Below are 144,179 nucleotides of genomic sequence, written 5' to 3' on the forward strand. Positions count from 1 at the left end.
CCCAAAATTTTTACAAGTGCCTAAAATAACAAACAAAACAGATAAACAATACAAAATTAATCCACCCATCCGACCGCAGTACATGTATTCGCAGAACCTACTTCACTACGGATGAATATTTAAGATATTCAAACTCAACTAACATGCATTGATAATTAATTATATAATAAGAAAAAGTTAGTTAAAGTATATACCTATAATTGCAAGCCCAAATACGCTACACACAAAATTATGCCGAACCCCTACAATATAAAGAAATACAACGAAATTACAAAATTAATTATTTCACTACTTATAACTAGTTATAAAAAATTGTAACAAGTTACTTAGTTACTAAATTATACATACATATATATATATTCAATTATATCTCACACTATTATCTCAAAAAAAAAAAAAATTATATCACACACTAATTCAATTTTAAAATTTTTATTTCTAAACTAATGAAATCCCTCCAATGTCATTTTATTCACAATAAATATATATTACAAAAAATATATAAAATACAATTACAAAATTTATTTCCATAAAAAAATAAACACACACTATATACACACAATATATACACACATTATATACAAATATTCAATAAAATATACAAATACATATATATACTATACATTGAGGTATAAATTATTACCTAATAACCGCAATCCGACGACCACCGTAAAAAATCCCGGCACTATACACATAAAACACAATAATATTACTAATAAAATAAAAAAACTCAAATAATAATTTACAAAAACTAAAAATAAAACAATATACATAATACAAAAAGAATAGAAGCAATATTTATACCTTATACGAGGTTGAGATTCAACAATTTCTCAAGAAAAATGGGTGGCCGGATTTCAAACCCAAACTTTACTATTTGGGTTCGGATGACACTCAAAGAGGGTAAAAAATCAAAACTTTTTAGGTGTATGTTATTAAGTATCGAAAATGGAGGATTTTAAAAAAAATGGGCTAAAAAGGTTAAGAAATGGGGGAGATAAGGGTGGGAGAAGGTGGTGGAGGCGAGGGTTTTGGCTGAGAAAAGCTCTCTGGTTTTTTGGGTTGGCTGAGTGAAGTGGGGAGGAAGAAGATGATCGAACCCTATGTACAAGGGTCGACCCTATGGCGTCGGTTCCTATGTAGGAACCGACGGCATAGGGTACACGGTTTGCTGACACGTGTACCCTATGCCGTCGGTTCCTATGCAGGAACCGACACCATATGGTAGTTCAGAAAAAAAATAATAATTAATTTCCAACTGCCTCTAAAAGGTATAATGCAATTTTATACCTACGGTTTTTATCAAAAAACCCCCTCTAAATGTCAATTTCGAAAATAACGGGTATTTTCACACCCTTTAGCTTCCCTTTTTATGAATGGGGTTGAAAAAACTGCTTCTAAAGGCTAATATTGTAGTAGTGATCATAGACACTGGTGCTGCACATCATGTGTGCTCCAATCCTTCTTTGTTCCATTCTATAAAATTTGACAGCAAAATTAAATCTGTGGGATTGCCTGATGGTTCTAATATCAAAGTTTCTTTTGTTGGAACTATAAATCTGTCAAATATGGCGCTTGATAATGTGTTATGTGTCCTTGATTTTCAGCACAATCTTTTATCTGTCTGTGCCTTGTCCAATTCTGCTAACTACTCTTTTTTATTCCTCCCTCAAAAATGCATTATTCAGGATATCACCAAGAATCAAGTGATTGGGATGGGTGAGAGAGTTGGAAACCTTTATTACATATCTGAGCATGAGGCTCCTACTGTTTTTTCCTTTGCTAATTCTAGAATAAGTGATGAAAATCTATGGCATTATAGACTTGGCCATACTTCTTGTGTAAAGAAACATCCCTTGAATAAAAGTTTACACTTTCAATACTCTGATTGTCATGATTTTCATTGCTCTATATGCCATCTTGCTAAGCAAAGAAAATTGCCCATTATTAGCAATCATAATTTGTCCAAACATTGTTTTGACCTAATACATATTGATATTTGGGGACCATACAACACTCCTACTGTTGAAGGTTTTAGGTATTTCATAACTATAGTTGTTGATTGTTCAAGGTTCACTTTGATTCATCTTATTAAAAGCAAATCTGATGCTCAATTTGTTATACCTGCCTTTATACAGCTCATCAAAACTCAATATAATGTTCAAATTAAAGGTGTTAGGCCTGACAATGCCAAAGAGTTACAGTTTCCTACATTGTTCTCATCCTTAGGCATTATACACTACCATTCTTGTGTCCAAAGGCCACAACAAAACTCTGTTGTAGAAAGAAAGCATCAGCATTTACTGAATGTTGCTAGAGCCATTCTTTTCCAATCTCACATTCCTTTGCCTTATTGGGGAGATTGCATAAGCACTGCTGCCTATCTCATCAATAGGACTCCCACTCCTAATCTTTAACACAAATCTCCCTTTGAAATCTTGAATTCAAAAGTTCCTAGTTACCAACATCTAAAGGCATTTGGATGTTTGGCTTATGCTTTTACTCTAGGAGCAGGGAGGTCAAAATTATCTCCAAGAGCTACTGCTTGTGCCTTCTTGGGGTATCCTCCTGGAATGAAGGCATACGAATTGCTTGATCTCAATACTAACAAAATTTTTTGCTCTAGAGATGTAATATTTCATGAGCACATCTTTCCTTTTTTGAATCATAGCAATCTGCCTTCTGCTTTCACAGATTTTTTCCTTGCTGATGCATCTCAAAATCCTACTGCTACTATTAATTCTTTATCTCATATCACCCCAATCTCAGATATTAGTCCCAACCATCAAAATGTTCCACATATTACTGAACCCGATGCACCAGATATTGATACACCAGCAACTATTCCTGCTTCTAATGTCCATAACAGTCCTGGTCCTTATTTTCACAATGATGTTGCTGATATTGCAGCACCTATTCCTAATACCAAACCTGTTAGACACATTAAAAGACCCACTAATTTGCAGGATTACCATTGTTTTTTATCCACTAATAATGTTCAATCTCATGTATCCAAAGTTTCTACAGATCACCCTATATCTGAAATTATTGATTACAGCAGGCTGTCTTCTTCATTTCGTGCTTTGGTTCTTGCCATCTCAAGTCATTGTGAGCCTCAATTTTACCATCAAGCCAAAGGAATCCCAGTGTGGGATAATGCTATGAATCATGAGATCACAACCCTTGAATCCAATGGGACTTGGATAATTGTTACACTTCCTGCTGGCCATCATGCCATTGGGTGTAAGTGGGTTTATCGAATTAAATACAATGTTGATTGGTCCATTGAAAGGTTCAAAGCAAGGCTAGTTGCAAAGGGTTTTAGTCAACAAGAAGGGGTTGATTACAATGAGACTTTTGCCCCAATTGTGAAGCTAGTTTCTGTCAAACTAATCCTTGCTCTTGCTGCCATTAAAGGCTGGTTTTTACAGCAATTGGACGTAAATAATGCATTTCTTCACGGAGATTTGCATGAGGAAGTTTATATGACTATCCCTCAAGGGTATAGTCCTAAGGGGGAGCTACCACCTAATGCTGTATGTAAACTTCAAAAATCAATCTATGGCCTAAAACAAGCTTCTAGGCAATGGTTTGAAAAGTTTTCTACAGCATTACTTGCTGAAGGCTTTCAACATTCAGCAACTGATCATTCATTATTCATACAACAACAAGGATCAAGCATCATCATCCTTCTTGTTTATGTTGATGATGTGATCATTGCAAGCAACAACATGGCTGCTATGCAAAGCTTAAAAATTAGATTGAATGACCAATTCAAGTTGAAAGACCTTGGTGAACTCAAGTATTTTTTGGGTCTTGAAATTGCTAGAAATGATAAAGGTATATTTTTGTCTCAAAGACATTATGCCTTACAACTCTTAGAAGATCTTGGAAAACTAGGATGCAAGGCTGCCAATACACCTATGGAAGTAAATCTAAAACTAAGCCAAGATAGTGAGGATGCTCTAGCTGATCCGAAGCTTTATAGACAAATTATAGGAAAGCTACAGTACCTTACTATCACCAGACCCGACTTAGCTTACACAGTCAACAAGTTGAGCCAATTCCTTCTCACTCCTAGAGTCTCACACATGAACGCTGCTCAAAGGGCCTTACAATATGTGAAAGGGACACCAGGACAGGGGCTGTTTTACTCTGCTAAGTCAAAAATTAAATTCCAAGGGTACACAGATGCTGATTGGGCAGCTTGTGTGGACACAAGGAGATCAACAACAGGCTTTTGTATCTTCTTAGGAGATTCTTTGGTCTCCTGGAAAAGCAAAAAGCAGTCCATAGTGTCAAGATCTTCAGCCGAGGTTGAGTATCGAGCTATGGCTAACACTACATGTGAGCTTGTTTGGCTTTTGTCCATCTTGAAAGAGTTAAACATCGAGCATGTAGGACCAGCCATTCTACATTGTGACAACAAAGCAGCCCAACAAATTGCTGCAAATCCAGTCTTCCATGAGAGAACAAAGCATATAGAAATAGATTGTCACCTTGTAAGAGACAAAGTACAAGAAGGAGTGATAAAAACTGCTCACATTTTTAGCAAAAATCAGATAGCCGATATCTGCACAAAGGCCTTACTGCCTAGCCAATTTGAAGTTCTCAAAAGTAAGATGGGGATTTGTAACATTTACTCTCCACCTTAAGGGGGAGTATTAAAGTCTTGTTATAAGGTGTAGAGTTTGTTACAAAATCTGTTATCAGTTGTTAAGTTGGTTAGGATTTCTGTTAGTTGGTTTTGTCTGTTTGTAAGTGTATATAACACTGTAATTGTTCTCTTGTTTAAATCAATGAAAAATGAGCTCTTCATTCTCTCTGTTTTTCGTTCTGTTTCTTGTTTTGTTTCTCTTCAATCACTAAAACTTATTAACACAATTTATCTTCGATTATATATTTTTTTTTTGCTGTGGAAGACGTTTAAAGCGAAGATGTGAAGACGTACGGGGATATTTGATTTTTTTACATAATAATCGAAAACATAGATCGCGAAGCCAACGAGAGAAGACCCTATCTTCAATTATTATGTGACATATGTCTTTGGTTAATATGTAATAACCCAAGACGTAGCGTCTGTCGCGCTTTTTTTTTTTTATTTATTTAATTTAGAACGTTATTTATATTTTTAATAATAATTATATATTAATTTTTATTAGTGATTATATATTAAATTTTTTGAAATAATTATAAATTATTTATAATAATAAAGATTTAATTTGAAATATAAATACAATTTAAGTATATTTGTTATAACTTTGTTTTTAACCAACGACAATGAATTATATTAAAGTGATTAAGAACAAATAAGAAATAAATATTAATTAAAATTAAGTAAAGAAAACACAAGAATTATAAAGATTCGACCCCTTGATGATGGTAATCGCCTACTCCCCTATAGTTTGTATTGACTTGTGAGTATTATTAAAATGTAATTAGTTGAGTTAGTTATAGGCTTTTCACTTATCTGCCATTTCTGTTACCAGTTGGTATTTCTATTATTAACTAAATAATTGGTAAGTTTTACTTGACCAACTATTATCTTGATTATTGCTGCTATAAAAGCACTTGACTCTGTACCATTTTAAATTAATTCGTTTTTGAGAAATAAAGCATTTTTCTTTTCATCTCTCTCAGTTTCTCTCATGGTATCAGAATACACATCTCATACTTCTTCTATGACCAGACCATCAACAAGATCACAAGATGGCTTTCCGCTATCAAATTCTAAGCCTCAACAGTCTGAGACCTTGCCTGAAGACATCTCTGCTCTGTTTCCTCCTTCCGCTACTCCTCGTCGATCAACCTGACCTCGATCGCAGCTAGGTCCAAACTGTTGGGTTTTATGCCCTAAATAAAACTCATTTCAATATAATCAGATTTACTTATTAATATAGATCAGAAATAACATTTAATGTTGCATGGTTCACATGATTTATTTCATGATTATACGTACATAATGTATAAATTCATCTGAAACCCTTTTCACATACTTGATCCTGTTTATTGTGCCGTCAACACATTGGAAAGTAAACATGACTATGTGAATAAAGTTTCCTAGATTTATCAGACATAGGGTTTTACTGATATGATAATCTACAACAGAGTTTACTTGCATTTGGAGAAATGCTATGTTCTTTCCAGAGCATTGGTTAAAGTAAAGCTCAGGTTGGATGCATGGAGTATGCATCGGAAGGGACCGATATTGAACTTTGACTTAGATTTAATTAAACTTACCGTAAAATCTATTCAAGTCAATATCGCCAAGTTGATCCTAGATCAAATGTTCTTAATCCTGATATGATTAGGCTCAATCTTGAAAGGCTATTCGTGTTCTTTGATTTGTTAGTTAAGCCTACTTTTAGGTCAGGGTGATACGTACATTTTGGGAACACGGTAGTGCAATTGAGTGGGAGTGCTATCATAAAAATGGAATCTATAGCTTCTATCTGGCGAATAGTAAGCAAAGGATGATCTCCTTCGAGCTTGACCAAACGAACATAAATGGTGGAGTACTCATTTCACATAAGCTGAAATATCATTTATACGGGGTCAAGTGTTTTAAGGAATAAATACATTGTAGGGTGTAACGGTAATTTAATCCCTTTACAGTGTAGATCATTCATATAGAGGATCATTGATCACATTAGGATTATAACAATGGATAACTAATGATGTGTCTATATGGTGGAACATATAGAGCATTCTATATACTGAGAGTGCAATTCTAAGTTCTATGCGTGGATTCAACGAAGAATTAATAAGTTAGTGAATTTTAGTGCTAAATTCTTGATCTACTTATTGGAAGCTCGGTTATATAGACCCATGGTCCCCCCACTAGTTGAGATAATATTGCTTGTAAGACTTATGTAATTGATTTTGATTAATCAATTACAATTCTCAAATTAGACTATGTCTATTTGTGAAATTTTCACTAAGTAAGGGCGAAATTGTAAAGAAAGAGTTTATAGGGGCATATATGTTAATTATGATACTTTGTATGGTTCAATTAATAAATATGATAAATGACAATATTATTTAATAATTATTTATAGTTATTAAATAGTTAGAATTGACATTTAAATGGTTGAATTAGGAAATTGGCATTTTTGAGAAAATCAGATACAAAAGGTGTTAAAACTGCAAAATTGCAAAAAGTGAGGCCCAAATCCACTTGTATAGGGCCAGCCACTTTTGTAGGAAATTTAAACTGATTTTTTCATTATTTTAATGCCATATAATTCAAACCTAACCCTAGTGGAATGCTATAAATAGATAGTGAAGGCTTCAGAAAAATAACACTTTTCTTTAGACTTTCTGAATCAGAAAAAAACTGAGCCTTCTCTCTCCCTATCTTTAGCTGACCTCTCTCTCTCTTCTTCTTCAATATATTTTGAAATCCTTAGTGATTAGAGTAGTGCCCACACACATCAAGCAATACCTCAATCATAGTGAGGAAGATCGTGCAGAAAGATCATCAGCAAATGAGTTTCAGCATCAAAGATTCAGACAAAGAGATCCAGGTTCAGATATTGATAATGCTCTACTACAGAAAGGAATCAAGGGCTAGATATCTGAAAGGAAGGAGTCATATTATTCCGCTGCACCCAATGTAAGGTTTCTTAAACTTTATATGTGTTTAATTTATCGTTTTAGAAAGTTCTTATTTAGGATGTTAATAAACATACTTGTGAGTAGATCTAAGATCCTGGTAAAATAATTTCCAACAACTGGTATCAGAGCCATGGTAATTGATTTACTTGCAAGAAATTTGGACTTTAAAACGATTGTTTGTATGTTCTTTGGATGGTATCATGTTGTATTGAGTGTTATTTGATGATTGATTGATGTTTGTAAATTTTCGTGAAAAATAATTGCGATTTTATCTCTGGAATTATTTTTATTGGATAGTATGGAAAAAATTAAGCAAGTTATCCTTTTACAGAACTTAATTTGGATTTTATTTGAATTAGTTATGATTTTTTGAAGATTTGAAAAAATCGGGGCTGTGCTCATATTTTCCTGCGATCCCAAATCTGTCCGTACAGTTTCGATTTTTTTTGTTTTTCTTCGATTTTTCATGCTTTTTCATGGAATTAACTTCCAATTTTTTGTATAGTTTTGTATTTATACTATTACTATTCCTAATTCAATTCTAATTATCATTTTGAATTAATTTAATATTTTTTAAATTTAATTCAAGATATTAGTGTAATTTGAATTTGCATAGAATTAGTATCTATCTTCTTGCTTAAAAGTCTATCTTATTTTTAAATTTGATTACATCTTATTTTTTGTTTTTAAATTTAAGGTCACATTTTATAAGATATTTATAAAATCTTTTAAGATATTTTTAAGATATCTTATCTTTTAAGATATTTTTAATTATATCTTATCTTTTAAGATATTTTTTTTAAAAATTAAATCTTTTTAGATATTTTGACCTTATTTAAATTTAAAATAAGATATTTATAATTTAAATATATGTAAGATATTTTGCTAACTTTTAAATTTTTTTATTTTATTTATTTAAATTAAATTTAAAATCTGAAAAGATTTTTCATTTATCTTTTCTAATTTTTATTTTTAAAATAACATTTAATTTTTTAAAATTAGTTAGCAAATTTTGAAATGATATTTAGGTTGGTTGAAACCTAATTTTTCAAAATTGTAGGTTTAATTTTAAATTTTATTTTTTTTTAAATTTCGAATTTTCAAAGTTTTTTTAAAATTTTTGAAAAATTATTTTTAATTAATTAATTATTTCAAAATTAAAAATTTAATTTAAAATTAAATAAATCCTACATCCAACTATCCAACTAACCTTGTTGCAGGAGTATGTGTTTTAGCTTATGTGTAAGTTTTCAAAACCTATTATTACTTGATTGCAAATAGCCATGGTTACTTTTTGCCAGATCTAATGATCTGATGGCTCCCTTGGTCAAGATAATAATTTGTAACAGGTATATTTACAATCTTCTTTCATCTGTGTATGACCTAGCAACATGATAGGACCCATCCAAAGTGTGCCTGTGTGAGCCTATGTGTTTAATTTGATTATAGATACATATAGGTTGTTGTTGCTAAAATAAATTATCATAGTTCTTGATAGAATTTATTTAGGCCCATTTAGTTATTGGGCTTATTCAATTAATAACAGTTGTTCTTATAAGGTTAAATTCCTCTCTTTTGGGCCTTGTGTGAGAGTTGGGAGCCATAGAAGTGGGTACGACATACTGAACCCAGCACCCCCTCACACAAACCACCCCAATTGTGAAGGCCCATTTGCCTAATTTGAATGACTGTACTAGGTTAATTACACTAGTTTAACCTAATTAAAATTGATTAGCAATATAATTAATTTCATTTATTTTGAAATTAATTTAAGAAAATTATAGTTTAAAGAATTTTTTATTCTAAGCTAAACTATATGTATTTTCTTGTATTTAATTAAATATAGAATTATAACCATCTAGATTCTTTCTGGAACTTAATTTAAATTTTTCATTAAATATTCTTATTTAAGTTGATATTTAGTTATCTACAACTAACCAACTTAAATCTGAATATCTTTTGAATTTCAAATTTCAAAATTAAGTTGAGGAATTCTAGGCATTGGTTATTAAGATTCTTTAGATATTTTTTAAGTTAATATCTTTTCGAATATTAACTTAAAATGGAATATTTTCAAATTAAGTGGTTACAACTTAATTTTTGATATTTAATTAAATTTAAATTTGAAAAATATTTAAGTTCTAGATTTTTTCTAATACAACTTAAATTAGATATTTTTTTTTTTCAAATTTTGTGGAAAAGATACTTAGTCAAATAAGATATTTTCTAGATAGTTATTTCTAGACTACTTATTATTTCTAATATTAAATAGGAAAATATTATACATTGTGAAATTAATTATTTATATAATTAATTTTGGTACAATTTATTTTAAGTATATTTTTCCTAGTATTAAACTAGAGATTAATAATTAAGCCTTTTCTACACTTAATTATTTATTTCTTGAATTTAATACATTTAATTAATTTGAAAATTAAATATCTAAGTTGATTTTCATCATCATACTTAAATATTTCTTTTTCATGACACTTAATTAAATAGAAAATTATTTTTAGTTGAAATTTAATTTTTCAACTAAATTTAAATAATTTTCAAAATATATTTTTTCTTTATTTTATTAATCAAATTTCGAAATTGCATTTCTTAAATGCTGGAATTTCTAATTTTATCTTGAAAAATAGATTAAGTTGTAAATTAATTATTTATTTTAATTAATTTTGGACCAACTTAAATCAATGATTTTTTCATTAATTGATTAATTTAAAAATAAATTGAATTAAAGTATATAATTAGAAATTGAATTAATTAGTCAAACGAAAATCTAGATAGATGATATTTTTGCTTGAAGTATTTTTCTAGTGTAGTTAATTAAATAGAAAATTAATATTTAAGTTGATTTTCATCATCATACTTAAATATTTGAAATTTTTCTTATATATTTAATTAAATAGGAAAATTATATTTTTTGTTGTAAATTAATTTTATTAATTAATTTTGGGCCAACATTAAATTAGAATAATTTTTCCAGGATTTATTTTTTATTTTAATATGCATTTTTCGAAAATTGTATTCTTATATACTTTAATTTTTCGAAATGCAATATATATTTATAGAAAATTAAATTTGAGTTGTAAATTAATTTAAATTAATTTTGTAACAACTTAAATTGAATATTTTTCTAAATATTTATTGGAAATTATTACTAAGATGGAAATAATTCATGTTATTTTCATATCCATTTAAGTAAAATTTATAAATATTAAATTAAAATTTATATTTAGAATTTTTCATTCTAAATTGGAAATTTTAAATAAATATATATTTAAAATAAATAAATTAAATAAAGAGAATCAAAGAAAATACAACTCACTTTAAATAATGAGCTTGATTATTATTAAGATATTCGATCTCCATTGTTGGTCTTACAAAAGTTAACTGTTTTCAATAAAACCTCGAGACGCTAGACTTCGTCCCCCTATGGATGGTTATTCGTTGAACGCATTTAACACCGTAAGATTTCATTTGATAAGTGTTTTGTAAGTTTTCGTCTCTATTAGACTCTCCCCTATGGTGACTACTTAGAGATAAACTTATGAAACATGAAACAATGGTAGAAGCTCATAAAATGAGAATAACCTTGACTCTCGCCAACCGGGACAACGTTGGATTCTTATTTTGATCGAATAAAAGGTTGCTAGAATGGTTTCTATTTTAGATGAGCTGACAACTCTATTCAATAAATGATGCTTTGACTCTCGCCTACCGGACCTTTGTATCAGTTTATTGAAAACCTTGGAAATTATTTAGGATTGTATGTTTTAGTATTTTCACTAGTCATTCCTACTTGCTATATGTTTATAATTTCTGAATTGTGTATGAATTTATATTGAACCATGTTATTTTCTGTTATTAAGTTGTAGTTTAATTTCGAATCTTCATTGTTGGTCCAACATGTTTGTTTATCTAATGAGTAAATCCCTAGTGGATTTTCACCATTAGACATACATAATAGTGTAAGATCTCGAAAGATAAGTATTGTATATGCGACATCTAACTGTTCATCAATTGATGACACCTTAGACTAGTATTTTTACAATATGAAACAAGAAGATTACATAAATAAGATTACTTTGTCTTTCGCTAATCGAAGCATTGTTGGATTCTTATTTATAAACGAAATTATCCTAATTCCTCTTAGCTTATTCATTTCGAATTAGCTTTAAAAATATATCATTGGATGAATGGTCTATAAATCATTTCATGTCATTATATTTTCTCTTAAGAAATTAAATGACGCTTATGATTATAATCCCAAAATTCTATTCCCAATTGATATAAATCCTCAATCTTAGAAATCTCCTACTTGTATGGGAAAATCTAACTTAGAGTTTGTATTAGTAGTGCTGGTCCAAGATAGAATTACTCATTATATTTGGTATAAATTTAAGTCTTTGACTTAAATTTTAGATTCCAAATAGAAATTTTCTTATATTTGTAATTCCAGAATACAATACAGTTACACTTTCTCAAGTGTTTAATATCCATCTTCTATTAATGGATTAAAACTGTATGGAATATGAGTTAGGTATACTGTGACCAGGATCCACTTGAAGTATTCTAAGAACTCTTTGATGTAACTAAACCTATGTCATCAAAAGACTCTACCACATTTTTTTTAATCTATGGCATTTGTATCTTGTTCATAGTGGATTTGACAAGTTCAATCTCTGCAAAGAGTTAATATGCCTATATCCACTGAAAGTAGTTCATCTCATTCGCAGATGGATGTACATTCAGGGGTGGATATGAGTTTTTCGTTGTATTCTTCAAACGATAACTCTAGATTATACCTTTTAGCAAGAAATTTGAAATGTCTGAAAAATTTCATTAATTTCTAGCAATGGTTAAAACCATTAAGGTAAGTGGTTAAAGATCTTGCGAACTGATAGGGGTGGAGAAATAGGCATTAAGATATGCAGTTCAAAGATCATTAAATTGATTTTTGAATTATATCCAAACTTACCTCCCCAGAAATTTCGAGTTGCATGTTGATGATTAGTTACTAGTCATTGTCTAAATCCTTCTATGGTAATACAATTTCAGAATGATGTAATGGTTGTATACTTAATGTAAATCATTACTAGATTCATGGATGACCTAATCAAAATCTTAAGAAAAGCTAGAACTGTTAACCATGGTTTGTTAGCTATTCTAAGTGATTAGGGGTGGACCATCCCATTGTCAATAGATAAGAAAGTGTTTGTTCAAACAAATACTACTTTTCTAAGATAATGACTAAGCCTGAAAACAAGTAGCAAATAAAGGAGATATTTTTCTTGATTCCAAAAGTGTTCTATCATCTTATATAACATATGATGATCGCACTGCCTCTGTTGTCTTGTCACAACTGAAGAGATCAATACCATTTAGTTTTCTTCGACATAATTCACGGTACGTTGTTGTAGTGGGAGAGTTTCTAGGAACTCACCTTCTTATGAGTTGGGAGACACTAGTGATTAAAATCCATTGTGAGTTTAAACAAGTAATGGATTGTCAAGATAAGAAACTAAGAAGAAAGCCAAAAGAACTATGGTTTAATCCAGTCACATGGAATACCCTAAAGTTTTCTATTACAAGGACATAAAAGGAAATTTTAGTTAATAACTCTATTCAATGGACTTAACGAACTTCCTGTTCCTAGTATTATAGGTTTGAGTTTATCTAAACCTATGGCTTATGGTATACCTGGTAATTACTTACTCTAATGCAAGCAACTTACTTTAGTAAGTTGCTGAAGCATTTTCTTTCTAATGGCAATCTATAGAAGCTTCACAACTTCTTAGGCATAGATTTTATTTATCTAAGGAAAAGTCTCAACTATTCCAGAAAAGATAAAGCCATGAAAGAATTTCTTATATCAACAGTGAGAGGTCTTAGATATGCTTTTGTATGCCTTAGACCAGACACCTGCTGTTGAGTGGGAGTAATGAGTAGGTATCAGATTAATCCAGGAGAAGAACATTGGAAGACAATCAAGTAAATTTTAAGATTAAGAAGAGGAACTATATGTTAGTCTATAAGGGTGTGATTAAAACTCTTAGACTACACCATATCAGATTTCGAAATTTGCCTATGTGCTAGTAAATATTTCTGATAAGATGGTGATTACTCTGGGGGTGGAATAGTGATTTTAGAGAAGTGTAAAAACCTATCTGAAGTCTCTAGGTCTACCAGAGAGGGACTGAATGTTAAAGCTACAGGAAAGGTACTTATTCAGTCTAAGGAAAGTTCTATACATCTTTGGCACCATTCCAAATTGCCTTAAACTACTAGTGTTAATTTCCTGATTAACCAAAAGTAGTTGCCAAAGGTATAGAATCCAGTATCCCAAGAGAGTAGACATATAGAGAGGAATTTCACATCATCAATGATTTTGTGATTAAAGGAAGAGTAATGGTGGAGAAAAGGTTGTGGTTAATTCAACCTTTCAGATCCTATTACGAGGAGTTTACTACTACTACACTTGATTTGTATATCAAGGTGTTGAGATTATTTGAAACGCACTTTTTGTTTTATATTAGTGCAAGTGGGAGTTTGTTGGGTTTTATGCCCTAAATAAAACTCATTTCAATATAATCAGATTTACTTATTAATATAGATCACAAATAACATTTAATGTTGTATGGTTCACATGATTTATTTCATGATTATATGTACATAATGTATAAATTCATCTGAAACCCTTTTCACATACTTGATCCTGTTTATTGTGCCGTCAACACATTGGAAAGTAAACATGACTATGTGAATAAAGTTTCCTAGATTTATCAGACATAGGGTTTTACTGATATGATAATCTACAACAGAGTTTACTTGCATTTGGAGAAATGCTATGTTCTTTCCAGAGCATTGGTTAAAGTAAAGCTCAGGTTGGATGCATGGAGTATGCATCGGAAGGGACCGATATTGAACTTTGACTTAGATTTAATTAAACTTACCGTAAAATCTATTCAAGTCAATATCGCCAAGTTGATCCTAGATCAAATGTTCTTAATCCTGATATGATTAGGCTCAATCTTGAAAGGCTATTCGTGTTCTTTGATTTGTTAGTTAAGCCTACTTTTAGGTCAGGGTGATACGTACATTTTGGGAACACGGTAGTGCAATTGAGTGGGAGTGCTATCATAAACATGGAATCTATAGCTTCTATCTGGCGAATAGTAAGCAAAGGATGATCTCATTCGAGCTTGACCAAACGAACATAAATGGTGGAGTACTCATTTCACATAAGCTGAAATATCATTTATACGGGGTCAAGTGTTTTAAGGAATAAATACATTGTAGGGTGTAACGGTAATTTAATCCCTTTACAGTGTAGATCATTCATATAGAGGATCATTGATCACATTAGGATTATAACAATGGATAACTAGTGATGTGTCTATATGGTGGAACATATAGAGCATTCTATATACTGAGAGTGCAATTCTAAGTTCTATGCGTGGATTCAACGAAGAATTAATAAGTTAGTGAATTTTAGTGCTAAATTCTTGATCTACTTATTGGAAGCTCGGTTATATAGACCCATGGTCCCCCCACTAGTTGAGATAATATTGCTTGTAAGACTCATGTAATTGATTTTGATTAATCAATTACAATTCTCAAATTAGACTATGTCTATTTGTGAAATTTTCACTAAGTAAGGGCGAAATTGTAAAGAAAGAGTTTATAGGGGCATATTTGTTAATTATGATACTTTGTATGGTTCAATTAATAAATATGATAAATGACAATATTATTTAATAATTATTTATAGTTATTAAATAGTTAGAATTGACATTTAAATGGTTGAATTAGGAAATTGGCATTTTTAAGAAAATCAGATACAAAAGGTGTTAAAACTGCAAAATTGCAAAAAGTGAGGCCCAAATCCACTTGTATAGGGCCAGCCACTTTTGTAGGAAATTTAAACTGATTTTTTCATTATTTTAATGCCATATAATTCAAACCTAACCCTAGTGGAATGCTATAAATAGATAGTGAAGGCTTCAGAAAAATAACACTTTTCTTCAGACTTTCTGAATCAGAAAAAAACTGAGCCTTCTCTCTCCCTATCTTTAGCTGACCACTCTCTCTCTTCTTCTTCAATATATTTTGAAATCCTTAGTGATTAGAGTAGTGCCCACACACATCAAGCAATACCTCAATCATAGTGAGGAAGATCGTGAAGAAAGATCATCAGCAAAGGAGTTTCAGCATCAAAGATTCAGAGAAAGAGATCCAGGTTCAGATATTGATAATGCTCTGCTACAGAAAGGAATCAAGGGCTAGATATCTGAACGGAAGGATTCATATTATTCCGCTGCACCCAATGTAAGGTTTCTTAAACTTTATATGTGTTTAATTTATCGTTTTAGAAAGTTCTTATTTAGGATGTTAATAAACATACTTGTGAGTAGATCTAAGATCCTGGTAAAATAATTTCCAACACAAACTCCTCTATTCTTTCCCCTGCGGCTGATCCCTCTTCTCAACCAAGTCAAGATCCTGGTACTATTGATGATGTTTCCAGTCCGTTCTTCCTCAGCTCCGGCGATCATCCTGGCCTCGTCTTGGTGTCCTCCATCCTCAATGGTACAAATTACCAATCCTGGAAAAGAGGCATAACAATGGCACTTTCTGCTAAAAACAAGACCGAATTCATCGATGGATCATTGCCTCGACCAGCTACTTGTAATCTTCTTAACTCTTAGACTCGTTGCAATAACATGGTCATGTCTTGGCTTGTTAATTTTGTCTCTGCTGAAATCGCCCAAAGCATAATGCACTTTGATCTTGCCACGGGTATGTGGCAAGATCTTGGTGAAAGATTCAATGAGGCCAATGGCCCTCGCATCTTTCAATTGCGAACACAATTGACTCGTTTGTATCAAGGTGATCAATCTGTCACCTCCTATTTCACTAAACTAAAATCCCTATGTGATGAATTGAAGGAATTTCAACCCATCACAACCTGCATTTGTGGGGCTATGAAGGCATTTCTTGACTACTATAGCCAAAACCAGGTCCTCCAATTTCTCACTGGTTTAAACGAGTCATATGCCTTGGTTTGTGCTCAGATCCTTACTCAATGAGCCTATTCCGAACCTCTCACATGTCTTTTCCATGATAGTTCAAGAAGAACATCAAAGAACCTTAGGCAACTCTGATGTACCCTCCTTTGCATCATCGGTTAAGCCCTCAACCTCCATTAATCCCCCAATTGAAACAAGAAACCTAGACCTTCATGTTCAAACTGTGGAAAACTAGGACATTTGGTCGAAAAATGTTACTTCATGTATGGCTTTCCTCTTGGTTATGGGGGCAAAAAGAAAAAAAAAAGGGAAGGCAACATCTAATCAAGCTACTGCTAGTTTAAGCACAAATGATGCACCCCACACCTCGGTTTCAGTTGATCTGTCCACTTAGTGTTAGCAACTAATCTCACTACTCAGTCAACAACTCAACCAGCATGCTTCTAGAACAGACCCTACTGTTCCTGCAACAGCTTCAAACATGGCTGGTAACCATTCTTTTAATTTATCTGATTATTGGGTAATCGATTATGGTGCTACTCATCACATGTGTTTCAACAAAAACATGTTTCATTCTTTTTCTCATCATCAATTTCCTAAACAGGTTACTTTGCCTAATAACCATCATACACAGTTCATGGTATTCGGAATATTAAAATTAATTCTGCAATAACATTGCATAATGCTCTTTATGTCCCACAATTTAACATCAACCTCTTTTTTGATAACACTACTAATTCAAATCTTTTCCAACCTGAAATATGTGTTATTTAACAGTATTCTCAGAATCGGGTGGTTGGGACAGCTAAAAGACATGGCAAACTTTACTTCGTACAACATGAGGCTACTGTTATGGCCAATACAAGTCAATCTTCTATTTTTTTTTCTTTACAAAGTAATGTAGACCAATGGCATAATCGCCTTGGTCACCCTTCAATGTACATTTCCAATGTTTTTAATAAAAAGATTGACTCTTCTTTTTCTGCAAATTCTGATCAGCATTGCTAAATATGCACTTTAGCTAAACAAAAACGACTTCCCTTCATATCTAACAATAATTTTTCGATAATATCTTTGACTTAACCCACACGGATATATGGGCCCCTTTCAACATCATTAGTGTTGAAGGTTATAGGTATTTTCTTACCATTGTAGATGACAAATCAACATTCACATGGACATACATCCTAAAAACTAAAGTTGATTCTCCCACGGTTCTAATGAACTTTTACAACTTGATTTGCACTCAATTTTCCACTCCAATCAAAGTAGTTCGATCGGACAATGCCAAAGAATTAAACTTGGCCTCTTTTTTTTGCCTCTAAAGGTATCATTCACTATCATTCTTGTGTGGAAAGACCACAACAAAACTCAGTATTAGAAAGAAAACACGAACATATCTTAAACATAGCTCAAGCTCTATGTTTTCAATCTAATCTACCTCTAGTCTATTGGTCATATATCATCCGAACTGTAACCTATTTGTTAAATAGGACACCCTTTGTTGCCTTACTAAAAGGGCTTACATCCTATGAAATTCTATACACCAAACCCCCCCAATATGACCATTTGAGGACCTGCGGCTGCTTGGCTTATGGCTCCACATTAGTCTCAAAAAGACACAAGTTCACTCCTCGTAGTCGTGACTCCATTTTCATTGGATATCTATATTGTATGAAAGCCTATACTTTATTAGACATAGAAACCAACCTCATTTACCATTCTAGGGATGTCACATTCCATGAAAACATATTCTCTTTTTTTCACATAAACCTAACACTGATGTTGATTTTTGTTTTCAAGCAGTGATTCCCTCACTTTACAACATACAACCCACTGTTAATATTCCATCTGCTCCAATTGAGCATATACGAAAGACAATACCCCCTGTCAACAAAACACTTTCTCCAACAGAGAACATGCAACAGACAGAATCCACTGTCAATACAACACCTGCTACAACAGAGCCTACACAACATACAAAGGCTCCAATGACCATACCACCTGCTCCAACTGATCCTACACACCAGACCAAACATGGTCAACTCATAAAGAAACCCTCTCACTTGGATGGTTATGTTTGTCACAAAGCCTCCACTGTGCATCCTATTGAACCTTTTCTTTTTTACATCAAGCTTCACCTAGGATTTAGAGTTGCTGTGTTAGCAGCCTATTCTGAAATCAAGCCTCAAAGCTGAGGTATCCCAATTCATTCATTGGCTCAAGGCCGTGGACATTGAGACTCAAGCCTTGGAAAAAAAAAACAAAACTTGGATAATAACCAAGTTACCACCAGGACAAAAGGCTATCGGATGCAAATGGGTATACAAAGTTAAATATACCAAAGAAGGAGTTATTGATAGAGTCAAAGAGAGGTTAGTTGCCAAAGGCTACAACCAAAGACAAGGTATTGACTATTCCCAAATATTTGTACTCTTAGCAAAGTTCAACACCATAAAAATCCTGTTAGCTCTTGCTATCTTGTATAATTGGAACATTCAGCAATTAGACATTAACAATGTATTTCTTCACGGTGATCTCCATGAAGAAGTGTACATGAAATTCCCACCAGGTTGCAAAGCTCCCCCCAATTCGGTTTGCCTCTTAAAAAAGAGCATTTACGGTTTGAAATAAGCCTCTCGACTGTGGTACTCTAAGCATAGTTCCACACTCCTTAAAGATGGCTTCCACCAATCTTTATCTAATAATTTCCTCTTCATTAAGAGAACTAGCACTATGCTTCTTGCTATCCTCATCTACGTTGACGACATTATTGTTGCAAGCTACAATGGCAATGTTATTGCCCACTTCAAAGTTTTTTTGGACAATAAATTTAAACTTAAAGACATAGGCTCCCTTCGATTCTTCCTTGGACTCGAAGTGCTAGAACAAAAAAAGGCATATAATTTTCTCCACGCCCTTTCACACCTCAATTTTTGAAGGATACAAGGTACTTAGGAGCAAAACCTACTTCCTCCCCAATGGAATATAATCTCAAACACAGCAAAGATAAAGGGGCCCTTCAACCTGACCCCACTGCATACCGTAGCCTAATTGGTAAATTGATTTACCTTACCATCACTAGGCCGGATATCTCCTATGCAGTAAATCATCTAAGCCAATTTCTCCAACAACCACAAGTACCCTACCTTCAAGCTACTAACAAGATCTTACCATACCTCAAGAGCACCCTTGGTCAAGGACTCTTCTATTGGAAACTATTTTACCAGGATCTTAGATCTACTCACAAGTATGTTGATTAATACCCTAAATATTAACTTCTAAAACGACTATGAAATAAACACATATAAAGTATTAGAAACATTACATTGGGTGCAGCGGAATAATATGACTCCTTCCGTTCAGATATCTAGCCCTTGATTCCTTTTTGTAGCAGAGCATTATCAATATCTGAACCTGGATCTCTTTCTCTCTTTCTTTAGTGCTGAAACTCCTTCTTGTTGAATGTCTTTCTTCACGATCTTCCTCACTATGATTAAGGTGTTGGGTTTTATGCCCTAAATAAAACTCATTTCAATATAATCAGATTTACTTATTAATATAGATCAGAAATAACATTTAATGTTGCATGGTTCACATGATTTATTTCATGATTATATGTACATAATGTATAAATTCATCTGAAACCCTTTTCACATACTTGATCCTGTTTATTGTGCCGTCAACACATTGGAAAGTAAACATGACTATGTGAATAAAGTTTCCTAGATTTATCAGACATAGGGTTTTACTGATATGATAATCTACAACAAGAGTTTACTTGTATTTGAAGAAATACTATGTTCTTTCCAGAACATTGGTTAAAGTAAAGCTCAGGTTGGATGCATGGAGTATGCATCGGAAGGGACCGATATTGAACTTTGACTTAGATTTATTAAAACTACCGTAATATCTATTCAAGTCAATATCGCCTAGTTGATCCTAGATCAAATGATCTTAATCCTGATATGATTAGGCTCAATCTCGAGAGGCTATTCGTGTTCTTTGATTTGTTAGTTAAGCCTACTTTTAGGTCAGGGTGATACGTACATTTTGGGAACACGGTAGTGCAATTGAGTGGGAGCGCTAGCATAAACATGGAATCTATAGCTTCTATCTGGCGAATAGTAAGCAAAGGATGATCTCCTTCGAGCTTGACCAAACGAACATAAATGGTGGAGTACTCATTTCACATAAGCTGAAATATCATTTATACGGGGTCAAGTGTTTTAAGGAATAAATACATTGTAGGGTGTAACGGTAATCTAATCCCTTTACAGTGTAGATCATTCATATAGAGGATCATTGATCACATTAGGATTATAACAATGGATAACTAATGATGTGTCTATATGGTGGAACATATAGAGCATTCTATATACTGAGAGTGCAATTCTAAGTTCTATGCGTGGATTCAACGAAGAATTAATAAGTTAGTGAATTTTAGTGCTAAATTCTTGATCTACTTATTGGAAGCTCGGTTATATAGACCCATGGTCCCCCCACTAGTTGAGATAATATTGCTTGTAAGACTCATGTAATTGGTTTTGATTAATCAATTATAATTCTCAAATTAGACTATGTCTATTTGTGAATTTTTCACTAAGTAAGGGCGAAATTGTAAAGAAAGAGTTTATAGGGGCATATTTGTTAATTATGATACTTTGTATGGTTCAATTAATAAATATGATAAATGACAATATTATTTAATAATTATTTATAGTTATTAAATAGTTAGAATTGGCATTTAAATAATTGAATTAGGAAATTGGCATTTTTGAGGAAATCAGATACAAAAGGTGTTAAAATTGCAAAATTGCAAAAAGCAAGGCCCAATCCACTAAGTGTAGGGCCAGCCACTTTTGTAGGAAATTTAAACTGATTTTTTCATTATTTTAATGCCATATAATTCAAATCTAACCCTAGTGGAATGCTATAAATAGATAGTGAAGGCTTCAGGAAAAACACACTTTTCTTCTGACTTTTTCTATTCAGAAAAACTGAGCCTTCTCTCTCCCTATCTTTAGCTGAACACTCTCTCTCTTCTTCCTTGATAATTTCGAAATCCTTAGTGTATGAGTAGTGCCCACACACATCAAGTGATACCTCAATCATAGTGAGGAAGATCGTGAAGAAAGATCATCAGCAAAGGAGTTTCAGCATCAAAGATTCGTAGAAAGAGATCCGTGTTCGTATATTGATAATGCTCGCTACGTAAAGGAATCAAGGGCTAGATATCTGAACGGAAGGAGTCATTATATTCCGCTGCACCCAATGTAAGGTTTCTTAAACTTTATATGTGTTTATTTCATCGTTTTAGAAAGTTCATATTTAGGATGTTAATAAACATACTTGTGAGTAGATCTAAGATCCTGGTAAAATAATTTCCAACAACTGGCCTCAGAGCCATGGTAATTGATCTACTTACATGTAATTTGGACTTTAAAACGATTGTTTGTATGTTCTTTGGATGGTATCATGTTGTATTGAGTGTTATTTGATGATTGATTGATGATTGTGAAATTTTCGTGAAAAATAATTGTTATTTCGGTTCTGGCATTATTTTTATTGGATAGTATGGAAAAAATTAAGCAAGTTAGCCTTTTACAGAACTCAATTTGGATTTTATTTGAATTAGTTATGATTTTTTGAAGATTTGACAAAATCGGGGCTCTGCTGATAGTTTCCTGCGATCGCAGAACTGTCCGTACAGTTTCGAATTTTTTCAATTTTCTTCAATTTTTCATACTTTTTCATGGAATTAACTTCCAATTTTTTGTATGGTTTTGTATATATACTATTACTATTCCTAATTCAATTCTAATTATCATTTTGAATTAATTTAATTTTTTTTTTAATTTAATTCAAGATATTAGTGTAATTTGAATTTGAATAGAATTAGTATTTATCTTTTTGCTTAAAAATCTATCTTATTTTTAAATTTGATTATATTTTTTTTAAATTTAAGGTCAGATATTTTAAGATATTTATAATATCTTTTAAGATATTTATAATATCTTTTAAGATATTTAAAAATATCTTATCTTTTAAAGATATTTATAATATCTTTTAAGATATTTTAAAAATATCTTATCTTTTAAGATTTTTTAATTAAATCTTTTTAGATATTTTGACCATATTTAAATTTAAAATAAGATATTTATAATCATGTAATTTTAAATAGATATAAGATATTTTGCTAATTTTTTAAATTTTGTTATTTTATTTATTTAAATTACATTTAAAAATTTGAAAAAGATATTTATTTATCTTTTCTAATTTTTTATTTAATTTTTATTTATAAAATAACATTTAAAATTTAAAAGTAGTTAGCAAATTTTTGAAATGATATTTAGGTTGGTTGAAACCTAATTTTTCAAAAATTGTAGGTTTAATTTTAAATTTTTTTTAAATTTCGAATTTTTTTTTAAATTTTTTTAAAAATTTTAAATTTTTTTTTATTTTTATTTATTTAATTAATTATTTTCGAAATTAAATATTTATTTAAAATTAAATAAATCCTACATCCAACTATCCAGCTAACCTTGTTGCAGGAGTATGTGTTTTAGCTTATGTGTAAGTTTTTAAAACCTATTATTACTTGATTGCAAATAGCCATGGTTACTTTTTGCCAGATCTAATGATCTGATGGCTCCCTTGGTCAAGATAATAATTTGTAACAGGTATATTTACAATCTTCTTTCATCTGTGTATGACCTAGCAACATGATAGGACCCATCCAAAGTGTGCCTGTGTGAGCCTATGTGTTTAATTTTATTATAGATGCATATAGGTTAATGTTGCTAAATAAAATGTCATAGTCATTGATAGATTTTATTTAGGCCCATTTAGTTTTGGGCTTATTCAATTAATAACAGTTGTTCTTATTAAGGTTAAATTCCTCTCTTTTGGGCCTTGTGTGAGAGTTGGGAGCCATAGAAGTGGGTACGACATACCGAACTCCAAAGACCCCCTCACACAAACCACCCCAATTGTGAAGGCCCATTTGCCTGATTTGAATGACTGTACTAGGTTAATTACACTAGTTTAACCTAATTAAAATTGATTAGCAACATAATTAATTTCATTTATTTTGAAATTAATTTAAGAAAAACATAGTTTAAAGAATTTTTTTTATTCTAAGCTAAACTATGTGTATTTTCTTGTATTTAATTAAATATAGAATTATAACCATCTAGATTCTTTCTGGAACTTAATTTAAATTTTTCATTAAATATTCCTATTTAAGTTGATATTTAGTTATCTTCAACTAACCAACTTATATCTGAATATCTTTTGAATTCAAAATTTCAAAATTAAGTTGAGGAATTTTAGGCATTGGTTATTAAGATTCTTTAGATATTTTTTAAGTTAATATCTTTTCGAATATTAACTTAAAATGGAATATTTTCAAATTAAGTGGTTACAACTTAATTTTTGATATTTAATTAAATTTAAATTTGAAAAATATTTAAGTTCTAGATTTTTTTCTAATACAACTTAAATTAGATATTTTTTCAAATTTTGTGGAAAAGATACTTAGTCAAATAAGATATTTTCTAGATAGTTATTTCGAGACTACTTATTATTTCTAATATTAAATAGGAAAATATTATACATTGTGAAATTAATTATTTAAATAATTAATTTTGGTACAATTTATTTTAAGTATATTTTTTCCTAGTATTAAACTAGAGATTAATAATTAAGCCTTCTCTACACTTAATTATTTATTTCTTGAATTTAATACATTTAATTAATTTGAAAATTAAATATCTAAGTTGATTTTTATCATCATACTTAAATATTTCTTTTTCATGACATTTAATTAAATAGAAAATTATTTTTAGTTGAAATTTATTTTTTCAACTAAATTTAAATAATTTTCAAAATATATTTTTTCTTTATTTTATTAATCAATTTTCGAAATTGCATTTCTTAAATGCTAGAATTTCGAATTTTATCTTGAAAAATAGATTAAGTTGTAAATTAATTATTTTAATTAATTCTTGGATCAACTTAAATCAATGATTTTTTCATTTATTGATTAATTTAAAATAAATTGAATTAAAGTATATTATTAGAAATAGAATTAATTAGTCAAAGGAAAATCTAGATAGGTGACATTTTTGCTTGAAGTATTTTTCTAGTGTATTTAATTAAATAGAAAATTAATATTTAAGATGATTTTCATCATCATACTTAAATATTTGTAATTTTTCTTATATATTTAATTAAATAGGAAAATTATATTTTTTGTTGTAAATTAATTTTATTAATTAATTTTGAACCAACATTAAATTAGAATAATTTTTTCCATTTTTATTTTAATATGCATTTTTCGAAAATTGTATTCTTATATACTTTAATTTTTCGAAATGCAATATATATTTATAGAAAATTAAATTTGAGTTGTAAATTAATTTAAATTAATTTTGTAACAACTTAAATATTTTTTTCTAAATATTTATTGGAAATTAATACTAAGATGGAAATAATTCATGTTATTTTCATATCCATCTAAGTAAAATTTATAAATATTAAATTAAAATTTATATTTAGAATTTTTCATTCTAAATTGGAATTTTTAAATAAATATATATTTAAAATAAATAAATTAAATAAAGAGAATCAAAGAAAATACAACTCACTTTAAATAATGAGCTTGATTATTATTAAGATATTCGATCTCCATTGTTGGTCTTACAAAAGTTAAATGTTTTCAATATAACCTCGAGACGCTAGACTTCGTCCCCCTATGGATGGTTATTCGTTGAACGCATTTAACACCGTAAGATTTCATTTGATAAGTGTTTTGTAAGTTTTCGTCTCTATTAGACTCTCCCCTACGGTGACTACTTAGAGATAAACTTATGAAACATGAAACAATGGTAGAGGCTCATGAAATGAGAATAACCTTGACTCTCGCCTACCGGGACAACGTTGGATTCTTATTTTGATCGAATAAAAGGTTGCTAGAATGGTTTCTATTTTAGATGAGCTGACAACTCTATTCAATAAATGATGCTTTGACTCTCGCCTACCGGGACACTGTATCAGTTTGTTGAAAACCTTGGAAATTATATAGGATTGTATGTTTTAGTATTTTCACTAGTCATTCCTACTTGCTATATGTTTATAATTTCTGAATTGTGTATGAATTTATATTGAACCATGTTATTTTCTGTTATTAAGTTGTAGTTTAATTTCGAATCTTCATTGTTGGTCCAACATGTTTGTTTATCTAATGAGATAAATCCCTAGTGGATTTTCACCATTAGACATACATAATAGTGTAAGATCTCGAAAGATAAGTATTGTATATGCGACATCTAACTGTTCATCAATTGATGACACCTTAGACTAGTATTTTTACAATATGAAACAAGAAGATTACATAAATAAGATTACTTTGTCTTTCGCTAATCGAAGCATCGTTGGATTCTTATTTTAAACGAAATTATCCTAATTCCTCTTAGCTTATTCATTTCGAATTAGCTTTATAACATATCATTGGATGAATGGTCTATAAATCATTTCATGTCATTCTATATTTTCTCTTAAGAAATTAAATGACGCATATGATTATAATCCCGAAATTCTATTCCCAATTGATATAAATCCTCAATCTTAGAAATCTCCTACTTGTATGGGCAAATCTGACTTAGAGTTTGTATTAGTAGTGGTGGTCCAAGAAAGAATTACTCATTATATTTGGTTGAATTTAAGTCTTTGACTTTAATTTTAGAATCCAAACAGAAATTTTCTTATATTTCTAATTCCAGATACAATACAGTTACACTTTCTCAAGTGTTTTAATATCCATCTTTTATTAATGGATTCAAACTGTATGGAATATGAGTTAGGTATTCTGTGACCAGGATCCACTTGCACTATTCTAAGAACTCTTTGATGTAACTAAACCTATGTCATCAAAAGACACTACCACATTTTTTTTAATCTATGGCATTTGTATCTTGTTCATAGTGGATTTGACAAGATCAATCTCTGCAAAGAGTTAATATGCCTATATCCACTGAAAGTAGTTCATCTCATTCGCAGATGGATGTACATTCAGGGGTGGATATGAGTTTTTCGTTGTATTCTTAAAACGATCACTCTAGATTATACCTTATGCAAAGAAATTTGAAATGTTTGAAAAATTTCTTAAATTTCTAGCAATGGTTAAAACCATTAAGGTAAGTGGTTAAAGATCTTGCGAACTGATAGGGGTGGAGAAATAGTTAGTAGATATGCAGTTCAAAGATCATTAATTTGCTTTTTGAATTATATCCAAACTTACCTCCCCAGAAATTTCGAGTTGCATGTTGATGATTAGTTACTAGTCGTTGCCTAAATCCTTCTATGGTAATACAATTTCAGAATGATGTAATGGTTGTATACTTAATGTAAATCATTACTAGATTCATGGATGACCTAATCAAAATCTTAAGAAAAGCTAGAATTGTTAACCATGGTTTCTTAGCTATTCTAAGTGATTAGGGGTGGACCATCCCATTGTCAATAGATAAGAAAGTGTTTGTTCAAACAAATACTACTTTTCTAAGAAAATGACTAAGTCTGAAAAACAAGTAGCAAATAAAGGAGATATTTAATTCTTGATTCCAAAAGTGTTCTATCATCTTATATGACATATGATGATCCCACTGCCTCTGTTGTCTTGTCACAACCAAAGAGGTTAATACCATTTAGTTTTCTTCGACATAATTCGCGGTACCTTGTCGTAGTGGGAGAGTTTCTAGGAACTCACCTTCTTATGACTTGGGAGACACTAGTGATTAAAATCCATTGTGAGTTTAAACAAGTAATGGATTGTCAAGATAAGAAACTAAGAAGAAAGCCTATAGAACTATGGTTTAATCCATTCACATGGAATAACCTAAAGTTTTCTATTACAAGGACATAAAAGGAAATTTTCGTTTATAAGTCTATTCAATGGACTTAACAAAACTTCCTGTTCCTAGTATTACAGGTTTGAGTTTATCTAAACCTATGGCTTGTGGTATACCTGGTAATTACTTACTCTAATGCAAGCAACTTACTTTAGTAAAATGCTGAAGCATTTTCTTTCTAATGGCAATCTATAGAAGCTTCACAACTTCTTAGGTATAGATTTTATTTATCTAAGGAAAAGTCTTAACTATTCCAGAAAAGATAAAGCCATGAAAGAATTTCTTACATCAACAGTGAGAGGTCTTAGATATGCTTTTGTATGCCTTAGACCGGACACCGCCGTTGAGTGGGAGTAATGAGTAGGTATTAGATTAATCCAGGAGAAGAACATTGGAAGACAATCAAGTAAATCTTAAGATTAAGAAGAGGAACTATATGTTAGTCTATAAGGGTATGTTTAAAACTCTTAGACTACACCATATCAGATTTCGAAATTTGCCTATGTGCTAGTAAATATTTCTGATAAGATGGTGGTTACTCTGGGGGTGGAATAGTGATTTTAGAGAAGTGTAAAAACCTATCTGAACTCTCTAGGTCTACCAGAAAGGGACTGAATGTTAAAGCTGCAGGAAAGGTACTTATTCAGTCTAAGGAAAGTTCTATACATCTTTGGCACCATTCCAAATTGCCTTAAACTACTAGTGTTAATTTCCTGATTAACCAAAAGTAGTTGCCAAAGATATAGAATCCAGTATCCCAAGAGAGTAGACATATAGAGAGGAATTTCACATTATCAATGATTTTGTGATTAAGGAAGAGTAATGGTGGAGAAAAGGTTGTGGTTAATTCAACCTTTCAGATCATATTACGAGGAGTTTACTACTACTACACTTGATTTGTATATCAAGGTGTTGAGATTATTTGAAACGCACTTTTTGTTTTATATTAGTGCAAGTGGGAGTTTGTTGGGTTTTATGCCCTAAATAAAACTCATTTCAATATAATCAGATTTACTTATTAATATAGATCAGAAATAACATTTAATGTTGCATGGTTCACATGATTTATTTCATGATTATATGTACATAATGTATAAATTCATACGAAACCCTTTTCACATACTTGATCCTGTTTATTGTGCCGTCAACACATTGGAAAGTAAACATGACTATGTGAATAAAGTTTCCTAGATTTATCAGACATAGGGTTTTACTGATATGATAATCTACAACAAGAGTTTACTTGTATTTGGAGAAATACTATGTTCTTTCCAGAACATTGGTTAAAGTAAAGCTCAGGTTGGATGCATGGAGTATGCATCGGAAGGGACCGATATTGAACTTTGACTTAGATTTATTAAAACTACCGTAATATCTATTCAAGTCAATATCGCCTAGTTGATCCTAGATCAAATGATCTTAATCCTGATATGATTAGGCTCAATCTCGAGAGGCTATTCGTGTTCTTTGATTTGTTAGTTAAGCCTACTTTTAGGTCAGGGTGATACGTACATTTTGGGAACACGGTAGTGCAATTGAGTGGGAGCGCTAGCATAAACATGGAATCTATAGCTTCTATCTGGCGAATAGTAAGCAAAGGATGATCTCCTTCGAGCTTGACCAAACGAACATAAATGGTGGAGTACTCATTTCACATAAGCTGAAATATCATTTATACGGGGTCAAGTGTTTTAAGGAATAAATACATTGTAGGGTGTAACGGTAATCTAATCCCTTTACAGTGTAGATCATTCATATAGAGGATCATTGATCACATTAGGATTATAACAATGGATAACTAATGATGTGTCTATATGGTGGAACATATAGAGCATTCTATATACTGAGAGTGCAATTCTAAGTTCTATGCGTGGATTCAACGAAGAATTAATAAGTTAGTGAATTTTAGTGCTAAATTCTTGATCTACTTATTGGAAGCTCGGTTATATAGACCCATGGTCCCCCCACTAGTTGAGATAATATTGCTTGTAAGACTCATGTAATTGGTTTTGATTAATCAATTATAATTCTCAAATTAGACTATGTCTATTTGTGAATTTTTCACTAAGTAAGGGCGAAATTGTAAAGAAAGAGTTTATAGGGGCATATTTGTTAATTATGATACTTTGTATGGTTCAATTAATAAATATGATAAATGACAATATTATTTAATAATTATTTATAGTTATTAAATAGTTAGAATTGGCATTTAAATAATTGAATTAGGAAATTGGCATTTTTGAGGAAATCAGATACAAAAGGTGTTAAAATTGCAAAATTGCAAAAAGCAAGGCCCAATCCACTAAGTGTAGGGCCAGCCACTTTTGTAGGAAATTTAAACTGATTTTTTCATTATTTTAATGCCATATAATTCAAATCTAACCCTAGTGGAATGCTATAAATAGATAGTGAAGGCTTCAGGAAAAACACACTTTTCTTCTGACTTTTTCTATTCAGAAAAACTGAGCCTTCTCTCTCCCTATCTTTAGCTGAACACTCTCTCTCTTCTTCCTTGATAATTTCGAAATCCTTAGTGTATGAGTAGTGCCCACACACATCAAGTGATACCTCAATCATAGTGAGGAAGATCGTGAAGAAAGATCATCAGCAAAGGAGTTTCAGCATCAAAGATTCAGAGAAAGAGATCCGAGTTCGGATATTGATAATGCTCGCTACGTAAAGGAATCAAGGGCTAGATATCTGAACGGAAGGAGTCATTATATTCCGCTGCACCCAATGTAAGGTTTCTTAAACTTTATATGTGTTTATTTCATCGTTTTAGAAAGTTCATATTTAGGATGTTAATAAACATACTTGTGAGTAGATCTAAGATCCTGGTAAAATAATTTCCAACATAAGGTATCACTTGCTGTGTGTGGGCACTACTCTAAACCCTAAGTGGTTCGAAATTTCAAGGAAGAAGAGAGAGAAGAAGTGGCGGCTAGGTATAGAGAGAGAAGGCTCAGGTTTTTCTCTGAAGGAAAAGTGTGAAAGTTAAGTATAAATTTCCTCAAGCCTTCACTATCTATTTATAGCATTCCACTAGGGTTATGTTTGAATTATTTGGCATTAAAATAATGAAAATATCAGATGAAAAACCCTATAAAAGTGGCCGGCCCTATACAATATGGATTTGGGCCTCACTTTTTGCAATTTTGCAGTTTTATCATTTCTGCATCTCATTTTCTCAAAAATGCTAATTTTCAAATTCAACAATTTAAATGCCAATTCTAACTATTTAGTAACTATAAAAATTATTAAATAATATTGTCATTTATCATATTTATTAATTGAATAAAACAAAGTATCATAATTAACAAATATGCCCCTAAAACTCTTTCTTTACAATTTCGCCCTTACTTAGTGAAAAATTCACAAATAGACATAGTCTAATTTGAGAATTATAATTGATTAATCAAAACCAATTAAATGAGTCTTACAAGCAATATTATCTCAACTAGTGGGGGGACCATGGGTCTATATAACTGAGATTCCAATAAGCAGATCAAGAATTTATAACCTAAATTTACTGACTTATTAATTCTTCGTTGAATCCACGCATAGAACTTAGAATTGCACTCTCAGTATCTAGAATGCTCTATATGTTCCACCATAGAGACACATCATTAGGTATCCATTGTTATAATCCTAATTTGATCAATGATCCTCTATATAAATGATCTACACTGTAAAGGGATTAGATTACCGTTACACCCTACTATGTATTTTATCCTTAAACCACTTGACCCTGTATAAATGATATTTCAGCTTATGTGAAATGAGTACTCCACCATTTATTTTCGTTTGGTCAAGCTCGAAGGAGATCATCCTTTACTTACTATTCGCCAGATAGAAGGTATAGATTCCATGTTTATGTTAGCGCTCCCACTCAATTGCACTACCGTGTTTCTAAAATGTACGTATCACCCTGACCTAAAAGTAGGCTTAACTAACAAATCAAAGAACACGAATATCTTCCTGAGATTGAGCCTAATCGTAACAGGATTAAGATCATTTGATCTAGGATCAACTAGGCGATATTGACTTGAATAGATATTACGGTAAGTTTAGCAAATCTAAGTCAAAGTTCAATATCAGTCCCTTCCGATGCATACTCCATGCATCCAACCTGAGCTTTACTTTAACCAATGCTCTGGAAAGAACATAGCATTTCTCCAAATGCAAGTAAACTCTGTTGTAGATTATCATATCAGTAAAACCCTGTGTCTGATAAATCTAGGAAACTTTATTCACATAGTCATGTTTACTTTCCAAAGTGTTAACAACACAATAAATAGGATCAAGTATGTGAAAAGGGTTTCAGATGAATTCATACATTATTTACATATAATCATGAAATAAATCTTGTGAACCATGCAACATTAAATGTTATTTCTGATCTATATTAATAAGTAAATCTGATTATATTGAAATGAGTTTTATTTAGGGCATAAAACCCAACATCTTCTTCCCTGCCAACACTTCCCCAACAATCTCAGCATATGCTGAAACAAGTTTATCAACATCCAATGAACAAATTTCATTCTTTGCTAATGCCAATTGGGGCAATTGTCAAGATACTATGCACTCCATTTAAGGGTATTGTGTATTCCTTGGCCAATCACTTGTCTCGGGAAATCTAAAAAATAGCAAGTTGTATCTCGGTCATTTGCTGAAGCTGAGTATTGTGCAATGGTAAATGGAACTTCCGAAGTGACATGGATCCTTACTCTCCTCAAAGGCATTGTCATCTCTCCCAAAGTTCCAGCAACATTACACTTTGACAACACTACAGCAATGCACATCACTGAGAATCCCGTTTACCATGAATGCACCAAACATGTGGAGATTGACTGCCACTTCATTTGAGAAAATGTTCAGCAAGGATCACTCCAACTTCTTCATCTCTCATCTCAATAGAACCTTGCAGACATCTTCACCAAAGCTTTGCTACCTTCATCTTTCTCAACCATTGTATCCAAGTTGGGTGTCATTAATATTTACACTTTAACTTGAGGGGGCCTATTAAAATGTAATTAGTTGAGTTAGTTATAGGCTTTTCACTTGTCTGCCATTTTTGTTACCAGTTTGTATTTCTGTTATTAACTAACAGATTGGTTAGTTATACTTGACCAACTAGGATGTTGATTATTGCTGCTATAAAAGCACTTGACTCTGTATCATTTTAAATTACTTCATTTTTGAGAAATAAAGCATTTTTCTTTTTCTCTCTCTTAGTTTCTCTCAAGTATAGAAGCAAGAAAACCTTAATCTCTCTCAAAAGCTCTTGCATTGATCTGTGAGAATTTTACTTTTGAATTTAGATTTTGTGTATTTTCTCTGAATTAATTTAGAGTCCTTTAATAGTGATATGACTCTACTATTTATAGGGATGAATTACATTAATTGGTTTCCAAAACCTAATATGGAATAAAATGAGAAAACTATCTACTTTCTATATTTATAATGAGAAAAATAGGAAACTAGGTGAGCTGCCTTTCTTTCTTGAACTGTGTATCCATCCCATGAAATTAGAAATATTATTGTGTCTTGCAAGCATGAAGATATATAGGATATATCTCTAAAAATATCCAACTCACATTCTTTAGTCGACTCATGTGAGTTGCCCACATGATGGAGCTAGTCGGATCTTCTCGTATACCCTGCTCTAACATTTAACTCTGACTTACTTTGAGCATTAGACCTCTCTGCACGATTCCTTCCGAGTGTAGTGGTTCTTCCAAGTCACAAAATCTATTCCACGTGTCACCCAGATGGATGCCACATCATCCTTTGTAGAAATTTAGATAACATTTTCCCCCCAAGTCCGCGCGAGGAATCTTGGTCCACTACTACTAAAACCACTATTCCCAACTGTCTTAAAAACACTTTTTTGAGGGACAGTCCCTAAAAAAATTTATTGAGTGTTTAAAATTGTGCAGAAAAATAGGGTATTCTCAACAGTTTTAAATACTCGTGATGTATTCCCAGCGATTTTTAAGCGTGCCTTAAAAATTACAATTTTTTTTTAAAAGGGAATTGCTGAGGTTTAAAAATTGTGGCCTATAATATAGGTGACAGTTTTAAACTGTGGCCTATACTATAGGCGATAGTTTTGAAACCATCAAAACCATCGCTTATAGTACAGGTCACGGTTTAAAACCATCCCGTATAGTGTTATTCCCGACGGTTTTTAAGCGTTCCTTAAAAATTGCAAATTATTTTAAAGGGGAATTGCTGACGGTTAGAAATCGTGGCCTACAGTATAGTCCACGGTTTAAAACCGTCGCTTATAGTATTATAGGCCATAATTTTAAACTGACGGCAATTTGTTCAAATATTTTTTTTTAAATAAAGTGCTTTCCCTCGCTCCAATATATAATGTATTTTAGATCTAATTTTTTTTCAAAGCAATACAATTTCAAGATCTCTCTCTCTCTCTCTCTCTCTCTCTCTCTCTCTCTCTCTCTCATAGATGGCGGTCCACGAGCTCCATCACTCATCTCTCGCTCTATCTTTCTCACTTTCTCTTTCACTAGCTCCACCATAAACAAAAGCACGTTCAAGCTCCACCATGGTCGGCCATGGCCACGAGCTCCACCACGAGAACCGACATCATTCATCTCTCTCTCACACACACATTTGAAGAAAAATGCGTGACCACGAGCACCGGTGAGTCTTCTCTCTCTCCTCTACTCTTTCTCGTAACTTCTTTATTATTATTTTTTGTTAACGCAGATTTTGTTAAGCAAATTTGAGCCTCAAGATTATGATTCAACACAGAAATAATAAAAGTTATAGAATAACAAAATAAGAACACTGGGTTTTTTTTACGTGCTTCTGCAGTTAAAATTTTGCATAGTCCACGAGTCAATCTTATTTAGATTTCTGAGTATATTTTTTTAGGGCCTCTTGTATAAGAGTTTTTTCCTCTCCTTTTTGAGATTGTCTGCAACTATTTATAATTGTATAGTAGCAGTTAATTACAAGGCTGGTCAAAATGTAATTACAGCTATTATCCCTTAAATTATGGGATCTGATTACATATTACAAAATGTAAACGCGGTGCATGATTTTGGAAGTCATACAACTATGATTTCCCACTTATATAGGGTCAGAAATATCGTGTATTAAACACGTCTTTAATTATTGATTTTGGAGATGTCTTGACAGAAACTTGATTGTAGTGATCCCAATGGCGAGCTGGAACCACTCTTCTTTTTGAGATCGGCAAGATGTGTCTTGCGTCGATTGCAGATATAAGGAAATTTGCTGACTTACCAGGGTTGTGAGTCTCCCTTCCGTTAGTTGGATGAACCAATAGGAAGTTTCCTCGTAGCGAGATGGTCGTCTCGCATTCTTGTATTTCGAGCCGGTTTTACTTTTATACTTAGTCTGCTTATTGCAAGCTGAGGTATGTGTTACTCTTCTCTGGTGCCTCGCTATTATCCTTTAGCGACATATCGTTTCTCGTTAATACTCTAAGTACCAGCTCATACATTGATTTCTCACCTAAGACTTTACAGTCAGTGGGTTACAAATATACTCTAATACTTACACAATTAATGAGTTATTCCATAAAAAGATATGACCTCGATTCACATTCCCTTTATCTTGACACGTGTCCTCCATCCGAATTTCAGGTATAACATTTTTATTTTGTGATTTATGTCTTTTTGAGACTTTCATATTTCACCGATCGTCAGAGATCTCGACTATTCAGGGATCTTAAGGCCAAACAAAACACTCATCTTGGTTTCGAGGAGGATGAAGGTGATGACTTTTTTTTTGGCAAATCCACTAAAGCGATTGTTTAAAATCGTCAACTATGTTATAGGCATATAGTCTCAATTATAGCTGACAGTTTTAAACTGTTGGGAATTCTTTTATACTAATATTTTTCCATTATCACATATTCTACCAAGTATTGGCGATGCTAGTATAGGTGACAGTTTTATAAAACGTTGGGAATTCTTTGCTCGACAGTATAAAACTGTCGAGAATACTGAGTTTTTAATTAGTAGTGGTCGCACATGGACTTATTCAATCATGAAACTGATCATATGGGTGATGCATGTCCAAATTTTACCCTTGATCCGATGTGACTCATTGAACGTCTCTTTGATGTCTAGAGCAATTAATACCCTACTTGGAAAGGTGTACCTCGAATCACATAATGAAGGTTGTTTGATATTGCATGTGTGACGATTGTACTAATCAATAAGTACTAACGTTTTTTTTTTGGGGGGGGGGGGGGAAATCAAAAAACTCAAATATTCGAAGAACTTTCCTCGGAATTTTAATTGTTAAATTCGTCCGAGCACACTCAGAAGTCTACAAACAGCGAGTAAGTTATATTTTCTTCTCTTTTATGCAATTTTCTTAAAATACACGTGTTATTTTTCCAAATTTTTTGCCGTAAATTCTGGCTTCATAAATCTATTCTTGACTGATCATAGATTTAGAAGACACTAGGGCTTTTAACTTTTGACTGATATACACACTAATCTTTTAGGTTTCTAATTTCTCAATATTTTTGCTAGAATTATCTAAAATTTTAGTTATTGGGGTTTCATTATCAGAATGAAATTCTTTCTTTTTCCTTTGAAATGACATGGTCGACATATAAAAAATGTTTTGCATTCCATACCACTGTCCAACTCTCACCCTTTGTCTCAGTTATCCCAATTTTTGCCCACTTGACGTGGCATGTTCATGTCGCCATTATCAATGACACGTGAGAGTACACTCGCCAACAAGAAAGCCAAGTTATCTACTCAACACTTCAACCAACGAGAGTTATGAATACTTAGGAGGGACGACAAAATGACAAACCAACCACCTCAAGCAGACTGGTCGGCCACCCCAGGCCGGCCCTTTGGCCAGCATAGGCTGACCAGTTTCCAAGCACTGTGTAGCTGGCTAGCATGCACTCTGGCAAGTGCATGGCTGGCCAGCTTCTGGCTGGTAGATTTTTGGTCCACAACCTTCATTCGTGGACAGTGAGTCAAGCAGTGAATTGGGCCTTGACAACCCACGAAAATAGAGAGAAAATATGAGTAACTTCCTTATTTTTGAGGTGTAATTTAGTCAGTTGAACTTAATTGATTAATTATGTAAATATAACTTTATTTACCTGTTTTAAGGGATATTAAGGAGGTAAGCTTTATTATATAGAGAGCATTAGTAAAACTCTAATCCCCTATTCATTTATATATAAAACCTGTATATGAAGTAGTTGTATATGAAAAGTAGATTTACATACTCCGAGGCAATAAACCCACTTTTAGGACATAAACTACTTGAATAAATAATTTACTAAGTGTAGAGCTAGAATTTATTAAATTATTAATAGAAAAAAATACCTATAGTTTGACAAGAGAAATCCGAAGTGAGGTGGTACAGCCAGGCTTCTTAGCAAAGGCATCAACATGCAACAATGATAGATAAAATAATCAAAATGAGGAAGAAAAGAGCCAGGCTGACAATGTAACCTTCTCACAAGAACCCACTTGAAATTCAAAAGATTGTTTGACCAGGATGTGTTGAATTTACAATTTCATTTACTTAAAGATTCATGGTCGTGTTGAAGAATGGAACAAGTTTTAAGGATAAGTAAATAATGAGCTTAGCATATGGCCCTAGATTGGAATCCAACAAAGATAATTGCAACTTATCCTCCCAATTCTTACCTCCATGATAATCATAAACACCAAAGAAGGAAGTGGATGCATCCATATCAGAATAAGCGGCATGCTAAATAAAAGAAATAAAATTACAATAACTTAAGAATAATTTTTTACAAGATTAAAAGACACAAAATGAGACTTGCTAATACACAAAATGAAAGCAGGCTTGTTAATAGAAGTAAAGATTATTTGAAACTTTAAATAACAGAAAAATAGATCAATTTCAGTTCAGTTTTAATTTTAAAAAACAAAAGATTTTATTAATTAATCACAATATCTTCTATGGATGCGCACCACCCTTGCATTGACGATAACCCGTATCTTAGTTGATCATTCCCACTATTTTCAGAGAGCTTATCAGTTTTGGGAGTACTGAGTTAAGTACCCATTTTCTATTCAAAATAAAAAAGGTATGAACTAAAAGAAAGAAAGAAAAAAAATATGTATGTACGTATATATCAAGGTTTTTCAATAATCAAATTTCAAACTTCAAATTAAAGAAAAATATTGAATACATCAGAATCGGTTAGTATGAAAAATTATTAAACAAAATAAGTAGAACAGAACCCTGACCAACAAAGAGAAAACCCATAAAATATCAAACGGGATCAACTAAATCAAAGGTCACAAAAGTTCACAAGATTTAAGTGAAAACCTTAGTCAATATTAAGTTAAACACATACTTTGTAAAGAAATTGAGCTACTATTTTCACAAACCCCAAAAGCCTAAATAAAAAAAAAATATCTTCAAAAAAGGGAAAAAAATTATAAAACTCCACAAAGGAAAACAATTCAACTAGAGGAGTCTTCGGGCTTGAGATCCTTGTCGAGGGAGAAATGTAAAGAGATCTACTTTAGGTGAGAGGCACACAGAGAGAGGGAATTGTGGGTGAGAATGGAATGATGGGGGTCAAAAATCGCGAGAGCTATACCCTAATTTCTGATCTGGAAAAGAGAATGAATAGTCTTTGCTGATTTTGCAATTTGGCTTTAGAATGAATAGGGCTTCAGCTTCATCAGTTTATAAAAGTTGAACCCACTTTTGTGAGTGCTTAGAACTGATTATATAATCATATTTGACTTTTTTAAACTGACGCAAATTTTTTTTAAAATTTTACTTTGTCCCGTTACTTTTGTTATTAGCGTCTAATTAGCAACAGACATAAATAATATTTTTAAGTGACAGTTTGAAACACTTGCACAAATACATGACTTACTATTCACGTCGGTCAATAAACACTACAAGAAAAGGGACCTTTTATCCCCCTTTTTTAGTTAACAAAAATAAAAAATGGGATAAAAGATATATTGAGACTTTTTATCCCACTTTTAGATTTGACGCCTCAAATATGTAGCAAATATTTTTTTAGACAAGGGCTTTGTTTGGTAGAATGTTAAAAAAAAAATATTAAAGGCAAAAAAATAAGTTCAAGATTCAATTTTTATGGGTTTGCCAAACAGGGATTAATTTTTTTAGGGGAACCTTTTATCCCGGTTATTAGTTAAAAACCGGGATAAAAAGTCATCCCTAAAATCACAGTAGTACTCATCATACCAGTACAACCTCGACAACCTAACCATCTCGCCCAAACCCAGAAACCCTTGCCCAAATCCCATGAGACTCGATCATCCATTCCAGATTCGTCCAAATCCGTCGGAGCAGTTCATAAAACTATTAAAGGTATACTTTTTTCTTTATTCTTTTTTCCCTGTTTTGCATTTTTTCCACCATTTTTTTTCTGGTTGGGGCTGCGTGGAAATGTGAAAGAGTTTAAGTGAAGAATTTCTAATTTTTTAGTTTTATCACTAATTATTAATTGTATTGACTAATAATTGTCTTTTTCAATTATAAATCTTCTTTCCTCTCCATGGATGCACCTTGGGAAAACTAGGTTTCAAGCATCAAAAGCCATGGTATGTTTGTGCTCCTCTTTTTCCTTCTCCTGCCATTGAATATCTTAGAGTTCTTATTCTATTTTATTTTGAGTTTCACACTTACTTTAAACTCCATTAATTTGAGCTTTAAGGTTAGGGTCAAGCAACTTCATGCTTAGAAGGAAAGGAGCCTATGCAAAGCTATGTCTTGAAAGAAAACAATGTGAGTTTTTAAAGCTTGGTGGCTGTTTCTTCTCATCTCTTAAGTTCAAATTTTCAGTACCTATTTCTAAGTTTTAGTAGACCATTGATGTGTCAATTAAGCATTGAAATATACTTTCAAGCTTAACTTAGAATAAAATGATCAATCATGTAGTCATTTATATTTTTTGTGAATTCATTATTTTATTTTAAGCACATAAAAGAAAATTCTTTTTATTAAATAGAAGGTTTGTCGTGTCGTTGATTTTTTCTTGGTTAGTTCATGTGACTTGTAGCGTTCATGCTGAAATCTGCAGGTGTTAGCCATGTAGTTCCAGCATTTTAAAATGGCTGAAATTTAATTGGTAATTTGACTCGCATGATTTTAAAAATTCATTTGGTCTTTTAATGTTTGGATCTTCTGTTACACCTGAATGTGCTAAGCATTGTCTTATGACATTGAGCTTCTCTAGTAACGGTGTAGGGACTGATTTTCTATTACTTGAGACACGGTTTAATTATATCTTGATAGTATATAACAAAATTGTTTTTTAGTATTTCATACTGATAGTTCTCTCAAGAACAAATATTCTTTATTTCTCTATTTGAGTGTTGATTATGACTTTCTTTCCCCTGCCTTAGGTTGCTATCCCTATCGTGCCGACCATTAGAGTCCTATACACTTTTACAAAATTGAGTAAAAGAGGTATTTTCTAGTTCTTTTGCGAGTGTTTACTTTAGTCTCATTGCTGTAAAATACTTTGTTTTGCCAAATAGTTTCTAAAAACAAATTATAGTTGAGTTACCTCACTAGCATTACAACAACTATTATTTGCTGCATAAAATAAAATTTCGTTGTTAAATGGTGATCTTTTGCTCTTCGTCTTCTCCATATAACGTTGTTATGATCTCTTTTAATTTAATGAATTGGAAACTTTTTCTAATTACAGCATGTGGTTGTAAATTTGAGGTATTATTTGTTTGAATTTTACTCCTCAAATACCATTTTTCACTTTGCTACTGAAATTATTTCGAGAAAGATAATCTTTTAAGAATGAATCTTTTAAGTTAGTTTTGAACAAAGATTGTGTTGTGAGATGTAATGTTTAAGTTATCTTGCAAGTAATGTTGTTTAGGATAAAAGGGAGACATAGATAGAGACAACAAAAAAAAGAGGCTCTTGCTGTACAAACTTGTCTTTGGGATTGTGGCTTGTTTATTTCATTATCATATACATAATTATATATATATATATATATATTTATAGTCTTTGTTTTAACTACTTTTTCTTTGGATTATTGGACTTAGGAGTCAGAAAAAGTATTAAATTTGTTTTATTTCATTTTCCTGTCTGAATTCATTATTATTATTTTTTGTTCAATGCAATATCAAAGCAATTGAAACAATGATTTTAATTTGAACATTTTTTAAATTGCATTAATTAATATTGTTGGTTGTGGATTGTTATTAGAAAATGAATCAAAATATTGGTGATTATTGATTTCTAGCTAAAGGTACATTATTGACCAACAAATTTTTACTAATTATAAAGCTATTAGAGGAGTTTGAATATATTAGATATTCATCCGTAGTGAAGTATGTTCTGCGATATAAATATACTGCGGTTGGATGGGTGGCAATTATTATATTGTTAAATGCTTTCGTGATTATTTTTTCTTGTTATCTGATTTAATTACTTGCGTGCATTATTAGATAGTTATTAAATTTGGAAATGTTGTAGAAATAGGAGAAACTTTGGCGAATTTTTTTTAGGATTCTTAAATGAACATGTTTTTTAATATTTAATTACCAAGAACCGATTGGCAACTATGAACATCAAGAACAACCAATGGTCTATGAGGATGTAAGTCAATGTGTAAAATTATGTTCGGATAACATTGACAATGTTGTGGCTGAGGGTGTCCTAATTGAGGCGGTTGGTTTCTTTTCATATCATGGTGACATAATTTCAAATGATTATGCACGGGTTCAAATCACACAATTTATTCAAGGGGAAGCTGAAATCCCATATCGAAGAGGTGCAATACGTTATTTTCGTGATATGCTTCAACATTTAACTCCTATTACAGCCATAAAAGAAAAAGTAAGTAAATACTCATTTTTACTATAAATACAAACATATAAAAGTACTATCTTCTTAATTAATTAGTTTTATTTTTTTAATTTGACAGTTTAGCGACCTATCCCAATATTCTGAGGACGATCATCTCTTACTGCTTCGATAACAGTGGTTAAGTCAATTGCTTCCCTTGATATATAACAATTAATTATAGTAGTCTTTTATTGTATTTTTTTAGACATTGTGGAGTATTTTAGAGATTTATCCATAATATATAAAGTGTTATTTAAAATTGAACTTACAAATTATTATTTTTGTTATTAAAAATGATATTAATCATTCATTTTTAATTAATTTTTTTTTATACATACTCTATATAATTATAAAAATAAAAATTATATTTATTATTATTGAAAAAAATGAATGAAATGAAATGTAATAAAATTAAAATAAAAAAAATAAAAAACCAATACATTTGCAAAATGAGATCAAAATTAAGGTGACTTTTTATCCCACTTTTCTTAAAAAAAATGAGATAAAATGTACCCTTTTATCCCAGTTTTTTCATAAAAAGTGGGATAAAAGGATACATTTTATCCCAGTTTTTTCATGAAAAGTGGGATAAAAAGTACCCTTTTATCCCACTTCTCTTTAAAAACCGGGATAAAATGGGTACTTTTTATCCCGGTTATTATGAAAAAACCGGAATAAAAAGTACCCCTTTTATTCTAGTTTTTTAAATACCTTTTATCCCACTGGCATACATCCCAGTTTTTATTTTCGCGAAAACCGGGATAAAAAGCCTTAAAAACCGGGATAAAAGGCATTTCCTTGTAGTAGTGAAAATTAAAAGTAGCATTGACTGACATGAATAGTATAATTTGTAATAGTGATTTAATAAAAGGTTGGGGAGTTATTCTTTTTTGGTGTGAAAATATTTAGTATCTATTGTAACCATTGAGGGAGAGAACTAGGCTCTCAAAATCCTAGAAACTATTGAAAGGCTTTCAGGCATTTCTATCTCATCTTCTCTACTGTTATTTTTACTGTTCTAATTAATTTTTATACGGAATCCCTATCAGATTGGTATCAGAGCTCAAAGACATGGGATTTAATAAGGATGTTATTATGGAATTGCTGGGGCAGAAATTAGAATCGATGAACTCTAAACTACGCAGGGCCATCACGGAGGTTTGAAATTAGCTAGGCAAAGAAATTGCAGATACTCGTGCATAGCAGGACAGAGAACAGACAAAGGTGCACACTCTGAGATTAGGTATCCAAAAGATGTTAAAGATGATGATGGCACAATGGATGTGATTCTTGGGATCGGGAAAAGCTCTGGTGGATGGGTCAATTATTAGCGAGGACTGCCCTTACACTGTTGTAGGTCACGATGGGTCATCTTTTGCAGCTTTGACAAGTTTAGAGGTTTGATTCCCTCCATTTCTAGTGCGACGACGTATCATCCTCAGCCACAGATCCACTCATTCTAACAGCACCAACATCCATCGATGGATTCCAAACCTCTAATAATGGATATTCCCATTTTTCTAAGGGACAACCTTGAAGGATGGATCTATAGAGGGGAATGGTACTTCCTCATTTCTCGGTTGAGAGAGCCGCTCATGCTTGAAACATCCATAGTCAACTTGGACGGAGATGCCCTTATGTGGTTTCAGTGGCAGAGTCAAGGGAGACCTGTTACTTCATTGGATACTTTGAAACAACTTTCTTTCCATCAGTTCCATATGGTCCCCATTGTGTCGGTTGTAGAAGAGTTCTTGTCCCTAAACAAAACCACCATTGTGCAAGAGTATTGATTTCAATAGGAAGCACCGACATCGAGTGTTCCAAGCATTATGGAGCACATCTTGGAAGGTAGTTTTGTAAAAAGGTTGAAAGATGAAATAAAAGGAGCTTTGCACATTTTGCAACCCATGGGATTTGCATAAATCATGGAAACGTCCCCAAGAGTGGAGGAGGGCCATCACCTATTTCCTTCGGGTCAACTGATCCAACTAACCAAAGCCAATAGAACCCAAATACAGCCTCTCACCCATACCAAAAATATCCCAAACACTTACTAGTAACCAACTCCACTTCATTTGCACCAACTCAAGACAGTTCCACAGGAAAACTCTTAACCTTTTGGAGGATGTCAAAATCACAGTGTCAAGATAAGCATCTCAAAGGTGTTTGCTTTCTGTGTGAGAAGAAATAACATTGGTGTCATGTGTGTGACCAAAAGTTCCTTTAAGAGATGTTGTTTGTTGATGAAGATGAACCCCAACTTGATGTTGAATCCCCGCCTAGCGGCTACTAAGGAGACCTTGGCTATGCTATCTTGAAACTCCCTTGTTGAGATATCATTGACCCACACCATGAAGCTTGCAAGAAAGATCATGGAGCTTTTGATTACGGTTCTCATTGAAAGCGGTACCACAGAAAATTTCATTTCTAGGGGAATAGTGGAATTGTCAAGACTACCTATCATATAAATAACGGGGTATGGAATATTGTTAGGCACTAATGATTGGTCAAAGTTGAAGGTGTTTGCTCTCAAGTGTCTCTAGAATTAGGAGAGATATGTGTGGTGACTAATTTTTTGCTGTTGGAGTTAGGAGGGGCTGAAGTGATAATGGGAGTCAAATGGATAAAGACCTTGGGAAATATGCAGGACAATTGGAGAAAATTGGTAATGAAATTAGAATGAGGAGGCACTTGGGTAGCCTTGCTAGGTGACCCTAGCCTCTGTAAGTCAACTATTAAAGCCATGATCCATATTGTTGAACAAGATGGATATGGTTATTGAGTTCAATTTGGGGCAATTCAGAAGACATCAGGGAAGAGGAGTGATAAATTTTGGTTGTGCTGGAGGAATTCCTCAACAAATATGACTTAGTTTTCCACATGGCTCTGGGTCTCCCACAAAAAATGTCTCGTGAAAATTGTATAGTGTTAAAAGAAGGAGTGGGGAAAATCTAAGTGCACCCCTATCGTTATGCTAAAATTCAGAAGAATGAGATTAAGAAGATGGTTCAAGATATACTTCAAATAGGAATTGTGATTCTAGGACTAGCCCTTTTACTAGACCTGTGTTATTAGTCAAAAAGAAAGACAAAAGTTGGCGAGTTTGTATGGACTATCATGCTTTGAATAGAGAGATTGTAGTAGAAAAATTCCTAATTCCTGTTATTGATGAACTTTTGGATGAGCTCTATAGAGGAAGGGTGTTCTCAATACTTGACCTTGAATTGGGGTACCATCAAATACGAGTGGTAGCCAATGATTGGGCTAAAACGATATTTGGAACACATGAAGGACACTATGAGTTCTTGGTAATGCCATTTGGGTTGACAAATGCTCCTGCCACTTTCTAGGCCCTCATGAATGAAATCTTTTGAGATCTTCTTTGAGAAATTGTGCTTGTATTTTTTGATGATATTCTTGTTTGAGCTCAATGTTGGAGGACCATGTTAGCCATTTGGAAGAGGTGTTGAAAGGCCTACAACAATACCAGTTGTATGCCAACCACAAGAAGTGTTTATTTAGGCGGTCAAGCTTAGAGTATTTGGGACACATAATCTAGGGTTAAGGGGTTTTATTTTATCCTCACAAGGTTCCTACCTTGGTTAAATGGTTAGTTCTAAAGACTCTTAAGGAGCTATAGGGCTTCCCTTGTCTAATGGGGTACTACTGAAAGTTTATCAAAAACTATGGTACCATTACTACCATTTCTCGACCTTTAACGAATCAACTAAAGAAATACCCTTTTGGATGGACACTAGAGGCTCTACAAGCTTTTGAACACCCAAAAGAAGCCATGTGTACTGTTCTAATCCTCGCTCTTCCTGATTTTTACAAGCCATTTTAGTAGAAGCAGATGTCTTGGGGTTTGATTTGGTGCTGTTCTAATGCAAGATCAACGACTGATCATATACTACAATTAGGTTTTACCTAACAAATCTCGTTCCAAATCTATTTGCGAGAGAGAGTTGATGGCCATCGTGCTTGCTATCCAAAAGCTGCATCCCTATTTATTAAGGCACAAACTCCTTGTCCGAACTGATCAAGAAAGTTTGAAGTACTTGCTGGAACAAGGATTAGTGGCCGTTGAGCACAAAAAATGGCTTACTTAGATTTTTGGCTATAATTTCAAAATACAATACAGACCTGGGTTTGAAAATAAGGCTGTCGATGCTCTCCCTCTTGTCTAAACAGACCCCACTTGTGGTACATTATCAGTCCCAAATCTACTGGCTATTATGGATCTTCATGACCAAGTAGGCTGACCCTATTTTGTCTAAAGTTCTCACTAATCTCAAACTTGGACAGAATGGTTGTGGTTACACACTTGTATAAGGAGTCCTTTATTTTAGAGGAAGGTTGGTATTACCATAGTATTTTGTGCCCTAAATAAAATCCATTTCAATATAATCAGATTTACTTATTAATAAAGATCAGAAATAACATTTTATGTTGCACGGTTTACATGATTTATTTCATGATTATATGCATATAATGTATGAATTCTATTTAAGTCAAGAACATATGAATTTGTGAATGATTATAGTGTTATCAACACAGAGAAATATAATCTTAATTATATGTTCGAAACTTTATTCCTTGATTTTTCAGTTCACTGGATTTAGACTGACATGATAATCAGCGATATGTATTCTTACACCTTGGATAAGTGTTATGTCCTTTCCAGGGCATTGGCAAAGTTTACTTGTATCGGATGTATGGAGTATACATAGGAAAGGACCGATATTGAACTTTGATTAGATATATTAAAATTTACATGATATAAATCAATTATATTCCCGAAATTCTATCCCAAAATGATATAAATCCTCAATCTTAAAAATCACCTACTTGTATGGGAAAATCAGACTTAGAGTTAAATTAGTAGTTGTGGTCCAAGAAAGAATTACTCATTATATTTGGTATAAGTTTAAGTCTTTGACTTTAAATTTTAGATTTCAAATAATTTTTTTAATACAATACAGTTTCACTTTGACAAGTGTTTAAATAACCATTTTCTATCTATGGATTCAAACTGTATGTTAGCATTGAATATGAGTTTGAAATTCTATGACCAGGATCCACTTGTACTATTCTAAGAACTCTTTGATGTAACTAAATCAAGTCATCAAAAGAGACAACCATATTTTATAAATCTATGGCATTTGTATCTTGTTCATAGTGGTTTGGACAAGATCATTGTCTCCAAAGAGTAAATATGCCTATATCCACTGAAACTAAGTTCATCTCATTCACATATGGATGTACATTCAGGGGTGGATATGAGTTTTCGTTGTATTCTTAAAACGATCACTCTAGATTTTACCTTAAGCAAAATAAATTTAAAATGTTTGAAAAATTTCATGAATTTCTAGCAATGGTAAAAAACCATTAAGGTAAGTGGTTAAAGATCTTGCGAACTGATAAGGGTGGAGAAATAGTTAGTAGATATGCAGTTCAAAGATCATTAATTTGATTTTTGAATTATATCAAAACTTACCTCCCCAGAAATTTTGTTTTGCATATTATTGATTAGTTACTAGTCGTTGCCTAAGTCCTTCTATGGTAATACAATTTTAGAATGATGCAATGGTTGTATACTTAATGTAAATCATTACTAGATTTATGGATGACCTAATCGAAATCTTAAGAAAAGCTAGAACTGTTAACCATGGTTTGCATGTTTGTTAGCTATTCTAAGTGATTAGGAGTGAAACATCCCATAGTCATTAGATAAGAAAGTGTTTGTTTAAACAAATACTACTTTTCTAAGAAAATGACTAAGTCTGAAAATAAAGGAGATTTTTTTTTTTTATTCCAAAAGTGTTCTATCATCTTATTCTACATATGATGATCCCACTGCCTCTGTTGTCTTGACACAACTAAAGAGGGCAATACCATTTAGTTTTCTTAGACACAATTCACGGTACCTTGTCGTAGTGGGAGGGTTTCTAGGAATTCACCTTATTATGACTTGGAAGACACTAGTGATTAAAATCCAATGTGAGTTTAAACAAGTAATGGATTCTCAAAATAAGAAACTAAGAAGAAAGCCAAGAGAACTATGGTTAAAACCATTCATGTGGAATAACCTAAAGTTTTCTATTACAAGAACATGAAAGGAAATTTTCGTTAATAAGTCTATTCAATGGACTTAACAAAACTTCCTGTTCCTAGTATTATAGGTTTGAGTTTATCTAAACCTATGGCTTGTGGTATACCTGGTAATTACTTACTCTAATGCAAGCAACTTACTTTAGTAAGATGCTGAAGCATTCTCTTTTTAATGGCAATCTATAGAAGCCTCTCGACTTCTAGGCATAGATTTTATTTATCTAAGGAAAAGTCTAAACTATTCCAGAAAAGATAAAGCCGTGATAGAATTTCTTAAATCAATAGTGAGAGGTCTCAGATATGCTTTAGTATGCCTTAAACCAGACACCTGCTGTTGAGTGGGAGTAATGAGTAGGTATCAGATTAATCCAGAAGAGGAACATTGGAAGACAATCTAGTAAATCTTAAGAACAAGAAGAGGAACTATATGTTAGTTGATAAGGGTGTGTTTAAAACTCTCAGACTACACCACATCAGATTTTGAGACTTGCCTTTGTGCTAGAAAGTCTACTGATAAGATGGTGATTATTCTGGGGATGGAGTAGTGATTTTGGAGAAGGTTAAAAACCTATCTGAAGTCTCTAGGTCTACCAGAGAGAGACTGAATGTTAAAGATACAGGAAAGATACTTATTCAGTCTAAGGAAAGTTCTATACATTTGTGGCACCGTTCCAACTTGTCTTAACTACTAGTGTTATTTCCTGATTAACCAAAAAGTAGTTGCCAAAAGTATAGAATCCAGTATCCCAAGAGAGTAGACATATAGAGAGGAATTTCACAATATCAAGGATTTTGTGATTAAGGAAGAGTAATGGTGGAGAAAAGGTTGTGGTTAATTCAACCTCTCAGATCCTATTACGAGTAGTATACTACTACTACACTTGATTTGTATAGCAAGGTGTTAAGATTATTTGAAATGCACATTTTGTTTTATATTAGTGCAAGTGGGAGTTTGTTGGTTTTTGTGCCCTAAATAAAATTCATTTCAATATAATTAGATTTACTTAATAATAAAGATCAAAAATAAAATTTTATATTGCACGATTTACCTAGCAAATCTCGTTCCAAATCTATTTGCGAGAGAGAGTTGATGGCCATCGTGCTTGCTATCCAAAAGTTGCATCCTTATTTATTAGGGCACAAACTCCTTGTCTAAACTGATCAAGAAAGTTTGAAGTACTTGCTGGAACAAGGATTAGTGGCTGTTGAGCACCAAAAATTGCTTACTTAGATTTTTGGCTATAATTTCAAAATACAATACAGACCTGGGTTGGAAAATAAGGCTGTCGATGCTCTCCCTCTTCTCTAAACAGACCCCACTTGTGGTACATTATCACTCCCGAATCTACCGGCTATTATGGATCTTCATGACCAAGTAGGCTGACCCTATTTTGTCTAAAGTTCTCACTAATCTCAAACATGGACAGAATGGTTGTGGTTACACACTTGTATAAGCACTCCTTTATTTTAGAGGAAGGTTGGTATTACCATAGTATTTTGTGCCCTAAATAAAACTCATTTCAATATAATCAGATTTACTTATTAATAAAGAACAGAAATAACATTTTATGTTGCACGGTTTACATGATTTATTTCATGATTATATGCATATAATGTATGAATTCTATTTAAGTCCAGAACATATGAATTTGTTAATGATTATAGTGTTGTCAACACAGAGAAATATAATCTTAATTATATGTTCGAATGTTTATTCCCTGATTTGTTAGTTCACTGGATTTAGACTGACATGATAATCAGCGATATGTATTCTTACACCTTGGATAAGTGTTATGTCCTTTCTAGGGCATTGGCAAAGTTTACTTGTATCGGATGTATGGAGTATACATAGGATAGGACCGATATTGAACTTTGATTAGATATATTAAAATTTACCGTAATATCTATTCAATTCAATATCACCCGTTGATCCTAGATCAAATGATCTTAATCCTGATATTATTAGGTTCGATCTCAAGAGTACTATACATGTTCTTTGATTTGTTAGTTAAGCCTACTTTTGGGTCAAGGTGATACGTACATTTTGGGAACATGATAGTATAATTGAGTGGGAGCGCTAACATAAATATGGAGTCTATAACTTCTATAGGAATCTAGAAGTGAAACGATGATATCCTTCGAGCTTGGCTAAATAGAGATAAATGGTGGAGATCTCATTTCACTTCGCTAAAATATCATTTATACGGAGCTAAGTGTTTTAAGGATAAAATACATTGAAGATGTAACGATAATTTAGTGCCTATTCAATGTAGATCATCTGTTAGAGGGTCATTGATCAAATTAGGATGATAACAATGGATAACTAATAGCGTATCTATATCGTGGAACATATAGAGCGTTCTATATAACTGAGAGTGCAATTCCAAGTTCTAACTGTGGATTTAATAAGGAATTAATAAGTTAGGGAATTTACTTGGTAAATTCGGTTCAACTTATTGGAAGCTCGTTTAATATAGGTCCATGGTCCCCATACTAGTTGAGACCATACTACTTGTAAGACTCAGTTAATTGATTTTAATTAATCAATTATAATTCTAAAGTTAGACTATGTCTACTTTATGAATTTTCACTAAGCAAGGGCGAAATTGTAAAGAAAAGAGATTCTAGGTTTATTTATTAATTAAGAGACTTTATATGTCTAAATTAATAAATATATTAAATGAAAATATTATTTAATAATTAATTTTAGTTATTAAATAATTAGAATTGGCATTTAAATGGTTAAATTGGAAAATTGGCATTTTTGAGAAAATTGGATTGAAAAATGACAAAATGGGAAGTTGCAAAGTGAGGCCCATTTCCCTTATATGGTCGGCCACTATGCAAAGGGTTTACCATTTATATTTTTCATTATTTTAATGCCATACAATTCTAACCTAAACCTAGATGGCATTCTATAAATAGAAAGTGTTGGCTTCAGGAAACTATGACTTGCATATTGTTCCTTCTAGAGAAAAGTCATTGCCGCCCTCTCTTCTTCTTCTTCTTCTTCTGAATTTTGAAATACCTTGAGTGATAGAGTAGTTCCCACACACATCAAGTGGTATCTCAATCACAGTGTGTAAGACTGTGAAGAATCCAAACAACAAGAAGGAGAATCAGCATTAATGGAAGGAGAGAAGAGATCCAGGTTCAGATCTTGATTATGCTCTGCTACAAAAAGGAATCAAGGGCTAGAGATCTGAATGGAAGGAGTCATTATATTCCGCTGCACCCAATGTAAGTTTTCTTGAACTTTATATGTGTTTATTTCATTGTTTTAGAATTTATATTAGGATGTTAATGAAACATACTTTGTAGTAAATCTAGATCCTGGTAAAATATTTCCAAAAGTTACACACTTGTATAAGTAGTCCTTTATTTTAGAGGAAGGTTGGTATTACCATAGTATTTTGCTATTATTCGTCTCCTTCAGCGAAAGGCAACTAACTTGTATTGGCCTAAAATGAGGAAGGATGTTTAGCGTTTTGTTGTGGAGTGTGTTGTCTGTCAACAAAACAAGTATCTCACTCAACCGTCAACCGAGTTGTGGCAACAATTGGCCATTCTAGAACAAGTTTGAGATGAGATATCCATGGATTTCATTGAGGGATTGTCTATGTAATATGGCTTTGACTCTATCATAGTCGTTGTAGACTATTTCAGTAAGTATGGGAACTTCGTTCCCTTTTGCCATCCTTATACAACTTCTACAGTAGCTGAAATTTTTGCGCAAGAAGTGGTCAAGACAAATGGGAAACCCTACTCTATAGTGTGAAATCGAGAAAAGATTTTCCTAAGTCTCTTTTTGGAGAAGTTATTCAAACTCCTAGGGACAAGCTTGAAGCACATCAAGACATATCATCCCCAATTAGAGGGTTAAACTGAAGTTGTGAACTTCTACTGTTATCCCAATTTTTGTCCTTATGACGTGGCATGCCTATGTGGATAGAACCAGTGCCACATGGCAATACATCTCACTAAAAGGATGGCCAAGTGAGTACTCGAGTAAACGAAGTTCCCGTCACTCAAATGGGGATCAACTGACAGACCTACTCCCTCTCAAGAGCTGGCTGGCTGGCCTGGGGACAACACTACGGCCGGCCCGCTTGGCCACCACAGGGTCTTGGTCGACCAAGGAGTGCTCTGTAGGCCTTGATGGACACTTCCACACATGGCCAATAGTAATGGGCTGCGAATAGGGCCCTAAGAGCCCAGTTGAATGGCTGCATACTATCTAAAGTCAAGTGGACTTTGGTATTTTTTTAATGTCTAGCTAACTATACGATTGATGAAGGATTTGAATTGTAAACCTAGGGTTTAAGGCCTCCAATATAAAGGCATCAATCTCTAAGTTAAAAACTAAGTTGCCTCTAAGCTAGAAACCTAATATGAAACTCTAGGTGCCTAACAAACTCTCTCTCTTCCTCACTCTCTCTCTCTCACTCTCTCTCAAATGCTTACCCTAGGTTGTCCAACACTTGAATTTTCACAAGCATTGATTCATACATTGCAATCTTAAGGTACTATAGCATATCCCACCTATAGCAATTTCGATAGTAATTCGCTTGATATAATACAACTGAAAGGGGTGTAGGTCATTACCCGCTATCACAAGGGGGCCGAACCTCTATAACAAATCCTATTGTCTATTGCTTTTCATTCTTATTTGTTCACACACATGTTAAGCATCAGATGTGCACGACCCCATTGTTGGTTGATTATTTTTTGAGATCAACAGTTTGGTTCTTTCATTCAGAGCATTGATATCGTGATCTATCAAACGCCACGGTGAACACAAAAAGAACTCCTATCGCATCATCTATATCTTCGTGTCACCCTCAAGACTCACAAATTGCAGATCTAGGTACTCGGGTTCTAATCACAGCTAGAATCCCCATGAATACTATAGATGTGGTGAATCCTGTCACCGTAATAGGCGCAACAAGTTTTGCTAACACAGCTGGCCAACCAGAGGTGAGCATCTCAGTGGATCCAAGTGGCAGGGTCACGCCTCCAAGAGTAGATCCACCATTGGCACCTTCTAGGGAAGGAAAGACCCATGAGCGACAACCACCTAGCAAAAAAACTGGACCTCAACTCTTCTACGCTGGAGAGACCAGCCCGAGAGTGGGCAAGTCAACAATTGGCGAGCCTCATTTTGACCTAGGAGAAGACCTTGAGTTTTCTAGACTCAAAGAAGTTGTAGGCTGTGTAGGCCTTACTAAAGAACCAAGTGCTGCTGATTGTGATTCATTCGCTCAATAGAGACGCACATTGCTGAGATGGATGGATGACTAGGAGTACACCCTTCCATCTCACCAAGCAGAATTAGATCGTCGCAATCGCAAGGCAAGCAATCTAATGAGACAGTTCAATCCGACAACCGACAGAAGAGGCCAGGATCTCCTTTTGGATTCACTTTAAAGAAGACTGCCGCCAAGTGCCTCAGGAACTAGGACATATCTTCCCTTTCCAAAGGGAGGACAAACCTTTGCTCAAAGGTTAAACGGCGAAAACAACTAGATCGTGGGGCCAGCCAGGGATATCTGGCTCAATAGCAACACCCATTGTGTAGCCACTGACCGACCAGCCATTAACAGCAGTTCTAATGGCTGGCCAGGGTACATCATTTCCTCCCTAAGGGGAGCGAGGTTCCCCAAGATCGATCTTCGACCGATGATGATTGAGAGTGGGTGGAAACACCCAATGGTTATTTGAGAAGAGAAACCGATCACTTCAAGCATCCAAATACACCAAACTCCATCAATTGCTGTGATCTACCCCCAATAAACACATAGCCAACATCAGTTGACCGTGGAGTCACGGGCTGCTAGACTCTACCCAATTCACTCTTTGCCGGCCAAGGAAGCATCACGGGCGGTCAGACCCTGCTCTTTGGATGTTTGGTTGGCCATGGAGGAGTATTGGGGTGCCAGCCCTACACAATGTAGGTTTGGCTAGCCAAGCATATGAATTGGGTGTAAGCCTGGTCGGCCTAAGCCAACTCCAATACTCGAGAATGGTCGGCTAGGGTTTGGCCAGCCAGCCCCTATCTCTTTAGAATTTTTAGCCTCCCCAAGGAAGACCATTCAACCGAGTGCCCATAGCAATAGATCCATCTGTGCAAGCACAATTGGACCAACTCAGGGACATGATCTAGGGTATAGCCTGAAGACTTCAAACCTTAAACTTGATTGGTCGAGGAGATCACCATTCTCAACATATATAAATACCTTACCCTTGCCAAAGTTCAAAATGTCGGCATGGAAGATGTATACTGAACGAGAGGACCCACTGACTCATATTAAATACTTCGAGATGCAGCTCGAACTCCAGAAGGTCACTGGTGATGTGCGTTGTTGCATATTTCTAGCCACACTATCAAAGATAGCCCAACAATAGTACTTTAAACTCACCCTGAGGAGATTCAACTCTAGGGCCGAGTTCTCAAGAGAATTCTATACACAATTCTCATCCTCAAGACTTGTATCATCATAGCTAGAAGACCTTATCAAAGTCAAACAATGACAAGGGGAACTTCTGAAGGATTATATTCAGAGATTTATGGCCAAGACTACCCAAGTGAAAGGCCTTACTAAAGAAGGTCGATATACGACCATACTTGGGGGCATACTCCCGCTAAGCGACTTCTGGAAAGATATCTAGAGGATATCCACCAACAACATGAAGGAGTTCCTCTTTAAAATAGACATATGTATCAAACTTGAAGAAGTCATACAACAAGCCTAGGTGGGGCATGTCAATAACATACAGTCATGAGGCACTCAGTAGCGTCATGACCCACCAGGCGCATAGGTAGACAACCGCAGCTCTGCCAAAACTTCTAGTGGTAAAAGCACTAGAAACAAGCATGGCACCAATAGCTCTGGGAGGAAAATGGCAAAAAGGGGAAGTTAAACACTTCTCCCATGCCACAAAAGAACAAGGAGGAGAAGTACACTTGCCTCACCCTCCTAACAGAGAAGCATGAGACCAACTTCATGGCCACTCAGGGAATGGTCCCATACCGAAAGCCTTTTCCTATCAGAAGGGAGATGGGCAAGAGGGACATGTTGAAGCTCTGCAGATATCACAATGACTTCGGGCACGACACTAATGAGTGTCAAAATGTTAAGAGGGAGATTGAGTACCTGATAAGGCATTACAATCCCCACCTGTGTCGTTATGTGTAAGATAGCCAACCCCAAGTGCACGGAAGCCAAAATGGAGATTCGATGCCACCACACGTAGCTGGACATCTAGGGGTCATAATAGGCGAACCCCACATTGCTAGCAAAATTAGCAAAGTTAGGGAGTGCTATGCTCAGACACTGCGTCATGAACCCAAAGGCAAAGTCTTAGCTATCGAAGACCAGAGCTCTAAGCAAGAGAAGCTTATAGATCCCATGATCTCCTTTATCGAGGAAGGTTTAGCACTAGTCAGTTTCTCGCATAATGATCCCCTAGTTATTACTATAAAAATCAGGAATATGACCGTGGCAAGATGTATGGTGGACAATGGAGCCTCCTCTAATATTCTCTTCAAATCAAAATTTGAAAAGATAGAGCTCTAACTCACCGACCTGGCACCTTGCAACCAAGTGATGTATGGATTTTTTGGCAAAGGCATCGCACCTGTTGGGTATATTAGATAACCCCTCATAGATGGAGAAAGTCTAACAACATGAACATTGGTGGTGCAGTTCTTCGTGATCGACGTTCCCTTGGATTTCAATGCAATGATTGGCTGACCGGCCCTCAACGACCTGAAGGTTGTGATGTCTATCTACCACTTTTGCCTTAAATTTCCAACAAGCCATGGAGTGGCAGTCGTGAGCTGAGACAAATAGTTTTTCCCTCACTTATCTAAGGCCAAAAAAGAGAAGATGCTTGCCAAAAGTCCAGAAGACGAGCCCAGTAAGGGGTAATGAAGTGTAGCCCAAGGCGGTGACACATACATAGATCCTGGCTTTGGGGATCCTACAGGATGCTTCAGACCTGTGGAAGAGTTAGAAGAAGTGGAAGTCGATCACACTACCCAACATAAAGACTGAACATTGGTAAAGGTTTGGCTCCAGAAATCAAGTCAGTCTTGATAGAATTTCTAAGGGCAAACCTAGACCTGTTCGCATGGTCATATGGAGACATGGTTAGGATTGGCCCTTCTATGATAACTTATGCACTCAACTTTGATCCAAGCATGTGGCATGTTTAGCAAAAGAGGTAGTTGCTCGACAAGGAGCGTGCCCAGGCTCTCAAAGATGAATTCAAGAGACTGAGTGCCAATGACTTCATAATAGAAGCATTTTAACCTTAGTGGGTGTCCAACCAAGTGCTGGTACCTAAACCCAACAAGAAGTGGATAGTCTGGATCGAATTCACCAACCTGAACAAAGCATATCCAAAAGACTACTTCCTGCTGCCTAAAATTGACCAACTAGTAGATGCCACGGCTAGCCATGAAGTCTTAAGCTTCATGGATGCATATTCAGGTTATAATCAAATGAAGATGCATCCACCTTATCAAGAGCACACTAACTTCATGACGGACCTAGGCATATACTGGTACAAAGTCATGCCTTTGAGGATGAAAAATGCAAGGGCCAGTTATCAAAGGCTGGTGAACATGATGTTCACAGATCTCATCGGCCATAACATGGAGGTGTAGCGGAAGACATGCTTGACAAGTCTAAAAAGTCCATGGGCATGTGGAGGACCTAGGAAAGTGCTTCAAAATCCTTCACAACTACAATGTGAAGCACAATCCCCTCAAATTATTTTTGGGCGTAAGCTCGGGGAAATTCCTTGGCTTCATAGTCAACGCCAGGGGAATAGAAGCAATTCCAAACAAGATCCAAGCCCTTTTGGATATGAAGTCTCCTATATCTGTCAAGGAATAACAAACACTAACTGGAGGCATTGATACACAAAGTAGAGTTGTGTCCAAGTCTACAGATAAATGTGTACCCTTCTTCAACATTCTCAGAGGTAACAAAAAATTTGAGTGGAAAGAGGAAAGTGAAAATGCATTCCAGGTTCTCAAGATGCAATTGGGCCAACTATTGGTGTTCTTACACCCCTAGACAATGAAGAGCTAGGTGAGTACCTAGCACTTACAGAGCACGCTGTGAATATTGTCCTCACAAGAGAAGAAGGTGGCGTACAACACCCTGTATACCACAATAGAAAAAGGCTAGTCGATGCAGAAAGTCGATACCCACTCATGGAGAAGCTGACCTACAACTTGCTCTTGGCTTCCAAAAAGTTGAGGCCCTACTTCCAGCAACACCCCATAAAGGTGTACACCGATCAACCACGATAGCAGGTTTTGTAGAAACTTGAAGCATCAGGCCGACTACTCAAATGGGCCATTAAGCTTGGCGAATTCGAGATCACATACCAACAAAGAACAACAATAAAGGGTCAAGCCTGTAAAGAGTTCATGGCTAAGTGCACCAACTCAACTCTTGAGACCCCTCAAGCCTCAGGAGAATAGCAAAAGCCAGAGAAGAAGCGAGAGTAAGAGCAGCAAATAAATCCCAAAGATGTAACATCGAAACTCCATGTTGACGGAAGCTGCACTGACCAATTTTCCGTTGCAGGCATTGCCCTTGCAACACCTGGAGGCAACAACTATACGAGGCAATCAAATTTAACTTCAAAGCCTCAAATAATGAGGTTGAATACAAAGCCCTAATAGCTGGCCTCAAGCTGGTACATGAAGTACAGGCTGACTAATTGTACATATTCAGCAATTCCTAACTAGTTGTGAATCAAGTCATGAGTGAATACACATCTTGAGGTGATAGAATGGTAACCTAGAAACTCGAGACCAGACTCCTGTTTGGAGAACATGTGTATTCAGTTTTCCCAGAAAAGTTGAGATGTCCATGAGAGACTCCTCGAGTTTAAACCTCGCCAGAGCTAGAATCAACGAGATGATGCGAATATGACCAAAGTCTAATCGCATTCGTGTAACTCGCATTATGTAGGACCAAAGAACGGATTTAACTCGCATGTACTAGGATAGATGCGAGTATCCTTTCGATCTTCCAGCGAAAACATAGAGATGAACTCTCTATAATGCGAGCTGGTCCCAATGACCCAACAGCTTCGATAAACCGATATACACTCGTGTGTCTAGGTTCTATCAGCTCGTTATAAGATGTCCGTAAGCGCGATTATACAAGAACGCAGACATCCTAGACTTAACTAAATGTTAGGTATATCCTAAGCCCGCAAGCTTACGCCGGAATATGAACAGCCAACTCGAACATTAAAAGTTGCATACGTTGTTGTATTTAGTGAATAGAAACTGCTATTCATATATTGATGTTTAGGTTTTAGTTTAATTCCTGTAAATCAATGTATAAAGGGATTCACAATGAATGCAATCCTGGTGTAACTAACTAGACACTTGCTTTGTATATAAAGGAGTGATCCACCATGAAATGACACCTACGAAACCCTTGCAACAGTGGACTAAACAGACCCTAATCTGACTGAACCACTAAACTCCTTTGTCTTCTTGATATTTCTAGTTTTTACTAAGTACTTACGTTACCAATTCGAGTACTCGCCGTTTTAGGTTGAATACTCGCAATTGTTCCTCATATAATTTCTTATTATTATTATTATTATTATTATTATTATTATTATTATTCATTTTTGGTGTTGCGAAATTTGCTCGACAAAATTTGGCGTCGTCTGTGGGAACGAAGAAGTACATTCTTACTAAATACAAGAAAGAAAATCATCATGGGTGGAAACCAAACAAATGGAGGTTTTAACAACGAATCCATCAACATCGGAATGATGAACAATCCGTTGTCTGGGGGTAGAACACCACCTGTGGATGTCATCAATGGCAGAGTAGGTTGAGGTAATGTCATACCCCTCAACCTATTCCCTGAAACTACTGGCCCAAAAGCCGGAGAAACATCTACACCAGCAGCCACAACGGGGCACTTTCCACCCTTCACTCCAACGGCGGTGTCCGAGGGTATCGTCCAGCTAACCACCGATCAGTATACCACAATTCAGGACAAGTTGTGCGCCCTGTAGGCCGAGGTGGATGGACAGAACAGGGCCCGATGTCCTCCTCGAGCACCCACTGCTCGCACAGAAATTCCTCAGGTAACCAACTCTAGACGTCGTAATAACCGTACTCGCAGGGAACGGAGGACCAACCCCGAAGGACTCGACCTAAATCAACTAACCTCGAGAGACCAATCTGCAAGGTATCCCAACCAGGAGACACAGATTGAGGAAGACCGCGAACGACGCAATCCTCGCAGCAGACCTTCACGAGACAATGACGTAGAATCTGCCTCCTCGTCCTCGCATGGTCGCACACCTAGCAGGTACACGAGGTCCGGTTCTGTGGAGACACTGCAGGGAGGACAATATAAGGTTCACAGGGGTGATCTGCGTGATCACCTTAACGCTGTTTTCAGAGCACGCTCCCACGCCCCTCGCGACGAAGAAGAGCCCCGTGATCCCCAAATGGGCAATCAGGGTGTAAATACTCCCAACAAACCTCGCTGCAATAGCAACAGCCCCTGCAGCCCCACCAGTCCCTGCTCCCTTAGCCGGGGGCATTGACCAAAGCATACTCCTGCAGGCTTTGAAAATGCTCGAGCAGCAGAGAAAGCCCATATAAAAGTTGTATGGGACCTCTCCTTTCACTACGAAAGTGCGACAAGCTCGACTCCCTAAGGGATTCTGGTTATCCAAATCCCTAAAATACAAAGGTACCTCTAATCCCATTGATTATTTAGAGAAATTCAATACTATTATGGAAGTGGATCAGGTACCTCTGCTCGCAAAATGTCGCATTCTTGCGGAAACATTGGAAGAAAATGCCCACAATTGGTTCAGTCAATTGCCTGAGGCTTCTATCTCGACATGGGAGACCTTTGTCGACCTGTTCCTCACGCATTTCCAAGCCACGATGACCTAGAGGCCGTCCTATACCACTCTAGCTAACATCAAGCAAGAACCTGGTGAGTCTTTACAAGACTATTTTAAGCATTTTAATGCTGAAGTAACAAAAGTTGAGAAGGCTCTCGAATCTTCGCTAGTGTGTATGTTAATAACAGGTGTCTTGTCGAGAACCGATTTTTGGAAGGAGCTACAGGCTCGAAGACCAAAATCGCTGGTCGAGTTTTTTGCCATGGAAAAACCACATAAGAGGATTGAGAATTCCTTGGAAGAGTTGGAGAAGGGCAAAGATAAGCGTAAGTCACCAGTGCCGCGATCACGATCCCGCAGTCCCCAAGGGAAGAATTCTAGAGGACGAAGCCCAAGAAGACGCAATCCATGGGGACAGCGAAGTCCAAAACTGGCCAAGTCCCCTCCAAAGAAGGAATCCTCACCGAAAAGGAAAGGTGGACCACGCTTCGTGAACTATACCGAGCTCGTAGTATCACGAGACCATATCTACGCCATCGAAGAAAAGAATGGGGTCTTCAAGAAGCCTCCCCCGATCAGGGGAAACCGCGACAAGAGAGACCCCAAAATATTCTGTAAGTACCATAAAGATATTGGTCACACTACTTTGGAGTGTTGGGTTTTGCAGAACGAGATTGAAGAGCTGATCAGGAGAGGAAAGTTCAGCAAATACAAAAAGAACGAGGAAATTCATCCCCGGGCGGATGACAAAGAAGAAAATCAAAGCGCAAGTGGTTCGAGAACTCCTCGCAACATCCTGGCCATCATAGGCGGACCCCATATTGCAGGTGACTCCAGAAAGTTGCAGTAATCGACCAATACTCAGCATGCAATGTCGTGATTGGTCGGCCAATTCTGAAAAGAGATGAAGACCGTGACGTCAATCTATCATCTCACAATGAAGTTCCCTACTCCCGCTGGAGTAGGTTCTATGTGAGGAGTCCAATCAGACTCGCGAGAATTCTACAACGCAGCAATTAAGCTCACAGAAAAGAAGTTAGTCAATGTCATATATCTGTTAGAGGCACCACCCCCTCGCCAAGAAGTCTTCAGGATAGAAGAAGTGTCGCATGAAGACGGACCGGATTGGGATCCTAAGATCCTCGATTATGATGTAACCGCCCAAGCGGCAGAAGACACCATTGAGGTACCTATTGATCCAAGAGATAGTAATAATGTTTTGAAAATTGGTTCCAAACTAACTTTTCAACAGCGAGAAAAACTAACGACATTTCTCAAACAAAACCTTGATGTTTTCACTTCGAAACTTTCAGATATGGTCAGAATATCTCCGCAGGTTATGTGTCATCGATTGAACATTGACCCCGAAGTGCGAGGTATCCAACAGAAATGCCGCAAAATGGACCCCACGAGGTACCAGGCGCTGAAGGAAGAAGTCAACTGCCTCTTGGCAAGCGGCTTCATACAGGAGTCGTTCTACCCCGATTGGTTAGCAAATCCCGTAATCGTGCCCAAGCCTAACGGCTCATGGCGCACATGCGTTGATTTCACTGATTTAAATAAAGCATGTCCCAAAGACAGCTTCCCACTTCCTAGCATTGACCAACTTGTTGATGCCACTGCAGGTCATGAGCTTCTCAGCTTTATGGATGCATACTCAGGATATAATTAAATCCCGATGTGCGACGTATCAGAGACTGGTAAATATGATGTTCGCAGATTTGATTGGGGACACCGTGGAAGTGTATATTGACGATATGCTCGTAAAATCTCAACATGCAAAAGACCATGTCAACTATTTACAAGCGATGTTTGATATACTGGGACGATATAAAATGCGGCTAAATCCTCTAACGTGTGTCTTTGGAGTCGGTTTAGGGAAATTCCTTGGATTCATGGTTAATCAGCGAGGAATAGAGGCAAACCCCGCAAAGATCAAAGCATTAGTGGAAATACAATCACCGACTAAGCCAAAAGAAGTCGAAAGTCTCACAGGTAACGTCGCCGCTCTAAACCGTTTAAATCACGATCCTCTGATAAATGCAAGGAGTTTTTTCAGATTTTAAAGGGCAATAAGAAGTTCTAATGGACCGAGAAATGTGAAGAAGCTTTTCAAGCGTTAAAAATGCATTTGGGGCAGCCCCTAATCCTGTCAAAACCCATATCCGACGAAGTCTTATCCATTTACCTAGCGGTGTCAGAATATGCAATTAGTTCGGTACTAATTTGCGATGATCAAGGACGACAATACCCGGTGTACTATGTCAGTAAACGCTTGTTAGAGGCTGAGACTCGCTATCCTCAAATGGAAAAATTAGCATTCGCCCTGGTAATATTGTCAACAAAGCTACGACCTTATTTTCAGGCTCATAGCATTGAAGTTTTAACAAACTACCCTTTGAGGAAAGTCTTAGCAAAGCCAGAAGCATCGGGAAGATTGTTGAAATGGTCAGTAGCGTTAAGCTAGTTCGACATCACATACAAACTGAGATCTGCAATCAAGGGGCAGGCCTTGGCAGATTTCATTCTTGAGTTCCCAAGTACTGAAGTGGCACTCATAAATGACAAAATTGACACGGTTGTACTGAATGGAGAAGGATGGACGTTATACGTCGATGGGGCTTCTAATAGCGAAGGTTTCGGTGGTGGAATCATACTAATCAGCCCCAACAATTTTAAGGTATACGCTGCTTTGCATTTTGAATTTTCTGCATCTAACAATGAAGCCGAGTATGAGGCTTTTAGCGACTCCCAAATCGTCGTATGCCAGGTGAATGGAGAATATTTGGCTAGAGGCGAGCGTCTGGCTAAGTACCTGGCCATAGTATGCGAGTTGTTGCATAAATTTAAGAAAGTAGTCGTATCCCGAGTACCGTGTGCTCATAACTCACACGCAGATGCATTGGCCCTCTTGGCCTCAACTAGAGAAGATGAATTACTCGATGTCATTCCTGTTGACGTATTGGCTCACCCGACAGTGAGTCGAGAAGAAGTGATGGAAATAGATGTTGCCAAAGAAGTTACTTGGATGACTCCAATAATCGCATACCTGGAAAATGGTATCTTGCCCGATGACAAAATGGAAACGAGAAAACTGCGACAGCGGGCTACTCGATATGTCATCTATGATGGAAGATTATATCGCAAAAGCTTCAGTCAGCTGCTACTTAAATGTATTGATGGGGAAGATTACGACTATATACTCCGCGAGGTACACGGGGGTATCTGCGGGAATCATATTGGTGGTAATTCTCTTGCCTTAAAAATCATGCGGCAAGGGTATTACTGGCCTACCCTACGGCAAGAAGCTTTCAACTTCGCAAAGAAATGCGACAAATGTCAGCGAATAGCCACGTATGTCCATCAACCTCCAAGTCACTTGCATTCTATCACGAGCCCTTGGCCCTTTACGGTGTAGGGCATCGACTTGATATGTGAATTACCAAAAGGAAAAGGCGGAGTCAAGACGCTGTAGTCGTGGTCGACTATTTTACAAAATGGGTCGAGGCCAAAGCACTAGCAACCATCACTGCAGCTAAACTGCGCGAGTTTGTCTATAACTCCATAATCTGCTGGTTTGGCATCCCCTACAAGCTCATTTCAAATAATGGAAAGCAATTTGATTGTAAGGAGATGCGACAGTTATGCAAAGCATTGGGGATTAAAAAAGCGTTCTCAGTAGTCGCCTATTCGCAGAGTAACGGGCCACTGAAGCAGTCAACAAGATAATAAAGCACACCATCAAAGGAAAACTCGAAGAGCGTAAGGGGGTATGGCCAAACGAGCTTTCGCAAGTTTTATGGTCATACAACACGACCCCCCAATCCACGAATGGCAAGACTCCTTTCTCGCTCTCTTATGGATGTGAGGCTATGATACCAGTCGAGATTGGGGCAAGTTCCCTACGAAGAGATGTTTTCAACATTGAACAGAACGAAGAAAAGTAGTCGCTTTACCTCGACCTTCTAGAAGAAAAGCGCGATCAGGCTCACCTGAAAAATGCGGCTTATCAGCGGCGAACCGCAAGGTATCTCAACTCTAAGGTCAAGGAAAGAGTTCTGCGACTAGGAGATTTGGTTCTTCGAAAAGTAATGCCAAACACGAAAAAACCCAGCACATGGGTTCTTCGAAGACAATTGGGAAGGACCATATCTCATCGCAGAAAAAATTGGTAACGCAACATACTGACTCGCAGAACTCGATGGTACTGCAATTCAAAGAGCCTGGAATGGCGAGAGCTTAAAATTTTATTATCAATAGTACTCGCATTGTATCGTTTTTACTCGCTATGTATTTATACTTAGTCAATTTATTAACATAAATATTCTAAGTATAGGGGGTATATAACCCACTCACTTGGTACTATTGATCAATAAATAGTCATGAAATTTTTTGAGATTTTGAAATTTTTCTACCTTAATACTTATTACACCAAGCTGTAATTAAACCGCAATTGAGATGCTATAAACAGAAAAAATGCGAGTACATGTGTACCGCAAAAATGTTATAGTATAAATAAATATCCCCGAAGGGATGTAAATTTGTTCAAAAGAAAAATAAGCATAAATTTGTCTAAGTACAAGTTGCGAGTACCCTTGTACTGCATTAAAAAGTCTAGCAAAAGTAAATATTAAAGTAAAAATTAAGCATTAGGAGCAGCAGGGGCAGTTGGGGTAGTAGATCCATCTGCGACTTTGCTGGCAGCCTTGTCCACAACTTCCTCGATGTCCGCAGCATCATCATCCTCGGGAAAATGATTTCCTCCACAGCCTTGAGTCTGAGTGGGCGACATGGCTCGAATATCCTTCGCCATCTCAGCCGCTTCCGCCCCAAGGATTGAGAAGTCGAAGTATGGAATCTTGGAAAGAGTTTTATAACTATAGTCAGAGACCGCTTGGTCGTACTGCTTCTTTCCATTCTCCTTCTCAACCTCCAAGTCGCGAGACATCTCCTCGATCTTCATCTGAGAGTTCTTGGCTTTGAGCTCGACTTGCACCTTAAACTTGCAAAGTTCTTCGAGCTCTTTGTCCTTGGTAATCGCATCTTGCTTTAGCTTCTTGATGTCTTCCTGAAGCTGAACATTCTGTCTTTTCACAAGTTCGACTTCCTTGGATCCAGTGACAAATGCCCTCAAAAACATAGCAATGAACTGCGAAGCCAATTCCGTAGAACGAGGCAGAAGCTCTTCAGTAGGGGTCTTATCGACCTTTGATATAAACTCATCACCCACAAACTTCTCTTGAAGAATTAAGATGTTGCGAGCTCGGATGGCCAGATTGATCACGACCTTCTTCCCCTTGTCTTGCGTAGCCTTAGCTAGCTTCTTGGAGGAATCCGCAGCAGGAGTAGCCATAACAACACTTTTCCTCTTCTGAGGAACGACAGGTGATGTCATCGCTGTTCCAGTCTTTGGCTTGCGGTTACGGACCGGTGTGGACTTTAGGAAAGTCATCTCTGCGAGGACAGGAAAAGATAAGTACAAATAATGATAGATTTTAATGCACTAGTTTATACATGCGAAATGTTACCTGACGTTGGCCGAGAAGTCTGCTTGGAAAGGCGTTTGTCTATCCACTATTTTTTCTTCTCAGACGACTCCTTGTACACTAGCTCCCTTTGAAGGCTTGCGTTCTCTGGAATTAGCTTGTGTTCCCAGAACTTTAAGGTCCTGCACAGTAGTCGCCAGTCACGATCTTGAACAGGGAGACTTCTGAGAACTTTAGCGGTATTGTCTGCGAGACGCGTCTAGTGCAGGTCGATCTGGTCTATCTGCGACAATAAAAAAGAACGGGTTAGCTCAAAGTCACAAGGTAACTTGAAAATTGACTAAGTAAAGAAGTACGCGACGTACTAGGTCGACGATTAAAGTCAGTCCTAATCCCTGGAACCTTAAACACATAAAACCATTTGGATTTCCAATCCCCCATATTGGAAACCATGCCTTCCACCCCATTAATTTCAGAAGTGGCCCACTTGCTGAAACAGTAGAAGCCATTGTGAAGACCTACACTATTTATGTCAAAAAAGTAACTAAACTCCTCCATTGAAGGCTCCCTATGCACATACTCCATATACATCGCATAAAAACCTAAAGCTATGCGATAACTATTTGGGGTTAGTTGAAAAGGATATACATCATACCGCTGAAGAATAACGGAGATGAATGGATGGAAAGGGATCGATACTCCATATTGAAGAATGGGTATTGAGACTATCACTTCCTCTGTAGGTATGATCGCCGGGTTAGTAAAAGAAAGGTGCGCTCTCTGGGTAGGGCGAGGACGCAAGGAGGCAAGTCGTAGTAGATTTAATTTCGTAAAAGTTGTAAGATCCGATTTGGTGACTCGCGAGACCAAGTCCTCGCATGAGAAAGGCTCATCCAATTGAGTGTTATCCACTGAATCGGTCCCACTTCCCTCTGCATCCTCTTCCTCATCTGACTCGCGATTTGGGGCCATCCAGTCTTTGTCCATCTCCTCGACCTCGACATCAGGAGCATGCCTGGAATGAACGAGGTGTTCACGACCTGACACCGTAGACTCGCTGTCTCGAATCTCGATAGTCCCTGGTTCAGCAAGTTCCTATACCATCCTCTCGATGTCTGCAGAAGAAAACAGACCCAGCTCTGTGTCTCCGGCAGTAGGGATCTCCTCTTTTGAGATCGAAGTCGGGATGAAGCTATCCTCCTGATGGTCCTGATCGACATCGAATGCATCGCCTCCTGAGCCAAGCATTTGGCTGTCCGACAGATCGCTCATCTGAAACATAGAAGCTCTTTTCAGCGTGGTGAATGTGAAAAAACAAAATAATTGACCTCACCCGCATATAAAATTTAAAATCTTCTTAGAAGGCTGATTCGGATTCTTGCGAAAACCAATCAGCCCACCAAGGCACGAAATCGCAGGTGTGCGAATAGAAGGATATCTCAAAAAACGGTTGGGGGTTTCCCAGTGACCCGACGGGTATGCGTTTTTGAGCATGACCCTGAAGTGACTCGGAGACACCCACCGTTTCGAGGAACCTAACCAATCACAACCTGGGAATTTGTCACGCATATCCGACTAGCGATGTACCTCAAAAAACGGCTGGGTGTATCCCAGTGACCCAAGGGGATACATTTTCGAGTATGACCCTAAAGTTACTGGGAAACACCCACCATTTAGAGGAAATCTACTAGTCGAAGAATACGCTTATATTGGAACAGGAAACACCGGCGTATGTCGCAAATGGCTGGGCGTATCGCAGTACCTCAAGGAACATACGATCGCACGTATAAGCATTGGAATATTGTGACACGCCCACCATTTGAAAGAATTAACCAATGTTCCCACAACAAAATATGCAGAGAATATAAAACCCTATGTTCTAAACAACGACTAGGAATGATAAAGTCTCTGTAAAACCTAAAGTAAGCAGGTATGCGAGTATTCGAAGTGTTCATCCGAATACCTGTGTGTATTCAAGAAATAAACAAGTAAGAAAGGTGTGAATATTCAAACTTACCTTCCTAAAGCCCAGGGTTATACAAATTTCAGGCCTATTTTTCTAAGATTACCCAGTTGTACACAGAAAAATATAGCCCTATGTGTATTCCCTACGAACATGCATATTCAAACCCCTCAAAATGTCAAAAAACCCAGAAAAACAATTCTCATCTTCTCAAAAAAAAAATCAAGTACACGAGTGGATTAGAAACTGACCTTTTCTGATTGCTCCCTGCAAATGGTTTCGTCCTCTTCTGAAGTTTTAGAAAGATGGGAAGAAAAGTGAATCTGGGTAAATGTTGGATGGGGATTTCTTCAAATCTTAGAGAAAAAGAGAAGAGGAAGTTAGAACGAGAGGGAAAATGAGGAGATTATTTCGTATCAAAGAGTTTAAATACCCACATCCCTCATAAATTGGGATTATGACACGTGGCAGCAAGAATGCCTAAGGTCGTCCTATCCAACGGCCAGCCATGGGCACGCCTACACGAAAACCAAAGAGTTTCGTGACGTGGCACCATAAATAGGACAAAATGAAATAATTACAGCCGTCATTTTTTAAAATCCTCGATGGGACAACCAAAGGTCTACTCCTCGTGACAACCTTTCACCTGTCTCTCGCATATAGTTTCCCTCATGACCGCATCTGTCAAGTCCCGAAACTAGGGGCATGTGTTATAGTGAGATTTCTCTCACCTAGAAACTCGAGACAAGACTCCTGTTTGGAGGACACATGTATTCAGTTTTCCAAGAAAAGCTAAGATGTCCATGAGAGACTCCTCGAGTTTAAACCTTGCCTGAGCTAGAATCAGCGAGATGATGCGAATATGACCAAAGTCTAATCGCATTCGTGTAACTCGAATTATGTAGGACCAAAGAACGGATTTAACTCGCATGTACCAGGATATATGCAAGTATCCTCTCGATCTTCCTGCAAAAACATAGAGATCAATTCTCTATAACGCGAGCTGGTCCCAATGACCCAACAACTTCGATAAACCGATATAGACTCACGTGTCTAGGTTTTATCAGCTCGTTATAAGATGTTCGTAAGCTCGATTATACAAGAACGCAGACATCTTAGACTTAACTAAATGTTAGATATATCCTAAGCACGCGAGCTTACGCCGGAATATGAACAGCCAACTCGAACATTAGAAGTTGCATACGTTGCTGTATTTAGTGAATAGAAACTATTATTCATTTATTGATGTTTACGTTTTAGTTTAATTACTGTGAATCAATGTATAAACGGATTGACAATGAATGCAATGAATGCACCATGAAATGACACCTACGAAACTCTTGCAACAGTGGACTAAGTAGACTGTGATCTGACTGAACCACTATACTCCTTTGTCTTCTTGATATCTCTAGTTTGTACTAAGTACTTACGTTCCCAATTCGAGTACTCACCGTTTTAGGTTGAATACTCGCAATTGTTCCTCATATAATTTCTTATTATTATTATTATTCATTTTTGGTGTTGCGAAATTTGCTCGACAAAAACTTGTTAAGTCAGCTTAAAGGTTGCACAATCAATCAGATCCACAAAGAATAAAATGCAACAGGAGATGCACTTGCCTACCTAGCGAGCAGTACCATAGCTGACAAAGCAAACTTAGTGCCCACACGGTTCTTAGAAGAACCCATCATTATTGTCCCGGAGGAAGTTGACATGTTGGATGACACTCCAACATGGATGACACATATCGTAGCTTATCTCCAAACCGGAGCCTTGCGAGATGACAAAAACGAGGCTAGAAAACTAAGATGAAAAGTTGCTAGGTACTTGATCCTAGATGGGATAATGTACAGATGGAGTTTGTCTATGCCTCTCTTGAGTTGTGTCACCAAAGCCAAAGCTTAACGGCTTTTGATAGTAATGCATGAAGGCTTTTGAAGCAATCATGCTAGGGGAAATTCTCGTCCACAAAGATACTCTGACACGGGTACTTTTAGCCAACAATGATCAAGGGTATGTCAGAAAATGTGACAAGTGCCAGAGATTTTCAAAGATACCAAGAGCTCCACCAAATGAGCTCAAGATGATGCAATCTCCTTGGCCCATCGTAGTGTAGGGGATAGACCTAATTAGTCAACTTCGAAAGGGAAAAGGAGGGGTGCAATTTGTTGTCGTCTTAGTATACTACTTCACCAAATGGGCGAAGCTGAACCCCTGGCAACAACCACCACCGAGAAGGTCCTTGATTTTGTTATCAAGAACATCATATGTCAGTTTGACATTCACCAGAAGATTGTGTCAGACAACGGAAAACAGTTCGACAGTGACATATTCATTGATTAATGCAACAGACATGGAAACATCAAGAGCTTCTTTGTCGTGGCCCATCCTCAAGCAAATGGGAAGGTAGAAGTAGTTAACAAAACCCTCAAGGACACCTTGAAGAAGCAAAAGGAAACTAGCCTAAACTGCTCCTAGAGGTCCTATGGTCGCATAGGACAATTGAGAAGATGACCACTAGGCGAACTCTATTTGCTCTAGCTTATGGCTACAAGGTGATGTTGCCTATAGAGCTAGTGCCACCGTCTCACAGAAGAACAACCTATGACCAACAAACAAACGGCACCCTGCTGGTAAAGTCCCTTGACGAAGTAGAAGAAAGAAAGAACAAGCCAACTAAAAGCTACAAGCCTTCCAGCAAAAAGTTGCAAGGCACTTCAACAAAGACGTCAAGAGTAGAAAATTCTTCATAGGAGACATGCTGCTCCGAAGAGTGTTCCTGGATACTAAACACTCAACAACAGGAGTGTTTAGACTTAACTAGGAAGGCACTTATCAAGTTACATAAATAACTAGTAAGGGAGCCTACAAGCTGGGAAGGTACAACAAGAACATGGAGCTCGTTCTCCTACCAAGATACTATAATGGAGAGCACCATTGCAAATACTACTCATAACCAGCATACAAAACTCTATGACAAATTAGTAGTTTTATCTACTCAACATTAGAGTACAAAAAGCGCTAGCACCCACGACCCTTCCTAGGCGTGGTCTCCCACTGTTCTTCAAAGTGGCCTCTACTCTACGAGGCGAGCATGGGTAGCCACTTGACATATACAAGCTAAATTTGTGTAATATAGGCTTGTAGATTCAATTTATGTAAGTTTCATAGCAACGAAGACCAATTAATGAATAATTGCCATATTTATATTCTGTTTATTGTATCTATGCACCACTTGCTCACACATTAACTTTTTAAAAGTTATTCACTTAGTTCCACATGCGTCTTATGGTTCCCTCGGAAGACAGTACCAAGGCAAAATCTGTAAAACTTGGTCGGTCACACAATCCATGATAAAAAATGCCATGAGGTCAATACTAGTAGTGTTACAAAATAGAGGGCTTATGGCCAAGGATACGAATATAAAGGCTGTAACGCCCTAATGCTAAGGCACGCTACAGTGCTTTTTCAATTATTGTGCAATCTTTGCTATTCAAAGAATTTTCTTGAAAAACGTGTCAAATTAAAACTTTTTCATTAAATATTAAACTTTGTAATATAATAAAACATTTACAAGTGTCGGGATCCCGTTTTCTAACTTTTTAAAATTAATATTACAAAATACACAAATTTACAGGTCGCACAGCGACTATCAAAATACAACTCCCAGATGTCCCGAGACCAAACACTCTAGGTCGGGCTTCTTTGACATGTACAATCTCACCCGAGCTCAAGTTCACTCCTGTTTAGCCTTCACCTTTCCTTTACCTACACATGGAAGCAGAACTGTGAGTCGACAGACTCAGTAAGAAATGCATATAACATATCATATAATTTCCGATCTTTAAATAGGCGCCCATACACCTACTTACAGAGCTTAACAGATGAGTATGAACGTTCAATACTTGGGTACAACCGCTATACCACATACACAACGTACCTCACTGTACGAGTGTTGGTAGGGTTTACTCCGTACCCTGGGTACCACTGAGTGATATACCATACACCTTAGCACTTTCCCGTACCCGTGCTGGGATCACTGTATTGTACTCACAGCACAATACTCACTATACCAATGCACTCTGTATCATATCCATACAAGTGTTGATAGTACAAATCACAATTTAAGCATGCATATACAAACACATATATATACATTCAGATAATCACATCACATATTATATTCAGTTCTTACCTGTTTTCCGAATTCAAGTGTGCTGGCCGACCTGAACGGAAATCTCGTGCTAGATGGATGCCCTAATCACATTTTGAAACCGGGTAAGTTACATGATTTAAAACCCTAATTCTGGGAAACCCAAAACAAAAACCCTAGGTTCTGCTATGCTCTTAATGGGTTATTCTAACTCTGGAAATGGGGAAACACCCAACTGAGGCATTGAAAAGGCAAAAATTGAGAAAATGAAAGGCCCGGAACCACCGCCAAACCGGCCGGTTTTTATGGCACTGCAAACCGGCTAGCCGGTTTGCACCAGTTTTCCCCAAACTTTTCATTTGTTGCTCAATTCTTCACCAATTGCCATGAAACCTTCCAGAGCTCCTATTCAATGCATAAACAATAAAACCCAACCAATATTTCACAGAACAAACCATTCAAAACCAAGTTGCCATTAAAGCTTAAAGCTTTGAACTCAAAGCTCAAAATTGCATAAAACTTAACTCAATCAACAAAACTAGCAGCTAGGAACTTAAATCAACTCAAATGAACCCTAAAATTTGAACCCTAAACAACCCTAACAACCCCTGAAACTCAATTTCACAAGTTCAAACTAAAGAAAAACTTTAAAAACATGCTCTAGGGTTCTAGGGTTTTACCTTAGCTTCAAGAGTGCTTGATTCCCTAGTTGAATTCCAGAAAAAAAAATGATGAAGAAAAGAGGTGATCTCCTCTGGTTGCTTCAGCCGAAAGAAGGAAAGAGAGAAAACTCTCTCTAATTTTGATTTTTTTCCTTTTTAATTCTTTTCTTGATTTTTTGTTCAAATGAGACAAAAGGATTTTAATTAATCATTTTCTGAAATCTAACTTGCAAGGTGTCATTCACTAAGGGCAGCCACCTATTCTTTACCAAATAAAAATGACTAAAAGGCTCTTTAGGTTATAACTTGGGTATTTCTAAAGCTAGGGGTAAAATGGTCAAATTCCATAACCCCGCTCAATCCCGATATTTTATTTTCTCTAAAATATTTCCCACTAAGAAATAAGGTTCTAAACTTACCCATGTGATCAAACTAGCCATCCATCGCATTTTCCGTTGTCGCCGAGCAAAAATTACAAAAATAACATATTTCACACATAAGTTAAATAATACCCCTAGAGTTTAATAAAATCTCCGGAATTGAGAAATTATAACTCTAATATTTATTTCTAAATATTGGGTTCCACAATTAATTTAATTCACAAATAATAATAAAATAATAAAAATTAGTGCTAATTGCCTTTACTAATCTAAATTTTTAAAGCGGTCATTACAAAGGCCCAGGGGCTGAAAATAAAGTAATGTTATAAAAAGGCCTCAGGTCACATAGGACATGAAGTTTTGAAAAGGTCGTAGGCCACATGGAGCGTAAAAGTGAGTAATGTTCTAAAAGCTAAAATGCCACAGGCCATAAAAAGCCACATGTTATGCAAAACATGAAAATAACGTCTATATGATACAAACATAATGACAAATACAAATATAGGTGTTGTCTACATGTTTGCATAGGCAAAGGGAGCTGAGAGATGCCACATCGGGATCCATAGAGTCCAGGCCAGCTTCATCATCATCATGCTAGCCGACTTGGTGGCTAGCATCTTGGCGGGCCACCTCCTCCACACGTAGGTCGATCAGCTCCTCATCACATGCACCCGATGATGACCCCTCTAAATTAGCAGCAGTCTGGTCTGTCTCCATTCGGCTCTCAAACAGTGCCTACCCACAAGCCTACCCTTCATTGGTGAAACCCGCAAGAAAACATGTTCCCCTGCTGAAATGTAACATCTCTGAGCTTCGGATCAGCATAACTTTTCTGCATGCTTTGAGCAGCAAGCATCCGAGCCTTGATCTTATCAATTGCCTCATTGGTCCTCGGCACTAACTTTGGACCCAAGTACTTCCTTTCTCCCGTCTCGTCCCAATGAATAGGAGAACGACATTTTCTACCATATAACATCTCATAGGGAGCCATCCCTATTGTACTCTGGTAGCTATTGTTGTAGGAGAATTCAATTAAAGGCAAGTACTTAATCCATGAACCCTCAAAGTCCATGACACAGGCTCGCAGTAAGTCTTCCAGTATTTGGATTGTTCTTTCAGACTGACCATCGGTCTGAGGGTGAAAGGCTGTGCTAAACTTTAACTTGGTACCCATAGCCTTCTGAAGACTCACCTAAAATTTCGATGTAAACTGGGGATCCGTATCTGACACAATAGATTTAGGGGCTCCATGGACACGAACTATCTCCTTCACGTACAATTCAGCGTACTGATCCACTGAATATGTAACTTTCACTGGTAGTAAGTGAGCTGATTTTGTGAATCTGTCCACGATGACCCATACTGAATTATACATTCCCGTAGTTCTAGGCAAACCAATTACGAAATCCATTGCAATGTCCTCTCACTTCCATTCAGTAAGGATCAAGGGTTGCAGTAACCCTGCCGGCCTCTGATGTTTAGCTTTGATCTGCTGGCAGGTTAAACACTTGGACGCGTAGTCTACAACTTCTCTTTTCATCCCATACCACCAGAAGTAAGGTTTCAAATCCTGATACATTTTGGTGGTTCTTGGATGCAATGAATAAGGTGTGGTATGAGCTTCATCCAGTATCTCTTTCTTAAGCTCATCAACATTAGGAACACAAACTCGAGCTTTGTATAACAACATTCCACTATTCGAGACTGAAAAGTTTTTAGGCCGACCCGCCATTACCTCATCTCGAACCTTAACTAGTTCAGGATCTTCTAGTTGTGTCTTTCTGATTCTCTCCAACAGATCAGATTGAAGTGTCAAATTATGCAATTTCCCAACCACAAACTCAATCCCTGCACTAACCATTTCAGAGGCTAGTTGAGGGGCTATCAAAACCGTGGTACAAACCTGCCCAGGACCTTAAAGCATTGACCAAAACATTAGCTTTCCCGGGGTGATACAGAATTTCACAATCGTAGTCCTTAACCAACTCCAACCACCTTCTCTGCCTTATATTCAAATCTTTCTGGGTGAAAAAGTATTTGAGACTCTTATGATCAGTATAAATCTCACACTTTTCACCGTAAAGATAATGTCGCCATATCTTTAAAGCAAAAACCACAGCAGCGAGTTCTAAATCATGAGCTGGATAACGCTGCTCATAATCTTTCAGTTGACGAGAGGCATAGGCTATGACTCTGTCAGCTTGCATCAGAACACATCCCAGACCCTGCCTGGAGGCATCACAATAAACCACAAATTTCTCTTGATCTGATGGCAAAGCTAACACCGGAGCTGTTATCAAACGTTGCTTCAACTCCTGAAAGCTTGTTTCACACTTATCTGACACACAAATTTCTGATTTTTCTTGGTCAATTCGGTTAGGGGCATAGAAATTTTAAAAAATCATTCGACGAAACGTCGATAATACCCTGCTAAACCAAGAAAACTTCGGACTTCCGTCACAGACTTTGGCCTCGCCCAATTCTTCACTGATTCTACATTGTTTGGATCAACCATAATTCCATTCTTCCCAACAATATGACCCAGAAAGGACACCTCAGACAACCAGAATTCGCACTTTTTAAACTTTGCATACAACTTGTGATCCCTAAGTCGCTGCAATACCATTCGGAGATGATGCTCATGCTCCTCTTCTGACTGAGAGTATACAAGAATGTCAACGATAAACACTATGACACAGTTATCGAGGAAATCCTTGAATACCCTATTCATAAGATCCATAAAGGCCGCAGGAGCATTAGTCAATCCGAATGACATTACCAGAAACTCATAGTGCCCGTATCCGGTTCTAAAAGCAGTCTTCGGTATGTCCTCTTCTCGAATTCTAAGTTGATGATAACCAGATCGTAGATCAATCTTTGAAAACACTGTCTTTCCCTGAAGCTGATCGAACAGATCGTCGATTCTTGGCAACGAGTACTTATTCTTAATCGTCAACTTGTTTAGTTACCGATAATCAATACACATTCTGAGGAAATCATCCTTCTTTTTCACAAACAGAACTAGAGCTCCCCAGGGCGATACACTAGGTCGGATAAACCCAATGTCAAGCATCCCCTGAAGCTGCAACTTAAGCGCCTTGAGTTCTGCTGGAGCCATCCTATATGGAGCTTTAGAAACAGGTTCGACTCCAGGTGCCAAATCAATTACAAAATCAATCTCTCGTTGTGGCGGCAATCCCGGCAACTCCTCGCGAAACACGTCGAGAAAATCTATCAGCACCCTGACTGCTTCAGGCCCAAATGTTTCAGGTCTGATGGAGTCAAAAACCACCGCTAGAAATCCTACACGGCCACTACATAGTAAATCCCTAGCCCTTAATACAGAAATAACCGGGATCCGAGACCCCTGAACTGATCCAATATAAACAAATGGATCTTCACCTTCTGGCCGGAAAATCACCATTTTCCGCCTACAATCTATACTGGCTGAATACTTAGACAGAAATCCATTCCCAGTATAATGTCAAACTCAGTTAATTTCAATTCTATGAGGTCAGCGCTCAACTCCATATCTTCGATCCTAATCGGCATAGACCTAATGCGCCTATTAGACATAATCAACTCCCTGCTAGGCATTAGGGTTCCAAACCCTCTTTCTAAAATATCAAAAGACCTACCCAAAAGATCAATTACTCTTGTAGCTACATATGAGCGTGTAGCTCCCGAATAAAATAATACTGTGAACAATAAGTTGTTGATGGGAAGCTGATCTGTCACAACCGAAGGACTTGCTGCAGCATCAAGTTGGGTGATAGCGAACACTCGAGCAGGAACCGGTTTCACCTCAGCTTTCGGCTCCTCTTTCTTTGCCTGGGGGAAATCTTTCTTGAAATGCCCCACCATGCCACATAGGAAGCAAGTCTTGCGGTTACACTCTCCCGGATGATGTTTCTTGCATCGTGGACACTCAGGGTAAGAGTAACCCTGGCGTCCACCTCTGCCTTGGTTCCCACGGAACCGCTTACTTTGCCCTGAGCCACCGGAAGCTGGGGTGACTTTCCTTTTTTGATCAGTGGTGGAGTCACCACCATCCCTACCATAAATAGGAGTAGGAACAGTGGGGGTTCCACCAACACTCGGAGTCACCCGGGGCTCTTGAAGGAATTTCACTGCACCCTCGGCTCTTGAAGTCTTTTCAACCATCTCTGCATATGTGGTTGCCTCAGTGGTAGTAATCACCAAATTGTGCCGAATCTTCGCACTCAAACCAGCCATATATTTTTCTTTCTTGCTGAAATCAGTTGGCACAATTCCCGCTGCGAGCTTGGCCAGACGGTCAAACTTTGTCGTATACTCAGTAACCGACATTCCCTCAGTTTGAACCAGTTTAGTGAACTCTTTCCGCTTTGCACTGCGGACCGCTTCGTTGTAATACTTGGAGTTAAACAACTCCTTGAATTCTTCCCAGGTCATCACTGTCATGTCCTGAGTGAGGGTTATCAACTCCTACCACACGAGATCATCTTCCTGGGACTGGAAAGTGGCACACGTCACCCGGTCATTACCAACCACTCCCAAAAGTTTAGGATACGCTCGATCACTAAGAGCCACTGCTCCGCCTTCATTACATCCGGACCTCCCAGAAACACTGGAGGTGCCTGCTTCTGGAATCTTTCATACAGCGGCTCCATACGGTTGCAAACAACAGGTTGTTCTGCTGGCACTGCTAGAACTGCCACAGCCTGAACCACTTGAGGAGGCACGGCAGGAGGACCCTGCTACCTCAATCTCTGAATTTCTTCATCTTGTTGGCGGATTCTATCTTGCATCTCCACAAATCTTTGCTCCCAATCCGGAGGAGCTTGTGGTGGATTTACAGGGCGACCACCCTGACCTCTGCCACGGCCACGGCTGCGACCACGAGGATTTTGGGGATTCCTCTGACCGCCTCCGGTCTCAACCATATCACCCTGACTTCTTGTATTTTGCGGGCCGTCCATTTAATAGGACTTAACCTGCGAATCCATAAGCCAGGCAGGTTAGACAGCGATCAAAACTTAAAACCACTCTTAATGACTTAAAGGCAACACACTTTTTCTTCTTTTTTTTTTTTAAAAAAAAAATTAATTCATTAAAATCTAATATGCTTCCTAACATGGTTTCACATTCATAATTATTTAAAATACTAAAAAAGTACGGGCTTACTGAACCGTGAACCGAGCTTTCTCTGATGAAGATTGTACATGTCTTAGCAAGCTTCGGTAGACAAACCTGGCGGCTCTGATACCAAAGTTGTAACGCTCTAATGCTAAGGCACGCTACAGTGCTTTCTCAATTATTGTGCAATCTATGCTATTCAAAGAATTTTCTTGAAAAACGTGTTAAATTAAAACTTTTTAATTAAATATTCAACTTTGTAATATAATAAAATATTTACAAGTGTCGGGATCCCGTTTTCAAACTTTTTAAAATTAATATTCCAAAATACACAAATTTACAAGTCGCACAGCGACTATCAAAATACAACTCCTAGATGTTCCGAGACCGAACACTCCAGGTCGCGCTGCTTTGACATGTACAATCTCACCCGAGCTCAGGTTCACTCCTATTCAGCCTTCGCCTTTCCTTTACCTACACATGGAAGCAGAATTGTGAGTCGACAGACTCAGTAAGAAATGCATATAACATATCATATAATTTTCGACCAGTAAATAGGCGCCCATACACCTATTTACAGAGCTTAACAAATAAGTATGAATGTTCAATACTAGGGTACAACCGCTATACCACATACACAACGTACCTCACTGTACGAGTGTTGGTAGGGTTTACTCTGTACCCTGAGTACCACTGAGTGATATACCACACACCTTAGCACTTTCCCGTACCCGTGTTGGTATCACTGTATCGTACTCACAACACAATACTCACTATACCAATGCACTCTGTATCATATCCATACAAGTGTTCGTAGTGCAAATCACAATTTAAGCATGCATATACAAACACATATACATACATTCAGATAATCACATCACATATTATATTCAGTTCTTACCTGTTTTCTGAATTCAAGTGTGCTAGCCGACCTGAACGGAAATCTCGTGCTAGATGGATGCCCTAATCACATTTTGAAACCAGGTAAGTTACATGATTTAAAACCCTAATTCCGGGAAACCCAAAACCAAAACCCTAGGTTCTGCTATGCTCTTAATGGGTTATTCTAACTCTGGAAATGGGGAAATACCCAACTGAGGCATCGAAAAGGCAAAAATTGAGAAAACGAAAGGCCCGGGGAACCCTGCCAAAACCGGCTAGCCAGTTTTTATGGCCCTGCAAACCGGCTAGCCGGTTTGCACCATTTTCCCCAAACTTTTCATTTGTTGCTCAATTCTTCACCAATTGCCATGAACCCTTCCAGAGCTCCTATTCAATGCATAAACAATAAAACAAAGCCAGTATTTCACAGAACAAACAATTCAAAACCAAGTTGCCATTAAAGTTTAAAGCTTTGAACTCAAAGCTCAAAATTACATAAAACTTAAACTCAATCAACAAAACCAACTGCTAGGAACTTAAATCAACTCAAATGAACCCTAAAATTTGAACCCTAAACAACTCTAACCCTAACAGCCCCTGAAACTCAATTTCACAAGTTCAAACTAAAGAAAAACTTCAAAAACATGCTCTAGGGTTCTAGGGTTTTACCTTAGCTTCAAGAGCCATCACAGGTCGAGCTCAGCTTCATTAGGGCTTGAAAACAAAACAAAACAACATCAGTGGAAAACATTAAAACTTTGGGCGGACAGTCCCCTCCTTAGACTGCTATGGCTAGCCAGACCCCTATATAAGTGCCCACGGCTAGCTGCCCACATGCAAGAAGTTGTTGGGTTTTATGCCCTAAATAAAACTCATTTCATATAATCAGATTTACTTATTAATAAAGATCAGAAATAACATTTTATGTTGCATGGTTCACATGATTTATTTCATGATTATAGGTATATAATGTATGAATTCTTTTTAAGTCCAGAACATATGAGTTGGTTAAAGATTATAGTGTTGTCAGCACAGTGGAATATAATCTTTATTATATGTTCAAAAGTTGATTCCCTGATTTGTCAGAACACTGGATTTAGACTGACATGGTATAATCAGCGATAGGTATTCTTACACCTTGGAAAAGTGTTATGTCCTTTCCAGGACATTGGCAAAGTTTACCAGTATCGGATGCATGGAGTATGCATTGGAATGGACCGATATTGAACTTTGAATTAGATTTTGAAACTTACCGTAAATATCTATTCAATTCAATATCACTTGTTGATCCTAGATCACATGATCGAAATCCTCATATGGTTAGGCTCAATCTCAAGAGTGTTATTCGTGTTCTTTGATTTGTTAGTTAAGCCCAGTTTTGTATCAGGGTAATACGTACATTTTGGGAACACGGTAATACAATTGAGTGGGGGAGCGCTAACATAAATATGGAATCTATAGCTTCTATTTGGCAAATAGAAGTAAAGGATGATTTCCATCGAGCTTAACCAAACGAAGATAAATGGTGGAGATCTCATTTCACTTAGGTGAAATATCATTTATACAGGGTTAAGTGTTTTAAGGATAAAATACACTGTAGGGTGTTACGGTAATTCAATCCTGTACAGTGTAAATCATCTATATAGAGGATCATTGATCACATTAGGGTTATAACAATGGATAACTAATGACGTGTCTATATCGTGGAACATATAGAGCGTTTCTATATGACTGAGAGTGCAATTCCAAGTTCTAAGTGTGGATTCAATGAGGAATTAATAAGTTAGGGAATTTACTTGGTAAATTCAGTTCGACTTATTGGAAGCTCGGTTATATAGACCCATGGTCCCCATACTAGTTGAGGCCATACTGCTTGTAAGACTCAGTTAATTGATTTTAATTAATCAATTATAATTCTAAAAGTTAGACTATGTCTACTTTATGAATTCTCACAGTTTAAGGATGAAATCGTAAAGAAAAGGGTTTCTAGGTTTAATTATTAATTAAGAGACTTTGTATGTCTAATTAATAATTATTTTAAATGACAATATTATTTAATAATCTATTTTAGTTATTAAATAATTAGTTTTGGCATTTAAATGATTAGAATTGGAAAAATGGCATTTTTGGAGAAATTGAAATAAAATTGAGGAAATTGCAAAATCCAAGTGAGGCCCATATCACCCTATGGCCGGCACCTCTTTGCTTGTTTTCCCAATTATTATTTTCAATTTTAATTGTCATATAATTGCTAATCAAAGCCTAGCTATAATAGGAAAGTGGCGGATCACACTAAATAAGGCAGTTAATCAATTACACAGTAAAAGAGGAAACTGTTTTATTTGGAAAGTTGTGCTCTCTTTTTTCCCTATATAAAGGAACCTTGCTCTCTTCTCTTGTATGGACTATCAGCCACGAAATTAAGAGAGAAAATAAAGAGAAATTTCGAAATCCTTGTGAGATGAGTAGTGCCCACACACATCAAGTGGTATCTCAATCATAGTATGGAAAACTATGGAATTTCTGCATCAAAGAAGGAGAAAAGAAGATCCAGGTTCAGATCTTGGTGATGCTATGCTACAGAAAGGAATCAAGGGCTAGAGATCTGAACGGAAGGAGTCATATTATTCCGCTGCACCCACTGTAAGGTTTTCTAACTTTATATGTGTTTATTTTCATTGTTTTAGAATTCATATTAGGTTGTTAATCCAACATACTTGTTAGTAAATCTAGATCCTGGTAAAATAATTTCCAACAACTGGTACCAGAGCCATGGTAATGATTTACTTTCATGTAATATGAATTAAAACGATGATTGCATGTTTCTGTGTTGATTTGGATGGTTTCATGTTGGTTTATGTGCTTATGTGATGAATGTATGTGTTGTACAAAATTTTTCCATGAAATAAATTTTTTTCAATTTTTGAAAATATTTTATTTGGATTCCTTGTGAAAAATTGAGCAATTTTCATTTTTACGGAACTCGATTCCGATGAAAAACGAAAAAGTTATGAATTTTGGAAAAATAGGGCTTTCGGGTATGCAGGGTGCTCAATCTCGCGCGCGTGACACGCCCGTGTGCACCCTGCCAGCGCCCAGGAGTCTCGCCCATGGAACCCTGCAGCCCGCCGAGGTTTCTCGGCAGATGAGGCTGCATCCCTTCGATCCACGCGCGCATGAAGGCTGCGTGCAGCCTGTTGCACGCCCATTCCTGGGCAGTTTCCCAAATATTGCGATTTTTGGGGTTTTTCCCCAAAAAACCAATTTTTTCATGGGATTGTTTCCCAAAATTCATTTTTCCAATTTTAAATATTTCTAAATTGAAATGTTTCCAATTTTAAATATTTTCAATTTGGAATTTTTCCAATTTTAAATATTTCTATTTTGGATTGTTTCCAATTTTTAAATATTTCCTATTATGGTCAGATTTAAAAATTTGTTAACTTCTTTAATATTTATTTATTATTTAATTATAAGATTAGATATTTTGATATTTAAGATATTTTAAATTAAAAGATAACTTTGTCTTTTTATTTAAAATATTATATTAAAATTATCTTATATGGCAAATTAAATAATTAATAAATTTGAAATTAACATAGATATTTTTATAGATATACTTACCATAATGTTTTCAAATTCAAAAATTTGTTATTTTGTTAAATATTTGATTATTTATAAATTATAAGTTTAAAAATGATATTTTTTCTATATATATCATTTTTTTTCCTTATTAGAAGTTTATAAATCATATCTTAAATATTTAAATAACATAGATATTTTTGTAGAGATTTGAATATTGCTTAATTTGAGATATTTTGACACATAATTATGGTAATTATTATTTAACCAAATCTATTTTAAAATTGGTTTATTTTATTAAATTATAAGATCTGAAAGTGATATTGGAGATTCTTTCCTTTCAAATCATTGATCTTATTAGATATTTAATTTGATTCAAATAAACCTAGATATTTTAAAATTAGTTTCCTTTATTTGGTTAGTTTAAGAATAATAATTTAATTATATTAATATCTTGTTTTCACATCTGTTACATGGACAATGTTTGTTTATATTGTTTATTCAAAACTTTTTAACAAACCTATTATTTATCTGATCTTAATTGCTATGAATAACTTGTTGACGAATCATGATCCATTGATCTGATTTTAATCATAGTCCAATTGACGATAGATCTTATAAATAATTTGTAACAGGTAAATTTTGTACTTCTTTCATCTGTGTAAACCTAGTAACATGATAGGGTCCATCCAAATCATTTGACCTGTGTGAGCCTATATGTTTGCTTTTGGGCTTAGATACATATAGGGAGCCCATTTAAGTTTTTACTAAGTAAATGGACTAGGTTGCTAAAATAAATTTTGACATAAGGAAATTTATTTAGGCCCAATTAGATTTGGGCTTATTCAATGAATAACAATTGTTTATTTTAAGGTTAAATTCCTCTCTTTTGGGCCTTGTGTAAGAGTTGGGGGCCATAGAAGTGGGTACAACATACTGAACCCAGCTCCCCCTCACATGAACTACCCCAATTATGAAGGTCCATTTGCCTTATTTAAATAATTGTATTAGGTTAATTATATTAGTCTAACCTAATTAAAATTGAATTAGCAACATAATTAACTTTTAAAATATATGAAATTTATTTTTCATTGTAATATTTTAAAGTTAATTTTAGAAAAACACTTAGTCAATGATATATTCTAGACAGTTATTTCTAATACTAGTTATTATTTCTAATATTAAATAGGAAAATATCATAGATTGTGAAATTAATTGTTTCCTAATTAATTTTGGTACAATCTAAGTTTAGTATATTTTCCTAGTATTAAATTAGAATTAATAATTAAGTTTCTTCTTTACTTAATTATTTATTTCTTGAATTTAATACATTTAATTAAATTGAAAATTTCAATATCTAAGTTGATTTTCATCATGATACTTTAATATTGTTATTTTCATGTTATTTAATTAAAGTTGAAAATTATTTTAAGTTTGGAATCTTATTTCAGAATAACTTAAGTTTGAATAATTTTCAGAATATATTTTATTTTATTTTATTAATCATTTCCCAAAATTTTGAAATTGCATTTCTTTAATGCAGAAATTTCGAATTTTATTTGAAAAATAGATTAAAGTTGAAAATTATTTATTTAATTTTGGACCAACTTAAATCAATAATTTTTTCATTTAATGATTAATTAAAATAAATGAACTAAAATATATAATAATTAGAAATTGAATTAATTAGTCTATGAAAGTCTAGATAGATATTATCTGTTTTGCTTGAAGTATTTTTCTAGTGTATTTAATTAAATAGAAAATTAATATTTAAGTTGATTTTTAATCATGATACTTAAATATTTGAGATTTTTCTTAGATATTTAATTAAATAGGAAAATTATATTTTTTGTTGAAAATTAATTTTTATTAATTTTGGGCCAACATAAAATTAGAGTAATTTTCCAGGATTTATTTTATTTTATTTTAAAGCATTTTCGAAATGCAATATATATTTATAGAAAATTAAATTTGAGTTGTAAATTAATTTAAATTAATTTTGAAACAACTTAAATTGAATAATTTTCTAAATATTTATGGAAATTATTACTAAGATGGAAATAATTCACGTTATTTTAATATCCATCTAAGTATAATTTATAAATATTACATTAAAATTTATAGTTGGAATTTTTCATTCTAAATTGGAAATTTTAATTGAATAAATATATATTTAAAATAAATGTATTAAAATAAATATTAGAAGAAAATACAACCCTTCATTAAATAATGAGCTTTATTATTAAGGATATTCGATCTCCATTGTTGGTTTTACATAGCTATTGTTTTAGTGAGTAATCCTCCCTAATGGAGGAACGTTCATTAGCAAGTTAGCACCGTTTAATCTCGAAAGATAAGTAATCTTGTAAGTTTTTTATATAGTTTATGACCACCCTAATGGTGGCGACTGTATAAGACTTGCAAGAATATGAAACAATGGTGGAAGCTCATAAGATAGAATAGCCTTGACTCTCGCCTAAACGGGACAACGCGGATTCACATCTTGATCGAATAAAAGGTTGCTAGAATGTTGATCATTTTAGATGAGCTGACAACTCTATTCAATGAATGGTAGCTTTGACTCTCGCCTAAACGGGACACTGATATCAGTTTGTTGAAAACCTTGGAAATTATTTAGGATTGTATGTTTTAGTATTTTCACTTGTCATTCCTACTTGCTATATGCTTGATAATTTCTGAATTGTGTATGAATTTGTATTGAACCATGTTATTTTCTGTTATTAAATTGTAGTTTAATTTCGAATCTTCATTGTTGGTCTAACTTGATTTGTTTTTCTAATGAGATGAATCCCTAATGGATTTTCACCATTAGACTAACATAATAGTGTTAGATCTCGAAAGATAAATATTGTATATGCAAGGTCTAGCTGTTCATCAATTGATGACATCTTAGACTAGTGTTTTACAATATGAAACAAGAAGATTGTATAAATAAGATTACTTTGACTCTCGCTAATCGGAGCATCATTGGATTCTTTTTTAAAACGAAATTATCCTAATTCCTCTTAGCTTATTCATTTTGAATTAGCTTAATGACATATCATTGGATGAATGGTCTATAAATCATATAAAGTCTTATTTTCTCTTAAGAAATTAGATGACGCATATGATTATATTCCCGGAATTCTATCCCAAAATGATATAAATCCTCAATCTTAGATATCTCCTACTTGTATAGGCAAATAATAGAGTTAGATTAGTAGTGGTGGTCCAAGAAAGAGTTACTAATTATACAGTTACACTTTCACAAGTGTTTCATGACCATTTTCTTTCAATGGATTTAAACTGTATGAGTTTAGTATTCTGTGACCAGAATCCACTTGCACTATTCTAAGAACTCTTTGATGTAACTAAAGTAAGTCATCAAAAGATACAACCACATTTTTTATAAATCTATGGCATTTGTATCTTGTTCATAGTGGTTTTGACAAGATCATTCTCTGCAAAGAGTTAATATGCCTATATCCACTGAAAGTAATTTCATCTCATTCGCAAATGGATGTACATTCAGGGGTGGATATGAGTTTTCGTTGTATTCTTAAAACGATCACTCTAGATTTTACCTTATGCAAAAGAAATTTGAAATGTTTGAAAAATTTCATGAATTTCTAGCAATAGTGAAGGTAAGTGGTTAAAGATCTTGCGAACTGATAGGGGTGGAGAAAAAGTTAGTAGATATGCAGTTCAAAGATCATTAATTTGTTTTTTGAATTATATCCAAACTTACCTCCCCAGAAATTCGAGTTGCATATTGATGATTAGTTACTAGTCGTTGCCTAAATCCTTATATGGTAATTTAATTTCAGAATGATGTAATGGTTGTATACTTAATGTAAATCATTACTAGATTCATGGATGACCTAATCAAAATCTTAAGAAAAGCTAGAACTGCTAACCTTGGTTTGCATGTTTGTTAGCTATTCTAAGTGATTAGGGGTGGAGCATCCCATAGTCATTAGATAAGAAAGTGTTTGTTTAAACAAATACTTCTTTTCTAAGAAAATGACTAAGTCTGAAAATAAAGTAGCAAATAAAGGAGATATTTTTTTTCTTGATTCCAAAAGTGTTCTATCATCTTATTTTACAAGATGATCCCACTGCCTCTGTTGTCTTAACACAACTGAAGAGGTCTATACCATTTAGTTTTCTTTGACATAGTTCACGGTACCTTGTTGTAGTGGGAGAGTTTCTAGGAACTCAGCTTCTTATAACTTGGAAGACACTAGTGATTAAAATCCATTGTGAGTTTAAACAAGTAATGGATTGTCAAGATAAGAAACTAAGAAGAAAGCCAAGAGAACTATGGTTTGATCCATTCACATGGAGTAACCTAAAGTTTTCTGTTACAAGGACATGAAAGGAAATTTTTGTTCATAAGTCTATTCAATGGACTTAACAAAACTTCCTGTTCCTAGTATAATAGGTTTGAGTTTATCTAAACCTATGGCTTGTGGTATACCTGGTAATTACTTACTCTAATGCAAGCACTTACTTTAGTAAGATGCTGGAGCATTTTTCTTTCCAATGGCAATCTATAGAAGCTTCACAACTTCTTAGATATAGATTTTATTTATCTAAGGAAAAGTCTCAACTATTCCAGAGAAGATAAAGCCATGAAAGAATTTCTTAAATCAACAGTGAGAGGTTTCAGATATGCTTTTGTATGCCTTAGACCAGACACCTGCTGTTGAGTGGGAGTAATGAGTAAGTATCAGATTAATCCAGGAGAGGAACATTGGAAGACAATCAAGTAAATTTTTTAAGATTAAGAAGAGGAACTATATTTTTAGTCAATAAGGGTGGTTTTGAAACTCTTAGACTACACCACATCAGATTTCAAGACTTGCCTTTGTGCTAGAAAGTCTGCTGATGAGATGGTGATTACTTTGGGGGTGGAGTAGCGATTTTGGAGAAGTGTAAAAACCTATCTGAAATCTCTTGGTCTACCAGAGAGAGACTGAATGTTAAAAGTTGCAGGAAAGATACTTATTCAGTCTAAGGAAAGTTCTATACTTTTGTGGCAGTGTTCCAACTTGCCTTAACTACTACGGTTATTTCCTGTATAACCAAAGTGTAGTTGCCCAAAAGTATAGAATCCAGTATCCCAAAAGAGTAGACATATAGAGAGGAATTTCACATTATCAAGGATTTTGTGATTAAGGAAGAGTAATGGTGGAGAAGAGGTTGTGTTTAATTCAACCTGTCAGATCCCATTACGAGGAGTATACTACTATTACACTTGATTGGTATATCAAGGTGTTAATGATTATTTGAAATGCACTTTTTGTTTTATATTAGTGCAAGTGGGAGTTTGTTGGGTTTTATGCCCTAAATAAAACTCATTTCATATAATCAGATTTACTTATTAATAAAGATCAGAAATAACATTTCATGTTGCATGGTTCACATGATTTATTTCATGATTATAGGTATATAATGTATGAATTCTTTTTAAGTCCAGAACATATGAGTTGGTTAAAGATTATAATGTTGTCAGCACAGTGGAATATAATCTTTATTATATGTTCAAAAGTTGATTCCTTGATTTGTCAGAACACTGGATTTAGACTGACATGGTATAATCAGCGATAGGTATTCTTACACCTTGGAAAAGTGTTATGTCCTTTCCAGGACATTGGCAAAGTTTACCAGTATCGGATGCATGGAGTATGCATTGGAATGGACCGATATTGAACTTTGAATTAGATTTTGAAACTTACCGTAAATATCTATTCAATTCAATATCACTTGTTGATCCTAGATCACATGATCGAAATCCTGATATGGTTAGGCTCAATCTCAAGAGTGTTATTCGTGTTCTTTGATTTGTTAGTTAAGCCCAGTTTTGTATCAGGGTAATACGTACATTTTGGGAACATGGTAATACAATTGAGTGGGGGAGCGCTAACATAAATATGGAATCTATAGCTTCTATTTGGCAAATAGAAGTAAAGGATGATTTCCTTCGAGCTTAACCAAACGAAGAAAAATGGTGGAGATCTCATTTCACTTAGGTGAAATATCATTTATACAGGGTTAAGTGTTTTAAGGATAAAATACACTGTAGGGTGTTACGGTAATTCAATCCTGTACAGTGTAAATCATCTATATAGAGGATCATTGATCACATTAGGGTTATAACAATGGATAACTAATGACGTGTCTATATCGTGTAACATATAGAGCGTTTCTATATGACTGAGAGTGCAATTCCAAGTTCTAAGTGTGGATTCAATGAGGAATTAATAAGTTAGGGAATTTACTTGGTAAACTCAGTTCGACTTAATGGAAGCTCGGTTATATAGACCCATGGTCCCCATACTAGTTGAGGCCATACTCCTTGTAAGACTCAGTTAATTGATTTTAATTAATCAATTATAATTCTAAAAGTTAGACTATGTCTACTTTATGAATTCTCACAGTTTAAGGATGAAATCGTAAAGAAAAGGGTTTCTAGGTTTAATTATTAATTAAGAGACTTTGTATGTCTAATTAATAATTATTTTAAATGACAATATTATTTAATAATCTATTTTAGTTATTAAATAATTAGTTTTGGCATTTAAATGATTAGAATTGGAAAAATTGCATTTTTGGAGAAATTGAAATAAAATTGAGGAAATTGCAAAATCCAAGTGAGGCCCATATCACCCTATGGCGGGCACCTCTTTGCTTGTTTTCCCAATTATTATTTTCAATTTTAATTGTCATATAATTGCTAATCAAAGCCTAGCTATAATAGGAAAGTGGTGGATCACACTAAATAAGGCAGTTAATCAATTACACAGTAAAAGAGGAAACTGTTTTATTTGGAAAGTTGTGCTCTCTTTTTTCCCTATATAAAGGAACCTTGCTCTCTTCTCTTGTATGGACTATCAGCCACGAAATTAAGAGAGAAAATAAAGAGAAATTTCGAAATCCTTGTGAGATGAGTAGTGCCCACACACATCAAGTGGTATCTCAATCATAGTATGGAAGACTATGGAATTTCTGCATCAAAGAAGGAGAAAAGAAGATCCAGGTTCAGGTCTTGGTGATGCTCTGCTACAGAAAGGAATCAAGGGCTAGAGATCTGAACGGAAGGAGTCATATTATTCCGCTGCACCCACTGTAAGGTTTTCTAACTTTATATGTGTTTATTTTCATTGTTTTAGAATTCATATTAGGTTGTTAATCCAACATACTTGTTAGTAAATCTAGATCATGGTAAAATAATTTCCAACAGAAGTACCATGGCTGGCCAGCCCATACAATACCAAGAAGATGAACATAACTGAAAGCATAACTCACCAGAGAAAGGTCTCTAAGTACGGCGTAGTATATCCTGTCAGGTCCGCTGTCACCTAACTCCTTCAAAGTCTCATCCGAGAAAGAGCTAGCCCTCTCTATGCGCCGAGTGGATGACTCAGTAGTCTTCGACCACAAGCTAACCCCACTTCTCTACTAGGCCTCCGTGTACCTTGGCTACTAAGCCGAATCACAGGCTGTCCGACTAGTGTAAGGGGAGGCAGTGATGGTCTGCAAGCATCTACACCACGGGAGGTCCTGGCCACCTTGGTCCTCACCCGTCTTCTAGGCTAATCCAAAGGCCCAAGACATCTTAGCCTGGAAGACATGTCTGCAAAAAGAAAGTAGCAAAGTGAGAATGCATTCATAAATATTCAATACAAAAATAAAGCATGGGTTTATTATGTTGGGTTTTATGCCCTAAATAAAACTCATTTCAATATAATCAGATTTACTTATTAATATAGATCAGAAATAACATTTAATGTTGCATGGTTCACATGATTTATTTCATGATTATATGTACATAATGTATAAATTCATCTGAAACCCTTTTCACATACTTGATCCTGTTTATTGTGTCGTCAACACATTGGAAAGTAAACATGACTATGTGAATAAAGTTTTCTAGATTTATCAGACACAGGGTTTTACTGATATGATAATCTACAACAAGAGTTTACTTGTATTTGGAGAAATACTATGTTCTTTCCAGAACATTGGTTAAAGTAAAGCTCAGGTTGGATGCATGGAGTATGCATCGGAAGGGACCGATATTGAACTTTGACTTAGATTTAATTAAACTTACCGTAGAATCTATTCAAGTCAATATCGCCAAGTTGATCCTAGATCAAATGATCTTAATCCTGTTATGATTACGCTCAATCTTGAAAGGCTATTCGTGTTCTTTGATTTGTTAGTTAAGCCTACTTTTAGGTCAGGGTGATACGTACATTTTGGGAACACGGTAGTGCAATTGAGTGGGAGCGCTAGCATAAACATGGAATCTATAGCTTCTATCTGGCGAATAGTAAGCAAAGGATGATCTCCTTCGAGCTTGACCAAACGAAAATAAATGGTGGAGATCTCATTTCACATAAGCTGAAATATCATTTATACGGGGTCAAGTGTTTTAAGGATAAAATACATAGTAGGGTGTTACGGTAATTTAATCCTTTTACTGTGTAGATCATTCATATAGAGGATCATTGATCACATTAGGATTATAACAATGGATAACTAATGATGTGTCTATATGGTGGAACATATAGAGCATTCTATATAGTGAGAGTGCAATTCTAAGTTCTATGCGTGGATTCAACGAAGAATTAATAAGTTAGTGAATTTTAGTGCTAAAATCTTGATCTACTTATTGGAAGCTCGGTTATATAGACCCATGGTCCCCCCACTAGTTGAGATAATATTGCTTGTAAGACTCATGTAATTGGTTTTGATTAATCAATTATAATTCTCAAATTAGACTATGTCTATTTGTGAATTTTTCACTAAGTAAGGGCGAAATTGTAAAGAAAGAGTTAATAGGGGCATATTTGTTAATTATGATACTTTGTATGGTTCAATTAATAAATATGATAAATGACAATATTATTTAATAATTATTTATAGTTATTAAATATTTAGAATTGGCATTTAAATGGTTGAATTAGGAAATTCGCATTTTTGAGAAAATCAGATACAAAAGGTGTTAAAATTGCAAAATTGCAAAAAGCAAGGCCCAATCCACTAAGTGCATGGCCGGCCACCTTTGTAGGTATTTTAAGTTGATTTTTTAATTATTTTAATGCCAAATAATTCAAATCTAACCCTAGTGGAATGCTTTAAATAGATAGTGAAGGCTTCAAGAAAATTACACTTTTCTTCTGACACTTCTGATTCAGAAAACCTGAGCCTCTCTCTCTACCTTGGCCGCCACCCTCACTCTCTCTTCTTTCTTGATAATTTCGACTTACCTTAGTGATTAGAGGAGTCATTTAATTCCGCTGCACCCAATGTAAGGTTTTCTAAACTTTATATGTGTTTATTTCATCGTTTTAGAAAGTTCATATTTAGGGTGTTAATCAACATACTTGTGAGTAGATCTAAGATCCTGCTAAAAAAATTTCCAACAACTGGCCTCAGAGCCATGGTAATTGATTTACTTGCAAGAAATTTGGACTTTAAAACGATTGTTTGTTTGTTTTTGGATGGTATCATGTTGTATTGAGTGTTATTTGATGATTGATGGATGTTTGTAAATTTTCGTGAAAAATAATTGCGATTCTGTTTCTGGCATTATTTTTGTTGGATAGTATGGAAAAAATTAAGCAAGTTAGCCTTTTACAGAACTCAATTTCGATTTTATTTGAATTAGTTATGATTTTTTGAAGATTTGAAAAAATCGGGGCTGTGCTGAAATTTTCCTGCGATCGCGAAAACTGTCCGTACAGTTCACAATTTTTTTGTTTTTCTTCGATTTTTCATGCTTTTTCATGGAATTAACTTCCGATTTTTGGGATAGTTTTGTATTTATACTATTACAATTCCTAATTCAATTTTAATTATCATTTTGAATTTATTTAATATTTTTTTAAATTTAATTCAAGATATTAGTGTAATTTGAATTTGAATATAATTAGTATCTATCTTCTTGCTTAAAAATCTATCTTATTTTAAAATTTGATTATATCTTATCTTATCTTAAATTTAAAATAAGATAATTATAATCATGTAATTTTTAAATGACATAAGATATTTTGCTAACTTTTAAATTTTCTTATTTTATTTATTTAAATTAAATTTAAAATCTGAAAAAGATATTTAACTTATCTTTTCTAATTTTTATTTAATTTTTATTTATAAAATAACATTTAAATTTTAAAAGTAGTTAGAAAATTTTGAAATGATATTTAGGTTGGTTGAAACCTAATTTTTCAAAATTGTAGGTTTAATTTTAAATTAAATTTTTTTTTTAAATTTCGAATGATTCAAATTTTTTTAAAAAAAATTTCGAAAAATTATTTTTTATTTAATTAATTATTTCGAAATTAATTATTTAATTTAAAATTAAATAAATCATACATCCAACTATCCAGCTAACCTTGTTGCAGGAGTATGTGTTTTAGCTTGTTTGTAAGTTTTCAAAACCTATTATTACTTGATTGCAAATAGCCATGGTTACTTTTTGCCAGATCTAATGATCTGATGGCTCCCTTGGTCAAGTTAATAATTTGTAACAGGTATATTTACAATCTTCTTTCATCTTTGTATGACCTAGCAAAATGATAGGACCCATCCAAAGTGTGCCTGTGTGAGCCTATGTGTTTAATTTGACTATAGATACATATAGGTTGTTGTTGCTAAAATAAATTATCATAGTTCTTGATAGAATTTATTTAGGCTCATTTAGTTATTGGGCTTATTCAATTAATAACAGTTGTTCTTATTAAGGTTAACTTCCTCTCTTTTGGGCCTTGTGTGAGAGTTGGGAGCCATATAAGTGGGTACGACATACTGAACCCAGCACCCCCTCACATGAACCACCCCAATTGTGAAGGCCCATTTGCCTGATTTGAACAACTGTACTAGGTTAATTACACTAGTTTAACCTAATAAAATTGATTAGCAACATAATTAATTTCATTTATTTTGAAATTAATTTAAGAAAGTTATAGTTTAAAGAATTTTTTATTCTAAGCTAAACTATATGTATTTTCTTGTATTTAATTAAATATAGAATTATAACCATCTAGATTCTTTCTGGAACTTAATTTAAATTTTTCATTAAATATTCTTATTTAAGTTGATATTTAGTTATCTACAACTAACCAACTTAAATCTAAATATCTTTTGAATTTTAAATTTCAAAATTAAGTTGAGGAATTTTAGGCATTGGTTATTAAGATTCTTTAGATATTTTTTAAGTTAATATCTTTTCGAATATTAACTTAAAATGGAATATTTTTGAATTAAGTGGTTACAACTTAATTTTTGATATTTAATTAAATTTAAATTTGAAAAATATTTAAGTTCTAGATTTTTTCTAATACAACTTAAATTAGATATTTTTTCAAATTTTGTGGAAAAGATACTTAGTCAAATAAGATATTTTCTAGATAGTTATTTCTAGACTACTTATTATTTCTAATATTAAATAGGAAAATATTATACATTGTGAAATTAATTATTTATATAATTAATTTTGGTACAATTTATTTTAAGTATATTTTTCCTAGTATTAAACTAGAGACTAATAATTAAGCCTTCTCTACACTTAATTATTTATTTCTTGAATTTAATACATTTAATTAATTTGAAAATTGAATATCTAAGTTGATTTTTATCATCATACTTAAATATTTCTTTTTCATGACATTTAATTAAATAGAAAATTATTTTTAGTTGAAATTTATTTTTTCAACTAAATTTAAATAATTTTCAAAATATATTTTTTCTTTATGTTATTAATCAATTTTCGAAATTGCATTTCTTAAATGCTAGAATTTCGAATTTTATCTTGAAAAATAGATTAAGTTGTAAATTAATTATTTATTTTAATTAATTCTTGGATCAACTTAAATCAATGATTTTTTCATTTATTGATTAATTTAAAATAAATTGAATTAAAGTATATTATTAGAAATTGAATTAATTAGTCAAAGGAAAATCTAGATAGATGATATTTTTGCTTGAAGTATTTTTCTAGTGTATTTAATTAAATAGAAAAGTAATATTTAAGTTAATTTTCATCATCATACTTAAATATTTGAAATTTTTCTTATATATTTAATTAAATAGGAAAATTATATTTTTTGTTGTCAATTAATTTTATTAATTAATTTTGGGCCAACATTAAATTAGAATAATTTTTTCCAGGATTTATTTTTTATTTTAACATGCATTTTTCGAAAATTGTATTCTTAAATACTTTAATTTTTCGAAATGCAATATATATTTATAGAAATTAAAATTTGAGTTGTAAATTAATTTATATTAATTTTGTAACAACTTAAATTGAATATTTTTCTAAATATTTATTGGAAATTATTACTAAGATGGAAATAATTCATGTTATTTTTATATCCATCTAAGTAAAATTTATAAATATTAAATTAAAATTTATATTTAGAATTTTTCATTAAGGTAAGTGGTTAAAGATCTTGCGAACTGATAGGGGTGGAGAAATAGTTAGTAGATATGCAGTTCAAAGATCATTAAATTGATTTTTGAATTATATCCAAACTTACCTCCCAAGAAATTTCGACTTGCATGTTGATGATTAGTTACTAGTCGTTGCCTAATTCCTTCTATGGTAATACAATTTTAGAATGATGTAATGGTTGTATACTTAATGTAAATCATTACTAGATTCATGGATGACCTAATAAAAATCTTAAGAAAAGCTAGAACTGTTAACCATGGTTTCTTAGCTATTCTAAGTGATTAGGGGTGGACCATCCCATTATCAATAGATAAGAAAGTGTTTGTTCAAACAAATACTACTTTTCTATGAAAATGACTAAGAAGTTCTCTGTAGGCCTTGATGGACACTTCCACACATGGCCAATAGTAATGGGATGCGAATTGGGCCCTAAAAGCCTAGTTGAATGGCTAAATTGTTTGATTTTATTTTACCAGGATCTTAGATCTACTCACAAGTATGTTGTTTAACACCCTACATATGAACTTTCTAAAACGATAAATAAACACATATAAAGTTAACAAAACCTTACATTGATGGCAGCGGAATTAATGTCTCCTTCCACTCAGATCTCTAACTCTTGTATCCTTTCTTTCGAGAGTATTATCAAGATCTGAGCCCGAATGTCCTTCTCTTTGTGTGTGATCCTTCACAGTCTTCCAATCTATGATTGAGTTACCACTTGCTGTGTGTGGGCACTTACTCTATCACTAAGGTTCGAAATTTATGAAGAAGAAAAGAGAGAGATGATTTCGGCTATAGAGAGAAAAGGGAAGGCTCAGTTTTTCTGAAGAGAAAATTTTCTGTTAGAAAAGATTATTCAAAGTTATGATTTTGACTGAGCCATCACTTTCTATTTATAGGCAACTACTAGGTTTAGGTTAGGAATTATTTGGCATTAAAATAATGAATATATCAATTTGAAAAACCACTTTAAGTGGCCGGCCATGGTGTGTAATGGGCCCCACTTGGTTTTTGCAGTTTTCACAAATTTTATTTCTATTTTCTCAAAAACGCCAATTTTCCAATTCTAACCATTTAAATGCCAAAACTAATTATTTAATAACTAAAATAGATTATTAAATAATATTGTCATTTAATTTAATTATTAATTAGACATATAAAGTCTATTAATAAATAAATAAACCTAGAATCTCTTTTCTTTACAATTTCGCCCCTGCTTAGTGAAAATTCACAAATTAGACATAGTCTAACTTTAGAATTATAATTGATTAATCACAAATCAATTATTGAGTCTTACAAGCAGTATAATCTCAACTACAATGGGGACCATGGATCTATATGCTGAGCTTCCAATAAGTGAACTGAATTTACTAAGTAAATTCCTACTTATTAATTCTTTGTTGAATCCACTCTTAGAACTTAGAATTGCACTCTCATACTTATATAGAGCATATTATATGTTCCACGATATAATTATGCTATCTCATTTAACCATTGTTATAATCTTATTGTGATCAAAGATCCTCTATATAGATGATTTACATCGAGATGGGATAATTTTACCGTTCTCACCCCCTCAACGTATTTTGCCCCTTAAAACACTTAGCTACCTGTAAATGATGTTTAGTGATCCAATAATTAATCACTTAAACAAGAGCTCATCCATTTACTTCTATATAGCTAAGCTCGAAGGGAATCATCACTTGACTTCTATACACTAGTAGAAGCTATAGATTCCATATTTATGTTCAGCACTCCCACTCAATCATATTATCATGTTCCCAAAATATACGTATCACCCTGACCCAAAAGTAGGCTTAACTAATAAATCAAAGAACATGAATAGTACTCCTGAGTTGAGCCTAAGCATATCAGGATTTAGATTCTTTTAATCTTAAGATCAACTACTGAGATTGACTTGGAAAGATATGACGGTAAGTTTATAATATCTTAACTAAGTTGCAATATCGGTCCAGTCCAATGTATACTCCATACATTCGAAACTAGTATACTTTACTAATGTCCTGGAAAGAACATAACACCTACTACAAGTGTAGGTACACATCATCGCTTATTATCACATTAGTGTAAATCCAAAACACTAATGAAACAGGGACTTAGTCTTTTGATTCATATGATCACAATCACATTCCACTGTGTTCACGATACTGTAATTGTGAATAAACATATGATCTGGACTTAACTGATTTTGTGTGTAAATGTAATAACCATATTAAACCATTAGCATGTAAAATTCATGCAAACATAAATCACTTCAAATTTCTTATATTGATAAGTAATCAGATTGTAAAGGGTTTTATTTAGGGCACAAAACCCAACATGAATAATATCTAAAATCAAGGACACTTTGGTCTTTTGTAAATATCTAACTAACTGTACAATTGCTAAGGGATTTTAATTTTAAACCTAGTATTTAAGGCGTCCTACATAAAAGCCTTAACCTCTGTCTGAAAACCAAAGTTGCCTCTAAGCTACAAACGTGATCTCAAACTCTAAGTGTTTGACAAACTCTCTCTCTTCCTCATTCTTTCTCTGACAGGCCTACCCTAGGTTGTCCAACACTTTAGTTCTGCCAAACATTAATTCATACATTGTAATCATAAGGGTACTATGAAGATCTCACCTATAGCGATAAGGACAGTAATTCTCTCAGTTAAAAAGGGAGTAGGTCATTACCACTATCACAAGGGGGTCGAACCTCTATAAAAAATCCTATTATCTATTACTTTTTATTCTTATTTGTACACACACGTGGCAAGCATTAGATCTATATGACTCCGCTGTCAGTTAATTATTTTTTTGAGGTCAACTGCTACCTAAAACATACTTAAGATTCTTTGTTGGTGTCAAACCCAGCAAGTGGCTTAAGTGGTTGGCCTGGGCAGAATATTGGTACAATAGTTCCTATCATGTGTCGGTTGGGATGACTCCTTCCAAGTCCTTGTCTAATCGTGATCCTCCACCACTTCTTTGATTTGAAAATGGAACCACCAAAGTTTCAGAAGTCGAGCAACAACTTCAAGCAAGGGATGTTACCTTGGTTTTGCTGAAAGAAAACCTCCAATGAGCTCAACAAAAGATGAAGTCCCAAGCTAATAGAAAGCAAAGAGATGTAAGTTTTTTCCATTGGAGATTTGGTCTATGCCAAATTAAGACCTCATTGCCAATGCACAGTGGCCCGACATCTCAATGGAAAGCTTGGTCCCCGATTCTTTGGTCCCTTTCTTGTTCTAGAGCGCATTGGCTCGGCTGCCTATTATCTTCAACTCCTTCCAAAGTCTTCCATTCATGGTATCTTCCATGTCTCCCTCCTGCGGGCTGTCTTGGGAACACACTTGCAAGCTTGGGTCCTTCCTCCATGCCTCATGGATGATATAGAGTGGCTACTTACTCCTAAGGAGGTGTTAGACGTTCTTCTTGGGTCACATAAGATAGCTCCACAGGCACTCATCAAGTGGGAAATTCTACCTCCTTTTGAAGATACTTGGGAAGATTTCTCAATCATTCAGGACCAATTTCCTCATTTGCACCTTGAGAATAAGGTGAAACTTGTAGGGGGTATGGATAGACCTCCAAATTACTTTTGTCTATTCGAATGAACAAGAGAGGTATTGTGAGGTGCACCATAAGAAATTAATGTGAGCTGGAATTAGTTAGTTCAGGAGTTGTGTTAGAGTGTGGTTGCATTTGCTTACACTCGGTTTAATTCAATAAAATGTTGGGGAATTATTCTTTTGGGGTGTGAAGACATTTAGTAGTTATTGTAACCATCGAGGGAGAGAACCAGGCTCTCGAAATCTTAGAAATTAATGAAAGGCCTTCAACCATTGCTATCTCAGCTTCTCTACTCTTGTTTCTACTGCCCAAATTAATTTTGATAGGGATTCCCTATCAAAATCCTAGGCGGTCAGGTTGACTTCCGGGATGTTGTTTCTTCTCTTTTTAGTTTTTAGGGCTTAGACTTGGATTCTTCTTGCCTTTTTAATTCAAAATACTGAAGGATGGTGAGTTAGAAATAACTTTCGAGGATCCAAACACCCATTCTAGGGTTCTTGAAGTCAACTTGGGCGTAGAGCTAGGGACCCTTAAGTCAACTGCTATGACTTGGGATCAACTATGTAAATGTTTCCCTATACTTGCCACATTGTAGGGTCAATTTTCGGGTAAACCATCACATAATTGTTCTTCTTTCTCCTCCATCTCATCTCACTTGGCCACGCTTTTGACAAGCACTATTCAGTACAAGAATAGTATGAATTATTGACGCCACTATTAGTACTGATAAAGTGTTGCCACTGATAAATTTTTTGTTTAATTATATAAAACATTAATGATGACAATGGCATCACTTATATATATATATATACATGTGGGTGACTATTCAATGGTTATATTTTCATTGTAACCATATGGTTACATTTATTTTTACCTATAATAGAAGGTTACCAATAGCTAAAAATTCTATTTCTAGATTTAATAAATTATAATTTACTATATTTTAAGTAATTAAATAAATATTTAAGAAGATCTTAATAAGCAATTAAAATTTATAAATAATTTTTTTTATTTATATAAAAATCCCTTAACTTAATTATTTTAACAATTAAATTATTTAATTATAATATTTACAATTTTTTTTACAAAAATTAAAATTATTTTATATAAATTAAAATTTTATCCTTATAATGAATTTTTTTTATAAGAAGACACCCTACTTTTTTTTTTTTCAGGATGTGTCCTTATAAATTAAAAAACATGATATTATATTGACACTTAATTAAAATCTAATTAATCTTTAAAGTCTTGATTTTTAATTTTTTTAATTATAAATTCTAATTAACTAAAGTCTTACTCGCAATTATCTTCTTTCATTCACTCTCGACCACACTTACATTGAAAATGATTCACAATGAAAACATAGAACCTATAGCAAATTTGTCCGAAGATGAACATAATTTTTTTCATTTCATGAGTTTTGTGAAAAAGAAATGTGAAGAAGATGTCTTTGACATGAGTAAAAGTGGAATTGAGCATGACAGTGCAGATGTTAGCCATGAATGGATTGATCCTGATGTAGCTGTTTGGAGTGATTTTTTAAATTTTTTGCAGATTGATAAAAATTTAGAAGACTATATAAGTTGTAACACCCTAACTAGCATAGGCGTATTACGTGATTTTTAAACATACTGTGCAGCTCGATGCTAATCACCGAGGTTTATGGAAATTGTGATTAATTAAAATTTTTGCTTTTTAATTAAACTTATAAAATATTTCATACAAAATACCGTGGGATCCCATTTATAAAAAGCTTTACGAAAGTTTACTGTCTAATACAAAATACTTGACGCCTAACATCTAATTACAAAAAGCACTGCTGTCCCGAGGATCGTACGCTCCGGGCCTAACCGCCCCGACATGTACAATCTTCACTGGCTCGCTCTCACGGTTCCTCAGTCTTGTCCTTGCCCTTACCTACACATAAACATAGCACTGTGAGTCGACAGACTCAGTAAGAAAAGCATAAATCATAATCATACATAAATCCCGGGTTATGATCAGACGCCCATACTCCTGACCATAACCCTAACTGTCGTGTCCCACAAGATACTGAGTCCCAAACGTTCATAAGACGGTACTATTGACAAGTAACAGCCTATACTCAGTTCACTAGTCATACTCCAACTGCTAGTCATACTCTAGCCTAACCGATGTGTTACAGTATCAGCCTATACTCAGTTCACTGGTCATACTCCAGCTGCTAGTCATACTCTAGGCTAACCGATGTGATGCGGTCACATAGCACTGTACCACCAACCCTACTATCAGCCTATGCTCGGTATACTGGTCATACTCCTGTTGCTAGTCATACTCTAGTCTAACCGATGTGATATGGTCGGATGGTACGAAGCCAACATACATATCTAATGTAATCTAACAGGCTTCCTAACATGCATGCTAAACATGTAATACATATGCATACTGTTATACTAATCTTACCTCAATTCCAAATTCAGGTGTGCCGGTCAACCTTACTGGAACGAACTGCACAGCGGTTTACAGGCTCCTAAACCATAACAATCACAACACTATTAAGTGATACGCTAAATCACTTCCCGAGGACTTAAACTAGAAAGTAAAAGTTTCCCAATCGATAAAAAGCATGGCAATACCCCAAATAACATAAAAACTAGAAAATCTAGGGTTCCTGAAAATCCCCCAACCGGCAGACCGGTTCTGCAACTGGAATTCCGGTTCTGGGAATTCCTGAACCCCATCCGGAATTCCGGATGCACAACCGGAATTCTGGTTCCTCGCAGGAAACTTTCAAAAATCATAACTTGCTCAAATCAATTCCAAACCACACCAAAACTTCCAGACCTGTTCTAAATACCCCATAGAACATTTCCAAAGCACCAAAACAACCCAGAACACACAGATACTAAAAATGCCATGTGAGCTCCAAGCTTTGAGTTTCAAACTCAAACTTGGTTAAAGCTCACCTACAAGCATCAAAACCTGAATAATACTACATATTCATGCATAAAAAAACTACAGAAACTGAACTCAAGCACAACCAAACTTTACAGCAGCTATTTTCACATTTTCACTTTGAAAAACCATAGTTTTGAGTATAAAATTCCAAGCTTGAATCAAAGCAACTAACATGCATCAAACTAGCTCTATTCTACTCAATCAATCAAGATTAAACTTCTGTAAACAACATCAAAAACACAGCAGCAACTATGAATCAAAACTAAGCATGCAAATTCTCCTTTTCTTCTAAAATTCGAAGAAACTTACAGAAAGCTATAGAAATCATACCAAGCACTTGAACAACACTTAGATGGGATGAATAATTCTTGAAAAATCAAGAAGAATTCCAAGCCCAAGCAAACCACACCAGCCGAGAGACAGAGAGAGAGAGAGAGAGAGAGAGAGAGAGAGAGAGAGAGAGAGAGAGAAAGAGCTTTGAGTTTTTTCTAAATTTCTAATTTTTTACTTTGAATGAAATGAGAGAGAGCATGCAAATTTTAAACCTTTATTTCAGCCAACATAAACCCAAATAATTCACATATTTTCCAATTACTAAGTCCACTAAAGGACAAAAGAACAATGGGGCAAAATGACCAATTTGCCCCTCCATGCTAAAATAACATAAAGAGCACTAAAGGGGTATTTTAGGAAATTCTAAATTCCCGACCAATCCCGACATTCCCAATGTCTAAATAACCGTCCCCTAATACTAACATACTAAGTTGTGATTTTACTGAGCTAAACACCAAGTTCCATGTTACCGGGCACCGAAAATACAAAATTATGAAATTTACTATATGACATAAAAATGCATTCAAAATTCAAAAATAACAGCATAAATAATTATTTAAATATCTATAAATAATTTTCATAATTAAACATAATTAACTGCTAATTTCCAAATTGAACTAAGAGGTCTTTACAACTATTCCCCCCTTAAAAGGATTTTCTCCTCGAAATCTAACCTGAACAACTCTAGATATTGAGCTCTCATATCTGACTCTAGCGCCCAAGTGGCTTCCTCCACCTTTCTGTTTCTCCAGAGTACCTTGACCAAAGCTATGGTCTTATTCCGAAGGACTTTATCTTTTCTATCCAGGATCTGCACTGGCTGTTCTTCGTATGACATATCTGGCTGCAGTTCAAGGCTCTTATAACTGAGTATATGAGAAGGATCTGAAACGTATTTTCTCAACATAGAGACATGGAATACGTTGTGAAATGCTGATAAAGCTAGAGGAAACGCTAATCGGTATGACACTTGACCTATCTTCTCGAGAATCTCGAAAGGTCCTGTAAATCTAGGGCATAACTTGCCTCTTTTCCCGAAACGTTTGATCCCCTTCATTGGAGATACCCGAAAAAACACATGGTCCCCTACTCGGAACTCAACATCTCTGCATTTCGAATCTGCGTAACTTTTCTGTCTACTCTGTTGTTGCGAAAATTATAAACACTATGCAAGTACACGCAATCAAGTAGTAAACTCACACAGGTGAGGTCGAACCACAGGGAATTGGATTAAATACTACTAAACTATACCTATGATTCTATTAGGCAAATAGAAAACAATTATGATTTAAGAGAATTAAAGTAATTCAGAAAACTCAAAACACAGTTAAAGTTTAAGCAAGATAAGAAGCTAGGGAGGAGAATCCTGTTGTTGTTTACCCAAATCGTTAATGCCTAACTGCTATCCTATTCTTGAAGTGAATGACAGATTATAAAGTAACCTAGCTCTTTTTAGATCTTCCAGATGCTAAATCACATGTTATCTAATTAATTCCTTAATTAAACTAACATGAAATCAGCATTAGATAATAATCTACTCGTCACATAAGTCATGTACATACTCTCGTTTCACATAGAACATCGATTATCCAAATTTTAGCATTCTCACTTCTCACTTTTCAGATTTCGAATTGAGATCATGAAGCATGCACAAGGTGATCAATCTTAAACATGAAATCAAACGCAAATTAAGATAATTTCACAAACAAGAATGAAGGAATGGCAATTAAACATTAACTAGGCAAAACATTAAACAACAATCATCATCCTCCCTAAATGGGAAATTTAGTTCAGAAATAAATCCATAACCATTCCTATAGCAATATTCAACATAAAGAAATTAAAGAGGAATAAAGAAAGAAACTGTTGGTGGATGAATTCTGGATCTTCACTTGAATCACTATGCTCTTCCTGCCGCTCTCTACTGTGTTTTAGGGTTCCAAATCCCTTCCCTTGACTTCCAATCGCAGTTTTCTATTTATAACTAATTTTTAGGGTTCGTCGGAAAAAAATACCCCTGACCATACGGACGCTCGCCACGGCTAGAAGTGCATCAAAAAAACACGTTTCTACCCAGACTTTCTAGCCGCGACCATGGAAATCTCGTCGCGGCGAGATGGAATTTTCTACTTCGATCTCTTTTAGTAAAATAGGCATAAATTTCTTATACAAACTTCAAATGGGTTGATTCAAGATGCGTTGGAAAGATAAAAAAGAGATCTAAAACTTTTATGTTTTGACTTCTTCCAAAATATGAACAGAACATAGTCGAATTTAGGCTTTAACTTTCAGCTTTATTTTCTTTCAACATTTTCTCTATTTTATAGATCAATGTTTTCCGAAATTTGTCCAATTTATACATTCCAAGTGTCGAAACCTGAAACCAAAGAAAACAAGCGTAATTCTATTCCAAAAACAATAATAAAGAATAAAAATAACTATAAAATGTGACCCAAAACTTAGGCTATAAATAGCCTAACAAATTCCCCCAAACTAAATCTTTACTCGCCCCCGAGTAAAGCTAAAACTCAAACTGAAATTAAACAATGCAATCGATAACTAAACCTTCAAATGATTGAACTCCCACTAACTCCCACTACCACCTGCACAACTTCAAGCAAATCTATAACCAGAATTTCAACTCAATAACTCTAAGAATTAACTTGGATGCGCAATTCAGAAGTAAGAAATTCATATGGACACAAAACACCTCTTTTAACAATCATATCACAGTCATTCTACACTCTCTGACATTCCGCTAAGCCATGTTCAATAAGCTTGAGTGACATACCTTTCTCCACTAATGTTGACAATTCTTGCTCGGAATCAAAAGGTCTTTTCCGATTATAATAGCATGGCTTAGGTAAAACGGGTAGATGAGAAGTCATTTAGGCTACATTATACTATAAGCACAATTATACCAAACAAGCACCCACACTTATCCATTTTTCTTTCTCCATGTATCCCAAAGGAGATAGTAAGAGATTGCATATTTTTTTTCCTATGTGCCTACCTCATTGCTCACAATTGATTCTCAAGAAGAAATTGTCACATTTCATTTTTCTCTTTTTTCCCTTTTTTTATTCTTCTTCTTTCCCTTTTTTCAATAGAGGCACAACACATAACAACTATTATTTTTTTTTCAATCTCTTACTGCCAAAATTATTCCCCCACTTACAACAATTCATCCCCCCCAAACTTGCTTAAAAGCTTATGGCATAATAGGGTATGTTGAGAATGAAAATAGTTAAAGATAATGAATTAACCTTAGTTAAGTGGTGAATTTTTTTTTTTTTTTTTTTTTTGAAATAGGCTAAGGCTCAACTTTGGGTAAACTAAGGATAAAACTTTCCAGGTAGGCTTGAAAGGCTCAATCGATCCAAAGAAAATTTGCCTAAATCATTTTCCAAACAAAAATCATCAAGGATTTCGCTTCAAGAGAATATGTCAAACAAATTCTATTCCATGTCAAGCCAACATTCCACAACCAAGTAGAACAAAAGTGATATGCGTCAAAAATAAATGTTTTACATCTACATGAGCAACCTTCTAATACACATCCAATTTAATTCAAAAAGTTATGAGTCAAGCACACAATTAAGATTTTAATCCATTGCACAAGTGAATAACAGTAGTTCAATCAATATTCCAGCTCAGATATCAACACACGACACTAAAAAAAAACTAACTAAACGAAAAAAAAAACTGAAAGAAAAAAATTAAGTCTCTCCCCCCAAACTAAAGATGCACATTGTCCCCAATGTGTGAAAATAAAATGTGTTGAGAGAAACTTACCTTAGCCCCATTAGTAAGCGGTTGACGACCGTAATAAGCGTCATGCAAGACAACTTGAAAATTGTTGTTGTACTTACCTTCAAGCTTGGCAAGTGATGAGTTTGAACTAAAATCAGCACCAACAACATAAGACTTTGGATGATGTGCTTGGGGAGAAGATTTTCGTAGCTTGTAGAGGATATAATATGGTGTTGATGAAATATATGGATCCATTGGTGGTTTATTAGTCAATATCATCGATGAAGTCGAATCAATGACGCTATGTTCTTCCTCATCCTCCAATGTCATAGTATCTACACTTTCATCCAACAACCCTTCTTCATTGTACGAGCAACTCTCATAACTTTCATCATTGGAGTTATTACATTCTGAATCATGAGTCATTGAATTATCACATAAGGATCTCACCATGTCAGTTAAGCGATTAATCTCTCCTGGAAGTGATTGTAGAAGTGATAGTAGTTGCTCTTCTTTTTCAGTTTGTTGGGATGAATTTGGGCAATAAGGTGGGTATTGGTGACTCCAACCCTGAAGTGATGGATCCCAATGCCAATCGTAATCAAAATCTGCTATATAATTCAACAGATTTATTGCTTCATAGCCTCTCATTAATAGAGGCGCTCCAGTTGCCTCTGCTCCATAATCAACCCAGCTTCTTGTTTCATCGTTAAGTCCATTATAAAAGAGCCATGTAAAACATCCACTTGAGAAAGTGGGATAACATCTCTCTCCAAGCTCTTTAAATCTCCTCCAAGCAGAATAGAATGGTTCATTGTGTTGTTGGACAAAATCCTCAAGATATAGCATCTGGATTTACCTTGCAGGTCAAGCTCATCAATCAAACATTAGTAAAATAAAAAAAAATAAAAAAACTAAATTTGTACTGAAAAGATAAAAAAATTGAAACAACAAAATTAATACTAAAACTAAAAAGAAAAACTAAATTAGAACAAAATTTAATTTTTTAATAATATTACAAAATTTATTCTAAAAGAAACAGATTAGAAATAAGCAAAAATAACCAAAGTAGAAGTTAGTATAATTTTATGTAATATCAATCTTTATACAATTCCCCGGCAACGGCGCCAAAAACTTGTTGCAAAAATTATAAACACTACGCAAGTATACGCAATCAAGTAGTAAACTCACACAGGTGAGGTCGAACCACAGGGAATTGGATTAAATACTACTAAACTATACCTATAATTCTATTTGGCAAATCGAAAACAATTATGATTTAAGAGAATTAAAGTAATTCAGAAAACTCAAAACACAATTAAAGTTTAAGCAAGATAAGAAGCTAAGGAGGAGAATCCTGTTGTTGTTTACCCAAATCGTTAATGCCTAACTGCTATCCTATTCTTGAAGTGTGACAGATTATAAAGTAACCTAGCTCTTTTCAGATCTTCTAGATGCTAAATCACATGTTATCTAATTAATTCCTTAATTAAACTAACATGAAATCAGCATTAGATAATAATCTACTCGTCACATAAGTCATGTAAATACTCTCGTTTCACATAGAACATCGATTATCCAAATTTTAGCATTCTCAATTCTCACTTTTCAGATTTCGAATTGAGATCATAAAGCATGCACAAGGTGATCAATCTTAAACATGAAATCAAACGCAAATTAAGATAATTTCACAAACAAGAATGAAGGAATGGCAATTAAACATTAACTAGGCAAAACATTAAACAACAATCATCATCCTCCCTAAATGGGAAATTTAGTTCAGAAATAAATCCATAACCATTCCTATAGCAATATTCAACATAAAGAAATTAAAGAGGAATAAAGAAAGAAACTGTTGGTGGATGAATTCTGGATCTTCACTTGAATCACTATGCTCTTCCTGCCGCTCTCTGCTGTGTTTTAGGGTTCCGAATCGCTTCCCTTGACTTCCAATCGCAGTTTTCTATTTATAACTAATTTTTAGGGTTCGTCGGACAAAAATACCCCTGACCGTACGGACGCTCGCCGCGGCAAGAAGTGCATCAAAAAAACACGTTTCTGCCCAGACTTTCTAGCCTTGGCCATGGAAATCTTGCCGCGACAAGATGGAATTTTCTACTTCGATCTCTTTTAGTAAAATAGGCATAACTTTCTCATACAAACTTCAAATGGGTTGATTCAAGATGCGTTGGAAAGATAAAAAAGAGATCTAAAACTTTTATGTTTTGACCTCTTCCAAAATATGAAAAGAACATAGTCGAATTTAGGCTTTAACTTTCAGCTTTATTTTCTTTCAACATTTTCTCTATTTTGTAGATCACTGTTTTCCGAAATTTGTCCAATTTATACATTCCAAGTGTCGAAACCTGAAACCAAAGAAAACAAGCGTAATTCTATTCCAAAAACAATAATAAAGAAGAAAAATAACTATAAAATGTGACCCAAAACTTAGGCTAAAAATAGCCTAACATATGTGAGGCAAGCATTCTAGCTTTTATTTTCTCAATTGCCTCATTGGTCCGCTGCAATGACTCCGGACCTAATACTTCCTCTCCCCTGTCTCATCCCAATGGATGGGAGATCTACGCTTTCTACCGTATAACAGTTCATAGTGAGCCATCCCTATTGTACTCTGATAACTGTTGTTGTAAGAAAATTCTATCAACGATAGATATTTATTCCAAGAGCCTTCAAAATCCATAACATAGGCTCGTAACATGTCCTCCAATATCTGAATTGTCCTTTCAGACTGCCCATCTGTCTGAGGATGGAATGTTGTACTGAATTTCAGTTTTGTACCCATTGCTCGTTGCAAACTCTGCCAAAACTTGGAGGTGAACTTCGGATCTCTATCCGAAACTATAGACTTCGGCACCCCGTGAAGTCTTACAATTTCTCTAACATACAATTCTGCTAACTGATCCACTGTAAAGGTTGTTCTAACAGGCAGAAAATGAGCAGATTTCGTGAATCAATCCACCACTACCCAGATGGAATCGAACAAGCCCGTGGTTCTAGGTAACCCAACCACGAAATCCATCGTGATATCCTCCCACTTCCATTCAGGTAGGGTTAAAGGCTGCAACAACACTGCTGATCTCTGATGTTCAGCCTTAATCTGTTGACAGGTGAGGCATCTCGATACGAATTCTACCGAATTCTTCTTCATACCGCTCCACCAGAAGTACAGTTTAAGGTCCTGGTACATCTTAGTGGTGCCGGGATGCAGAGAATAAGGGGTAGAATGAGCCTCTTCAAAGATCTCATTCCTGAGTTCCACACTACTCGGAACACAAACCCTAGCTTTATACAGGAGCATCCCGTTGTCTGACACTGAGAAATCCCTGGCTTGACCAACCGAAACCTCATCTCTGATTTTCACTAACTCTAGATAACTCATCTGAGCGGTTTTAATTCTTTCCAACAGATCAGATTGCAGCGTCAAGTTGTGAAGCTGACCTACCACAAACTCAATACTGGATCTAACCATGTCCTCTGCTAACTGAGGTGAGATCTGAATCATGCTAGCTACCTGCCCGGGACCCTTCCTGCTCAGGGCATCTGTAACACCCTAACTACCATAGGCATATTACGTGATTTTTAAACATATTGTGCAGCTCGTTGCTAATCAACGAGGTTTATGGAAAAACGTGATTAATTAAAATTTTTTGCTTTTTAATTAAACTTAGAAAATAATATTACAAAAGACTCGGGATCCCGATTATAAAATCATTTACAAAAGATTTAACTGTTTAACTTATACACAAAATAAATGTCGCCTAGCGACCAGTTACAAAATCAGCCTCGCTGTCCCGAGGATCGTACGCTCCAGGCCTAACCGCCCCGACATGTACAATCTTCACAAGCTCGCTCACGGCCCATCAGCTTTAGCCTTGCCTTTACCTACACATAAACGTAGAACTGTGAGTCGACAGACTCAGTAAGAAAAGCATAATAATAATCATACATAAATCCCGGTCAGGATCAGACGCCCATACCCCTGATCATAACCCTAACTGCCGTGTCCAACACGATACTGAGTCCCGCTACTGCCGTGTCCAACACGGTACTGAGCCACTACTGCCATGTCCAACATGGTACTGAGTTCTGAACGTTCATAGGGACGGTACTATTGACAAGTATCCTCCTAATCGGTCGAACCGGTCATACTCCGGCTGCTGGTCATACTCCAGCCTGTACCGACGGGATAGGTCAATAGTACGGGACCACCAACCAAATGTCAGCCTGATCGGTCGAACCGGTCATACTCCGGCTGCTGGTCATACTCCAGCCTGTACCGACGTGACAGGGTTGGATGGTTCGAAGCCAACAGACATAACTAATGTAATCTAACAGGCTTCCTACATGCACGCTAAACATGTAATCTACATATGCATACTGTTATACTAATCTTACGTGTATTCCGAATTCAGGTGTGCCGGTCAACCTGACTGGAACTTTAGCTGAGCGGCGGATTACAGGCTCCTAAACCATAAAAATCACAACACTATAAGTGACACGCTAAATCACTTCCCGGAGACTGAAACTAGGAACTAAAAGTATCCCTATCGATAAAAAGCATGGCAATACCCCCTAAAACATAAAAACGAGGAAAACACGGGTTCTGAAAATTCCCCAACCGGTAGACCGGTTCTGCAACTGGAATTCCGGTTCTGGGAATTACTGGACCCTCATCCGGAATTCCGGTTGCACAACCAGAATTCCGGTTCCTCGCAGGAATTTTTCAAAAATTCCTAACTCAACCAAATCAAACCCAATTCATACCAAACCTTCCAGACCTGCTCTAAATACCCCAAAGAACATTTTCAAAGCATTAAAATAACCCAGAAATCACAGATACGAAAAATTGCCATTAAAGCTTCTAGCTTTGAGTTCAAAACTCAAGCTTGGCTAAATCCCTCTAACATGCATTCAAACTTGTTTAAATCTACTTAAATATGCATGACTAAGCTTCTGAAAACAACTAAAAATAACAACAACATCACAGCAACATAATCTAACCAATTCTCTTTGAAAACCATAGTTTTAACATAGAAAAATCATAACTTTACTCAACCTAACTATCATGCTTCACAACAGTTCAAATCAACTCAAATGAACAAGCTTTAAACCTCAGAAATCAACAACAAAACACAGCAGCAACAACCTCAAATTATCATGCATCCATTACATCAAATTCATCAAAATTCAACAAATTTCAAGAAGAAGAGATGAGGAGCTAACCTAGCTTGGATTGAACACACAGGGAAGTTGAAATCACAAGGAAAATCCAAGACTCCTTGCTGCACCAAGAGGCCGAAAAGAGAAGAGGAAAAGAGAGAGAGTTTTTGAACTTTTTTTTTCTATTTTTCTAAGTTTTGAAAATATGAAGCTTTGAAGAGTAAAATGAAATTAAAAAAAGGGATTTAACTTAACCATTTTAGCCAACAAATAAAATCAAATAACATTTATTTCCACTAATAAAATCACTAGAAGACAAAATACAAATGGGGCAAAAAGACCATTTTTACCCTCCACCTTAAAACCGCATAAATCATACTAAAGGGGTATTTTTGGGAAATTCTAAATTCCCGGCCATTCCCGACATTCCCAATGCCAAATAAACCGCCCCAAACAACTAACATACTAAGTTGTGATTTCTACTGAGCCAAACGCCGAGTTCCAAAATACCGTGCACCGGAAATGCAAAATATGAAAACTACTGAATGACATAAAATGCATCACTGAATTCCATAAATAACAGTATAATAAATTATTTAAATAGCTATAAATAATTTTCATAATTAATCATAAACAACTGCTAATTTCCAAATTAACTAAGCGGGCTTTACAACTATGCCCCCCTTAAAAGGATTTCGTCCTCGAAATCTAACCTTAATAACTCTGGATATTGAGCTCTCATATTTGACTCTAGCTCCCAGGTGGCTTCCTCCACCTTGCTGTTTCTTCAGAGAACCTTGACCAATGCTATGGTCTTATTCCGAAGGACTTTATCCTTTCTATCCAGGATCTGCACTGGCTGTTCCTCATAAGTCATGTCTGGCTGTAGCTCAAGACTCTCATAACTGAGTATATGAGAGGGATCTGAAACGTATTTTCTCAACATCGAGACATGGAATACGTTGTGAACTGCTGATAAGGCTGGAGGCAATGCTAACCGATATGCCACTTGACCTATCTTCTCGAGAATCTCGAAAGGTTCTGTAAATCTAGGGCATAACTTTCCTCTTTTCCCGAAACGTTTAATCCCCTTCATCAGAGATACCCGCAAAAACACATGGTTCCCTACTTGGAACTCAACATCTCTGCGTTTCGGATCTGCGTAACTCTTCTGTCTGCTCTGTGAGGCAAGCATTCTAGCTTTTATCTTCTCTATTGCCTCATTGGTCCGCTGCACTGACTCTGGACCTAGGTATTTCCTCTCCCCTGTCTCATCCCAATGGATAGGGGATCTACATTTCCTACCGTATAACAGTTCATAGGGAGCCATCCCTATCGTACTCTGATAACTGTTGTTGTAAGAAAATTCTATCAACGGTAGATACTTATTCCATGAGCCTTCAAAGTCCATAACACAGGCTCTCAACATGTCCTCCAATATCTGAATTGTCCTTTCGAACTGACCATCTGTCTGAGGATGGAATGCTGTACTGAATTTCAGCTTTGTACCCATTGCTCGTTGCAAACTTTGCCAAAATTTGGAGGTAAACTTCGGATCCCTGTCAGAAACGATAGACTTCGGTACCCCGTGAAGTCTTACGATCTCTCTAACATACAATTCTGCCAACTGATCCACTGTAAATGTTGTTCTAACCGGCAGAAAATGAGCAGATTTCGTAAATCGATCCACCACTACCCAGATGGAATCAAATAAACCCGTGGTCCTAGGCAACCCGACCACAAAATCCATCGTGATATCTTCCCATTTCCATTCTGGTGGGTTAGAGGCTGCAACAACCCTGCTGGTCTCTGATGTTCAACCTTAATCTGCTGACAAGTGAGGCATCTCGATACGAATTCTACCAAATTCTTCTTCATACCGCTCCACTAGAAGTACGGTTTCAAATCTTGGTACATCTTAGTGGTGCCGGGATGCAGAGAATACGGGGTAGAATGAGCCTCCTCAAAAATCTCATCCCTAAGTTCCACACTATTCGGAACACAAACCCTGGCTTTATACAAAAGCATCCCACTGTCTGACACTGAAAAGTCCTTGGCTTGACCAGCCAACACCTCATCTCGGATCTTCACTAACTCTGGATCCGTCATCTGAGCGACTTTTATTCTTTCCAACAGATCAGATTGCAACGTTAAGTTGTGAAGTTGACCTACCACAAACTCAATGTTGGATCTAACCATATCCTCTGCTAGCTGAGGTGAGATCTGCACCATACTAGCTACATGCCCGGGACCCTTTCTGCTCAGGGCATCGGCCACTACATTGGCTTTTCCGGGGTGATAGAGGATCTCACAATCGTAATCTTTCACTAATTCCAACCAACGCCTCTGTCTCATATTCAAATCCTTCTGAGTAAAGAAATATTTGAGACTTTTATGGTCGGTATAGATTTCACACTTTTCCCCATAAAGATAATGCCGCCAAATCTTCAATGCGAAAACCACCGCGGCCAATTCTAGGTCATGAGTCGGGTATCGCTGTTCATAATCCTTTAACTGACGGGAGGCATAAGCAATGACCTGATCGGCTTGCATCAATACACACCCCAAACCCTGTTTGGATGCGTCAGAATAAACTACAAACTTCTCCTTGTCCGAAGGCAAAGCTAGTACTGGAGCGGTAATCAACCTCTGCTTTAGCTCCTGAAAACTAGCTTCGCACTTGTCTGACCAAATAAATCGCTGATTCTTCTTTGTAAGCTCGGTCAGGGGCATTGAAATTTTAGAGAACCCTTCGACGAACCTACGGTAGTACCCAACTAAACCCAAGAAGCTTCTAATCTCTGTCACTGTCTTCGGTCTCGGCCAATCTCTGACGGATTCAATCTTCCCGGGATCCACCTTGATCCCATCTCTGCTCACAATGTGCCCTAGGAAGGACACTTGAGATAGCCAGAACTCACATTTCTTGAACTTGGCATAAAGCTTATGTTCTCGAAGCCGTTGCAGTACCATCTGAAGATGTAACTCATGCTCCTCTTCTGATTGAGAGTACACGAGGATGTCGTCGATAAACACAATCACGCAGATATCGAGGAAATCCTTGAATACTCTATTCATCAAGTCCATGAATGCTGCAGGAGCATTGGTTAGTCCGAATGACATAACCAGAAATTCGTAATGTCCATACCTAGTGCGGAACATCGTCTTCGGAATGTCCTCCTCTCGGATTCTCAACTGATGATAACCCGAACGGAGATCAATCTTAGAAAAGACCGTCTTCCCCTGAAGCTGATCGAACAAATCATCGATCCTAGGTAATGGATATTTATTCTTCACCGTCAGCTTGTTCAATTCTCTGTAGTCGATGCACATCCTCATAGATCCATCCTTCTTCTTGACGAATAAAACCGGGGCTCCCCAGGGTGACACACTGGGCCGAATGAACCCTATGTCAAGCAACCCTTGGAGCTGAATCTTTAATTCCTTAAGTTCAGCTCAAGCCATTCTATACGGGGCTTTGGAAACCGGTTCCACCCCTGGTGCCAAGACTATCACGAAGTCAATCTCCCGCTGAGGTGGTAACCCTGGAAGTTCTTCGGGAAAAACATCCAAAAATTCCCGAACCACCCTGATGTCCTCTGGCCGAATGGTATCTGGCCGAGTGGTGTCCACCACCACGGCCAGAAACCCTAAACAACCGCCATGCAATAAATCTCTAGCTGACATGGCCTAAATCACCGTGATCCGGGATCCCTTAACTGAACCAACAAACACGAATGGTTCTTCACTTTCCGGTTGTAAGATCACCATCTTCCTTTTACAATCAATACTCGCCGAATATTTAGATAGGAAATCCATTCCTAAAATAATATCGAATTCGACTAAACTCATCTCTATCAGATCAACACTTAACTCTCTATCATCTATCCTGATCGGCATAGACCTAATCCACCTATTGGAGATAACCAATTCTCCGCCAGGTAATAGGGTTCCAAACCCTGATTCATATCTATCATACGGTCTACCCAAATCACTAAAGACTCTGGCCGCCACATAAGAATGTGTAGCCCCAGAATCAAACAGCACTGAATATAGCGAGTTATTAATAGGAAGCTGACCTGTGACAACTGATGGGCTGGCATCTGCATCAGCCTGAGTGATAGCGAACACCACCGTGGAGTGGGTATCGCCGGAGCTCTCGGTGCCTCCGGTCGGAGATGGGGACAGTCCTCTCTGAAGTGTCCGGGCATGCCACAGTGAAAGCATCCCTGACCTTTGCACTCACCCCGATGGTGCCTCTTGCAGCTAGGGCACTCGGGATAGGAGAATCGGGTCTCAGTACCACCAGGACGACTCCCTCTGTTCTGGTTCCCCCGGAACCTCTTGTTCTGACTCGAGCCACCGGAAGTAGTGGGTGCTCTCTTCCTCTGATCAATGGCCGAACCGCTACTCCCCCTGCTAAAGCCTGATGCAGGAGGGGTAGGAGCCCCGCCACTCGCCGGAGTACTAGCTGACTTCGACATACACCCAACTGCGCCCTCAGCTCGCAGTGCCTTCTCCACCATCTGAGCATAGGTGGTGCTGTCGTCTGTGGTGATCATCAAATCATGCCTGATCCTGGCATTCAACCCGTCCAGATACTTCTCCTTCTTGCTGAAGTCGGTCGGCACAATTCCCGAGGCTAACCTCGCCAACCGATCAAACTGAGTAGTATACTCAGTGACGCTCATATTCTCACGCTGGGTCAGGTGAGCGAACTCTTTCCTCTTGGCGCTTCTGACCGCCTCATTGTAGTACTTCGCGTTGAAGAGTTCCTGGAACCTTTCCCAGGTCATGGTGGTGACGTCATGGATCTGAGACACCATGTCCCACCAGACCAGACCGTCCTCCTGAAACTGGAAAGTGGCACACACCACTCTGTCGTTACCGGTGACACCCATGAAGTTCAGTATCTTGGTAATCACCGTCAGCCACTACTCGGCTTTCATCACGTCCGGACCCCCCAAGAAAACCGGAGGTGCTTGCTTCCGGAACCGTTCGTACAGGGGTTCCAATCTATTGGCCGCCACCACTATCTCGGCACAGGCGGCGAGGCGGTGCCACCGGAACTACGGCCTTTGGGCTGCAGGAGCACCCTGCTGTCTTAACCTCTGAATCTCAAGGTCTTGTTCTTCTATCCGGGCTTGCATTTCCGCAAACCGTAACTCCCAATTCTGGGCTCCCTGATCGGCTAGGGGAGCCTGGGCAGCCTGTGGCGGGTTTTCATCACCCCGACCACGAGCCCTGCCTCGGGGACCTCTACCTCGGCCCCTAACAGGTGGGGGAAACTGAGCTCCCTGTCCTTGGTTCGACCCTACGGAGTTGCCCTGACTCCTGCTAGTCCACCTGGCGTCCATCTGATTAGAACCGCCTGCGAAACCAAGAGTTGGCATATCAGGTCGTATTCAAGGAGAGCTTACAAATGCCGCTTAATTTGGAAATTAAAAACGAAACATGCGCCTATTCTACTATCAGGCTACTAACATGCTTCCTAACAGGCTTTTCTTTTTCATAACTGAATAAAATAAACTACTAAAGCAATAAAGGCTTACTGAACCGTGAAACAAGCTAACGGCTGATGATGATTGTACATGTCGTGACGATCTTCGAAAGACAACCTGGCGGCTCTGATACCAAATTCTAACACCCTAACTACCATAGGCGTATTACGTGATTTTTAAACATACCGTGCAGCTCGTTGCTAATCAACGAGGTTTATGGAAAAACGTGATTAATTAAAATTTTTTGCTTTTTAATTAAACTTATAAAATAATATTACAAAAGACTCGGGATCCCGATTATAAAATCATTTACAAAAGATTTAACTGTTTAACTGATACACAAAATAAATGTCGCCTAGCGACCAGTTACAAAATCAGCCTCGCTGTCCCGAGGATCGTACGCTCCAGGCCTAACCGCCCCGACATGTACAATTTTCACAAGCTCGCTCACGGCCCATCAGCTTTAGCCTTGCCTTTACCTACACATAAACGTAGAACTGTGAGTCGACAGACTCAGTAAGAAAAGCATAATAATAATCATACATAAATCCCGGTCATGATCAGACGCCCATACCCCTGATCATAACCCTAACTGCCGCGTCCAACACGATACTGAGTCCCGCTACTGCCGTGTCCAACACGCTACTGAGCCACTACTGTCATGTCCAATATGGTACTGAGTTCTGAACGTTCATAGGGATGGTACTATTGACAAGTATCCTCTTGATCGGTCGAACCGGTCATACTCCAGCTGCTGGTCATACTCCAGCCTGTACCGACGGATAGGTCAATAGTACGGAACCACCAACCAAATGTCAGCTTGATCGGTCGAACCGGTCATACTCCAGCTGCTGGTCATACTCCAGCCTGTACCGACGTGACAGGGTTGGATGGTTCGAAGCCAACATACATAACTAATGTAATCTAACAGGCTTCCTACATGCACGTTAAACATGTCATCTACATATGCATACTGTTATACTAATCTTACCTGGATTTCGAATTCAGGTGTGCCGGTCAACCTGACTGGAACTTTAGCTGAGCGGCGGATTATAGGCTCCTAAACCATAAAAATCACAACACTATAAGTGACACGCTAAATCACTTCCCGGGGACTTAAACTAGGAACTTAAAGTATCCATATCGATAAAAAGCATGGTAATACCCCCTAAAACATAAAAACGAGGAAAACACAGGTTCTGAAAATTCCCCAACCGGTAGACCGGTTCTGCAACCAGAATTCCGGTTCTGTGAATTACTGGACCCTCATCCGGAATTCCGGTTGCACAACCGGAATTCCGGTTCCTCGCAGGAATTTTTCAAAAATTCCTAACTCAATCAAATCAAACCCAATTCATACCAAACCTTCCAGACCTGCTCTAAATACCCCAAAGAACATTTTCAAAGCATTAAAATAACCCAGAAATCACAGATACGAAAAATTGCCATTAAAGCTTCAAGCTTTGAGTTCAAAACTCAAGCTTGGCTAAATCCCTCTAACATGCATTCAAACTTGTTTAAATCTACTTAAATATGCATGACTAAGCTTCTGAAAACAACTAAAAATAACAACAACATCACAGCAACATAATCTAACCAATTCTCTTTGAAAACCATAGTTTTAACATAGAAAAATCATAACTTTACTCAACCTAACTATCATGCTTCACAACAGTTCAAATCAACTCAAATAAACAAGCTTTAAACCTCAGAAATCAACAACAAAACACAGCAGCAACAACCTCAAATTATCATGCATGCATTACATCAAATTCATCAAAATTCAACAAATTTCAAGAAGAAGAGATGAGGAGCTAACCTAGCTTGGATTGAACACAAAGGGAAGTTGAAATCACAAGGAAAATCCAAGACTCCTTGCTGCACCAAGAGGCCGAAAAGAGAAGAGGAAAAGAGAGAGAGTTTTTGAACTTTTTTTTCTATTTTTCTAAGTTTTGAAAATATGAAGCTTTGAAGAGTAAAATGAAATAAAAAAAAGGGATTTAACTTAACCATTTCAGCCAACAAATAAAATCAAATAACATTTATTTCCACTAATAAAATCACTAGAAGACAAAATACTAATGGGGCAAAAAGACCATTTTGCCCCTCCACCTTAAAACCACATAAATCATACTAAAGGGGTATTTTTGGGAAATTCTAAATTCCCGGCCATTCCCGACATTCCCAATGCCAAATAAACCGCCCCAAACAACTAACATACTAAGTTGTGATTTCTACTGAGCCAAACGCCGAGTTCCAAAATACCGGGCACCGGAAATGCAAAATATGAAAACTACTGAATGACATAAAATGCATCACTGAATTCCATAAATAACAGTATAATAAATTATTTAAATAGCTATAAATAATTTTCGTAATTAATCATAAACAACTGCTAATTTCTAAATTAACTAAGCGGGCTTTACAACATCGGCCACTACATTGGCCTTCCCAGGGTGAAATAGAATCTCACAGTCGTAATCTTTCACTAATTCCAACCAACACCTCTGTCTCATATTCAAATCTTTTTGAGTAAAGAAATATTTGAGACTTTTATGGTCGGTATAGATTTCACACCTTTCCCCGTAAAGGTAATGTCGCCAGATCTTCAAGGCAAAAACTACTGCGGCCATCTCTAGATCATGAGTCGAGTATCATTGTTCATAATCCTTTAACTGACGGGAGGCATAAGCGATAACCCCGATCGGCTTGCATCAGCACACACCCCAGACCCTGTCTGGATGCATCGCAATAAACTACGAACTTCTCTTTGTCTGAGGGCAAAGCTAGCACTAGAGCTGTAATGAACCTCTGTTTCAGCTCCTGAAAACTAGCTTCGCACTTATCTGACCAAACAAACCGCTGATTCTTCTTCGTAAGTTCGGTTAAGGGTGTTGAAATTTTGGAAAACCCTTCCACGAACCTACGATAATACCCGGCTAAACCCAAGTAGCTTCTAATTTCTGTCACTGTCTTCGGTCTCGGCCAATCCCTGACGGATTCTATTTTTCCGGGGTCCACCTTGATCCCATCTTTGCTAACAATGTGCCCTAAGAAGGACACCTGAGATAGCCAGAATTCACATTTCTTGAATTTGGCGTGAAGCTTGTGTTCCCGAAGCCGTTGCAAAACCATCTGAAGATGTAACTCATGCTCCTCTTCTAATTGATAGTACACAAGGAAATCGTTGATAAACACAATCACACAGATATCAAGGAAATCCTTTTATACTCTATTCATTAAATCCATAAATGCTGCAGGAGCATCGGTTAGTCCAAATGACATAATCGAAAATTCGTAATGTCCATACCTAGTGCGGAAAACCGTCTTCGGAATGTCCTCCTCTCGGATTTTCAACAGATGATAACCCGATCGGAGATCAATCTTGGAAAAGACCGTCTTCCCCTGAAGTTGATCAGACAGATCATCGATCCTAGGTAGTGGATATTTACTCTTCAGTGCTAGCTTGTTTAATTCCCGATAATCGATGCACATTCTCATAGTTCCATCTTTCTTCTTGACGAACAAAATCGGAACTCCCCAGGGTGACACACTAGGCCGAATAAACCCTATGTCAAGCAACCCCTGAAGCTGAATCTTTAATTCCTTAAGTTCAGTTGGCGCCATTCTGTACGGAGCCTTGGAAACCGGTTCCACTCCTGGTGCCAAATCTATAACGAAATCAATCTCCCGCTGAAGTGGTAAACCTGGAAGTTCTTCGGGGAAAACATCTAGAAATTCCCGAACCACCTTGATACCCTCTGGCCGAATGGTATCTGGTCGAGTGGTGTCCATCACCACGGCCAAAAACCCTAAACACCCGCCATGCAGTAACTCCCTAGCTGACATGGCCAAAATCACCAGGATCTGGGATCCCCGAACCGAGCCAACAAACATAAATGGTTCTTCACTTTTCGGTTGAAAGATCACCATCTTCCTCTTGCAATCAATACTAGCTGAGTATTTAGATAGGAAATCCATTCCTAGAATAATATCAAAATCTACTAGGCTCATCTCTATCAAATCAGCACTTAACTCTCTACCATCTATTCTGATCGGCATAGACCTAATCCACCTTTTGGAGATAACTAACTCTCTGCTAGGTAATAGGGTTCCAAACCCTGATTCATAACTATCACACGGTCTATCCAATTTACTAAAGATTCTGGCTGCCACATAAGAATGTGTGGCCCCAAAATCAAACAGCACTGAGTAAAATGAGTTATTAACTGAGAGCTGACCTGTTACAACTGAAGGGCTGGCTTCTGCATCAGCCTGCGTGATGGCGAACACCCTCGCTGGAGTGGGTCTCGTCGGAGCCCTAGGTGCCTCTGATCTGAGCTGGGGACAATCCCTCTTGTAGTGTCCGGGCATGCCGCACTGAAAGCATCCCTGACCTCTGCACTCACCCAGATGGTGCCTTTTACAACTAGGGCACTCTAGGTAAGAACACCGGGTCTCAGCACCACCCTGACGACTGCCTCTATTCTGGTTCCCCCTGAAGCTCTTGTCCTGCCCCGAGCCACCGGATGCAGTGGATGTTTTCCTTTTCTGGTCCATGGCCGAAGCACTACCTCCCCTGCTGAAGCCTGATGCAGGAGGGGTAGGAGCCCCGCCACTCACTGGAGTCCTAGCCGACTCTGACATTCATCCAACTGCGCCCTCAGCTCGCAGTGCTTTCTCCACCATCTTAGCATAGGTGGTCTTGTCGCCGGTGGTGATCATAAGGTCATGTTTGATCTTCACATTTAATTCGTCGGTGGGTAGTGTACTCTCACTACTACAAAAAGTATAATTCCCGTCGGTTTTCAAGTGTCATTTAAAGAATTTACGTCGGTTTAAAAAACCGACGTATATACCGTAGACGCAAATAGTTTTTTATCAACGTCATTTTTGAAACGACGCAAAAAACAATTTTCTACATTTACAAACCGACGCAAAATATTTACTTTTCTATTTTATCTTTTGCGTCGGTTTAGAAATGACACTAAATTGTTTATGACATTTTAAAACTGTCACAAAAAACTTATTACGTCAGTTTAAAAATGTCATATCTATTACGAAAATACTATTTTTTTTACCTATTGCGTCACTTATAAAATGAAGCACAAATATAAGTAATGGAAAATTGTAAATTTTTCATACAATTTTCCCCGCCTGCATTATCAAATTTTAGAATAATTCTATGTAATAGTAAATACATAATACAAAAAAAAAAAGAGATTAAAATAACATTTTAAAAACTTACATAAAAATTAAAAAAATGAATATGTATTTAACTTTAATAATTGAAATTAATATATATTATTTATTGATATTAATAAATTCATACATTGTACTACAATAAAAGATAATTGTTTTTGAGTATCGACCTAAAACAATTAGTACATATAAAGAAAATACATAATCAAAAACTAATATTAGTTCCATATAAAATTACACTTACTGATAAAAAAATACAAAATTTCAAAAAGTACCAAAATCCCTCACATAGTTGAGCATACCATCATTCATTACGATGTAGTAGAATGTAGTTAGCCCACTCCTCCTAAGTTTAGATCATATGGAGATTTTGAATTGAACTGTAAATAATTAAAATAATAAATTAAATGTCAAAGACTTATAAAAAGTAAAATATAACTTTACTAAATCAAGTGAAGTCATTTCATAATTACATTCTTCAATAAAATATTGGTATACATGTGAACGACAGAGCACTAAGAGAGATTTTGAGCTGAATAAAGCACCCAACAACAGAGCAAGAGAAATAAAAATGTTTGAGTATTCTCTATTTGAAATTAATAGAGAACAAAAATAATAAACTTGATTATCATTAATATAGATACTAGTTTCAGCTTCATGTCTAATAATTCTTAGAAAGCACAAACAATACTAATAAGATTAAAATTTTGAATCCCTTATTAGAAACCAATCAAATATTAAAAGAATAAGATTTAAGACACATTTTCTTTTCAAGGACTTGATAAAATTCAAAAACCAAACTTAAAACAATCACATAGATGACTTTAATAGTGCAGCTAGCAATTGCTCTCATTCTTCTCATCACTCTGAATAACAGTGTCTCTAGGAGCACGAAAAGCAACATGGAAAACTGATCTATTCTCTGTGCTATTTATCTATAACAAGAACAGAAAATAATCAAACAATATCAAAAAAGAAACAGCTTCGTTTAAAAAATAAAAATCATCAAATGAATATTCGGTGCTATTTCATAAACTATAGGCACCAATGATGAATTGCGAAATTGACACTAAATGCATCAAAACTATCAATGAATTCTTGCTTTCTAATAAGCACAACGAACTTATAAAACAAGTAAACCCTTTATCCAATTACTTCATTTAGTCAAAAGATGAACTTGAACTTACATGTTCCCCACCAAAAATTTGATTAATGTTCTGTTTGAGATTTGTTGTCTGCATCATCAATACCAACACTCAGATAAGCTAATACATGAACATAGCAACAAGTGCAGTCTAAATAAAAGAAGGGGTGAACAGAGGCTACCTCTGCTAATTTAAAGATCTTTTCAATAGTTGCAAGTGTAGCATTCTACTGTGAGTAGTCCCTTTAAGAATGTTTGTTAACCTGAATTTTAAGTCTTAGAGATAGCAACTTTATTTTAAAACTAGTGTTAGGATTTCTAGCCCATCTCAATGCAGGTTCCATGACTAGTTCTTTCTCATTAGTTTTACACACTTGCATACATAGAAAAGTTAGAAAGTTTGGCTTTAAAACTTAAACACTTTCAGTATTTAAAAGAGTAAAAAAGATGATCCAAGAAGTAATAAACTCACCATAAAGTTTGGGTGGAAGGGTACCAAGACTTAAACTCTCGAACTCGATTGCTTCAATGTGAAACTTTCCATTGTGTACTATTTGAATATAGGTTCTGCTATTCCTCTTATAGTGCCACAAATGCCCTGCATATTAAGCCAAACTCAATCTAAACTCAAGTACATTTTAACATTTTTCTTCCAAATATAACCTTTAGTATCTCACCTTATTGAGGTAAGGTCACATTTCCAAGATGAACTTGTTTAACCAGTCTACCTGAATTTAGAAGCCACGGAACAAACATAATCATGCAAATCATAATAACAAGGTATATGAGCTTTATAAAATATGCCACACACTACTAATACGCCATTTTCACCAACCTTAAGCAAACCCTGAAAATCAAGGAAAACCAAAAATTATTTAAATTCTTGAATTAAAAAATAAAAAAGTGATCTTTCTCTACCTTTTCTGTATCACATACAAGAAGATCACCTTCTTTGAAAAGGAATTCTACAATATCTTAAAAAGGAAGTTTAAGTGAGTCATGAGATATTGGAGAGAACAGAAAAACTTGAATTGTAAAAGCTAGCAAACAAGCTAACAGAAAGCTTGAAAATTCTTGCACAATTATTTTTGAGGTCAGCAAAGGCATGGACGACTGTGGTGGTACGACCACAATGATCAAGTTGTGGAAAAACTATTCATTTTAAAAAATATGACTAAATAGAATTAAAATCTCTACGATTTTTTAGTGTATGTTTTCTATGTAACTTGTAATAATAGCATTGAGTATCATTAAAGAAACCTAAGAATAACATATAACAACATATATATAAATATATATAGTACCAAAGAGAGAGATCCACAAAGGAGAGACAAGTGGTCGGCGAAGCGAGCTAAGGTTCATCAACATCCTTGCGTACGGTCGAACTTATGCTGAACAAAGAGAGATCTAAGAAAGAGAAGAAATCCATGAAATTTGAAGAGAATAGAATCCTGTTGGGATTTTTGTTGAAACCCATCAAAGAAGAGAAGAGAAAGGGGGAAAGACAAGAGACTTACCGATGGGGTTTTCATCGAATCCCGTTGGGTTTTTGCTGAATGGGTTGGGGTTGGATAGATCGAAGAGAAGGAGAATAATCGCCAGAGCATATGAGAGGCTTCAGAGGTTGAAGACAATGTGAAGTGTGTGAATCACTTTGGGGTTAGGGTAAATTATTGAACATTAGCTAGAAAAGTTAGCTTCAAATGTAAACTGGCGCAACAAACAAAAAAAAATGAAAATTTGCTATTAACGTCGGGTATTTTATTAGCGACATACAAATAACCGACGTTAATTATTGACTTTCTACGTCTGTTTAAAAATGACGCTGCAATGTTCCCTTATACTATTAACGTCAGTCAACGCAATAAACAGTAGCGTTAACCGACGTAAATAGTAATTTTTGTAGTAGTGTCTGTTACACTCATATCCTCCTTCTGGGTCAGGTGAGTGAACTCTTTCCTCTTGGCACTTCTAACAGCCTCATTGTAATATTTCGCGTTGAAGAGTTCCTGGAACCTTTCCCAGGTCATAGTGCTGACATCATGAATCTGAGACACCATGTCCCACCAGACTAGAGCGTCTTCTTGGAACTGGAAGGTGGCACACACCACCCTATCATTCCCGGTGACACCCATAAAGTTCAGTATCTTAGTGATCACTATTAGCCACTGCTCGGCTTTCATGACATCCGAACCTCCCAGAAAAACTGGAGGTGGTTGCTTCCAGAACCTTTCATACAAGGGTTCCATTCTGTTTGCCGCTACCACTATCTCGGCCTGAGTAATAGGGGCGGGTTCCACTGGAACTTCTGGCACCGGCACTGTAGGAGCACCCTGCTGCCTCAATCTCTGAATCTCAAGATCTTGCTCCTCTATTCTAGCTTGCATTTCAGCAAACCTAGTTTCCCAATTCTGGGCTTCCTTATCGGCTTTGGCAGCCTGGGCAGCCTGTGGCGGGTAATCATCACCCCGACCACGGGCCCTGCCCCGAGGACCTCTACCACGGCCCCTAGCATGCAGGGGAAACTGAGCTCCCTGACCCTGATTTGACCCTACCGAGTTGCCCTGACTCCTAGTGTTCCGCCTGGCGTCCATCTAGTCTGAATAGCCTGCGAAACCAAGAGTTGGCACATCAGGTCATGATCAAAGACAGCTTACTAATGCCTCTTAATTTGGAAATTAAAAACATGCGCCTACTCTACTATCAGGCTACTAACATGCTTCCTATCAGGCTTTTCTTATTTCATAATAATTAAATAAACTACTAAAGCAATAAAAGCTTACTGAACCGTAGAACGAGCCAACTGCTGATGATGATTGTACATGTCGTGATGATCTTCGGAAGACAACCTGGCGGCTCTGATACCATTTTGTAATGTCCCCGCTTCAAGCCTCCATTGGGCCCTTACCCCCACGGCATGAATGGCTCTTATACACGAGTACGTCACTCTGGCTGCTTCGTGGACTGATGACTGACCCTACAGACCAACACGAGTGTTTCCAGCGTGCTTTGTCCTCACTCGCACGCTTCCTGGGAAAACTTCCCTTGAGGTCACCCATCCTGAAATTGCCCCAGGTCAAGCACGCTTAACTATGGAGTTCTTTCGTGATGGGCTACCGAAAAACAAGATGCACCTTGTTGATATAGGTAGTACCAATCAATCCATTTTAAGCTCTCTTCAACTGTGTAGTCCCATACCTACACAGTCTCAGAATCATCCCACTTGACCTTCCCCAGGCGATGTGGGATTGTACGGCTTACCCGGTATTTCCCCTTATGGATCACGGGACTACTAACTGTCACAATCACCACATCTTACGGGGTCTGACGTCCTCGTTGACCACACTTCCGGCTGGGTCAAGGCTCTAATACCAAATTGTAACACCCTAACTAGCATAGGCGTATTACGTGATTTTTAAACATACTGTGCAGCTCGATGCTAATCACCGAGGTTTATGGAAATCGTGATTAATTAAAAATTTTACTTTTTAATTAAACTTATAAAATATTTCATACAAAATACTGTGGGATCCCATTTACAAAAAGCTTTACGAAAGTTTACTGTCTAATACAAAATACTTGACGCCTAGCGTCTAATTACAAAAAGCACTGCTGTCCCGAGGATCGTACGCTCCAGGCCTAACCACCCCGACATGTACAATATTCACCGGCTCGCTCTCATGGTTCCTCAGCCTTGGCCTTGACCTTACCTACACATAAACATAGCACTGTGATTCGACAGACTCAGTAAGAAAAGAATAAATCATAATCATACATAAATCCCGGGTTATGATCAGACGCCCATACCCCTGACCATAACCCTAACTGCCGTGTCCCACACGATACTGAGTCCCAAACGTTCATAAGACGGTACTATTGACAAGTAACAGCCTATACTCGGTTCACTGGTCATACTCCAGCTGCTAGTCATACTCTAGCCTAACCGATGTGTTATAGTGTCAGCCTATACTCGGTTCACTGGTCATACTCCAGCTGCTAGTCATACTCTAGCCTAACCGATGTGTTATAGTATCAGCCTATACTCGGTTCACTGGTCATACTCCAGCTGCTAGTCATACTCTAGCCTAACCCATGTGATACGGTCACATAGCACTGTACCACCAACCCTACTATCAGCCTATACTCGGTATACTGGTCATACTCCAGTTGCTAGTCATACTCTAGTCTAACCGATGTGATATGGTCGGATGGTACGAAGCCAACATAAATATCTAATGTAATCTAACAGGCTTCCTAACATGCACGCTAAACATGTAATACATATGCATACTATTATACTAATCTTACCTCAATTCCGAATTCAGGTGTGCCGGTCAACCTGACTAGAACGAACTGCACGGGGGTTTACAGGCTCCTAAACTATAACAATCACAACACTATTAAGTGATACGCTAAATCACTTCCCCGGGACTTAATCTAGAAACTAAAAGTTTCCCTATCAATAAAAAGCATGGCAATACCCCAAATAACATAAAAACAAGAAAATCTAGGGTTCCTGAAAATCCCCCAACCGGCAGACCGGTTCTGCAACCGGAATTTCGGTTCTGGGAATTCCTGAACCCCATCCAGAATTCCGGATGCACAACCGGAATTCTGGTTCCTCGCAGGAAACTTTCAAAAAATCATAACTTGCTCAAATCAATTCCAAACCACACCAAAACTTCCAGACCTGTTCTAAATACCCCATAGAACATTTCCAAAGCACCAAAACAACCCAGAACACAAAGATACTAAAAATGCCATGTGAGCTCCAAGCTTTGAGTTTAAAACTCAAACTTGGTTAAAGCTCACCTACAAGCATCAAAACCTGAATAAAACTACATATTCATGCATAAAAAAACTACAGAAACTGAACTCAAGCACAACCAAACTTTACAGCAGCTATTTTCACATTTTCACTTTGAAAAACTATAGTTTTGAGTATAAAATTCCAAGCTTGAATCAAAGCAACTAACATGCATCAAACTAGCTCTATTCTACTCAATCAATCAAGATTAAACTTCTGTAAACAACATCAAAAACACAGCAGCAACTATGAATCAAAACTAAGCATGCAAATTCTCATTTTCTTCTAAAATTCCAAGAAACTTACAGAAAGCTATAGAAATCATACCAAGCACTTGAACAACACTTAGATGGGATGAATAATTCTTGAAAAATCAAGAAGAATTCCAAGCCCAAGCAAACCACACCAGCCGAGAGAGAGAGAGAGAGAGAGAGAGAGAGAGAGAGAGAGAGAGAGAGAGAGAGAGAGAGAGAGAGAGAGAGCTTTGAGTTTTTTCTAAATTTCTAATTTTTTACTTTGAATGAAATGAGAGAAAGCATGCAAATTTTAAACCTTTATTTCAGCCAACATAAACCAACATAATTCACATATTTTCCAGTTACTAAGTCCACTAAAGGACAAAATAACAATGGGGCAAAATGACCAATTTTCCCCTCCATGCTAAAATAACATAAAGAGCACTAAAGGGGTATTTTAGGAAATTCTAAATTCCCGACCAATCCCGACATTCCCAATGTCTAAATAACCGTCCCCTAATACTAACATACTAAGTTGTGATTTTACTGAGCCAAACACCAAGTTCCATGTTACCGGGCACCGGAAATGCAAAATTATGAAATTTACTATATGACATAAAAATGCATTCAGAATTCAAAAATAACAGCATAAATAATTATTTAAATATCTATAAATAATTTTCATAATTAAATATAATTAACTGCTAATTTCTAAATTGAACTAAGCGGTCTTTACATAAGTCCATCCACACATGTAGATTAGGATGTGTTAAACAAATTTCTCTCCTCTTATGGACAACTTTAAGCAACCAATTATTTTAGCATTGCATTTGGGAGACAAACCATTGGGGTAGCTGGGACAAGGAATATTGGAATTTTAACCTTTTTGCCGCCCTGTACATAATGAAATACCATTCAGCCTTGAGCCCGAATCTTTAATTAAAATTACATTGAAAGGCACTCATCAATAGAAACTAGTTCTAGAAAGAAAGTGCTAGCAGCATCAATAACATTTAAAATTAACTCCCATTCTTATGACACATTATCTTACAATCATAAACTGTACCCAAGCTGGATCGATAAAAAAAACATACTTTTCAAGCACACATAGTTGATGATGAAACAAATCTAAACAAGAATAATATAACAAGTATAGTCAGAACCCAGATGAAGTACAATATTGACAATACAAGGGAGGATATTATTAAGATCCATTGAAATACAAGAAGTATAAGGAAGTGTAATCATTTTAAATTAATATTATAAGTATCATAAAATTTAACTATGAAATTATATGTGTATAATTTTAAATTATTAAGAGTTTTGTTATATAAATTAAAATAATTAAAGTGTAAAAAAAAAAAAATTGCTAAAAGATCCTTATTTAATAATAAATTACAAAAAATTAATTAATAGTTATACTTAATTTAATTTTAAAATATAATTAATCTTAATTAAAGTTTTAAAAAGAAATAAATTAACAGGTTAATATCAGGTTATAGGTTATTTTTAATTTTTTTTTATTTAATTTCCAAATTAATCACAACAATTTAATAGCGATCCAATAGCTAAAAAAAATGTAACCATGTGGTTACAATAAAAATGTAACAATTAGAACCTTCGCCATATACAATCACTAATACTATTATCAATGACAATTTTGCAGGCTATATTAGTGACGATAAAATAATCGTCAGATTATTTTCTTTAATAAAACAACTCATACTCATTTCTTTTTGGCTAATTAGCAATTTTTTCCCCCGAACTTTGACATATACCAAATCATGCCCCCTGAACTTTTTTGGCCGTTAAAAATTCCCCTTGAACTATTGAGATTGTTAAATTGAAGGACTTTTGTCTAATTTCATTCAATTTTACTGTTTCATGTACTAAATCATGCTCCCCAAACTTTAATATCTACCAAATCATGCCCCTCAAACTTTTATATGTATTAAATCATGTCCCCTGAACTTTCATCCATGTTAGAATTTTTTTACTAAAATTAGATAAAAGTCCTTAAATTTTACAATCTTAATAGTTCAGGGGGAATTTTTAACGGCCAAAAAAGTTCAGGGGGCATGATTTAGTACATGTTAAAGTTCGGGGGGAAAAATTACTAATTAGCCTTTCTTTTTCATTGTTTATATTCTCTCTCCACCAGTCAACTCAACAGATCACCACCAATCGTCCTCATCTTCCCCGAACACGACCCTCCGGTCTCCACTTCCGCTCTGCTAGTACGCACTATATATTAATTTATTATGTATATACATATATATATGTATATATTACTTTTTGTTTTATATTTTTTGAAACACCACCAAAGCTTAGGTGGCGGAAGCGGCGAAATTTGTTAAATTGTGGTAAATCTCTCTGTCACGCTGTATATCTTTATCTTACTATTATAAAAGTGATATAATGGTGTGATAATTTTGGACTATTTTACCCTCTATTGAAAATAATATTTTCAAATTTGTCTTTTCTTTTTCTATTCTATATTGGCTATTTTCTTTTAAGATAAAATTATTCATTTTTGTTGTTTCTCTTCAATCATTATTGGTGAAGAAAAATAACAAATTTATCCTATTATTTACTATAATATAACATTATTTTATTTTTTATGACTAATCTATGTTCATTAAGTTTTATATTATTTTTAATGCTAATAGTGTTATAATCAATGTAATTTTTCTACTTTTTTCTTTTTGTTTGTTTTATTTTCTATTTTGATAAAGCTAATTCTTTCCTAAAGCTAATTCTTTCCTAGGTAAATTTTTGTCTATTATTTAACCATTTTTATATAATAATAATGAGACTAAACTAGAAGGGTTGGTAGTTATAAAGCTATAGCTAATTTTGATATGAGCACTTTTATTGGGCATTGAACTTGTTGTGATTAGTTATATTGATATTTAATATTATTTATTTTATCAATGTGTATAGAACTGATATTGAATTGTAGTAATGACGGTATCACCTCTTTGTTTAGCGGCTGATTTTTTAGTTTGTTTTTCTAATTTTAATCATAATTGTGTCTCAAATAGGGAGACCTCAACCCTGATTAGAAAGAAAAACAAACTAGAAACAACTAAAAAAATAATAAATTGATAAATATGCTTCATTTTTGTTGATATGTGATAATGTTCTTGAGAAATGAATTTTGAAATATATGTTATAAATACATTTTTATTGAAAAATTTAAAATGTAAAGTGAAAGCTAAATTTAGATACTATCTTTTGTTTGTTTTTTTTCCTTTTCCTTTTTATTATTTTTTCTAAAAAAAATTACAATGAGATGAATTACAATCTTAATATAGAACATACTAGGTTGCACTTCTAATTTCACCAAAATAGTTTCCGATTCCAGCATTGGCAAGAATCACATATAGCTTATGTGATCACTCACAGACTGCTAATTTTATAATGGGAAATTTGATTTTCTATACTTAGAAAATCAAAAAAAAATTTCCCTAAACCAAAAATTTAAAACCTAGAAAAACTATTCCTTTTTTTTCAAAACCCCAAAAATACCCCCCTCACAATATTCTCTCTCTCTGCATCATCTCTCTCTCCCTCTATCTCACCCCAACCGCCCACCCTCACCCGAACCACCCTCACCCACCCACGTCAACCCCAACGCCGATCACCACCCTCACCCCCGTCGACCACGACCCCAACCCCTCCGACCCCAACCCCAACCCGAAAGAGCAACCCCAACGCCGATCTCTCCCTCTATCTGAAACTTTTTTTTTTTCCTGCGATTTGAGAGAGGGAAGAAGACAAAGGTCCGATGGTCGGACCTTGGGGGTCCGATGGTCGGACCCATCGGACCCCCAAGGTCCGACCGTCTTTTTAATTTTTTTTTTTTTCTGCGATTTTGGAGAGAGAGGAAGAAAGGGTCCGATGGTCGGACCTTCGGGTCCGATGGGTCCGATGGTCGGACCCATCGGACCGAAGGTCCGGCCGGCTTTAATTTTTTTTTTTTTTTTTTCCTGCGATTTGAGAGAGAGGGGAAGAGAGAGGTCTGATGGTCGGACCTTGGGGTCCGATGGGTCCGATTGGTCGGACCCCATCGGACCCCATGGTCCGAACATCGGACCTGGGGTGTGGGATTATTGGGACCGGCTAGATAGAGAGAGAAAGAGAGATAGTTTTAGTTTGGGGGTATTTTTGGGGTTTTGAAAACAAAGGTATAGTTTTTTTAGGGTTTATTGGTTTAGAAATCAAATTTTTTGATTTTCTAAGTATAGAAAATCAAATTTCCCTTTTATAATATATCACTTCAGAAAAATAATTTTGAATAGTGCTGTAAATATGGGTCGAAATTTTTAACGTGATAATTTTGGACTATTTTACCCTCTATTGAAAATAATATTTTCAAATTTGTCTTTTCTTTTCCTATTCTATATTGGCTATTTTCTTTTAAGATAAAATTATTCATTTTTGTTGTTTCTCTTCAATCATTATTGGTGAAGAAAAATAACAAATTAATCCTATTATTTACTATAATATAACATTATTTTATTTTTTATGACTAATCTATGTTCATTAAGTTTTATATTATTTTTAATGTTAATAGTGTTATAATCAATGTAATTTTTCTACTTTTTTCTTTTTGTTTGTTTTATTTTCTATTTTTATAAAGCTAATTCCTTCCTAAAGCTAATTCTTTCCTAGGTAAATGAATTCAAAAAATTCGAATTTTGTAAAGATGAATAAACAGGCTTATATAAAAAGGATACGAAATGCAGACATGAATAAAAAAAGAACAGTTCGAATACCATATACTAATATCACTTAAAATATTGTTAAAATCCTTTTAAGAGAAGGTTTTATTGAAAACATGAGGAAACATCAGGACAACAACAAATACTTTTTGGTTTTAACCCTACGACATAGAAGGAATAGGAATTTGTTTCTACCGAGCTAAAAAATTTGTCGATGTCTCTAGTATATTAAAAGTACCTATCTAACGGCATTTTTTTATTTAACATTTCTTGGTTTAACAGAATAATATTCTGTTAAATTTAACGATTAGGTTTGATCTCCCGTTAACAAATAAACCCAATAATTAAACCAAAAAATTAAACAATCTTTTAAATATTAATAATCTCTTTTTAAATTAAAAAAATCATCTTAGCCATATATCTTTCTAACAAACCTATCTTGGGAGAATATTAATAATTTTTTTTATTTATTTTTTAAAAAAGAAAAATATAGATAAAATGTTTAGAAAAGATAATATAAATGTGAGACTATATATGAGTTGTCCCTTCTGTAATTACCTAGAAAAAATAATATATATAGATAAATATATATATATATATGTGGGACTGTATATGTAAGAGAATTTAATTAAAAAAATAATATAAATAACTACATAAGGGGCAACTCATTGCTATCGGGGAAGAAGAAGATTGATTGTGTTGGCTTAGAGATTTTCGGGCTTGGGCTTAAAAAAATAAAAAGAAGATGAAATGGACTGTAATTAGTATTTACCTTATATGTTTGTGCTTATTTTTAGTTTTATTTTTAATTTAACCACCAAGAGGAGAAGGTTGAAAAATATTAGAATATGAAAATATTAGCAATAATTACATAAGGCACAATTTTTTGTAAAATATTTACATTTTTACGTTCAAAGAATATTTTTTTACATTTTTACGGTTTTCCAAAAAATAGCACGAAAACAACATAAAATCAACAAGAAAATAACATAAAAGTAACATCAAAATAACATCAAAATAACAACAAAAAATGACATACTGATAATAAAAAATTAACAAGAAATGAACAAAATTTCAACATAAAAAGACCGTATTTTATGTAAATAAAATCAAAAAAATCGTAAAAATTTTTAAAATTCCGTAAAACCGTATGTTTGTTGTTTTTTTGTTGTTTTTGTGCATTTGTGAAATTATCCCAAAATATTATTGGTGCTTATTAGTAACTTGCAAAGAATGTGAAAGTCTATAAATATATAGTTGTGTAGCTATTATTAGATATAAAATGAGATAATAAAACTTTTTTCAGTTGAAAAATTAATGTACATTTTACTATTAATTACATACATTATTATAACAAAACTATGTTTTACTTATTAAATATACTCACACATATATTATTTTTATAAAACAAATCATTCAAATAATTATACTATTTTAATTATTAATTAAAATAAAAAACTAAAATATTAAATAAAACTAACACTACGTGGCTTGGCACGTAACAATCACCTAGTATATATATATATGGGTATGCTCTTAATGGGTATTACCCATGTATGGGTATTTTATTCTTGACCATTGGATCAAATATCTAATTGGTTGATATTTATAATCATTAATTAAATATTAAAAAATTAATATTTCCTATTTTGTTATTCTCTATATTCCTAAAATAGATAAAACTATTAATAGAAATAAAAAATTTATAAATGGAATTGTTATTTAAAAAATAAAACACACTAAAAAAATTAACAAACTATTTTTTTTAATAAAAATCATTTTAAAGATTAAAAAGAAAAAAAGTGTATATTTATCTTTTTATAAAATTTCTTCATACTAGAATTCTAAATTGCATTACTGAAAATAAAAAAATAATAATTTTAAACTTTAAACTGTAATAGACATAAAATGTATAAGATTTTTTTTTTTAAACCTAAAATTTTTAATTTTATAATAATTAACAATTATTTATATGTTTTTATTTTTTTTTTAAATACTTGAGCTTACCAAATTTATAAGAACAAAACTAATGAAGCAAATTTTAACAAAGGAAGAAAAAAGTGTCATAAATATTATTGAATAATGGCAATTGCCAACACAAGAATTTCAGCACAAAAAATTATATTTGACCCCTAGATAAGATTATCATCTTCCAATCCTAAAAATATAAATAATGAACAACACCTCATTAATTATTCTAGGAGAATGATTCATGGTAATATCAAAAAAATCATTGGATGGTAATAATATTTTTCTAACAATGATAGCCTAAGTAAGAACTAAGAAGTATTGTAGCGTTTTATTTTTAAGAATATGAATAATATTAAGACAATTGGATTCCACATTCAAACTCCTATTCTTCTAATAAAAAAAAAACACATTAATATACATGTAAATGATTTTTAGTTTTACAATAATAAATTATTAATAAACTCATAATTTCATAAAATAATAAAGTAGTAATTTTAATTAATTTTTAAAAATAATTTATAATTTTTTTTTCAAATTATTAGTTGTAATTATTATTTCCAATTTTATAAAAAATAAATATAATTTTTTTAAAAAAAAAATAATTTTTAGAAACTTGCCATAAAAAAGTTATTAGATTATTATCTTATTAATTTTTTTTTAGTTCCCATCAATGGGTATTACCCATTAAGAAGTGTATGTACATTTTTTTTTAATTTATTGTTTTTCTCGCTTACAGTTTTGGGATATTTCTTTTTACTCTTTTTGGATTCAATTGGTAATTTTGAAGTATGACAATGATTGACATTTTCTTTATGAATTTATTTTTTCATTATGTTTGGTTTGAATGTATTACTCTAATATATTTTAAAACTAGGATTGTGAATGAATATTGGACTGAAAACCTAATAAACCTTGACTATCGAGTAATGAAAATCTGAAATAATATTAAAGTTACATCTAAAAGAATCTTATAACATAAAATTTTTACTTGGAAAAAAAATAAGGAAAAGTAATGCTATATTTTATCTTTAAAAGAAAAATAGCGTAGTGACAACATATAGTCGTCACTGATGTTTCTTTTTCATGACACACATCGACATGGGTGTTCATGTGTGACCAAAAACAAACTGTTCAGTTCAGTACTATTTCCGTCATGTACTTTTTTTTTTCTCTAGTGTCTACTTTCCTAAAGCCCCAACGAAAAATAATTGTGAGAATTCTAATCTACGATAATTAATTATAGGGAATTGATCGATTGTTCCATTAAAAAAGTAAATTAAAATAAAAATAGATTTACTTGTCAAAATAAAAGAAAAATAGAAAAAGACAGCTAGAGCTAGGTAGGTATAGAGACAACATTTACTTATTTACGTACCTTCAGAAAAAGTTACTAGTAGACAGTTAAGCTCTCATGAACGTAGGGCTTATGTCATGGTGGAATATCTTTAAAAACAGCCTTTCCAAAGAAAAAAAAGGAGCAAGAAGAAGAATATCTTAAAATGAGCGACTAGCAAATTTGGTCACATCAGCTCTCAAACTTTTGCGTATGCTTGACTTTCTGTTGTAGGTTAGGACTCATATATAAATTCTAATCCTCTCTCCCTCGACCTTTGGGTCGCCTACCAAACAGCACTACTCAATTTTTTCCTTTCTCCCTTTAACCTGACTGTCTACTACCATCCCTTTAATTGGAAATGGGAATATTGTCACAATTAATTCTTTTTATGCAATTTTACTACTGAATTCTATACATATAAATATTTATATAAAAGGCAAATTAGTAATGTTATTTTTGAAATTTTAATAATATTGATTCCGTCTCTTTAAATATATAAAATTTAAAAAAAAAAATTGTACTTTTACATTTTAGTGAAATTTAGTCTTTTTAAGCTTCCTCTCAATATTTATTAAATAATTAGCATTTTTACCCCCTCAACTTATGATACTACTATATTGTGCCCCCTAAACTATATGACATGTTAATATGACATGTTAAAAACTCCCCTTAAAATATAACCATTGCATTATTATAGTCCTTCTGTTAGCATCTGTTTGATTTTACTGTTAAAATTATATGTGTCAATCTTTTATTGGTCCACAAAAAAATTTATTTTAAAATTATTTTAATTCAATCTGAACATTAAATTTATAATTTATAAATTAAAAATAATTACAATAAAACCAAAAATCACAACCCAGAAAAACCATTGCATCACCGATGCTTCTATATATATGAAAGATTCATATTAAATTAAAGATCATCTATATATTCCTATTCAAATTAAAAGGTTAGTAATTGATAAAAGAAAAAAAATATTACACGTTACTGTGCAGAGAAAATCGTGAAAGACAAATAAAAGTACCCTAAATCAGATCTAATGCACTCACAAAACCCAAAAGTTTGATGCTTCTCATTCTCATATACTCCTCTCTCCCTCTGTCTCATTATTCTGATTTGAAGCCCTATGCGCCTACGTGTCTCTCATCTCTCAAATCTCTTTCTCTTCTCACATCTTATCTCTCAATTGATCTCTCGTCTCTCTCCTCCCCTCTTTCTTTCTCACTTTCGTCCTCTATTTGCTTAGGTAAGTAGGGGTGGCGAACGATGAGGAATGGGTGAGGGACTGGACGAGAGATTTGACGAAAGTTCAAGCGGCTGGCATATTTTTAGGTGGTAATATAACGTTTTTGGTTATTGAGAAAGTAAGTAAAAAAAAGAAAAAAGAAAAAAGAAGAAGATGAAGAAGCAGAATGATTAATTTTTTTTAATTAAAAAACAGTTTTAACATTTTTGTGTAAACATTCTATTTTAAAATTAATTTAATTATTAATATTTTATGTATTTATTAATTATGTGTTTTTATTTTATATATATTAAATAATTTTTAGAATATTAGTTTTTTAGACAAATAAATAGGTGACACCTGTCGTTTTAATTAGCAATTAACAGCAAAATGGATGGAATGCTAACAGAAGGACTATATTTCTACAAGTGTAAAATATAAAGGGGTATTATTAACAGACCATATATTTTAGGGGGCATAATACAGTAGTGTCATAAGTTGAGGGGGCAAATATGCTAATTATTCATATTTATTTAACTATATTGACATGTATTCGTAAATTAGCAATTTTTTTTTTCAAACATTGACAACTATTAAATTGTATTACCTCAAAAAAAAAATGAGAGAAATTCAATATTTTTTTGTAAATTTTTAAAATTAATTTAGATCTTAAAAATAAATCATTTTGAATGATTAAAAAATTTAAAAAGAAATTAAAATTATAAAACTAATTAATTGATTTAATTTTTTTTATTAAAAAAATTTATTTAGACAAAATAAAAAAAAAATTAAAAAATCAATTTTTATAAAAACTAAATTTTACGGAATCAATTTTGAATCTTTTTTTTTTCTCTAAAGTTTAGATTTGTTTAAGTAAACATAAAAAAAAAAAAAAAATTATCTAATTTCTAAAATTTTTTAAAATAATTTTATATTTTTATTAAATTTTTAATTAATTTTTTTTTTTTAATTTTTCAGACATGATGAGTTTATTAATATAAATAAGCTTGAATTTTTTTTTTCCGAAAAATCTTAGTTTGTTTAAATTAATTACTAGATTTTTAATAATTTAAGTCTGATTTTTTAAGATATGTATTTATTAATAAAATAAAGTTTGAAAATAGTTTTTTAGGTATAATTTAAGTTTTTAAAGTAAACTGAATATTTTTATCATATTTTTAATAATTTTACTTAATTTTTTGAGAATGAATAGAAAATTATATTTTAAACAACTAATTTTTTTAATAAAAAGGACAAAGTTTTGTATTGGTCAAAGTTCAGAAGGTAAAAATAGTAATTTTTAACGGTAAAAGAATCAAAATCTAACACAAGGGGAATTATATGTAACTGTTATATTTTAAGAAGAATTTTTAACAAGCCGTATATTTTAATGAGCATGATTAAGTAGCTAGTGTCAAAAGTTGAGAGGACAAAAATACTAATTATTTTATGTGATAGACTATAAATTTTTTAAAAAAAATACAAAAATACATTAATACAAAATATTTGTTATTTTTATGTTTTGGGATTTTTTATTTACAAAAATAGCCTTTCAATAAAATAATAAATGGTTTTTTTTAGTTATTTTAAAGTTTATTTATAGTTGTCAAGATGTTATTTTCTCTATTTATTTTTTATCGTTTTATAGTTTGTTTATAGTTGATGTATAGTTATCATAATGTTAATTTTTCCTTATTTTTTACTTATTTTTTATTATTATTTTTTTAAAAAAATGTATTTTTGTAATTTTAAAATTTAATAAGCATGCATATTTTTGTAACTAAAAACTTTAAGTAATAAAATTGTAAATAAAACATAAAAAAAAAATATTTTAAAAATTTCTCTTATTTTAATTAATAGGCAGGGAGATCCAATGTCACCATTGCTATTTGTTTTAGGCATGGAATACTTAGTAGATTGATGAGGAAGGTTGGGAAGAAAAAAGAATTTGGTTTCCATGAAAGATGTGCTGATATGTAGTTGAATCATTTAAGTTTCGCGGATGATGTCTTAATGTTTTGCAGAGGGGACTTCAAAAGCATCTACTTAATGATGCAAGCTCTCAAGCTATTCTCTATCACTTCGGGTTTGGTGCCTAATAATGCTAAATCTGCAGTGTACTGTAGTGGTATGAGTGAGAATGAAATTAGAAGGGTGCTTGACATGTCTGGTTTTACAAAGCAGAATGAGCCTTCTAAGTACCTTGGAGTGCCCATTTGTGCTAGGAAGATCTCGGCTTCTAATTGTAGTAGTCTGGTCCAGAAAATGGTAGCAAGAATAAGGATTTGGAGCTCGAGGCACTTGTCTTTTGCGGGGAGATTGGTATTGATTAAATCGGTTCTTCTCTCCATCCATATCTATTGGTGCCAAATTATGTTCATTCCTAAGTAAATCATTAAGGAGCTTGAAGCAATATGTAGGAGCTTCTTATGGACAGGGAAAAGCTTGATGAATGGAGCAGGGGCTGTAGCTTGGGAAAAGGTGTGTTGCCCAAAGAAAGTAGGGGGTTTGGGATTGATGTATATTCCTCACTGGAATGCAGCAGCCATGGTGAAGCATGTGTGGGCAATAGAGAAGATCAAGAAGGATAATTTGTTGGTGAAATGGGTTCATAGCGTGTATATCAAGCAACAATCGTGGTGGGAGTACGAAGTTTCTGTGAATGGAAGTTGGTATTGGAGGAAAATGGTTGAGCTTAAAGATAAAATCAAAAACCATGTACAACATAGTGAGTTCTCAGCACATGACTACAAAATCGTGGAGGGCCAAGCTTGCTTTGCTCAAGAGTTTGAAAAGGTAAAATGGAGCAATGAAGTGTGGTCTAGATTGAATACACTGTAACATAGTTTTGTATTATGGTTAACTATGATGAATAGGCGCAAAACCAAAGATAGATTGCGCAAGCATGGAATGATTGACACAGATACTTGCCTCCTCTGCAATTCGGCTGTTGAAACAGCAGAACACCTTTTTTTTAGCTGTGATTTTGTTGCAGCATGTCTTGCATAGGTCAAGGTCTAGTTTTTTTGGAATACAAGGGAGAGATCACTTCAAAGTCTCATGAGGAAGGTGAGAAAGGCTAGCTGCTCCAGGTTTAAGAAGAGGGTGCTAGCTGCTGGTTAACCAGCAGCCCTGGTGTACCTGCTATGGAAGACCCGAAATGAGCAGCAGTGGGAAGGAAAAAAATCTGGTGTAGATGAGGTTTTCCAACAAGTAAAGTGGTGTTTTAAGAGTAGGGTAGTGTCTATATGGCCTAAAAAAATTAAACAAAAAGATAGAGATTGGTTTGAGTTGTTATAAATATTTGTATAAGAAAGTTGTAATGACCGCTCTAGTAATATGAATTAGAAAAGGCAATTAGCACTAATTTTTATTATTTTATTATTATTTGTGAATTAAATTTTAATGTGGACCCCAATATTTAGAAATAAATATTAGAGTTATAATTTCTCAATTTCGGAGATTTTATTAAACTCTAGGGGTATTATCTAGCTTATATGTGTAATATGTTATTTTTGTAATTTTTATTCGGCGACAACGGAAAATGCGATGGATGGCTAGATTAATCACATGGGTAATTTTAGAACCCTATTTTATAGTGGGGAATATTTTAGAGAAAATAAATTACCGGGATTGAGCGGGGTTATGGATTTTGACCATTTTACCCCTAGCTTTAGAAATACCCTAGTTTTAAGTCTAGGGGCATTTTAGTCTTTTGATTAAGGTTAGTGTGGTGGCTGCCCATATAGTTGACACCTAGCATCTAATTTGGAAGAGTTAAGTAATTAACTCATTTTTCATTTGGAAAATAAGGGAAAAATCAAAGAAAATCAAGAGAAGCTCTCTCTTCTCTCTTTCTCTCTTCGAAGGCAGCAAGGGGCAAGGAATTTTGGGAGCTTAAGTTGTGTTTTCAGCTAAGGATTCAAGAGGAATCAAAGCAAGGTAAACCCTAGAATCATTGTGTATGTGAATTTTCAAGTTTATGATAGTTTGAATTAATGAATTTGTGATATGGTGGCTGTTAGGTTTAGGTAAGTTTAAGGTTCGAATTTTAGGGTTTAGATGAGTTGATTCTAAGTCCTAGCTACTGGTTTTAATGGCTGTAGATAGTTTTTATGCAAATTTAGGTTTAAAGTTCAAGCTTTGTTCATTAATGGCAACTTGGGTTGTGATGGTTTGTTCGTGAATTACTTTTGGAAATCATTGTGTATGCATTGTATAGGTATACGGGAGAGTTTGGTAAAGATTGGGCTTGATTTGAATCAAGGGGGATAAATTTTTGGGTTTTCGCGGATGAGCCGAATTCGGTTACGGGTGGTCTATACCAGCCGGTCGGCCAGGTTGGTGACCCGAAGCAGGATACGGTTGGATCCGTACACTGTTGGGGGATTTTCCAGAACCCTAGTTTTGGCCAATTTTGGGTTATATAGGGTATTGCCATGAGGTTTATTGATAGGGAACTTTTAGTTTCGAGTTTTAAGTCCCGGAAAGTGATTTGGCGAGTCACTCATCTGTGTTACCATTATTGTGATTAGGGCATCCATCTAGCACGTGAATTCCGTTCAGGTCGGCCAGCACACTTGAATTCGGAAAACAGGTAAGAACTGTGTATAATGTATGATGTGATTATCTGAATGTGTGTATATGTGTTTATATATGCATGCTTGAGTTATGTTAAACACTACCAACACTTGTATAATTAAGTTATAGAGTGTATTGGTACAGTGATTGTTGTTGATTTGAGTACGATACAGTGATACCAACACAAGCATAGGAAAATGCTAAGGTGTGTGGTACATCACTCAGTGTTACTCAAGCGATCGGGTTAAACCCTACCAACACTCGTACAGCTAGGTACGTTGTGTATGTGGTATAGTGGTTGTACCCTGGTATTGAACGTTCATGCTCATCTGTTAAGCTCTGTAAATAGGTGTATGGGCGCCTATTTACAGGTCGGAAATTATATGGTATGTTATATGCATTTCTTACTGAGTCTGTTGACTCACAGTTTCTGCTTCCATGTGTAGGTAAAGGAAAGGCGAAGGCTGAACAGGAGTGAACCTGAGCTTGGGTGAGATTGTACATGTCAAGCAGCGCGACCTGGAGTGTTCGGTCTCGGGACATCTGGGTGTTGTATTTTGAAAGTCGCTGTGCGACCCAGAACTTGTATATTTTGAATGTAAAGTTTAAACAGTAAATTTTCAAAAGTTTGAAATCGGGATCCCGGGATTTGTAAATATTATATTATTTTATAAAGTTTAATGTTTAAAGCAAAAATTTTAATTTGACACGTTTTTCGAGAAATTACTTTGATTAGCAAAGTTTGCACAATAATTGAAAAAGCACTGTAGCGTGCCTTAGCATTAGGGCGTTACAATTTTGGTATCAGACCCGCCAGGTTTGTCTACCGAAGCTTGCTATGACATGTACAATCTTCATCAGAGAAAGCTCGGTTCACGGTTCGCATGGCCGTACTCGTTTAGTATTTTAAATAAGTGTGATGTGAAAGCATGTTAGGAAGCATATTAGATTTAAATTAAATATATTTCTTTAAAAAGAAAAGAAAGTGTGTTGCCTTTTAGTTATTAAGAGCGGTGTTAATTTTGATCGCTGTCTAACCTGCCTGGCTTATGGATTCGCAGGCTAAGTCCTATTAAATGGACGCCCCGCGAAATACAAGAAGTCAGGGTGGCATGGTTGAGGCCGGAGGCGGTCAGGGGAATCCTCAAAATCCCTGTGGTCGCGGCGTGGCCGTGGCGAGCTCAGGGTGGTCGCCCTGTAAATCCACCTCAAGCACCTCCTGATTGGGAGCAAAGATTTGCTGAAATGCAAGAGAGAATTCGTCAGCAAGATGAAGAGATCCAAAGATTGAGGCAGCAGGGTCCTCCTGCCGTGCCTCCTCAACAAGTTCAGGCCGTTGCAGTTCCAGCGGTGCCAGCAGAACAACCTGTTGTTGGCAACCGTATGGAACCGTTGTACGAAAGATTTCGAAAACAGGCACCTCCAGTGTTTCTGGGAGGCCCTGATGTGATGAAGGCCGAGCAATGACTTTCGATGATTGAGCGTATTCTCAACTTTATGGGAGTGGTTGGAAATGATCGGGTGACCTGCGCCACTTTCCAGTTTCAGGAAGATGCCCTTGTGTGGTGGGAATTGATAACCCTCACACGGGACGTCACGCTGATGACTTGGGAAGAATTCAGGGAGTTATTTAACTCCAAGTATTACAATGAAGCGGTCCGCGGTGCAAAGCGGAAAGAGTTCAACGATCTAGTTCGGGTGAGGGTATGTCGATCCGAGTATACAACGAAGTTTGATCGGTTGGCTAAGTTGGCGGCAGGAATTGTACCCACGGACTTCAGTAAGAAAGAAAAATATTTAGCGGGTTTGAGTGCAAAGATCCGGCACGATCTGGTTATTACCACTACCGAAGCAACCACGTATGCAGATATGGTTGAGAAGGCTTTGAGAGCCGAGGGTGCAGTAAAATTTCTTCAGGAGCCCCGGGTGACTCCGAGTGTTGGTGGAACCCCCACTGTTCCTACTCCTGTTTATGGTAGGGATGGTGGTGACTCCACCACCGAGCGAGAAAAGAAAAGTTGTTCCGGCTTCTGGAGGCTCGGGGCAAAGCAAGCGGTTCCGTGGGAACCAAGGCAGAGGAGGACGTCAGGGTTATTCTTATCCTGAGTGTCCAAGGTGCAAGAAACATCATCCGGGAGAGTGTAACCGGAAGACATGCTTTCTATGTGGCATGGTGGGGCATTTCAAGAAAGATTGCCCCCAGGCAAAGAAAGAGGAGCCAAAAGTTGAGGTGAAACCGGTTCCTGCTCGTGTGTTTGCCATCACCCAAGGCGATGCTGCGGCCGGTCCTTGTTGTGACGGGTCGGCTTCCGTCAACAACTTGTTATTTACAGTATTATTTGACTCGGGAGCTACACGTTCATATGTGGCTACAAGGGTGATTGATCTTTTGGGTAGACCTTGTGACATTTTAGAAAGAGGGTTTGGAACCCTAATGCCTAGCGGGGAATTGGTTATCTCTAATAGGCGCATTAGGTCTATGCCGATTAGGATCGAAGATAGGGAATTGAGTACTGACCTTATAGAATTGAAATTAACTGAGTTTGATATTATACTGGGAATGGATTTTCTATCCAAGTATTCGGCCAGTATAGATTGTAGACGTAAAATGGTGATTTTTCAGCCGGAAGGTGAAGATCCATTTGTTTATGTTGGATCGATTCAGGGGTCTCGAATCCCAGTTATTTCTGTGTTGAGAGCTAGGGATTTACTATGCAATGGTTGCATAGGATTTCTAGCGGTAGTATTTGACTCCAATGAGACTGAAACATTTGGGCACGAGATAGTCCGGGTGGTGAAAGATTTTCTTGATGTGTTTCCCGAGGAGTTGCCGGGATTGCCGCCACAACGAGAGATTGATTTTGTTATTGATTTGGCACCTGGAGTCGAACCTGTTTCTAAAGCTCCATATAGGATGGCTCCAGCAGAACTCAAGGAGCTTAAGTTGCAACTTCAAGGGATGCTGGATATTGGGTTTATTCGACCCAGTGTATCGCCCTGGGGAGCTCCGGTTCTTTTTGTAAAGAAGAAAGATGGTTCCCTCAGAATGTGTATTGATTATCGGGAACTAAACAAGCTAACGATTAAGAACAAGTACCCGTTGCCTAGGATCGATGATCTGTTCGATCAGCTTCAAGGAAAGACGGTGTTTTCGAAGATTGATTTACGGTCTGGTTATCATCAACTCAGAATTCGGGAGGAGGACATACCGAAGACTGCTTTTAGAACCAGATATGGGCACTATGAGTTTCTGGTAATGTCATTCGGATTGACTAATGCTCCTGCGGCCTTTATGGATCTCATGAATAGGGTATTCAAGGATTTCCTCGATAACTGCATTATAGTGTTTATCGATGACATTCTTGTGTACTCTCAGTCAGAAGAGGAGCACGAGCATCATCTTCGAATGGTGTTACAGCGACTTAGAGATCACAAGCTGTATGCCAAGTTCAAAAAGTGCGAATTCTGGTTGTCCGAGGTGTCCTTTTTGGGTCACATAGT

The sequence above is a fragment of the Cannabis sativa genome, chromosome 3 (assembly GCF_029168945.1).
Source record: "Cannabis sativa cultivar Pink pepper isolate KNU-18-1 chromosome 3, ASM2916894v1, whole genome shotgun sequence".
Lineage (NCBI taxonomy): Eukaryota > Viridiplantae > Streptophyta > Magnoliopsida > Rosales > Cannabaceae > Cannabis > Cannabis sativa.